The sequence below is a fragment of the Corvus moneduloides genome, chromosome 7 (genome assembly GCF_009650955.1).
Source record: "Corvus moneduloides isolate bCorMon1 chromosome 7, bCorMon1.pri, whole genome shotgun sequence".
NCBI lineage: Eukaryota > Metazoa > Chordata > Aves > Passeriformes > Corvidae > Corvus > Corvus moneduloides.
This window is the reverse complement of record NC_045482.1, coordinates 5,454,243-5,576,138: the sequence shown is the minus strand read 5'-3', so window position 1 is coordinate 5,576,138 and position 121,896 is coordinate 5,454,243. Positions and strand designations below refer to the sequence as shown.

Genomic DNA, 121,896 nt, shown 5'->3' with positions numbered 1-121,896 from the left:
GGCTCGGTCACAGTTCCTATTTTCCGTTGGGAGGAAGAAGTGAGGAGGGAAAGGGCAGTTTCGGTATTTTCAGGAAAGGGACCTCAGCACAGCAGGTGCGAAGGCAATGACAAGGGTGGGAAAAGGGAAGGAGGAATAAGAAAGGCAGCGCTGGATACAGGAGCGGGCGGGCCGTGCTGCAGCCCCTCCCCAGCGGCACGGCCCCCTCCCGCCCCTGGCACGGGCCGCGCGTCCCGGGCTGCGGTAGCGGCTGCGCGGGGCGGTAGGGCCGGCGGCACCTCCTCCTTCCGTCCCTGCCTCCCGGCTCGGGACCGCCGGGGCCCGCCTCTGGCCCGCCCCCGGCCCCACCTGCGGCAGGGCTGGGCGGTGGCTCCGCCGGGCCCGCTCGCTGCTCGCCCGCCCGCGCCATGGCGGCGGAGCGTGGGGGCTGCGCGCTGGAGGCTGTGCCGCTGCCGCCCGAGGTGCGCGAGAGCCTGGCCGAGCTGGAGCTGGAGCTGTCGGAGGGTGAGTGGGGCCGGGCTCGGGGCGCGGAGGGGCTGTGGGGCCGGGCACGGCGGGAAGGCCGCGTGTGGCTGCCGCGGGCGGCCCGGGCGTGGTGCCGCCGAGGGGTCTGGGGGAGGCGGCGTCTTCGCCCCTCGGCGCAGCCCCCAGCAGGCCCGGGCTCCGCTCCCGCTGGAGCCCTCGGCCGGGAGCCGGCGGTGGCGTCGGGCTCGGGCGGGCCTGCGCCGTCCCCCGCCATCCCCCCGGCTGCACCGCCCGCCCGCGGCCCCTGCGGCCGGCGCTGGGAGCGGTTGTGGAGGCCCCTCACGAGCGCTTCCAAATGGCCAGTTAGTGTGCAGCTCGATACTCTGGAAAGACTATTTTATTTTAGTTTTAATATTTGTTCCTAACTGTAGCTAAAACCTTAAACCTCTCTCTCTGTATCATTAATTGCTAACTTTTGTGCTTCAGTGTGTGTACAGGCAGGAATATGGTGATGCTTTCTCCATTTTAATAGAATCACAGAATGATTTAGACTGGAATCTTAAAGCTCATCCAGTTCCATCCTCCTGCTATGGGCAGGAACACCTTCACTCGACCAGTTGTTCCAAGCCCCATCCAGCCTGGCCTTGGACACTTCCAGGAATCCAGGGGCAGCTACAGCTTCTCTGGGCAGCCTGTGCCAGGGCCTCACCACCCTGGCAGGGAAGAATTTCTTTCCAGTATCCCATCTAACCCTGCCCTCTGTCAGTGGGAAGCCATTCTCCCTTGTTTTGTCACTCCAGGCTCTTGTCCAAAGTTCCTTTCCAGCTCTCTTGGAGCCTTTTCAAGCACTGGAAGGGTCTCTAAGGTCTCCTTGGAGTCTTCTCCAGGCTGAACACCCCCAGCTCTCCCAGCCTGTCTCCAGAGCAGAGGGGCTCCAGCCCTTGAAGCATTAATGAGCCCAGAGGTGACAATATGCAATGCCGGATAAAGGTTCACTTGTGACCATTTGATGGATTTTCAGCCCCAAGAAGGAGACATCCCCTCCTCCTCCAGGTCAGTGTTTGGTGATAACAACCCTTTTGTGATCGCTGTGGGTGTTAGTCGTGGTATCTGTTAAGGAGCTGGGGAAGGACTGTTTGCATACTGATTCTCTGGCGTGGCCTGTACTGCAGACAGGCAGGTACAGGCACTTGGTGCAGGAGGGCATGCCGGGGGGGAGGTGACCGAGGCAGCATTTTCTGGGAGCAGTTGCTCATTGCATTTTCCCCAGTTACACTGTCAAGCTGCCCTCTGGAATAGAAGAGCTAAAAACCTGTTAATACCATCTGTGGTTTTGGGATTAGGAGCATTCAGCGTGCTCCTTAGATGTTGTGGTTTTCAGATCAGCAGGTTCAGGTGGGCAAAACTGGGGCTATTACGCCTAAATGTGCTGCTTGATTCAGGTCACAGTTTTGGAAATTATTCACAGGTGTGCTGTCCTCACCTCCAGTGTAGAAGCTTTGGTGCAGAGGCAGGGGAGAAATGTAGGATGGGTGACTGTTGTCCAGGTGTAACCTGTCGCTGCATATCTGCTGGCGCGGTTAGAAGTAGTACCTGGCATGCCCTGTTGCTTATGCAAGACAAATTCCTGCGTGTGAGCTGGGACCATGTGCTCTGTGGCCATGCTGGGTACAGTGGCTCTTCCTGTGTGCCTGCTGACACTTGCAGGGATATCCTGGGGCTGGCTCCTCTGCTGTGTAGTTCCTGACTGTGTCTTTGTTTAACTGATGAAATACTGTGGGTCTGCAGTATGTTAAACCTGTGAGATGCCTGAAGTGAGTGCACACTGTCCTAGTGCTGTGGGTCTGATGTGGAATGTGTGTTGCTGTGTAGCCGCTGGAATAATGGAGTAATTGGATAAAGTGGTAATGTGAGCTTGAATTTCTTGACCACTCTGAAGATGTAGTTTATGAGCTTAGATGTGACCCCTTCTCTGTCTTTCCTAAACTGAAAAATGTTTGCCAGTAGTTCTTCAACATCTGGTAGTATGTTACATGCTTGTATCCTGCCATTGCTTGATGTTTGTATGAACAGCTTTTAATGGAGCTCTCAGTCATTAATGTTCAGAGCTTGCTTACTTGGAGAGGAAGGAATAGCAATATAAGATTTCTTATGCTGAGTATGCCTCGAGTTAGAGAAGGTCAGTACCTGGGTGGATGTTCCCATCATCTGAGAGGAAGTGTGAAGGGAGAAAGAGAAAAGGAGAAACATGAGAGCAAGTTCCTTTCTGCTTTGTCTGTGTACTTTGTTAATTGAAATATTGTGTGTGTTGTGATGAGGCAGAAATGATGTCTGTTCTCTTTGATTATATTATTTTCATCTGTAAAAAATAAGTCAGGAAGATGATTAATCTCCTCCTTTGGTTTTGCTTCAGATGATCCTAGCAAAAGCTGGGTAAAGTGTTTGTGTTTAGGTGTAGAGAAGAATGGAGACATGAGCACATTGGTACTTTCTAAAGACAACTCAAAATCTTAAGTAGAGCATTCAGCTGAGAAGAGTTTTGGATGGTGTACTAGTTTGAAAACAAACCAGTGGGAGGCACCAAGTCAGAATAACAATTTAATGGGGAAATTAAAGAAAAGGAAAAACTAAAACACTGGTTCCGACTGACAGAGTCAAGATACAACCTGACACCCTGTTAGAGTGGTGGTAGCAGTCCTCTGAAGTGGTGATCCTGTAGAAAAAAGGTCTGCTCTTCCTCAGGTCCAGTGGTGGCTATGTAGCTCCTGTCCTCTGGAAATCCAGTGGAAGGGATTCTGGTGTTCAGAATCTCAGATTATACCCAGGATGGAATGCTTGGTTCGTCCCTCTGGGTGGAGCATCTCACAAGGGGGTAATGAGTCATGAGGCCAAGTGTTGATTATGCTCATTAACAGAAGATAGTCCGGAGGGAGTTCTCTCTGAGTCATGCGTCAGAGCAATGATGGGCCATTAACAGAAAGATAGTCTGGGGGGAGGAGGCAAGGAAACACTGCCCCACCTGATTTCAACAGCTCATGAAGATGGTAATAGAATACACTGCAACCCAGGACAGATGGACATGGAGTGCCAGTTCATGCTACAATTCCAGTCATGTGCACTGTTATGAATCCTCCTGCTTTACAAGATCCTAATCTCTTGCTTGACATTGTATTCTTCATGTACTAGAAAAATAATAGTTGGGGATAGAAAGTGACCCTACTATGATGCTACTGTGTTGCTTTGTTATATCAACGCTAATTTCTTTCTTGTTGAAAAAAATTAGTGAATCTTGTAAAAAAAACTAAGAGATCTGCCACAACCTTTTGGGGAGATAAGGACAGTTTTGAGACCATGCTTAACACCTAAGCTGTGTTTCAGCTGATGGATCTGTGGACTAGGTTTGCTTACCATAAGACTCTAAGATGCTGCAGCTTTCTGATGTAATGGAAAGATGCAGAGTTCCCTAATCAGCCTGGCAGGATCTGTGTCAGAGTATGTTGGAGATGCTGTGAAGCTCCAGTACTTCAGGTTGTTTATTATTAACTATAAAACACGGGTGGTTTGGGTTTTGGTTGGGTTTTTTGTTTGTTTGTTTTGAGGGTTTGATGTGGTTTTTTCTTCTGTGCTCTGAAAGAGAACTAAGGTTATAAACAGTTCTTAAAAAAATTCTAATCTGCAGTAGAGATTCTGTAGGAAAGGCATTAATGTGCATTTTAAAGCCTGTACTTGTTCCATGAGAGTGCATCATATATTTGTATGTGTTTTTATGTACCTAAATGTACTTGTATACCACTTCGGAACTGGGTTGTTTTTTACTTCTTCTGGGTTATCTGTGCAGGAAGATGCCTCACTTGTTCCTTGATCATCTAAGGACAAGATACGGAGAAGTAGTTGAAGATAAAACTCTGTAATGTGTTGATATAGTAATGAGGACTTGGTGCCTGCTTGTGTTGGCTTTGTCTTCTAGGTCTGGTGGTGGTGGCGGCAGTGCCCTCAGCCAGCAGTTCAGGGACTTACAAGAACATATGACTAGGTTTGTTTCTTTTCTTGGAAATTTTTGGTGCTTGTTGCTATCTGGATCCAGTTAGTCTGGACCATTAGGATGCACAACACAGGATTCGTGTTCAGTAAAAATTGGATAAAAACTGCGGGAAGAAAAATACGGTTGTACCAACTTTGAGGTGGAGTTTGACTGGCATGTGAATGGTACAACACTTTTTTTGTCTGAATTGATGCAGCTTGAAACATCAAGTATGTGGATTTGGGTTTTCTTCTGTTCGCTAGGAATTTGTAGGTTGGTCTTACTTTGAACTTGGTGATCTTGGTGGTCTTTTCCAACCTTAATGATTCTATGAACTAAGCTGAAACTCTAAACAGAGATTACCTACAGTAAAGAGGCTGAAGAGATTTTTTTTTGCTAGTTCAAGTCTATTCCATTATTTCACCGAATGCCAGATGGGGAACACTGTTCTCAATGACTTCTATCAAAAAGGCTGCAGGATTAGTTCTGAGTTAGAGAAGTATTTCATGTAGCTTACAATCTTAATTATAACCTCATTTATTTCTCAGTTGATTTGGGGAGGAGTATTTTCCACTTCCTGCCACATTGCTCCTAGGTTTCTTCTGCGCATGGCTGGGCTTTAGTGGCAAAGGATGCAGTTCACGTGGAGTGGTCAGTGGACTGGTTGCTCTGGCTCCCCTTCAGATGTTTACATCTGCCTAGACTGAAAGCTGACTCTCATATGATTTTTATCTCAATTTTTTATTTCCCATTTAAGAAAGGAAGAAGTTGTGTGTGTGACAGGGAAGCTTTCTCTAGGATTTTACTGTTTTGGGGTTTTTTTGTGAGGGTTTTGGGCACATTTTGAGGTACTGCAGGTAATTCCTGAGCGGAAGAAGATACCAGCTATGAAGTATTTCTTGAAAAAAGTAAAGGCATTCAATGTCTGACATCTTTGGCTACTGCAAATATTCCAGCAACACTTCAGCAAATACTTTTTGTAATTAGTCTGATTGGGCTTTTAAAAAATAAGTTGATAATAACTTTTATTTTGGTCAGAACACCTTTCTTATAAAACATAAAGGTAGTGCTCAGAGCTGAAAAGTTTAGGTGCTTTTGTTACACCAATAGTACCGATGTGGTATTAAATTTCTGTATGTGAAATCAGGTGAGGAAGAGACACCCACACACACTTGCACCTATTTTTCTTGCGATAAATCACAGTATTTGGGAGTTTTTTCTGGACTTAAAATGGTAGTTTTCTATTATGGAAGTGTTGGAAATACTTGAAAATAAATATGATCTGAGGCTGTTAGTGGGAAGAACTGTCATGACTGGAGAGACAGATGGCAGTCTGTGAAACTTGACCTGCAGCATCTTTCTTGCTTAATTTCTGGGCTCACCAACAGAAACTGTTAATTGTGTGATAGTACCTGGGGCTTGCCAAATGCCCATGGGAACTGAGTAAGTCTTCAAAGCTTTTTCTCACATGTTAACACCCGGCAAAGGTCTGGGCACCTGGCTGACATCCTTCAGGCTGTCTTGTGTCCTTTGGTCTAGTTTGTGACTTAAATAGTCACGCTGTGTTCAAAGGGAAGCAGGGGTTTGATTTATTGATTGGTTTATTTGTTACAAAACAGTCTTGTGGCTTGGAGTAGTTACCATTGCAAGGTTCACGGTTACCATACACAAGGGATCCATTTTTCTAAGTGAAAAGCCTGTTCCTCAGCGAGGGAACAGACTGTCACTACTCATTCACCTATGGGAAAGTGCTACAGCAGAGTTTTTATCCAAACCTTGCTATGTTCGCAGTACAGTTAATTCATAAATGAGAGATTTAAGAGAGATGGCAGTTAACATAGGTGTTAAGAGTTCAAAGTCCTTGTCCTGTTCTGAAAGACAGGTGTCTGCCAAGGAAGGTGGGAACCTCCCTTGGAATAGAAAATGTGACCCCTTCCCTCCAAATTATATTATAACTCTGAAATTACGGGGCTTTCAGGCAAAGATACGGGAAAAGGAATAACAGTTCTTTATTAGTATGTGTGTGTGTGTATATATATGTATGTATGTATATGTATATAAGTATATATGTGTGTGTATGTATGTATAACAAGGCAGACAAACAACCACAACGGCAGCGACAGCAAACAAACCCACAAACCCAGTGCCAGCCTCTCTCAGCTGTCAGGCACCTTCCCCTTGGGTGCAGTTCTGGTCACAGCCGGTGGGGGCGCTGGTGGCTCCCGGCCGGGCGGGGGGGGGTGCAATGGTTCCCCCGTGCCTGCAGGGGGCGCTGTGGCACGAGCGCCTCTCTCTCATCATGTGGGTGATGGCGGGCGCGCCGGCAGGAGGGATGGAAAAGGGGCTCCCTTTACAAACCCACAGGGGCAGCCGATCTCGATGCCCCTCAGGATGGCAGAATGGGCTGTAGCGGGAACCTTGGAGCAGCAGCTGGAACGGCAGAGGCAGGCACACCCCGGGGTGGCAAACAAAATGTAGCAGGAACTCTGCAGCCTTAGCAGGAGTCACAGGGGTCAGGCAGGCATGGGGTGTTGGGTTAGAGTGTAGCAAAAAAGCCCAAGGCCGGAAACAGTGGAGCTGGGCAGTGGCAGCTGGGCTTCTCCATAGCAGCTGCAGCACGCAGCTGGGAGGCACACCCTCCGGGAAGGGGGAGGGGTTCGGGGGTCAAGGTCCCAAGTTTTTCCCCTGAGGCACCTAAGTAGATGGTGAGGGTCCTTTCCAGTGTGATCGGGTGTTACTAAGGTCCCAGTTCACTGGCTGCTCTTATGAGCAGAGGCTCACCCATGGTAAAGAAGAAGCAGTGCTGGGCTGGACTCTACGGTGGCAGTGAATTCTTCCTGAGGTAGCAGCAACTCAACTGTTCCGTCCGATCCAAGAATGAGAGAGCAAGCGAGGAGCTGAGCCCAGCCCCTGACGCCCCAGCCAAAATCTCAGGTATCTCTGCCCTTCCCAAGAGAAAGCCCCTCAGCTAGGAGAGTGCAGCCAGCTGCACCCCTCCCCCTCCTCCATGGCTATATCTTTTGTCTCTCTTCAAGTATCAGTCATCATCATCTCTTAGGCAACAGATGGGAGAAAATTCCCTGAGAGAAGGGGAAAAAAAAAAAAAACCAAAAAAACCCACCTAACCTCCAGCATTATCCACCCTGAATTTTTTCCCATACCAACATGCTATATCACACTTAAACTTTTAAACTATATACATACATGCATTATCCTGATTATATACATATATACATCTAGATCTAGATACAGGTGCAGTGTGACAGGCAGTTCACCCAAAAACAAGCTCCCCTTGAGTGATCCTGTCTCTCCATCCTTCTGAATCACCCACCAGGTGCAACCTGGTCCCTGAGGCAGAAATAACCCAAATAGTTTTTCCTAGCATACCTTTTGTGTGTACGGATGGGACCTTATCTCTGTGTGTTGTTTGAAGGGGCTCAGATTGGGCAGGGCCTGCTCGGTTAGTGGAGCCTCGGGTGTTAACTAACCAGGTGGCTCTTGCTAAATGCATCTCCCAATTTTTGAAAGCTCCCCCATCCAGTGCCTTCAAGGTGGTTTTTAACAAGCCATTGTACCACTCCACTTTCCCAGCAGCTGGTGCATGATTAAGGGATATGGTACATCCACTCAATGCCATGTTCTCTAGCCCAGGTGTTAATAATGCTGTTCTTGAAATGAGTCCTATTGTTGGACTCAATTCTCTCAGCAGTACCATGCCTCCAAAGGACTTGCTTTTCAAGGCCCAGGATGGTGTTCCGGGCAGTAGCGTGAGGCACAGGGTAGGTCTCCAGCCATCCAGTGGTGGCTTCTACCATTGTGAGCACATAGCGCTTGCCTTGGCGGGTTTGAGGCAGTGTGATGTAATCAATCTGCCAGGCCTCCCCATACTTGTATTTGGACCATCGCCCACCATACCACAGAGGCTTCACCCGCTTGGCCTGCTTGATCGCAGCGCATGTCTCACAGTCATGGATCACCTGGGAGATACTGCCCATGGTTAGATCCACCCCTCGGTCTCGTGCCCACTTATAGGTGGCACCTCTGCCCTGATGGCCTGAGACATCATGGGCCCGTCGAGCTAGAAACAACTCCCCCTGGTGTTGCCAGTCCAGATCTATCTGGGACACCTCTATTTTCGCACCTTCATCTATGTGTTCGTTGTTTTGGTGTTCTTCATTAGCCTGACTCTTGGAGCCATGGGCATCCACATGACAGACTTTCACAGGTAGCTTCTCTACCCGAGTGGCAATGTCTTGCCATTCTTCAGCAGCCCAGACTGGTCTGCCAGTTGGCCTCTTTCCCCCTTCCCAGAGCCACAGCCATGTGCTAACCAAACCAGGGTAGGCTAGACCACATGGTGCTGCTTAGTGAGGCTTCTATATTCAGCACACAAAAAATAGGTTACCCAGGAACTGTTACTTCTTTTTCACCCTTTCCTCTCAATTCCCTCAGGCCGCACATTGGGTACCAAGAGTCCTCTGAACCTTTCTGCATTGGGAGGGTAAAATAAATTGACCCATTTTCTTTTTCTTGCCGTGTCTGATGTGCTGGATGATCAGAGGAGATTTTTTTAATTCTCCCCTCTATTTTGGAAGGTAATGAGAAGCTGGTTAAGGGGCTCTTGTTGAGTTGAGGTAAAATATTAGCAACCATGTTAGAACAATGTTGCAGTGGAACAATACAATTGGCAATGGTTTTCATCTGTAATGTGCCTTCCCTTTTGCTCTCTTTCCTGCTCCCCCATCATACTAATTTTCCATCATTATTATTCTGCTGCCCCTCTCTCCCTTTTTTTCTTCCCTGCCTTCTGGAACATAGGAGGATAAGCAAGGTAACTAGTCTCAGCTGAGAGCATCCTTACACTTCTTACCTTTAGCTGTTTCTAATGAAACAATTTTGTGAGCAGTGAGGACCTGCAGAAGAACATCCAGTCTTATTTTGCTGGCTCTGGCTTCCAGCTTAAGAGTGATGGTGATGCACTTAAAGGCTTGCAGATAAAAGGACTAAATGTACTATTCTGTTACCTTTATCACTGTGAGGAAACAGAAGAATCTGAACCAGGAAAACTGGGAATGCTAGGTCATCACCTTCCTTCCTTTCAAAGCAGAATTTCAAACTCAACCAGTTAGGTGGTTTGGGCTTTTTTTGGTTGTCTTCTGGATTTCTGCTGTAGTTAACAAGTGTTTAAATTAATCTTTTCCTTGTGTTTGAGTAGAAATCTTGTTACTCTTTTCTATGTTGCTTTGGTAAGGAAAGTTAAAACCTGGTGAGGAGCAAGAATATGATGGCAACCTGTACATTAAGAAAATTAAAGGAAATATATTTTCTTCCAGGTGCAAAAATAAGCATCCGTTAAAATTATAAATGCACATTCATGAAGTAAATAGACCTTTATAAAATTAGCATTGAACACTATCCTATGTTCTACCTCCCTTTCGTTCCCCTAAACCTAAATTAAGCTCTGCCAATCTTGAGATCATGAATTGAGTTTTTCTTTTCCATTTCCTAGTTAAAATGCTGCTGGGGAGATTTTTTTCCTTTGGGTTAGCTTGGTTTTTTGAAAGGAATAGACTATTCTTCTGAAATGTGATTGGCTATGGCATCTCATGGACTAAAGAAGGTGCCTGCTTGATGACATTTCATGCAGGTGAGTTATGGATGTATCATCCAGTTCTGTTACTGAAAGACACACTTTAATATACCTGTATGCAAATGGAAACATGTCAGTCTCTCTTGATTACATAACAGTCATTTGGTTATTAAGAACCCTTAGACTTACCTTGGAATAAGTATCGAAGTATTTGACAGTTTCTTGGCACAAGGTTTGTAGCTCTTGAGGAAACGTGTCGTATTTGCCTGAGTTTTCTTGAAGTGATGATTGCAGACCCAAATTCAAAGATCATAGAATTGTTTAGGCTGGAAAAGACCTCTGAGCTCATGGAGTCCAACTGTTACCCCACCATGATGTGCAGTAAAATTGAGTGTATGATTTTCCTGTGCAAAGGTCAAACAAAGCATTTCTGCAATGCAGAATTCAGGGGACCAAGTTGAAATGTGTGACTGAATAATTAAAGCCTCCAAATCATCATCATATCCTTCTATCATTTTCTGACTGGTTTACTGTGACCTTTGTTCTTTCTCAAGCTGTTGTCTCCCCAGCAGTGCTCAACAGGACACAAAGATTTTAAACTTCTGTGGATTTTTGTTGTTGTTTTCCTGTGTAAACTTGTGCCTTGTAGCCGGTGTCTGCAATTTACAATTCAGTGAATAAAGAAGCAGCTGTTAATCTTTTATGTCTGTTGTTACCTTTTAAAGGTCAAGACGTTTCTGTTTGATTATCTCCGTGTACATCCCTTTAAGAACTTGAAGAGAATATCAACACCTGGTGCCAGTTGGGCCTCATCCCTCAACTGGCAGGGAGTTTTTGTTCAGTTCTGCTGGATGCCAGTGATGTCTGACAAAATTCTGCCTCCTGTAGGATTTGCTATTTATGGACACTGAAAAGTTACTAATAGCTGGTGTTGTGATATTATGAAGATAGAGGCAAATCATCTTTTTTTATGGCTTTTTGTTATAATTTACTGTGGCTCAAATTTTTAATAGTTTTTATTTTTCCTTTTCCCTACTTTTAGCTAGATGGCCTCAGAGCTGGATTGGGTTGAGGGCAGAAGAGTAAAAGAGGGTGTCAGTACTTCAGCTTAGCTGCAAAATGAATTCATACTCAAAATATATTTTTTCAGCATCTGGCTGTGTCTGTACGGCTGTTCCTTCAATCTGTCCTGGATCGAGCCTCAAATGAAACGTTGGACTTGCTGATTGTAGCAGCATTTTGTCCTAGAACTTGAAGTATGAAAGCACCCATAAATCATAATCAATACGTTTGTGTCCCACAGATTTGGGATTCATCAGATACAGGGAAAATACCAGCCAACTCAGCATTTTATCAAATAGTGTTTGAAAAGTTATTTGCTTATGGAGAAATGAAAACCTGTGTTGGGACGTGGTTTGGATATAACTAGAGGGGCTTCAGCTCCATATGTACCAGCTGCCTGTGTATTAAGGCAGAATTCTGTTGAAGCCCCACATTATGAGATTTCTGCCTTACATTATAAGGAGTAAGAAATGTTAAGAAAGTGCCAGAATGTGAGGTTGCAAAGAAAGCATGTCAGACAGGCCATATTGTGGAAGCCCAGGGTTTGGTAGGGTTAGGGAAAAGGTGTTGCGACCACTGGGGCAAAATATTTGTTGGCAGTTATGTGTTGTCTAACAAAATTACTGAAGTTTCTCATCTCATGTTTGTGTATCATTTGTATTTGGTGGGAGTTACTTCAGCTTGCAAAGAATATTCACTGTTTTCAGAGATGGCAGCTCAGTAAAGATTTTTCCCTTCATTTTTCTTTCAGAAACAGTATTTGAGAAAAGCAAATTGAGGTGTGAGCATCTTTTCTAATTTTTTTGCCTGAGCTCTCATTTGCTAAGTAACAATCACTAAGAAGCTTAAACTTTATAAACTAGTTGAGGTTGTGTAGTACATGTTGTAGGAATTAAAAGGGGGACGCTCATTCTTGCTCTTTGCCTTTTTTTCTACTGCCCTTGGGTTAGATGTCCGTATAGTAAAGTGCATGACCTTGCAACTTCGTAACAGTCAAGCAGATGACCCCAGAGTCACTCCTGGCAGGAGCCTACAGGTCTTTTTCCCCACCTCCCCTCCCCCGCCTTGGTCTAGTGCAAGTATGTTAAGAGCTTCACTCTGGAGGTCCTCCCAGTTTGACTCGGCATAGTCTCCGTTGACTCCTGGGCTACACTTAACAGTGTACACAGAAACACCAGTGAGGTCAGGATTAGTTTGGTTGCTGTGGGTTTATGTATTTTTTTGCCATGTGTTTGTCTGCCTTGAGCAGTCTGGGAAACTGAGAAACAATGTATTCTGTGGTGGTCAGATCCAGAACCGTGACTGGACATATCAGTTTGAGCAGGAGTCAAGGTGATGGTCGGCATTGTTCCTGTGCTCACTTTCCATCTACAGCCTCCTTGTTAGAGAGGGTTTGGGTTATTTTTCATGAATAATTCGATAAACCAGTCTGTTTAAAAGCATTACTTATAGTAATCAACCAGTGTGATTGTGCTACAGATGAAGGAATATATTAAGGAAATGGGTATTTTTAAACAGGAAACTCTTCTGGTGAACTTAGTGGTTGGAGCAAATTACATCTGTGATTCTAGACTTTTCACAATTGTGAAGCCAGGATTAGATGTATCAGCAACTATTGCCTAAATAAACGCAAGGTTGTAGTTTTCTTCAGATTTGGGTTTTAGCAGATATTGACAGTGCTCTGATTTGATTTTTTCAATTTATCAGTGCCTGAGACTGACCATTAGCAAATGAGTCTCTTCCCTTCCTAGCAGAAGTTGTTTTCAGGTGGCCTTCAAAATGTTTAGATTCTGCTAATTGAGAGAAGAACTTCAGGTGCTGGGAATACCTGTAACAGAGGTGTTTACAGGAGGCAGGGTCTGCTCCAGAGACCATGGGATGAAGATCTGCAAAAGGTATCGCTGTGGTTATTGCCCTTTCCTTTTTCAGTGAAACCGGTTTTTATTTGATTTTTACCTTATTGTTACTTACAATGTAAGTAACTTGTGGTACGGCCCCACAAAACTACAAAAACCTTCGTTGACATGCATATTCTGTATTTGCTTGTAGCTTTGGCTCCATATTCTAATCTTAAATTACTGTTAAGATTATAAATCGTATTTTAAATTACAAAATGGCTATGTATAAATCCTTGTATATGTTACTTTTATCCTAGCAAGCTGTATGGGTCTTAAACTGTGAGATAAGTCTGTGTTGCAGTCGTAGCAGGGTAGTTGGGATGAGGTAATTACAGGCTAGTTTGAGGCAGAGGAGGAGTAGCAGAATGCTTAGTGAAACCAGAAAATGGTAGATAGTAGTAAGAAATAAATAGTCTTGTATTTCTATTTAAAATGGAAGCCATATAAATTAGATTTGACAAACTCAGTGGCTGAGTATGTACTTACATAACTGCTGTATTGCTGATCCTTCTTCCTGGCAGGACCAGCGTTCCCTGGTCTGCATCCAGAGGGAGAAAATGAAAAATCATTTTAAACATAGAAACTTGTGAGTAGCTAATAACTGACAACTTGTTCATGTGATCATTACATGTTTTCTGTGCCCTACAGCACCTCGCTGCATCTTCCATGGGCAAGCTCATGTATCAGGGTTGCTTGTACCATTTATTTGGGTTGTTGCCTTTTTGGGTTAGGCCCTTTTAGCCACTATTGTGCTACAAACAGGTAGATTTTTCCTCACTGTGGAAAGAGCCTTTTCTTGGTTTTATGCATTTCTGTCCAAAGTATTCAGCGCTAATAATAACCCCCAAGGTTTTTTGGAAGATTTTCCTTTCTTTAGTGAATATTTGTAAGTAGTGAACTGATAGACACTTTATGCTTAACTTGGAGCTGTGCTCTGCAGGGCTTCAATCGCGTGTTGGTGCATCTGGTGCAGTTTGGGAAGCCCAATAAACTGACTCATGACAAGAGGTAGCCTTGCTGTGTTCAAACAAGCAATGTTTTGACACTGCAAAATAAAGAGGTTCTGAATCAGAATGAGATAATTCCCTGGGGTGATTGAAGGGGACTGTGGGATAGACTCATGCAGTACTGGTGTTATCAAAATTGTGTTCATCACATGAAATAGGTTCTCAGTGCCCTTTTAGAAGGGAAGCTATGAGCTGCAAAACTTGAGAACTTAATTTGTGGTCCTCATCAGTGGGTGTTGTATTTGGGAGACTGACTGCAGTAAAATTGTTACCTGATGCTGTGTAAAGAACATTGCCTAATTTTGGGGTAGGACGGTATAGCAGTTCATTTGAAGTTAACGTTGTTGTTTTGTAATTAGTAAAAGTATATTCAGCAAAACATGGTTTGGATTAATTTAATTAGAGATACTTCTGTAAGCACAATGCTTTTTACATTGCGACCAGGGGAGATAACCTGCCCCACCCCATCCCCCCTACCCACACCCCCAAAAAATCATGGTGATATACTACCTTCAGATGATAAACCTGGTGATAGTGTAGTAACTTCTGCATGTTTGTCAGTTTGTAGACATTTTTAATAACAGTGAACTAATATGTATTTAGTGGAATTAAACCACTGGTGTTTCATGGTAAATGCCAGTGGGTTGCATTTTGAGACTGAGGAAAACTTAGGTTTAAAGGAAATTCAGTTGCCAACTTTATAGGAATTGGTGTTACGCCTTTGAGACTCATCTTCAGAATTTTTTACGTGTTTCAAGAAAGTTTCTGATGTCTGGGCTTTCACATGGCACTGCTGGAGAGTCTTGAATACATGAGTTTATTAGAGATTCTGAGCAGCAGGTCCTTGACTGAGGGCTGTTGAAAGTGAGGCATAAACATAGAATCTGTAATTTGAAGGAAGAATGTTGCATTACTGCCTTTAACCTTCCTTTGGTTTTTCAGTAGATCTTACTGGATCTTGACACCATGTTAATAACATTGCTGATTTCCAGCTTCTGCAGGAAGGGCCTTTACTAGAGGCTTTCATAGTTAGGTTTTTTATTGCTCACAACAGAGGAAGTAATAACAGGATCTTAAGGAAAATTTGCATGCAGAATTACTGACTTTGAAATTACTTTTTTCTTTCCCAACTGCAGTGACTTGTCGAATTTTTTAGGGATGTTGCATTAGGCTGACATGAATAGAATTTCTTGATTTCAGTCTTATTCTAGGGGCTTTCTAGAATCTTGGGGAGAGGGAACCATAGCAACTGTAAAAGCTTTCAATTTTAAATTTTTAAAGTATCTTTCAGAATTTGGGAGCTAAAATTACCTTATAAATGTATGAATGACTCAGTCAAGCTGTTGAAAGAGCACTTGAGCATCTAATAGAAATATATAAGAATTTGAAATTACTATCCACTTGTGTCAGGTTTAGAGTGTTTTAAAGCCATGGTTTATGGGTTAAGTCATGTACACTGGAAAAGTTGACAGGATAATTAAGGAAAACTAGAATGCCTGTGTTCCTGAGAGAAGCTAAACTTCTGGGGGAATGTCTAATCTGAAGCACTGGAGGATTTATCCATGCAGCTGTAGAGAATATATGATTACTGGGATTCAGTGGTTTTCGTAAGACCAAAGCACATCCTAGGAAAACACATATAAAAATCAGAAAAGCTCTGCAATTTGGAGGTATTGGAAAGTTTAAAATTGCAGAATTTTGGCTGAAAAATAGAGCTGTTAAAAATGGTATGCCAAGACAGTGTTCTTGGGAAAGGAGTTGCATTTCCAAAAGCAAAATCTTGTTCAAATACATACTGATGTAGAGCTCTCTTACCAGATAGCTGGAGAGTCTTAATTTTTCCAGGAATAAAAATCAAAATGCTCATGAATTAATAGAAGTCATAGAAGTCATGGTAGAGAAGTGATTTTTTTCTTTTCCAGGTCTTAATCAAGACTAGAGAGAGAAGGACTGGGGAACTTGAGAAGCCTGGTCCAGATGAATGGGCAGAGGAAGTGAAACAGCATTTGTACAGGTCACATCAGCAGCTTCTGGACATTAGATTAACAGGAATTTAATTGATTTAAAATTCACAGCTGTTTATGAAATGCAGCAGAGCCATTAAAGTGTCTTCTGATCATCAGTTAAAATGAAGGGACTGATTATAGCTATTTGAAATCCTTAACTCTAAGAGTATCTGCATATTCTGTGTTAGCAATGTAGGGAGTTCTTTATGCCAGTCTAAAGTAGTGTAGATGCCTGAACAGGAACGGCTTTGTCTCAGGAATGTTTAAACCAATTACTCAAACAATTTAAATATGATTTGGGGTGTAAATTTAAAAAATGCTGGTGTATTCCATTTATTGCAGAAATTGTCTAAGTCTTGGTAATTGAAACAGTCACTGCCATAAGAAATGGAAAAAGCAAGCAGCCCTTTAGCATAATCCTTTGAAACTCACAGGTTTGCTGAAGTGGCTCTGGCCATTTTAATGTTTAATTAATTTTTTAATAATAAATAATAAACCACTGCAGTTTAGTGTGCTGCTTGTTAACAAAACCTTTCAATCATCTGAGAAAGTGCTTCTGTAGCACAGCATTTGGAAGGATAATGTCAATAGTGCTAAGGCTTTTGGAGACAAGTGTCAAAACCTATTGTGCTTTGAACTCAGTTTCATTGCTAATGAGTTTCTTGTATGGAGACTTTTATATTCATTCCAGTTGCCTCCGTTTAAATGCAAGAGATCGAGTAAAAATCAACTTACCAGTAGCTTGCTTGATTCTGCATGTATCTTGAGACTATTTTAATGCAGTTTTATACAAGGTGAAAGCACATCTTTGAAGGTACTGACTTCCATGTGAATAGTAGCCTCTCTTCTTGGCTTTGGGTTTTTTGGGATTTTTTTGGCTTGGTTCGATTTTAAAGTTCTTGAGTGGTCCTGCTTTCTGTCCTGCATCTAGTCCCAAGCATCCAACAGGTTGTTGCTGCTTCATCAGGTTTCAGCACCAGCAAGAGGTGCTGCTGGTGATCTTGGAGGTAATTTGAAATAAATCCACGCTCAGACTAAATCTGAATTTAGGATTAGGTGACTTTTCATACTGTGACATGTCTGAATAAGACTGTTTTGAATATAAACAAGTACGGATTTTCTGGTTTAGGATGAAAAAGTTGAAACAGGTGGTGACTTCACCTTCACAAGTACTGCCAATCTGTGCCTTCATCCATGGCCTTCTGTTCATGAGCTCCTGCATTCTGAAGCCTTTTCTCTCTTGGCAAAAGAATTAAAAACCAAAACAGATACCTATTCAAGGTTCTGTTTATTAAACAATGTCTCTTCGGTGCACTGGATGAGTAAACAGGTCTTGTTGAAAAATAAATGTAGCCATGTAGATTTTCCCAGTACGTGCACGCGAGGGTCTTTGTTGGACTGAATGAATAAGCTTAAATCTGATATTTTTGTAGTCCTGTATTTGTCTTTGTGATTGTAATAGTTTGTCTAAGCTTGCATTCTGGATACTCAGAGTGGTGTGTTAGTACTGGGTAGGATTGCATTGGTGGCTTTTTTGTACTGGGCTTCACTGTTAAGGCATCAAATATGTGAACTTTCCAAAGTTTGTAGCTTAATATTGTTTTAAGGGAATTGCTTGCAATCTTTTTATTTTAATGAAGAGATTCCAGGTGATTAAGTGATTAGTAATTACTTAATAGTGCTCAGTGTTAAGGAGCTGTGGTGGGAAGAGCTGCTTGTAATGGAAGAGCTTGAGGAAGGCAGAACTGTGTGGAGTCAAGTGGAAGAACTTTGGTGTTTTGTTGCTTCCTTGAAACTAGGTTTTGTTGAAACTTTTTGTTTAATTGAAGCTTTTTGTGTTGTGGGTTTTTGAGGGGCCTGGTGCAGAATGTGTCCTCAGCAGTTGTTTTTGGGGCATCCAAAAGGGAGCAGGTCCCTGTCTTCCCATTGCCATCCTGCCTCATGTATCCACGCCCTTTGCCTCCCTGCCTGTGTTTCTCACAGTTCTGCTGCTTCTGTTACGATGGACAGTTTTCAGCACATTTAAGTGATCTTGCAACAGCATTGGCATTAATGACAGCACCAAAGCTGCACACCAGATTTGAGCTGAGCCCTCGATGAATCTCTATGGTGTGGACATGGAGAGATTACACATTAGAGAAGGAAAAGGAAAACCTCTGAAGTGAGTTGCCTGTCTGACATTCATGGTTGTTCTAGTCCAGATTTTTTGAAGACTTTACTGTATTTTTCTGTCTCCTGTCTGTTTCCCAGACTCAAAAAAGTAAGAAATGGGCCACCAAAAAAGAAGAGGTGTAATTTGGCAGGAAATAGATGAGCATATCCTAGGACAGGAGGAGGTAGGTCTGTGTGACTAGGGAAGACTTGAAAATCCAGCTTTTTTGCATGGACCAAAATCTTCTGCGAATAACTCCCATGGGGGAATCCTGGAAAAACATAGAGATGTTGGAGTTAGTGATGTGATAGTAAGAAGCTGGAAATATTAGAAGTCACTATGAATTAATTGAAAAACAGTTGCATGATATGACCTTTACAAGGGAATTATAAATTATATTAATTATACCATCGTAATTGTAAATTATAATCTTTTGATAATAGTGGGTATTATAACACTCATTCTGTAATTACTATAAATTGTAATTAATCACCTGGTTTAGTGGAAGGTGTGCCTGACCATAGAAGGGCATTGAAACTAGATGAGCTTTAAGGTTCCTTCTATCCAAACCATTTTCTGAGTCTATAAATGTGACCCCCTCCCAAATGGCAGCATTTTTAGTAGATTTCTCAGGTTTGGTCCAGTTAAAGGCACTTTATATTTCTTATGCAATTAACAATCAAATACTTCTTATCTTACAGTAGGATTAGTAAAGGTAAATAACCAAATAGCTTGGTAAGGACATTTAGAGGCAATGCCATCAAATATGTGGATACAGGACCAAAAGATGCAGGACGGAATCCGTATCCATATGCATATTTTGGGAAACAGCAATTGCAAAGATTAAGGTACTGCCAACCTGTCTCTTCCAGATCATCATTAATGTTGGTAACTAAGGATATTTTACTGCAAAAGAGTATTTTTCAGGCTGTTGATTATGGGTATCACTGCCTGGGACATTATAGAAACATGTTTGGTTTGTACTGGAGTTGGTTCACCTTTTCTTCTTAACATGCTTTGTTCTTAAGCAGCCAATTTAAAAATTATTCTTGTGTTCAATGCTTTGTTGTGATAAAGATGCATTTCACAAGTAAGGTTTTAACAAACCTTACTTTACAGAAAATACCGCTGATGAGCCCCTGCCTTGGCAACAACCTGGGACCAGCGTGTTATATTCAACCTCAAACAGGTGCTGGCTGGGGGCTTGAGCATCTGAGACTGCAGATACCAAACCTGGCTTTCCTCTGGCTGTTTTTAACCAGATAAACAACGAAAAAGGTGCAGTTGTCAGAAACCACAGAATCACAGAATGGGCCAGGTTGGAAGGGACCACAGCGAGTCATCTGCTCCAACCTCCTTGCTCAACATTTTGTTGCCAATGTTTTGTTCTTGCTGTTCAGGGAGAGCTCCAGTGCATCAGAAAATACACTTAAATAACTAGTGTTGCAACTGGAAATAAATAGTAAATAAGTTTAGCCACCACAGGGACCCATGCTGGGGCTTCCCAAGTGTGCAAGCACTGAACTGTTCTGGTGCTAATATGGATTGATGGTTTTTTTCTCCTGCCATGAGAGGGTGTTTGTCTGCACCAGCTGGCTTGCTTTGCTGCCTCCTTCTGTGAATAATTCAGCTGGTTTCTTTTTTTTTTCCAGTTTATCATTCTGTAGGTCAGCCAGGATCTCTGAATGATTCATCTGATTCTTTGTGATCATGTCAGATGACCTGTGTGCATCCAATATATTAGTGAGGTCTGATTTCTTAGTAAAATTATATTTTGTTATTTATGTAGCTTTAACATGAATACTGATGAAGCTGATTTTTTTTTAGATATGCTAGCATTTTATTTTAAGAAGTCAATGTGTCTGCATTTACCATAAAATTTTGCCCAGTAGTCACACCCCCTGACCCCAGTTATTTCAAGATTAGCTGTAAATCTTTTCTCTAAAAGCATGGTTTTACAGTGCATGTGAGGGCATGGTAATGACGTGTCAGGAAACTAATCAAACCTGAAACCGAGACCTAGAAATCCATTGAAAAAGCTTCATAGTTTACAAATTGAAATAACTTGTGTATGGAGTAGACACTGCTGGTTACACACCTTCTCTTTGTATGTTTTTAACATAGTTTATGAATTTTGAATGTTGTGCTGCTGTTTGAGTGTTTTGGGGTTTGCTGGTGGGTTTTTCAATCATTTTCATGGTCTCATAAATGAGTTAGATATTTCCATGGTCATGGATTTTTGAATCAGGCTGCTTCAGTCTTTAGCATGGTGCACCATGCCTAAATGGAACCTTTACTGTGATCTTTGTGGTTGCTACCAAAGTTTGAATATGAGCCTTTTGCAAGTAGTAAATATGAAGTGCTGTTGCCTGTAAAATATCTGTGGCTGATGGGATAAAACTTCTGGCATATTAGTGGAGGGAGGAGAAAAAAAAACCGATGTTGCTGGCATCCAAAAACACACCATAAAAATAAAGCTTCGTGCCAGTTTAATAGTCTGAAGTATCTTCGTTGTGTTAATTAATCACTATGCCATATATAATGAGTCTGTGAAGGATGTGAAAGGAAAAGAAACTTTGCTTTGTAAAGGCTTTTCTTTATGATTTCCCCATACCTGGTTGTTTCTAGATTTGCATCTTTGGGGGCAGTTTTCATGGAATTTTTTGGGGATACCATAGAATGACTTGGTTCAGGCAATTATTTCTGGCCTCATTCATTATAGTGGTTGGTTACTACATGTCAGACAGTTACTCTACTTTGGTATTTTATCCTTGATGTATCTAGGAAGTGACAAACAGAAACTCTGAGTGTTTTCATTTCTATAGTACACTGAGATTTTGGTTGTTTTGAAATAGCATTTTCATGATGGGGAACACATTGCATGTATACACCATTCTTTCTAAAGCTTTTCACTTTGGAATCTTACTAAAATAACTATGTCAGAGTATAATTTTTGGCTTGAATTTTAAAAGATCCTGTCCGTTGATCTTCCTGACCAATCCTAGTCTGGTTTTTTCCAACTTCTTTTGTTGGCTTTTGTGGAAGTAGACAGTACATTCCCTATGGGCCAGAGGATTCTCATTCCTTCCTCCCCATGCGTGTAGCTTTCCTCAGCTTTTTAAAGGGGATGGCAACGTTACTGATCTCCATCATAATGAGAACTGGGAGCGATACTTGGTGTGATAGATGTTGTTCACCCGCAGGTGTACATATAGCTGGCATCTGTCAGTCTGTGTCTGTGTTCTGCAGGGAGTTCCAACAGCATAGAAGGGAAGTGGTAGAGTTGGAGCTTTTCCTGTCTCCCTGTGGACCAAGCTTAAGGATTTACTGCAGCAGTGGAAGAACAATTCATTCATTCGGCTTAACTGAGAAACTGCTGCTAAGGCTGCTTTTGTGATCCAGTTATTTAACCTTCTTTTGTGCTGTCAAATGCTGACTCCTGGCAGATGAAGCAAATAAGTGTTTAAACCAGGCAGTTCCAGAGTTTAAAAGGAGCAGTTTTTGCTTCTCCCTACATACACACACAGTTCACAAGTGTGGGTTGTACAAAACAGAATGACCTGGAATGCACTGACTTTGCACATCCTCTCTGAACTGTAGGATTCACCCACCTTGGCTTTTTAAAGTTGTAAAATATAAGTGGTGCCTTTGTCCTGCAACTGCTTTGAAACGTCAGTGTGAAAAGGTGATATGTAAATATCAGAATTTTCTTATTCTAATTTCAAATTTTCTAATTCTAAATGTTACTTTGCATTGCTTTGCCAATTGCAAAATTTCTAATGGCTCGATTAAACTAAATTTATTCGTTTTGATAATGCCTTCTATAATTGATTAGGCAATTAATGGTATTGTAAAATATAGTCCCACTGTGTAATTGTGAACTAAGTGGAAGACAAATCTTTTGGTATTAACATATTGGTCAAATTCCTTCCCTTTCTATCATTAAGATACATACAAATAGCTAGTCAGTATTTGCTTAGTGTCTAGAACTTGTTGTTTAAATGATTCTGTTGTATGTGCAAAAGTTTAATGAAATTCTGTATTTATATAGTTGTAGATCTCCATGCTGCCACTTCTACACCAGACAGGTTTTGTGCTTTGATAACTTAAATTCCCTCAAAGGGATGCAAGTCCTGCTGCAAATTAAGAATTACTGGTAACATACATTTTCAGTGAAGTCTTGCTAAACTTCTAATACTGTTTCAAAGGCATTGTGATGCTCTCAGGATGTTTCAAATAGGATCTTTGAAATAGGATTTCTAATGGTTTAGTCAAATGCATCACCATATGAAATGATCAGATGTCATTTCCATTTTAAATAGATTCCTGTAATATGAAAGATTCCAATCAAGATGTTTTCACACTTCACTTAGCTCATCATATGCAAACTAAATTAAGATATCAGTCGACCTACCAGATGTGGTAGGCACAGACCTACCAGAGCCCATATCTCAGGGATGGCAGCAAGTGTTGATAGCTGTATAGTTTGGAGATCCAAAACTTTCTTTAATTTCAAGTAATAATTTTCATCTTTTAGTTCCTTTATTGCCTGTTGATCAGTTTGGCTTTTTGCCTGATTTACACCAGTGTAGTGTCTGGGAGAACATGTAACAAGTAACCACGGCTTGGAATAGGTACTAGTAGTAAGTTTGGAGGAGTTGGTCTGGTTCCCAAATTTAGGTGGTGATTAAAGCTTGTGGGTTAAGTAAAAATGATTGTGAACTGTCATGGGCAGAATCTTTTGGTGGCACACCTGTGTTTGTCCCAGCTTGAAGCTCACAGGTGTGCAATGGAGAAATTATGTCCTAAACAACTTCCAGTTTTCTTTAGACTTTTTAATTTCTGCCTTTTTTTATTAACCTTCTGCCATATTTTCCAATGGTTTTATAGTTTATCTTAAAAGATATGTATTTTGATCTTTGGTTCATCTTCAGGGACTTTTTTAAACAAAGTTGTGTAAGACGTAGAATTAGCAATGATGTCTGCTGAATTGATTCTTCCACCTCCACCAACTTTTCAAATACAGTGACAGCCTATCCCAGAAACACAGGGGATGTGCTTTAAATACTTCCACAGATGACATGTGAATTTTGTTTTAGACTGGAAGTTGCCTGCCTTTCCAAACCACCCAGGAGCCACCTCTGCAGGCAGAAGCCAATGTTCATGCCCTTGACTTTATCCTGAAGGAACTGGCAAAGCTTTCTGCAGTGATTTGCCAAGGTGATGGACCTGCAATTGTGACTGTGCTTACCAAACAGTGCAGTTCTTAAAGGTTTCATCTTGCAGAGCTGATCCAGTGGTTAGGTTCATCCACGTTTAATGCACAGTTGGCTCATTTAGAAATGTCTCTGCTCTTGACCTCTGCAAACTGGGGACCAGGAGCCATTTCCATATCTTTAGCAAGTGCCAGGCTCTCACAGATCCATTCTCAGCTCTATTTAGTGAATTTGGCATTAAAATTTTGTTAGGTCTAGTGCTAACATGGTGGAATAGAACCATGCCTGGGCAGAATGAGGGTAACTACCTGACAGATTCTTGTGTGCACTAATGATGAATACATTTTTATAGGTCATTTTAAGAAATGCAAACACTTTCATCTCTGTCTAGATTAATTTTCTTGGCACCTCTGACATATTTTACAATATATATTTTACAATACTTCAGATATTTCAAGTAAAGATCTCTTCCAAACAGAGCTCTAACAGCTCAGCCCAGTGTCTGGCTTTATGCAGGCTTCCCAGCTGCTTTGCGGAGGCCGAGGAACCTCAGATTGCTTTTGTGTAATCCAGTAACGCAGGAGAAAGTGAGGCTAAATGATAGCAGCTGTGGCCCTGGCGTACCAGATATGGCAAAGCGGCTCTTTTTGGAAGAAATGAGGGATCACAAAAAGCCCATATGATGGGTTAATCCCCCTGAGGCTCTGGGGGCAAGGGTGGAGCAGTTGTCAGGAAGAGCCCACCCCCAGGCTTTGGAGAAAGGAACAAAGCCCAGCTTGGCTGGGCAGCACAGCCTAACCTGCCATGGCGCTGCAGAAGGTGACAGAGATGCTTTTGACTTTGTCCTTTGCTTAACCTCATTCAAGGAAAGTCCTTCAAGTCAGCATTCAAGCAAAATCAAAGAATTTCCAAGTGCAGCAAGATGCCAGCATGTGAAGTACTCTGGTTTAAATGGGATACTCTGTTCAACCTTGCCTTTTGATCAATGCTTCCATGGCTTACCTGTGCAGCTGGGTGGTACCTGGCAGAGGCTGAACTGTGCAAAGGGTTGGGATAATGATTATGTGGAGCATTTATGAAGCTGTGAAAATTGATGTCTTCACTGAGCTTACAGTACAGCACATTTGTGTAAGGCACAGTTTTGATCCTTAAAGAATTTGCTGAGCTTTATTCTTACAAATTACTTCTGGTTTTAAAAAACCTGTTCTTCTTACTGATGCTGCTTGTCTGTTGGACAGGTTTTTTTTTTTCTCCATAACTGAAAATGATGCATCTCTTCTGATATCCTTTTCCTTTTTTCACAAAAAGTGTAGTTTGTCATTTTGTCCATCTATTCCTAGGCAGACAAATCTGCTTGGGTATTTGTGATGCTTTGTTTTGGTTTGATCTCGTTCTCATTTTGATATAATAATTTTATATATATATATATATATATATATATATATATATAATATTTCTGTGTATTTCTTCTACTAATTTTTTTTCTGCTCAAGAAAAATGGTAATTTCTGTCTTGTGTCCAAATTTTATATATAATATTTACATGGGTTTATGAAGAAAAAGAGGCGGATTGCATTTTGAAATACCTGCAATAATTGAAGCACTCCAGGATGTGCATTTGTTTTTCTTACCTGTTTTGAACAATGTCTTTGAACTCCCATTGCTTGTTTTGGTGGAGTGTCAATAGCTTTAAATGATGCATATTCACTTAGATGAAGGTTGGGGATGGTAGAATGAAGTGTCTTTGTGTCTGTTAGTGTTCTCTGATACAGGGGTGAGGTGGATATTTGAGGAAATGGAGAATATTAAGCAAAAAATTAAATGCCGCCCTTATGGATTAAGGAAAGTACTTGAGAATCATTTTAAAATACAGAGTAAGAACTTTTCTGTGTAAAATCTGACTGAGTAAAAGGTGTTCTACCTGGACAGAGGTAGACTGAATCCAAATATATAATTAATGCCTTTTTTTGGTTGGTTTTTCCCTGCATAGTTTGCTTTGTTAAACTCTTTCACCTGACAGAATGTGAATGTTGCTGACGGAATGTGCTTGATGCAAAGATTTAAATGTAGAATTTCCAAACAACATGTATTTATTTCTTCTTTTCTTTAGGAGACATCACTCAGAAAGGATATGAAAAGAAGAGGGCAAAGCTATTAGCACGGTACATACCACTAATTCAAGGTGAGAAACTGCATGGAAGTTACACTTTTGTGCCAAATCTGTGAAAATATAAAATGGAAAAGTTCTCACTAAATAGACTGGATGAATTATAATAGTGTGTGGTATGGCATCTAACCAGCAGTGGGAAATGGCTGTCACAGAGAAGTGCAGAGCAATGTAAAAGCCTGAAATACGGGGGTTTTTTTTATATAGTTTTATATAAAATGTTAAATGGTAACATTTTTGTCAGCAAACTTCAGTTTGACACCTGCATCTGAGACTTTAAGATAACTTTAGAAATGAGTTATTACTAAAAGCAAGTTGGCTGCTTTCATTCGATGAAAATGCTCAGTAGCCATCACTCTCATGCTTTAATGTGCTGGTTTTTTGCATTCGCCCTGTGCCTCACCCCATTTCCACACACCTCCTCACCCTCTCTGTTTCTTCAAAGTACTGACTTTTTTATTATAAACTATTATTTCTGAAGCCGGTTATTATCAGAATTCATCATCCACAGCCAAAACCCCAAGTGCCCAACTTTTTTTTAATTTATTTTTTTACTAGGACACTGAAATCACTCAGGGTTAGGGCTGTTCTGCTGCCACTGAGCTTTGGTATTCTATAATCCCCCAATTTTCCGTATCTTGACAGATTTTAAGATAAGGAAAAATGAGAAGAAAACCAAGGTGAGTGGAAGCAATAATGAGACACTGTAAACTGAGACAGTGTTGAACAGTCAGAATGTTATCTGATGTTTCATCATGCGGGTTCTTAGCAAAGGTTTCTTTTTTGTGGCTTTGGTTTTTATTTGGGTTTGGGTTTTTTTTTAAGAACAGATGTAAGTTTTCCCTTAGCAAATTTATAATCTCTGTAGGCCAAGCAGAACCAAACTCATCTCTTTAAAATGGCTCATTCCTTGCAAAGAAGCAGTTTGGATTTTTAGGATGACTTTGACAGTCAGCAGCAAGCTCTAGCCTCACCTGCCACATCTTCTCCTCCTTACACCGCTTTTCTGGAAAGAACTGTCTCAGTTTTCTGTTCAAAGTACCCTGTCCTCTAACTCAGCTTAGTTAAAGATTCTGAGACCAGGCAAGGTATGGATTTTGGCTGAGCATTTACAATTATTAGAAATATTCTGTCAATGCACTTTGATTAGAAAGTCATGTCTTTGGATTTCTGTCTCTTGTTTAATCTCTGATCACCTTTGATTTGCTCTGCCTTCACTCCTTTCTATTGACAGTGGAGTTTTACTTTATATTTTTTTCTTCTCAGCTCTCAGAAGGCTGTTTGCGCAAATATTCAAGTACTGAGGTCTCAAACATAGCTTAGACAACTCCAGTATTTGGTCTGCCATACTTGTTAAAGTAAGTTTAGATTTTCAGCTGCTTAAAGATTTTTCTCCTTGTTCAGCCATATTTTCGCTAATCGCCTTAAGCAATAGTTTAATGAGTCAGTGAATCCTGTGGTTTGTCCTACTTGCTTGATACCACATTTTCTAAGCAATACCAGATTACCTGATTTTTGTTTTTTACGATTCTGCCTAGTTTAGCATTAAGCTGACAGGAATCTAGCTTTAATACGCTAAAAAAAATGAATAGGCTGTCTGCCTCTGAGCACAAAGAATGATGGTCTGGCAAAAAGATAAAATTTGCTTAAAACATGAAGCTAACTGCCTGTTTCAGTTTCCTGACATATGTTCCATTAACCCAGTTCTAGCTTGGAATTTGCTTAATTGACACAGCTTCAGCATGGCTCAGAATAGTGTGTGGGAGTCCCAAAGGCTTTGAGCGTGCAGAAATTTTTTTATCATTAACAATTTAATTGCAGCATTCCTGGTAGGATTCATAAGGTTCATTATCCATCAAGGTTTTGCAGACTGATGAATGTCAGCATTTTACATTTGATGAGTTCTTACTCTATGATTTGACCATCCCCAGGACCACTGTCTTTTTACAGCTTTATGTCTTACAAGTGTACTTGCATGCTCATAGGTTTGATTTCTGGAAGTTTAACTTTCTATGTTACACCTCATCAACTGCCACCTACAAACTGATCATGTGTAAGCTCCTGCTCTTTCAATACCATGTAAAATGGGTTGGGCTGTGTTTTGCTGCACTCTGTAGCTGAATCTGTGGGGAGCCAGATCGTTACCCAGACAGTGTTAAACAACCCTGCAGAGGGTTTGGTGAACAAGACAGAAGTGGCTGCAAAGCATATTGTCAATTAGCAGGAAAATTAAGCAGAACATCTTGTGATTCAAGAGTCTCATTCTTGTAGATTGTTTTGTGTTCTAAAATTCTAAATCTGCATTGATGAAGAATTAGTGGAAATGTAAAGATTTTGCTTACAACCATAAAACTGTGTAGTTATGTGGAAATACCAACTAGAATGAGTTATTTTTCACTGGTCCAACCAAATGCACTGTGCAAAATCAAAAACAAGTGTTGAGTAATAGCAAGCATTAAACAGTAATTAATTATTTTAATGAAGTAATATTTAACAGTCAGTAATTGGTTTCCTCAGTCAACCTCTGCATGCAAATTACAGATAAAACTCTGAGGAAATAATTAATTATATCTGTAGGCAACCAGGCATGCTGCATGGTGAAGCTTCTGAGTGATGGATAACATCAGATACATGGCAGAGGGTGATTTTGAATCTGGGTAGAGCTGGAGTGTAAAAACATTCAGAAATAATGATAAAATATAGCATTTACAGTGAGTATCCTGTCCTGATGGGCAGGTGATGGTCTTAAGCTTCCTAACACCTCAAGTAAAACTCTTGCCTTGTGATGGTTGTTTCCTGATTATCCTGATTTCTTACTGATCTTTTTACAGTATTACTGGTTATTTTTAAGTTGCCTCTTCTGCTGTGTAAGGTTGCAACTGCAGTTAGTGTCCTGGTGCTGCTTTACAGAGCAGTCCTTGGAAATTATTTCACTAGATTTAGTTAGTGCTAGATAAACACCTTGGTGAGTGACTTCATTTCTCCTCTGGTGTCAGAGTGATTCCACTCTAATTAAATTTTTTTTCTTTTATTGTTTTCTTCTCTTTTCTTTCTTAGTGCTTCTGCTCCAGCAAAATTGAAATGTTACTATTTTCAAATTTTCATTTTAAAGGAAAATGATGATAGAACCTCCTCTAGTTTTCATTGAGGCTGGCATGTCCCATACTTCTATTTTTCTTACGTTTCCATAGTTTTATGTCTCTGAAAAATGTTTCTGCTGCTGCCAGGAATAATATACTTTCTATTCCTGGCTGGACCAGGTGATTGTCAAGGTCCCTTCAACCTGGATTGCTCTGTGATTCTGTATAACTGTGATTTTTGTTTTTACTTCTTTGTGGGTACTTCAGCCATTCATTCAGTTAGAGTGGGATGAGTTTTATATGCCCTATAGCACTTTGTACCTCTAGTTCCATTTTAAGGAGTGTGCAACTTACTCTGGTGTCTTGGAGTCTACAAAAGCTTTATAGTTTCTGATAGTTTATAGGAAAAGCATGTAAGTACCTTTCTTGATGCTATGGGGTTAAAACTCCTACTTTATACTATGGGTATAACAGCTATGATCAAAGTACGTCCAAATTTTAATTGGCTAATTTGGTTGGATCTTGGTGTAATTGGTTTGAATGAGGTATGTGAAAATATAATGTGTTCACATGGGCAAGTTGAAAAAGCAGTTTATAGCTTCATTGCTCACAGTTTCTCCAAAGATCAAGAGATTGCTATTCTGTGCCTTTTCATGAAATTCAGTGTACATCCTTTTGCATTAGGAGTGCTGGGCTGCTTGTGAAGCACCTCTTGAACTGCTGCTTAAAATGGACTATTATTTTGAGAAATTAAAGTTCTAGCTAATGCCAGGTAGGTCTTCTGCTTACCAGTCTGTCATAGTGTCTAAATAAGTGTGTCTCTTGCTTGTGGGAATTTTCTTTGAGATGGTTTAGTCAGTGTTTGGATTCTCTGAGTTGGATCCAAATCCTGGCTTGTATTTGGTTCATTGAATTTATAACAAGTGTATTCTATGCTTTTGTATTCTTTGCTGCTGTTTTATGCTTCCTTGAATGGAAAGTGTTAATGCCCTTAAAATAGTTTCATAGGCTTCAAGTGGAAGCTTATGAGCTGGAATTTACTTCCTTGAGTAGAGGAGAATGTTACAGAATCATGGAAGACTGTCAAACAGTGCATGTGTATGATGCCTTTTGTTATCATTATTATTTTTAATCTCTTGAACTTCTAATACCTTATTCTGGGTAATAAATTACATTGGGTAGACCCTTATTCAGTCCCTCTGATCTGGAAGGTGTGAATACTTCGTTTTGGATCTTGAAGACAAAAGTGTGTACAGCAGGTAATATGTTCTAGGATGGGTTATGACAGTAAAGAATGGTAACATTGAACTGTGAACATGAGTGAGGACTGGATAGTCAGTAATTGACTCAGAGCCAGACCTCCACTTTTTGGATTTTCCACCTTGTCATACCCCTTTTCCTGTCTTTTTGTGCTTTGAACCTGGCTGCTGTCATTTGTTCCTTTCTTATTTACAGACTCAGTTCAATAGCTGCAGAAAGATTTGATAATGTACAAAGAGTCTGGAGTTTCTTCTTTGGCCTCCCTCTTCCCCTCTCCTCTCTACAGAGCTCTTTAATACATTATGTTTTGAAAATTTGATCTTTACCTACCTGATGTCTTTAGCTGTGCATCCTCCCCAGTGATGCCAGCAGAGAATCTTCTGGTCCTGGCACCTCTTCACTGCTCTTATAGTAAAATCATTTTTGCTTGTAAAAATGAAAATGGCTAGAAATGCCAGTATTAGTCTTGATTCTCCAGTGCTTGTGGATGGACAAATACAGTAATAATTCAAATATTAGCTTCAATTTCATTCTGTAGAAGCAAATTGTTCAGTTAGTTGGAACAAGCAGCCTCTTTAAGATGACTTCATTCTTGCTAGCTTTGGGTAAGTTAAAAACGGACAAGATGCAGTGGTAGTGGATCAAGTGCCTTTAGTATATGTCTTTTCACATGTTACTTTGTAAAGGCTTTGGTGTGAGTGGAAGTTTGTGTAGCCTAATTACGCATCTGCTTTTGCTGAAGGCTAAGTTAGTGATTTGCGTACTAGGAGAATAAATGAACAAACTCACCAAGCTTGTGGAACGATTTTACTGGCGCACAGTTGTGTAGCCTAAGAGTCAGATGCACTACTTTACTATTTTTACCAAAAAATGATGTTTTTCAGATTCATTGGTCGTATTTTTGCACTAGGATATGAAACCTTCTTTGAGAAAGCAAGAAGGGAGACTTAATCTGAAGAAACTGAGTTGTGGTGTCTAACAGTGCCAAGGATTTCATACTTCATCCTAATTTAAAGGAAACTTGTGAGAATCATTGATACATACTTCATCACAATAACTCTGATTCACAAAAAAATGATCTTAGTCTTGGGAGGAGGAGAGTGTTCTGGTTTTGGAGTTGGTCATGCCACTCCTATTGTTATATGTGGTTACTTCTTCCCTGCTCCTCCTGCCCCCAGTACTGGTGTGGCCAAACAGCAGTGCTGGGATTGCATGTGACTCAGGACATCCCGCATGCAGGTTGTCATCTGCTGATGGATTATACACAGTTAGCTCATTATCCAGATTATTTTCCTCTCACAGGGGATCACAAAGTGGAAAAGAGGCTCTTACAAGTCCTGATCTCAAGGCTCTGTAGTTACTACAAGACTGCAAATGGGAAGAGTAAGGAATTGGGAAGAACAGCAATCTCTTTTTCTGCTTACAACTAACAACTCTCCTGGAGGAAAAGAAATGGCACACAAAAAAACCCTTCTGGTTTTCTTTTGTTATCTTTTTCGCCCAAGGTTTCTTTTAACAAGATCACGCCAAAATTACGTAGATAAGCTGTTTTCTGAAAATTTCACAAGCAGTTTTAGTTGAGGGACCCTCCCAGCCCAGCTGCCTGTTCTCTTTTGTACCATCATAGTTATCGTGTTATCCCTTTGCGTTGGCTGTTTGCTTGGCTCAGGCTTAAGGAGATGACTTGCCTCAATCTTTTTAACAAAATCTAAAGTTGTTGTTTATTGTTTCCAGATCAACAAATCCCCCATGACTGTTGAACTGTGGTTATAGAAAACTTGTGTTCAAATGAAATGTGGAATAGAATTCTGTAGTGTTTTCACCACTCTATCAGATCTGTTGAATCAATTCAGTTGGAAGGTGACATTTGTTTTTCTCTTACAAACAGAATTCTGCTTAAGTGTTTCAAGGAGTGTTAGGTCTGTATATTGGTAAGCACATGTTCTGTTCTGCTCCATTGAGGACACTTTAGTTTCTTTGCTGGGCTGTCTCCATTTATCCCATTGGAAAATGCAGTTGATGTTAGATATTCTGTCATCTGCTTTAAAGGCTTTACTTTTGGAAAATAGGAAAAACTAGGTGAAAATGTGTTCGTTCTTTATCACAGATTGTAAAAGAGAGGAGCATATCTTTGGAGTTGGACTAATTTCTAAAAACTTAGATCTGTGTGATTTATTAAATGTTCCTTTGTTTTTCTATTATTTAGCCTCATTTTTCCCACAGACACACACACACACACACACACACACACACACACACCCCCCCCCCAACCCATGTCTAGCTCAAGGTTGCCTTTTCAACATCCAGAGGCATTCACTGTTAGCTGCAAAGGGGATGGGAAGGGGATTATGGAGTGCATTCATCCAAAGGTCTTAACACATACCCAAGAAAGCTGGTATATAGTAACTTGTCTTGTCCTGAAGATGATAAAACACCTTCCCTAAGGACATTATATTTAAATAGAGTATTTGAAAGTTCTTGTTCATCAATTGAGGTAGAACTGGGATACTTAATCCAATTACACTCCTAATGTAAAGACTGTATCTTACTGAAAGGTCTTCATTAAAATGTCTTATAATTGCTAGATTTGTTAGTAATTGCCAATTTCTTTCCTGGTACTCACTTTGTAACAAAGGGGACGGAACAGAAACCCCATGAGAGAGAGAGAGGAACCTTTTCATACTTGTTAAAGTAAGATCTTTGCTTGCAAAGGAACTGGCCCAGATTCCTCTGGAATGATGTCTTCAGTTCAGTGGGAGCTGCTTTCAGTAAATATTTGCATTTTGAGAATGTGGTTTTCAAATACGTTGTTTCCAAAACTTGTTGTTTTCAAAAGACTTGGGGGCAGGTAGGAAAGCAGAAGCTCTTTAAGGGAAGGAAGGAGTGAAATGAAAGATATGCTCGGCCCTGTGTGGTACAAGGGCTGAGTAAATATAGTGAACTTGATGCAGCAGGTCTTACGTGGCTGAAGAAAGTTTATTTTAAAATACAGCACTAAGCTAATTTTGTATTAGGATTGTGCAAAAACCCTTCCAACTGCATTAGAATTTTTACATTACATGTATAAGTTTGTAATAAAATTGCAAATGGAAGTTCCTAGTCCAAATTTATGTAGTCTTTGATGGATCAAGAGCCAGCAGGGAGTCTCCTCATTTCGGGGACCAGGAAGTGATAGTAGATATTTAATGGCTACTGTCCACCCCCTTGATTTTTCTTCCTGTTGTGCTACAATGTAAAATTGAGATTCATCTTCTTGAACATTAGCCAGCCTAAACGTAAGCAACTGCTCTAGGTTATCTAGAGTGCTGTTCTAATCAGGTGCAGAGCAAACAACTAGAGAATGGTTCAGTTCCTCTTATTTTTGTTACCCTCTATGGGGCTGGGAAGGTCTGTCATCATTTCAGGAGTATACAAAGCACCCAGCCAACCTAGACTACAGCAGGAGCTTTTAGACAGCTGAAGCTGATAGTAATTCTGCCTTAATATCTACAAAGGTTTTATTAGAGAATTGCAGCATTTTTGTAAAATGTGAATCTTCTGAGTATTGCTGTATTAAATGGGCATAGATTAAATTGAATTAAAATACAGGTAGAAGATGAGCTGTTTCTAAAGCTACTGTCTTGCACCAGTTGAACTTGTGAGTAAGTGTTGAGGGTGGTCATGGGGAGCATGATGTTATATTTGCAAAGCTGAGTTTGTACTAAAAGGAAACTGTGTTTCAGGTGTGGATCCATCCCTGCAAGCAGAGAACAGAGTGTCCGGCTCTTCCCAAGCCACTGCTGCAGTATCAAAACAGCAGAAATCCCGATCCACTAACTCGAGGGATGAGCGCTTCCGATCCGGTAAGGGACAGAGATGTAGCTGAGGCATCACATGTCCTAAGAGGAAAAGTATACCTGTAAAATGGTACCCGCACCTACATAGAAAGCTGGAAGTGCTTTGGAAGAAGGGAACAGATAATGAATGTCTTTCAAGTATCTTTTTGTTTCGATGCGTGAGTGGTTTTGTTTGAATCCAGCCTGGAGGAAATGCTAGAAGGGAAAGAGACTGTAGACCTGCCTTCTGATGTGTTTCTTGTTGTGAATTTTACCATGCTCAACAGTTTTTTCATATTTGCTGAGAAAACAAAATTGGGTTCCCAGTCTGTAGAAGAGTTACTTAAAAAGTTTGAAGGCTACAGTGTGTGAATTTGGGAGATGTTTTGGTTGCTTGTTTGGGTTATTTTGTTAAAGGAAGGTTATATATTTATTGTAGCTTTCTTTCAAATATTTCCTGGTTTAAAGCAAGTGCACAAAAAAGGGAAATGTCACAATGGATATTCTACTTCACTTTAAATGGACAGCACAGTGACAAACCTGTTTTGGAAAATTGTGTGAAAATACCAATATCCTCATTGCATCCTGTTCCTATTGTTACTTTTCAGGTGGTTGAAGTACACCTATTTCCCTATGAAATTCCTGGTCACAATAGTGAGGAGAAACAGGTGTTTGGAAGCTTTTCTCTCCTAAATACCTTTGGACTTGTAGCTGGCTATTTTTTTGTTTGTTGTCCGGGGTAATTCCGCATCTTGGGTTTGGGGATGAGAAGTGCAAGTGATGACATGCACTGCACATCCTTAACAGAAAGCTGGTCTTGGGTCACCTTGTCTTGCCACTGCTTGGGCAGAGTAGTTATTGCATCCTATTTGCCCTGCTGATATGTAAAACCTTACTCCAGAGGTAGAGCTGATGTGCCTTATACATTCCCTAGGGTTAATTGAGTGATGAATGAGACTTCTTAAATATTCTGAGGATATGAACAGACTCCTGGGAAAGATGCCTGTATTCAGCTACACAGAGAAGAAACTCCTGAATGTCAGGGAATATTGCATACTGTCAAAATTAGCTAAATGACTTATTTAAAAATACAAAAAATAATTATTAAATTATAAAAATACATTATAGGAAATTATATTATAGACAATAATTAAAGTAAGATGTGCCATTGTTAAACTAACAGAAATAAAAATCTGCAAGAAGAGCACAACTACAGCAGGAAATCCTTGGGAGGTAGTTCTTGGTGGGGACTGCCATGTCCTGCTGTGGTTTCCTATCACTGCTCCCCAAACGAATTTTTCATTAAATATTCCTGCCTAGAACAAGTTCTTCACTTGGAAATTTGGAAGGATCTTAGTTACAACACACATTATTGGATTTCTTTTCCCATTAGTGATAGATGACAAGGCTTAATGTGCTCAGATGGTATCAAAACCAAATAGTGATGGTTTTGTTTGACTTGGTTTAGGTTAAACCTAAAGATAAAGATATTTACCTAAAGAACTTATTTAGGTCTGTGCAAGGAAATGTAGATATGGCTTTCAGAAGCCAATATCTATTCCCTTTTGACCTCTGTAATTAAAAAAAAAATTCTTCAGATTTACTTCATTAGTGATTGGCTTCTTTATCTCAACAAAGAGATAGATATTGTTGACTTCTTCAACTTCCCTGTGCGCTGACGCATGTTGCCTCTTGTGAGGGATAACCAGCTTTAGCCTCCTTCCCTCAATCTCACAGCTTATTTATTCTTTAGACTGTTGTGGGAAGGAGAGGGTGTGTTGTCTCTTCTTTTTTCTTTCCTTCCAGTCTTTATTTCTTATTTTCCTTTCTTCAAATCTCATCAGTTCTCCTATGTCTTTTTTCAAGACTAGTCGATGAGGGGAAAATGCCACTTTTCCTAGAACAGGACCTCTTTCTGGAGCTATTACAGGTTCTTCAGAACCGTCAACATAAATTATTTAAAATAAACAAGGAAGTGAAACAATTTTGTCTTTTTATGCAATTAATCTGTCATTTACTGTCTTTAAGCACTTTTTTTAACAGTTTCACAGAAGAATTGTGTATTTAAATGAACGGTGTGTTTTTATCATCCCCAGACACTTGTCTTCAAACAGTAAATATTATCAAAAACATTCCAGCAGTGAATACTATTGATAAGTACAAGCCTGTCACCCAGGCTTCAGCTGGAATAGTGTTAATTTTATTCTTAATAGCTGGTACAGTACTGTGTTTTAGATTTACAATGAGAATAATGCTCATATTTTATTATTCTTGTTCTAATTCTATTATTATTACTTTTATTCTGAACATCACCATCATTATTATTACATTTTAATTTACTTCAGTTATTATTTTATCTCAACCCATGGATTTTACTTTTTTCTGGGTCCTCTCCCCATCCCATCTAGACAGTGCTTATTGCTTTACCTTTTGGTATTTTGAAATCCGTGAGCATCAGGGACAGCTGGTCAGCTTATAAATGTCATTTTTTTCTTCAACTGACTGTAGAAATTCTTCCTTCTGTGCCTAAGGCAGGGGCAAGAATCAGAGGCTGATAAATGCACAGATGCTACAAATGGGAATGAAAAATGCTCTTCTAATAGCTGGACAGTGTAGGAGCTGTAAGAGTTTAGGTGTTTATAGTCCACAAACTATTTTAGTTTTTCTCCCTTATCCTTTTTTAAGGACATGTGGAAAGAAAGAAAATGAGAATAGGTATGAGGAATGGGAGAGAAGATTGTGTGGTTTACTACAACAGAAGGAGAAAATGTTTATAATCAGTTACTAATTGTTGATGGTTGTTTGCAGCTTAATGAAGTGCAGCTTAGAAATACTTCTCCAAGACTTTTTCTTCTGCTTTTGGATGGCAGCATACGGTTTTTTTCCTCACTTTGATATATATATTCTTTGTGTTAATGAAACGCTGGGCTTGCTCTTCATCACTTCAAGTGATCACTGTTGAGCATTTGTGTTCCCTTTTCTCAAAAATGTGACACATTTGGTCTGATTATGAGTGTTTAATTCCTTAAAGAAAACTGAACTCCACAGTTCTTACATGGTGAATCACTTTCACAGTAAATTTTAAAGAATTTAAGTAACAGACAGTGGTAGAGAGCTGCTTTTTGCAATTCCAATATCCAGTTAAAATTTAATTTATACTAATTTATTGATTTTTGTACCCTAAGCATTCTGCTTCTTTAAAATAATTTCATTCCTTTTACTTCTTTTATTGAAATGTGTTTCATCATGTAGAAAAGCTCTTAAAGCAAAAGTGGAATAGGAACAAAGTGTTCCAGGGAAGTGAAAGCAATTACTTCATTGATTTGCATGAGAGAGGATGTTCCTATTCAGCTGTTGTCCAAGGACAAGATATTATAAGAAAGATTTCTAGCCAGAAATAAATCTTAATGAGTATAGAAGGAATGATGAGTTAAATTGGCGTTGTAAAAATAAAACATGGAACAGAATAAAAATTCATCCTGACTGTTTCCTGGTTGCATTTTTATAATTTAATCTAGTCTGTTCCAGGTTTGGGGGTGGGAGTTAGGACTAGAGGAGGAGGTGGTGGTGATCTTGCCCTCTGGAAATGGAATAAAAAGTAGTTCTCATGCTTGCTGCCACAAATCTGTGTGATGTTATGACCTGCCCTGCTCTGCTTTGTTAAAAAGCCCCAGCACTCCCCTGCCTCCAGCTAGGCCTTTCCGTTCCCAAAATGCACAACTCTCTAAGAATGCTTTCATTTTTTATCTGCCACATTATTTAATGACTTAATGTATTTATATGCAGGCTACAAATATTGTGTGTTATTTTGCTCTTTGGCAGACCTCTTCTGGAGAAAAACGACTTATGTTCCCCTGCTAACTATGAGATGTTGATGTAACAAAAATGTCTTTTAAATTGTATGTAGATGGTAGGCGTGGTGGAAGTGACTGCATCTCACAGTTACTGTCTCTTTCTAGAAACATTTCAGCTTGGTTTTGACTGGAAGTTCTGCCAAGGAAATGTGTCCTGCAGAATGGGCATTTTTCCCCTACTTTTAAGGCTGCAAAAACAACCTTTAATTGATGTTGAATCCTGCTTAAAGTTTCTGGAATTTGGGGACATAAAAGGTTTGCTTCTGGGTATCCGTGGGAATAAACTTCATTGGTTGACAATTACAGCTAAAACTAAGGATAAGGAGAAACCAAGACTTGACAAAAAGCCTAGATGTGGGAATGGAGAGGGAGGCAGGCAGACATAAGAAAAGGGGAATTTTTAATTTATAAAACATCCATTATTAAGTCCTTGGTGTGAAGTACAGCAGCAAAAATCTGACGGGGCCCAGGACAAAAAAAAAAATCTTGTATTAAAGGATAGAGGTTTTACTGATTTTTTTTTTTTTTTTTTCTTTTTCCTTCTTAATATTTTTCTCTCATAACAACATCATATTTGAACCTCCCATGTTAATTGCACAAAAAGTTCTTCTTTGAGATAAGCATCTACTTGGTACATTCCTGAGTCTTGTAGGAACACACAGGTTGCATAGTATATTTGCATATATACATATTTTAAGTACTGCTCTGAACAGATTATCTGGGGGGAATTGCAGACTGAAAAGTGACGTTATTGCTGTGAAGAGCTGGTTGGTGTCTGGGACCATATGCTCAGGGATTCTTGTGATTTTGTAGAATCCATTTGACCAGACTGAAGGGAACAGTTCTTTAGAAAGTGCCTTGTGCTGAGCATAACCAAAGGGGGGTTCAGGGCTAGTAAAGAAATGGTACTTTTTAAATTAAAAAAAAAAAAAAAAAGAAAAAGTACTGTAAAATACAGCATTTTACCTGTAGTCATCACCATGGTAAACCCCTGTAGGTACAAGGACAGAGTCGTTACATTACATTGTATATTATGTAAGTCATGTAAGTATACGTCTGTCCTACACACTTACATACCTACAAATAGTTTCATACCTTCAAATTTGTCTACCTGTTACATATTTGCATTTTAACAAAAGAATAGATGGATATTTACCTAAAGAATATGTATTTTCTTTCAAATTGAATAGTTAAATTCTGAAAATCTTGTACAGCAGTTTCCATGTAGAAGAAATGTGGTCAGCCCAATGCATAATCATATACTCACTTTTGGGCTCTGTCCTGGTTCAGGTTCTGTCTGTTGACAGGGGTTTCCACACTCAGCAATAGCAATTCTTTTCTTGTACCCTCTGTCATTAGTCTTGCTGTTACTGTTCGTTTTCATATCTCATTGCTGTTTTCAGTAAATCACTTTTATCTTGACCCATGATCTGTGCCTCTAATTAATTCGCCTGTCTATTCCACCACAGAGAGGAGGGAGAGGGGGGAACGAGCGAGCAGTGCCTGTCTTGAAGTGTTTTTAGAGGGAAGGCTAAATTGGAGAATACCATTCCTAAATGGCAACAAGCCCACTGTAACTATGTTTAAGTGTATACATGTTGTATTGTGCTTTTCCTGAGTGTGAATCTCAGGTGGTAAGTCAAAGTATATTTTTGGTCTGCCTCATTTCTCCTCAACATCCATTCACTTCTCATGAATTTTCTTCCTGCATAAGTTTTAGCTTTTGACACCATTGAAATGTAGATGTCAAAAAGAAAAAGCTGCTGAAAAATTACTGGAATACGTTAAATTTTATCTGCAGTGAGGTCTTGATTGAACATTGAATTCTGCTTGAATATCAGTTTTGGCTTAAAAATTACAAAAGTTAAAATATAGCCCATGAGCCTCTTAGGGTAATTTTTGCTTTCAGGAAAGTGAAAGCTGTATGTGTCTTTTCCCTAATTCTTCATATAGAATCATAGAATTTTGTTAGAGTTGGAAAATACCTCTAAGATCATTGATTCCATTAGTTTCTTTTTTCTGTTATTACTTGCATTGTTTTGTGACACCTTCAAGTATGCATGTACTTGTACTTTTTTTCCCTTCCTGGATTTTGAGGATGAGGAGTCAAATGCTGTTGCGAATTTACAGAATCTGCATTGAAATTTCTCCTCCAAATGAAAATAACTCATAGTTCAAAACGAACATACTGGGTACTCTGTAACTTCAGTGTTTATTTCAGGGGGGTTTCCGAAATGCTACTCACAGAGCCTTTTTGGGCTGATTTCATGAGGAAAATGTGTCAACTTGACCCTGCTTATATCCTCCCTTAGCTTTGGAAACCATTGCCTCTGCACTGGATTGGAGCGGGAGGCAGTAGTGTTGATTCAGTCCTCCTGTTTAACTGAATTCTAACCTTTTTGTTTGTTTTCTGTATAGATGTCCACACTGAAGCAGTACAAGCAGCACTTGCAAAATATAAAGAGAGGAAAATGCCTATGCCATCGAAGAGACGCTCTGTCCTGGTGCACTCTTCAGTAGAGACATACACCCCTCCAGGTACATGTTGAGTGAACACAGAGAATTAACAGAGCTGTCCAGAGAAGTTGTGGGTATCCCATTCCAGCAAATGTCCAAAGCCAGGTTGGACAGGGCTTGGAGCAACCTGGGATAGTGGAAAGTGTCCCTGTCCTAAGTTGTTAGTAGGTTGCACTAAAGTTCTATATCATGGCTGTATTTCCCAATAATCAGGTCTTGGCTGGATTTATGCTTTGATGTTTTTTCTCATGGTTTTTAGTGTCTCATCTAGAGATACTGTAGCTGCTGGAAGTCCACATGAAAGCAGTTGTAGAGTGAGCAGGTGCCCTTTATACATTAAGAATGTTCTCTTGCATCGCATCTCACTCAGAGGAGATAATCTAGGCAAGCATATCAGAGCTGAAAATACCTCATTTCACATTGCAGAAGATTCTTTTTTTAAAAGTTGAAGAAAATACCAGAGCATTAAGTTGCTGCATTAATTGCAGAGCACTCATCAGATGGTTTCAACTATTCAGTGGTGAGCAGATTAAAACAGTCAGAAAATCATATGCTATGATTGTTCAGATTGGTTATGGCAGAATGTCTTCTTTAATTTTTAGGGGCAAAAAGTAATCTTCTGTTGTCTCACAATGAATTTTCTGGAGGTTAAGAAAATCTTGGAACATGTTGTGCTAGCATGCAAAGTGGTTTGAGGCCAATGTCTTGTATACAGAGAAGAGGGATTTCCTAAGATGTTTAATTTTGAGGACGTCCTCTTGTTTTTTGTAATGTGGCCCAGGAGCAGAAGCACACTGACCTCTACTGCCCTTCTTCATCATTTCTAGTTCTTAGCCCCCTCCTCTAAAATAAGAGTTCAGGTATGCTGCTCTCCTGCTTTCTGAGATTTATTTCTTCTTTCTGTTCTTCCCATTTAAAGAGAATTCCACTTTTCTTTGCTAGTCACACACTTAAGTGTATTATTTTTGTGGGTTCTCCAGTTATTTCATTTTCTGTGTTCTATATGGTCTTTCTCGACCCTTAATGTTTTTGCCTAGAAGATAAGTATTTTCATTAAAGTATCTTTTTTTAATGAGTGACTATTAAAAAGAAGCTGAGATGCTATGGAGACAATGTTAGGTTATGTAATAAAAGCTACCTTGCACACCTGCAGAGGAGTGTGGGGCATGGCAGTTGGGGCAGTCCAAGTAATGCCCTGTCCCAGGAGCCACCAGCCTGTCCCAGACCCATCTGCACAAGCCCAGAGGAGCGCCAGGAACAGCAGCAGGCAGGAAGGCAAGTTCAGGACTCGGAGAAGGGTCACCCTGTCCAGGCCTGTCCCTGGAGAACCCTAGGTGTGAAGCCGGTCAAGACCAGTCAGAACTAGAGCACCTTCTGGACTGGGGGGAACACACAGAGGGACACAGTATACAATGCAGGGCAAGAGTGTTTTGGAACTGCATGAGTCTTGTTATGGGATGTTAAGGGAAGTGCAGACAGGCAAAGGGGCAGACTTAGAGAGGAATAAGTGTGGGGAAAACAGCAGGATAATAGGCTCAAAAACAGCTGGTGGTGTGTAAATGGAACACATGCCTGGCCATGCCCCTGAGCCTATACTCCATGCTGTACATGTGTGTACAGAGCAAGATGATGCCGTGAGATCTGCATGTTTTTGTGTGTTTGTGCTGCTGGAGTGTCATCTTCTAACACGCCTGTGCAGGTGGTCAGCAGAGAAGCCAAGTGTGCTCACACTGGGATTGAGCAGGGTGCAGTAGCACCTTAAATAATAGGAGCTGAAAGCTGGTGGTGTGACCACCACAGGGACATAGTCATGGCCCCAAGCCTGCTGGAGTTCATTAACTATTTGGACAACACTCCAGGCACATGGTGTCATTTTTGAAGTGCTCCTGTGCAGGGCCTGGAGTTGGACTCAGTATTCCTCATTCAACTCAGGATATTCTATGAAGAGTTAAGTGCCTCTAGAATCTGTCAAGCTCTTTCTAAGAAAAAGTGTTATGAGATCCCCTTATCTCTATAAGAGAATGGGCCACTGGATGAGTTCTGTATCATGGGGAACCAGGACATTCAGAAATATTCTAGGTACTTTCTTCAGCTATATCAAATCATAAAAATAATTGTCTTTTTATGGGCCTGCCTTTATTTGCAAAGTTAGCTCAGCAAGAAGGATCCAGAGTTGCAAAGAACCTGAGTAGTGCCGAGCATCTAGTCCTGAGCCATTCACCCACTGCCTTAAGTCCTTGTTTTGGCAGGAGTTAAAGGACTTAAAGCATGCTTTGGTATTAATAATTGAAATTTTGTTACAAACTGCTACCATCAGGTACCAGGAAGGAAGCATCAGATTCACATTCTTTACACTGAGGGTCGTGAGGCACTGACCCAGAGAAGCTGTGGCTGTCCCATCACTGGAAGTGTCCAAGGCCAGGTTGGACAGGGCTTGGAGCAACCTGGTCTAATGGAAGGTGTCCTTGCCCATGGCAGGGGATGTAATGAGATGACCTTTAGGTTCTCTTCCAACTCAAACCATTCTGTGAATCCATGGTTCTCAGCACAATGTTAGATTGAAATCCAGCTCCTGGCTGGCTGTAAAGGAACTGCTTTTATCAGTCATCCTTCCAAAAATTTTAACGTACTTTTGGGTTTGTCCTGTTGAGTCTCTGATCCTTCCCACACAGATTTCCTGTGATCAGAACTGGAGCTGTAGCCTTCATGCAAGTCTGGCTCAAAGAGGGGTGGCTTTTGTGACTGTCTTGGGTCAGCTCCTAGCCAGGAAGTGCTGGAAGCCAAGCACACAGTATTCTGTCACTGTTCTGTCACCACACACCAGGATCTATGGGTTAACCCCTGCCACCGCTGCTACTGGGGTGACTTTGCTGCTTCTTGGTGTATTTATGTTTTGATATTAGAATGCTTTTACCATGGATCCTTCACTTTTGTTCACAGTTAATATTGTACATTTAAAGGGTTTGGATTTTTTCACCTCCACTCATGTAAGACAGCTGGAAAGTTTAGAAATAATAGATTTCATTTGTCTTGGATCTGGGTAAGGAGATATTATCAGAGTGTGTATTCTGTGAGAAACCTGCTTTTTCTGTAGTTTTATTTCTTCCTCTGAAGTGATTATAAATTGCAAACATGGTGGTTTGGTTTGGTGGTTTTTTTTCAATCCCTGGCTGTTCGTAATCCTATCTTGTTCCATATTCCTGGAATTATTTTTTTTTTGCTTTCTGCCTAAAAGAAAGGAAAGGTTGCAAGCAATACAGGACAGGTTTGGCTTCTCTCCAGGAGCAAATGGAGTCAGCTGCCAAAAACTCCAAATGTGGCAGCAGACCAGAAATATCACATGAGACATGGACCCGGCAATGGGGATGCACCACAGCTGGATCTTCTCAGAGATCTTTTGTTTGGGTATTTTCATTCAAAATTGTCGTGTTTGATGAGGGAGGTCAAATAATGAGATATCAACAATTTTAACTCTGAAAATGCCATCAAGTTAAATGGGATTCTTATTAAATGGGTTTTGGGTTTTGTGATTTCAGACTGCTAATAGAAACTATTTTGAAGCTATTGGAAATGCACATACTCTTAAAAATCAGAAAATTAAAGAGCTGGTAACTGAAATGCATTGCCCAAGATGAGGAGTAGGTTTTTTTTTTTATGTCGCTTCAAGAAATTGATATGGAATTGTATCTAGCTGAACAATTACGTGTTCATAGGATTAAGAAAATAGCCAAAATTAAGGTTGCAGAATTCCTGATGTAACCCACCCCAGATTTCCACGTCTGGGACTCTTAGAGTATAGTAACAGACACCCTGTCTTATATAAAACATGTAAAAGATAAAGTCATTAAAATTCAGCAATTTCTTTACAAGGGCAAGATTTTTTTCTGCAATAAGACGTTTTGTTTTTCAGCCAAAATCAGAAAGGATGTATTTTCTTGATATTTAGAATGACCTTTATATTTGTTGTTGGATGGATAATAAATAAGGGAAGGTTGCGTGCCGAAGGGAAACTTCTGGAAAGTTGTAAATAACTGGATGGGAATTAAATTAGGAGCCCTTTGTCAGACTTTAAACAGCAACAAATATACATGTAGAATGAAAAGACGCTTTACTAAGCATTTCTGTGTATTACTCATTAATATTCAGTTTATGTGGTTAAAATACATGCTTTGTAATTACTCTTTCATCAAACTTCAGAACACCGTGGTTTTTTTAGGATGCAGTTCTCAAAACAATTTGTCAGAAGAATTGGAAAGTGAAGAATTCCCTTCCCCTCAAAAAGAGTAAAAAAGGAAATAACAAACAAATTAATGGGCTTTTTTCAGGTGTGATGAGATAAAATTTAACTGTTCAGAGCAGAAATATTTTTCTCAGTGGAATAGGGACGGGATGGGATGCTCGCTGAGCCTCCACTGGAGGTAGAAGCCTGTTTTGACTCTTATGTCATTCCAAATGTTGGAGGTAACTGAAACTTTGCTCCAGGTGTGTTCTGGCCCTAATGTGTAGAAGTTGTTGTGTTAACCCAAAAAATGGCAGCAAGAGGGATATTTGTGTGTGTGAATATCCCATTCCTTTAATACACACCCCTCATGTGTAGCACGTGAGAATGCTGCGCGGAGCACACGGAACAGGGCCAAGTGCCATGTTCCTGGTGCTGGGTCATTCCCATTCCCACATTACAGGCCTGTCATCATTATTTTAACCACAGACACATCGTCAGCATCAGAAGATGAGGGCTCGTTGCGGCGGCAAGGGCGGATCAGCTCCACTCCGTTCCAGAGCCATTCCAACGTAGAGCCCTGGCTTAACCGGGTCATTCAGGGCTCCTCCACCTCATCCTCTGCATCTTCCACCTCATCTCATCCTGGAGGGAAATCTGCTGCTGCTTCCAATACTGCTCCTGCCACCACTGCTGCCACTGTGCTTGCAGATCTCATGGCACACACCCAGATAGGTCAGTAAACCTGCCGGTGTGGTTGGAATAAAATCAGATTACAAATCCCAAAGCAGGGCTAAACACAGAGGTCTTCAGCAGGAGATACCTGTGAATAGCCTTAAAATGTGCAATTCACAGGTGAGGTAGGTATGATGTATATGTATTTAACCCAAGCCAGTTGTTCATGAGATCTGAATGTGCATTCTTCTTGGTAAAATGCTTGCTTTACCGAGAAACTAAGGTTCAGTTTTAGTGGATTCCAAAGCAGAATTTCGAAGGAATCCTGGTGTTGGTGCATGCTTTCCAATCTATATATGTTTACCCTAAACAATGTCAGGTTGTGTATTTCAGACATGATTCAGTTGGTAAGCACCCAAAAGACTGAAAAACACACAGAGTATTTGGGAAAGTTATGAAAACAGAGGTACTAATCATTAAGGAATTTTTTTTGCTGTTTGTACAAAACCTTTAAAGAAACCTATTTTTTCATATTCCCATTTCCAAGCTTATTAATAATGAGAAATCCGCAATTATTTTTGACCTTGGTGGATGTAAGAAAGGGGTAATCCATCACCACTTCACTTTAAGCCATTCTGGATTTCATATTACGGTTTAATAGAAATCATGTTTAACTCCTTTAAATTGCAAAGTCAGTTATGGCTAACCTTTTAAGCTTAATTGGGATTGATGAAATTCTTAATATAGCTGTAAAAACTTGCAAGATACACAATATGCAGCACAGCATCTTGTTGTGTCTCATGCCCCAGGCCAGATAGACTTGTCCATCAGGACTATTTAATCAACAATGCAAAATTGAGGCCTTATTAAGAGTTCAGAGTCCAGCATTTAAGCAGCTGAATGTTGAGCTGTATGCAGGCTTAAAATTTCGTTAATGGGAAATAAATAATTATAGTATCTATCAAGAAGGAAGCTCAGGGATCATTAAGAGCTGATCTATTAAAAATATTTGTAAAGATAAAATTTCCAGTGCCTTTGAAAAAAAAAAACAGGTGCGTTTTCACATAAGAATGGTCTTCCTCATTTCTGCAATGCTTGCCGTGTTCTATCAGTTTTCATTCCTAGGTTGGTAACATTCATGCATGGCCAGTATCAGTTCAGTTGGGACATTTTTCCTGTCTGTCTGTACTTTTCCTAGCTCACAAGAGTATGAAAACTTACTCAGTTCTTGCAGGGCAAACTTTTATGATTCTCGATAAATACTTGCATACTTTTTAAAAGGGGCTTTGATTTGTCCTAGAGCATAGAAGAAGAGTTTATTTATTTTTTCAGATAGTATGCTGATATCAGCAATCTGAAAGGCATCTTACATATCTTAATTGCTATGCCCTACTGAAATATTCTGTGTTTTGGTTGTGTACTGAATAGCTATTCACGGTTTTGAGATGTTGGAGAATTTAAATTTAGCAGCTGGTTCCCTTGCAGCTCATCTTCTCCAGCCTGCATTTTTAATAGTGAGCTCAAACTGAGTTCCCAGGCAGTAAGCTGCAGTGTTGGAAGTGCAAGGTTACAGTATTTATGGAGTCACATAGGAGCATGCATTTTTTTTAAAGATGTTTGTCTTTCACTTAATAGCAGCAAGGACAACCCTTCACAACCCTTGGGGGGCTTTTTTTCTTTTGTGAAATTATTTTTTTTTAATTAATAAGGCTGGTGGTATGTCTTGGTTTTTTTCAAGGTCACCATATCAACTGCGGAGTATTTCCCACCTTAGCTCTTAGAGCAGCTAGAAATATACAGATCATCATGGCTTTTAATTCTCTGTCATATCCTGTATGTTCTTTCTTTCGAGACTGCTCTTTTGCATTTATCTCTGTCTTGTCATCACTAATGGAAAGGTCCTTCAGTCTGAAGGACTTTTCTTCCTGAAGTCACAAGTCTGCTCACACTTTTTAACGCCTCACCACTTCTCTTACCCTGCTGTGCCGTGGTATTTCTGGATGATACAAACTAATAGCATGTGGTCTCATGGGCATTTATTAATAAAATGCCAAAATGATTAATTAAGCTAATGTGGTTTTTATCTGAGCATAAATCCTGAAAATTGAACCTATTCCTTCTCTATACATAGTGAGACATTGCTAGTCCCTGCAGGGTGTGTCAGGCGGGAACCAGATACACCTGTCTCTGTGGCCAAGTTGTGTGCTGCAGGAAGCCCATGGTTTGGGACTTTGGGAAATCCAAGGGGGGGGAAAAAAAAATCACCCTAAAAGCAACTTCAAAAATACACAGAACAGAGTGAGAGCATATACATGAGGCAGGTGTATACATGGGCTCTCTGTAGGTCCTGTGCAATGGTTATAAAGGTCAGCTTTATGCAGTTGTCATCTTTGTGGTTACTGATTCCAGGGCATTTTTCTGGGAGATGAAGTAACACTTTTCTCCTTCATGTACCTCACCCACATGAAAGGAGTTTAGTCTCTGCAATGCAAACACTGGCATTGCAGTGCTGTCCATTGGAAAGGATGGGAATGGAGTTAAATTTTTCTCCTGGTGATCCCTCTGAAACCACTTAAGAGTTGGACTGGTGGCTTGTGTGTCAGCTCTGGAAATATGGGACCAGTTCTATAAGCACTTGCTATTTTGGGGCTGATCACTGCCTCAGAGTGGGGGATAATGTATGTATTTCACAGCACTGCCTAGGTCTCCCTCCGCCTGTTGTTTCTCTGGCAGATTTGTGACATGCTGAGGTCCTCTGAGGGCTGTATCTACAGAGGCAGCTCCTTCAGCCCTGGGCAGCAGGGTTTTCTCCAGCTCTTCCCTGCTGCATTCCTATTTTTACTCATCAGGATTCTGAATATTTCAGGCCTCCTATTCTTGTTTGTTGTTCAAACGCTTCTCAAAAATACTGCCATTTCCTAACCCATTCCATTCAAAACCATTCTATAACCCAGGTTACAGTCTTGGAATGATGATAGCAACTTTTTACAGGGGCAGTAAGTGATAGGACAAGGGGGAACAGTTTTAAATTAAAAAAGAAGAGAGACTCAGCTTAGGAAGAAATTCTTCCCTGTGCGAGTGGTGAGGCCCTGGCACAGGTTGCCCAAGGAAGCTGTGGCTGCCCCATCCCTGAAGTGTTCAATGCCAGGTTGGACAGGGCTTGGAGCAACCTGGTCTGATGGAAGGTGTCCTTGTCCGTGGCAAGAGGTGGGAACAAGGTGAGCTGTGAGGTCCCTTCCAACCCAAACCATTCTGTGATTCTGTGACGTTCCCTAAGCATTGCTCTGCAGCCAGGAAATGGGTCACAGCTCCAAGCAAAGCAGGCTTGTTGCCTCCAGGTTGTAAGGAGGTTCTCAAGCCCCTGTATGTGAGGATTTGTGAAGTGCCTTCCTGTAAGAAGCAATTTTGATTATGTTGATTCTTACGGTGCCTGATGAGCTCCTGTATCTGTCTTGCATTTCTGCAGAGAACCACTCTGCCCCACCTGATGTGACCACTGGCCTGGTGGAATACCTGCACCATGAGCGCCCGCAGGTCGCATCTGTGCGAGGAGTGCCCAGAGGCTACAGCAGCAGCATTCTGGAAACTGCAGATGGTGATTGCGTTATAGACCTCCTACCTTTCCATCTGTGTCCCCTTGTATATACATCTTTATATGCATCTTAATTTTATATTGCATTATAGCTTTAAATTTTGATAAATATAAAAACATGTATTTACACTTAATTTAACATACACAAATGAAAATCAGCATTCATCATGTTTTGTGTAGTGATTGTTTTTACAAGCCCTGTAAAATACTGAAAGATTGACTCATTTTTTCCAAGCATTCTGATGCTTTCAAAGTGGAATTAATGTTAAAGTGTAGTAAATACCTAAACTCCTGGAGAAAGGGACATTCTTCATGTTTCAGTTGAAATCTCATTAAGGGGTCAGTGGTTTGAAAAGCTAAAATAAAGTGTGAGAAGGTGTCTGTGTCAGCCAGGTAGCCAAGGAACAGCATTGTTTGAAAGCAAATAAATCCATGGTGGAAACTCTTGCTGATTAAAGCTGTTTTCTTCCAAACATGGTGCTCGTCCTGAATGACTTTTCCACCTGGAAGTTGTGTGTTTTAGTGTATTTTGGTTAATATGTGATAAATAATAAATCTCTTCCATTTGGCAGGTGTCCCAGTGAATAGCAGAGTGTCCTCTAAAATCCAGCAGCTGCTAAATACCTTGAAAAGACCAAAGCGCCCACCTTTGAAGGAGTTTTTTGTGGATGATTTTGAAGAACTGCTAGAAGGTTAATTTTCTTTCAGATACATTTTTTACTCCTTGCGTAAGTGGTTCACGACAGAACTGATCCTTCTTAGCTAGTGTTGGTTTCTTTTTCTCTTCTCAATAGAAAACTAGTCCTGGTAAAATTAATGCAGTGGAGAGAGAAAGGTCATATGTTATCACAAGTGAAAGATAATCTTTAACTCAGCTGTCCTTACTCAGTGTGACATTTCTGAGCAGCTACTACTAGATTTCCCCTACTGTTGGTTTGGTACTTGTAAGATACAATGTTTTTGTGATTCTGGTCTTTTGCTGAAGTTTCTCCAGATGAACTTCCATTAAGGTGCATGTAATTGTGGAAAGCATCACTTGGAACCATTCATTTTATTGGTTGTCTGCATTGAGTGTTAGCTAACTCCAACCAGGTCTTCACTAAGATCAAGATACTTCACTTTCTGGAGCAGCTTGGAGCAGGATTTTAACAGATGCCCTTTCTTAAAAAATATATTGTTAGACAGGCATAGCGTCATTTTTCATTGCCTGTTGAGAATTCAGTGCAGCAAAAATCAGTGTCCAGATGTCACTGAAGCCATTGTCTCTGATAACCCTTCTTGGCTTGGTGGAGGCTTTCATTGAAATAGATGCGGAGAACAAGCAGCAGAAAGCAGCAGCTTTCCAAAGTAGAGAGAAGTGAGCTAGAGATTAAAATTCTGGTCCTTTGATAATGTGGAATCACAACTCTAAAGTGATGATCGCTGCTTTTTGGGAAGTCAACAGATGATTAGCATTGCATCATCATAAAGCAGAGGAAAAGTAGTGATAGCTGTGAGGAAGAGGTGAATGGTTCATAGAATAGTCTGTGAAGTGTAACTTACATGTTTTGTACGGATTGACATTTCCCTTTTACTGTGCTCCCGTTTTAGTGCAACAGCCTGACCCAAATCAACCAAAGCCTGAAGGAAATCAAGTGAATGTACTTAAAGGGGAACCCTTGGGGGTTGTGACCAATTGGCCCCCCTCGCTGCTGGCTGCCCTGCAGCGCTGGGGAACCACCCAGCCCAAAGCCCCTTGTCTGACGGCGTTGGATACGACTGGGAAAGCGATTTATACCCTGACCTATGGTACGTGATGAAGCCAGCTGTGAGGAGGAGTTAGGTGTTCATCGTGGAACAACAGTTTGCCTGACTTCTGAGGGACTGCCTGTGCTCATAACACATGATTTGCCATTGCTGCAGGAATGTAAATTACGAATTCATTGTATATGGAAAGTGTTTTTAAAGAAGTTAAGGAAGGGAAAATGTTTATTGTAAAACATATTGATTCTTTCCAATTGGCTATTTGTAAATGTTGTAGAATTGTGGGGGTTTTTTCATAAAAGAACACTAAATTAGCCCAGTGTAAACTGGGAGGTAGAAACAGATGGTTAATAAGGCACTCTTCAGTTTCTCAGAGGAGACATTCCCTTTTAGCGTCTTCTGGCACAGCCTTATAGAGAAGACTCATACATACCTCAGGAGCATAATCAGAATGTTAATGGTGGGAAGTGAAACTTGCCTGCATTAATGAACTAGAAGTTTTATAGTAAATTGCATTTTTGGGGAAAATTACTGTGTCCTTCAGGATAGCTCACTGCAGCATTTCATTGTTTAGTATGTTAGAATGTTAAACTTTATTGTTTGCATTCTCACAGATGAAAGATGCAGGAAATATAGCTGAGCAGTGGCAGTAATGTAATTACTCTGCAGTGGAGCTTTGAGTGTTGTTTAGAATATCATGTTTAGTTTTACATTTAAAATTTAAAAAAAGAGGAAAAGGTAAACCAAAAGGAGCCAAGTTCTAAATTGTACTTGGACTCTCTGCCAGCTGTTCTGATACAGTCATGCTTAGTGCATGTGTGAGGGACTGAGATTTGCCAATTAAGTGTTAAAATTTTAGTTTCTGTTTCTTAATTTCTTTTTTTATTCTTTAGGCAAGTTGTGGAGTCGAAGCTTGAAGTTAGCTTATACCCTGCTAAACAAGCTAACCACTAAGAATGAGCCCCTGCTGAAGCCTGGAGACCGGGTAGGCTGTTGTTGGAATTGGTTCTTCTGGGTGAAATAGTGAGGGAACAGCATTAGCTGAAGAAAGCCTTGTAATAAAATATTGTAATAATATATTGTGAAGTAATCATTAAATAATACATTGTCCCAATACTTAGTATTTCTGTTTCTGGTTATATATAAGCCTGTACATTGTTGTGAAAATTTTGTTCCACAAATTAAAAAGCAACCCCCCCTCTCTGCCAAATGACAAAAAAAAATACATTTTCTTATTTTACTGTATTTTTGTAGGTAGCTCTCGTATTTCCTAATAGTGATCCAGTTATGTTTATGGTGGCATTTTATGGATGTCTCCTGGCAGAACTTATTCCTGTCCCAATAGAAGTTCCACTGACAAGAAAGGTAGGCAAATTCATTCAACATTTTTATGGTTTGATAAATAAATGCAGTGTATATCTAAATCCTACAGTCTTTACATGGGGTCCTTCAGAGCCTGCTCTTTAGAAAGCATCAGCTGGACTGTTCAGTGTACATTCTGTGTTTGGATTTATATTCAATATTTAGTTAAGGAAAGGGGGAATAATATTAAGCTAGTAATTTAAGTATTTTAGGATATGTAATTGCAGAAATTATTTTAATTATTTTCGAAAATACATGTGGAAGTATTTCTCTGAGTATATCAGAGAAAGGTTGTCTTTCAGCTCTCACGCTGAGTAATGAGGCAAGCAGAAACACCATAGTTACTGGAAATACAGGTATAATCCTACACACATGGAGATTATTAGGCAAGAGCTAAAAAGCTACAGTCTCTGCTCCTCAGTGTGTCAGGACTCAGAAACAGCATCAAACCAGTTTTCTGTTGTAGTGGTTTGGTCCAAAATACTCATTACTGTTTATCTGCTGTGAGATAAGAATTAGGAGAAATGCAAAGCAGGCACCAAACTTGAAAGAATATAAAGAAGTTTATTAACAGACTTAAAAGAAGGGAGAAAAGAAAAAAAAAAAATTATACCACCTTCAGAACTCTCCTCCTCCCCCCACCTTCCTCCCTTCTCCCACTGACAATGTGAAAAGACAACCCATAAGATGTTCAGTTTGTTTACCACTGCCATAATAACCTTGTTTAGTCCATTTAGAAAGAGAAGTCTCTTCTTGCTCATGCTATGAAAACAGTATCACAACGAGACAGCCGCCCACTTCCAAATATTGTTCAGTCCATTTAGGAAGAGGAGTCTCTCTGCCTGCATGTGAGTCCCTTCCCCTGACTTGCAGCTTGTTCAAGGTCACACACAGATAGCAATTGGTTTTCCCACGTTCGAGGGTCCACTCTTGAAGTTTTTTGGGGTACAGTTTTAAGGTTGAGCTGTTCAGAAACAAAAACAGAGGCCCTTCTCCTTCCCTGGGAGCAAAGGGTCTTCCTCATCTTCATTGTTAGGACTATCTCTGGGAGCATCTCTAGGAACTGAGGTTTTCTCCTTTCCCATTTGGAGCAAAAGTCCTCATCTGGTTCATCTCTAGGGACTGAGGTTTTCTCCTTTCCCGTTTGGAGCAAAAGTCCTCATCTGGTCCATCTCTCCCTGTCCAAACTTCTCATGAAATTACAGCTGCGTCAGCATCTGCCTATCTCAGTGCAGGTGCTTTTGCTTACGAGCTGAACACTCCACCCCCCATATCTTCATGGAATTACAATGGGATACTCTGATATATCATAGCTTCACAACAGAATTTCAGCTTTAAGCATCTCCTCTCTCTCTTCCCTAGGGTTTTCAGCTCTTCACAGCAATGAAAAGGGTTAATCTCACCTCGGCCTTGCAGCTTTGCAGCTGGAATGTTGAATCTTTCTTATCGCAGTGGAGAGGGGGGAGAGCCGAGCCGCTCCGGCTGCCCACGGCAAGGCAGTCGGGGGGGGGGTCCACGGCTGGAACAGGTCCATCAGCTCCAGGATGGCCGTGGCCCGGCCCGGCCTGGCCCAAGCAGGGCCTGGCCGGGCCCGCTGGCCCCCACACGGGGCCCGCAGCCACCTGTCCCAGCACCGGAAACGAGAGAGAGCTTGGAGGGGGAGTTTGCCTATTCTTAAATGTGGATCACAGAGGCGGTCACAACTTTAAGTGGCTTAGAGAATTGTCCATATTCAAACTGGCCAGCTGATAGGTTCTATCAGTTCCCAGAGGAAACTGTAAGCACCCCTTAGCAAGGACATCCCTTCTGGGACTATGCTTGCTAACCTATGACACTGTTTAGCAGAATTTATGAACACCCCTGTTGGGCTGAGGAGGGGTGTACAACCATTGCTTCTGACACTGCTTTCCTTACTAGATCTGCTGCCAAATCTTAGTTGGCACTAAGCAAAACTAAATTTTCCCAGTCATTTAAAGGTCTTATGGGATAGACTTCTGGTTTTCCCTGTGATATAAATTGACTTAATGTTTTCTAAACATGAAGAAGTTATAAAAAACTGTCCAAAAGCTTTGTTATTTGTAATTTTGCTATTACTTGGTGTCTCTACAGGATGCTGGCAGTCAACAGATTGGGTTTCTTTTGGGCAGCTGTGGAGTCACATTAGCTTTAACCACTGATGCCTGTCAGAAAGGCCTCCCGAAAGCTCAGACTGGCGAGGTGGTGACGTTCAAAGGTGTGGGTTTATTTTTTGTGGGTTAAAAAGCAGGTAAATTAATTGTTGCTGTCACACTTCAGCTTTTGGGTTTGCTTGCAAGGTTCTTACACATAAAGAACTGCCTTGATTGTAATGGCAGTGCCTTGTGCTGTTTCTTCCTCTCAGGTGGGGGATTTTGCTTTTGCTTGCCTCCTGTCATTATCCCTGAATACTGGGGAAAAAACTCTGATTTTTGGAATTGTGGTGACAGTCACTTTTCTTTATCTTTGAAGGCTGGCCTCATCTCATTTGGTTTGTGATTGATGGGAAGCATCTGGCAAAACCAGCCAAGGACTGGCATCCGCAGGTCCGGGATGCCAGCAGCGAGATTGCTTATATCGAGGTGATCCAGTGTAATACGATAACTTCTATGGTTACTCTATTGTAGTTTATGTGATGTTTTTTCCTTTAAACTCTTGATACAATAAAAGAGATGGCTATAATATTTTAAACTGTGAAACAATATTGTTTCCATCAAGCTGCCAGGCAGACTGTCAGTTGAGTGACTGTGTGGAGTCAGGTTAATATTGGGGATAATCAGCATTTTGGGTTCCCCAGGACAATTTAATTGGAGTAGAGAAACAGATTTTTCTACCATATTAGGGTATTCTGTGGACATAAATATATTTTTATGCTGGCTTTTTGACTTAAAAAAAGCTGGATTTGTTTTTGTATTCACTGCTGTAATTTTTTTTTATTTTGCTGTTAATCTAATGCTTGCATACACTTTCTCTTCTCAGTACAAAACAAGTAAAGAGGGCAGCACAGTGGGCATTACTGTATCTCATGCCTCCATGCTGGCACACTGTCATGCACTGACTCAGGCATGTGGTTATTCAGAAGGTAAGTTAGATACGTGTAACTTTAAAACGATACCGACAGCTTTGCATCTTCAGACAATTTATGTTGTGTAATCGTGTTCGCTGTCTTTAGAAAACTTTGGATACAGAATAGTAGCTTCAACTGCAAAGGGAAAGACAAACTTCTTCATTCATAATGGGTGTGATATGTGAAAGAGAGTTAAGCCACCTGTGAAATCATAATCAAGAAAGGGATCTTCCTCTTGGCTAATCATGTCCCACGAAACAACATCTCCCCAGGGATGTGAATATAGTGAGTGATCTGCTTGTTTGCAGTCATGCTTCCAATGAACAGCCAAGAACTGCGCTTGGTTTTGACAATCTGCATAATCTGTGCTACCATTAACCAAGCACTTTCCTGCATACATCCATCCTACATCGGTGATAAGCAAGTTTTACCTAATCAATACAAGATATCTCTCGAAAATCCAGTTGAATCAGTGATTTAAAATCTTTGATTCTTATTTCGTTTTTTGAATCACATAAGATACTCAAATTTCTCAGAGAAGATACTCAAGAAAGTTTATTAGAGCCATGGTGATATTTCTTACTGGATCTAATTCTTTCAAATGCAGATGAACTTTTTCAGTTCAGCTGAAGAAGTTTGCTTCAGGACTAAATTTTCAGTCTGCATAGTTCTTTGGCAGATGTTACAAACTCACATGGAAGAGGTATTATAATGAATCGAGGTCTTAAATACCTTGTAATATTCTAGTCTAGTAATCATAATTCAAAGATGATTGCTGTAAGTAAAACAAGCCACTTGGAGCTTAAGTGGCCTGTTTGTTATAGGCAACAGAGCTTTGGTTTCTCAGCAGTCATGGAAGTTTCAGAGTTGCTTTAACAAACATTTGTAGTTCTTAAGTATTATTATAAATGTGCTTTTTAAATGTGGTATTTTTTTCCTTCACTTTCAGCTGAAACACTAACAAACGTCTTGGATTTCAAAAGAGAGGCTGGCCTTTGGCATGGAGTGTTAACAGTGAGTATTGCAAGAAAGGCAAAAAACTGCAGCAATTTGCTTATTTCAAGGGTAGTGTACTGGTATCAGAATGAGGCCATAAATTCATCAATTCTCTCAAATGGTTTTTGTTTCAATATTTATATTTTTCAGAGTAAACTGTTACTTTTTTAGTAACTTATGTAGCTTATTTTTTCATATCGTATAAGCACAGTTTTCACTACCAGTTGACTGTAAGAGTTGTGTTGTAGCTGTGATGATGGGGGAGTTTATTTAAGCATTGTTACATGTTCTATATTTTTTAAGCCACTTGGTAGTTTATTTTTGAATCTCTTTCTCATAGAGCGTTATGAACAGGATGCATGTCATCAGTATTCCCTATGCATTAATGAAGGTTAATCCACTTTCCTGGATACAGAAAGTCTGCTCATACAAAGGTACCCTAGAAGTTTTTTTATTTCACCCGTCTCTTTTTGGGTTATTAAAAACAAATTAAACTGTTTGTGCAAAATGTCTGTGTATGCCACTGAGTACCCCATTTCAGTATTCTGTGTGCTAATAGTTTCACTGATGGGTGATGTTGATGGCTTCTTCTGAGACACCTTTAAAGAAACTGTTTCTCAGTATTTGAATTTATTGCAAGCATTTTAATTCTGTGATCAAGTCCATCTGGAGGCATTGAGTATACACGTATTATAGTAGTTGGATATTTGGCATTTGTATTTGTTTTCTACATTTGTAATGTCATAAATTTTGTGTGTAGTTTCATAAATTTGTGTAAATACACAAGAATACTTATGTAATTTTATGATTGATCTTTATTTTGTTCTGCACGTGCAGCATAATTATTGTTTTGATTTCCAGCCCGTGTAGCTGTAGTAAAATCCCGTGATATGCACTGGTCACTTTTGGCTCAGAGGGATCAGAGAGATGTCAGCCTGAGCTCCTTACGGATGTTAATAGTGGCAGATGGAGCCAATCCATGTGAGTATGGATGCGTTTCCTGAGTGTCAGTCTTGCCAAGATTCTGTTTGTTGTAAGCCCTATGTCAGAGCTGATGCTTGGAGAGTTAAGCAGTTTGTTCTGTAGCAAAACACTGTTTGTGTGCCAGTGATGCCACTGCTTTTTCATTGCTGTTTGCACTTCTTGGCTATATTTTCCTGTGTAAATTGATTTTTAAAACTTCGTGTTTTCATTAGTGCTATACTCTTCCATGAATTGACTTGAACTGATACCTGAGAGATATAAATATAGATATAATCTGCTTTGGGCCAAGTGCTAGTGGCCTGGTAGAGTTGTGAAGGTATGTTAGAAGCATTTGATACTTGATTTTAAGTGCTGTGACCTCTGTAAGAAACAGTCAGATAGGAGCTGTAGTAGAAGTTGACATAAAGTTACCCTTAGTGACAAAGTATTCTGATCCTTGAAGGACTTTCCATTATAGTAAGTGCTGGTGAGTGCTGCCAGAGGAGGAGTATGCAGCTGGGAATTTCATTCAGTGTAGTTGTTAGTCACTAGGAGTTCTTTTTCCAAATCAACTCTCTAATAATAAACTGGAATGTCTTTCAGACGGTTTGAAAGCATATTTGGTTTGTACGTGAATGCGACAATATTCATATAACTGAGCTGAGAGTGAACACAGACTTTGAATTTCTGCAGCTCAAGCTTTCCTGCTCTTAGAAAAATGTTTCTAATTGTGTGATTGTTCTTTCTAGGGTCAATATCTTCCTGTGATGCATTCCTGAATGTATTTCAGTCCAGAGGTTTGAGACCAGAAGTAATCTGTCCCTGTGCTAGTTCTTCAGAGGCACTAACTGTTGCTATTCGGAGGTAATTCCCTTTTCTGAGAAGTGAACTGAAGCTTTTCTTGACTATTGAATTATGTCATAGAATCACAGAGTGCTTTTGGTTGGAAGGAGTTTGAACCCCCTGCAGGGACACCTTCCACTATACCAGGTTGCTCCAAGCCCTGTCCAGCCTGGTGTTAAACACTTCCAGGGATGGGGAATCTCATGTTAGGATGATAGTCAGAAAATACCGTGACCCACACAGAGATGCCCAAACACTTAGAGGAAGTATGAAGCTCACAGGTATCTCCTTCACTGAAGGATGGGTGACTTTTGTTTGGGTTCTTTAAAAGGTTTAATATTTTCTAAGAATAGTCAGGCAGAAGGCGTTTTCTTCTTTGGGGAAGTGAGGTCTCATCCTCGCTGAAGTTATTGGAGGACCTTTTAAAATGCCCTGAAACAAGACTTTGTTATTTGGGATGAAGAAGATGGTAAATGCTCAGTTAATTGCTTATGTATGATATCTTGTAAACAGGGGCCTAAAATTAAAAAAAATATTTGTAACTGGTCTGAAAAATACCATTGGATTTCTGGAGATAGCAAGGGATGGTCTGAGAAACAGAAGTACTTTAATTATTAATAGATGTATAGATGGGATATGCTGGAATTTTTTGATACTGGTTCTGATCAAAATGTACTTTTTCAGAAAGTCGACTTCAAGAAAACTTGAAACAAAAAACTTCGAAATTTTGGAGAGTTTTGGTTTAGCTCTTTCTTCATTTAGTTATGATATAAGTCTTGAACTCTTGTTTCTGTGAAGTGAGAAACAATTATTTTTCTTAAGCTTTCCAAGCCTGAGAAACCAGCACAATGTTTTTAGTGACCATATCACCAATATTGGTCTGTTGATTCATATCTAACTGAACTTTCTATCTTCCAGACCTTCTGAACTGGGTGGCCCCCCTCCAGGAAAAGCAGTGTTGTCCATGAATTGTCTGAGTTTCGGAGTGATCAGAGTGGATACAGAGGAGAAGTTGTCAGTGTTAACTGTGCAGGATGTTGGGCAGATTATGCCTGGAGGTAGGAAAGCATTTTGTGTAGATTTCAGCATATTCCACATAAGTTATCTTTACTATTACACTTGTGTGCATGGAATAAATAGAAATGTTAAATGCCTTTAAGGTAGGTATGACTTATGTTTTGACACATTGCCTAAACACATGATGATTACAGATTCATGCACAATAAATCTGAATGACTCTACGTTTTGGTATGGGCAAATGCTTTTGGCTTGTTGCAGAATAGGTTTTGGAATGGAATGGAGTAGAATAGAATATTTCAGTTGAAAGGGGCCTCATCTCAAACCCTGCGAAGGTGGTGGAACAACTAATTCTGGAAACTATTTTCTCATGCACGTGGAGAACAAGAAAGTGATCAGGAGTGACCTGGATTAACCTGTTTCCTAACGACACCTATTTGCAACACTGTGCTTCCTGAATTAGGTAGAGCTGGGTATTGTTCCTCAGCCCATTATCTGAATTGGAAGAGACTTTGTCTCATCCCTGTTACTCTCATTTGAGACTCAGCTGCATTTGGATGGGAGAGCACTCGGAAGAAAGTTAGTAAAGGTAAGGTGCCAAACCAGACCTAAGACTGTGAACAGTGGGATGAAGGACTGGACACTTGGTGCCATCTACTCCAACTTTTAGGCTGGCAGTGTAGTGTTCCATGGCATTGTCTGTACTACTGACTTCAGGCCCTGTCCTGACCTGCTCTGGTGTGCTTGGAGAGGATGAAATACAGATTTTTTGTAACTCTCCTCACCCCTCAAGTTTACTATGTAGTTACCATAGAACCTCATTGATTCTGGTCATGCCCTTGGCACCTTTGGCTTTGCTATTCTTGGTCTCCGTATGAACTTCCTGCCTTGCAGAGCTGTGTTTCTAAAGCCCTGTACTCTGTTAGAGCATTTATTCAAGGTAAAGTGGAGACTCAACTTGTGTGTTTTCAGCAACAACCTTTTCTCTGTAAACCAAAGCCCCTGATACAAATAAGAGGAGGCCGACAGCTTCTCACTCTGCTGATGAAAATTTCAGCCATTGTGTGCAAGTCTCATTGGTCTTCTTTAATTTTCCTTATTACCCCCAGAAGCCCTTTGCCTCCCCTAAAGTCAAAGGCTTAGTTGTTGTTAATGAACTTAAATTCAGTAGTTTCCTTCTGCTGAAGACTGAGCAGAAGCTCTGCACTTCATACCAAAATGAAGCAGAGAAGTTGCTTGGTTGTTGTGTGGCTTCTCTGAAGTTTTTGTTTTGTATTAAGACCATTTGAAGTTGTTTTGAAAGTCCATAATAAATTCCAAGAAAGGCAATAGTAACTTCAGCTTCACAGTTGGACTTGATCTTAAAGGTCTTTTCCAACCTAATCAATTCTCTGATTCTGTGACTGGCATCGGTGTCTCAACAAAATAGTGATTTTTCTGCTTCTACTAGAATACAGATGGCATGTGCTGCTGCTGCTGTCTGTTCAGGGTGTCCACACTACTGCTGTCCTCTTGAAACCTCGCAGAAATTCAGCTGTGCTCCCAATGTTTTCCTTAGCTTATGGGTTAGTCACAGGGACATGAAGGGAGCGAGTTTGTGTGCCTGATAGTCATGAATCCTTAGTGAACTGACTGAGCTTAAACTCAATGTTGCTCCTGTTCAAAAAAGTGGTATTAGATGCAGGATCAATTGAAATCTTTCTTTGGATCAGTTTATCCCATGTGGCTCCACCTCTGCGGCACTCCCACTACCAAAAACCAGGCCATGCAAAACCAACACAGGGATGCTCCTGGCTTTGCTCAAAGGCTTGCTCTCACAGTAAAGTGTGCTTGACCTCACTAAGGCACAAAGCTGCCTGCAGCTACTCTTCGTATTCAACTGTTGGAGCTGTAAGTCCCCTGGGTTAATTTTCCACAGAGCATCTGCTCAGTGGCAGGTTCAAGTCTGCCTTAGGATGTTGGAAACATTCCTGTATGCTTACAGGTAAGTAATTTCACCTCACTATGAGTTGTCAAAAAATACATCCCTGTTCTTGTGAAATGCCTGGTTGCACAGTCGGAGGGATCTGTGAAAAAACCCTTCTCCTTTGTCCAAATTCCTTGGAGTATTGTCTAGCAAATCTAGGGGACCCATCTGGATTAGTGTGCCACTGGGAGGCAGTGATAACACTACTGTAACTTTCTACGTGAGTAAGAAGTGTAAAGTGACTTGTGTGAGGGGAGAACAGTTAAATGCGTACCATTAAGTGCCTCAGACTGATATGACTTGTAATTGATGGCTGTTGCTATTTGAAAATACAGTTGTAAGTGGTAAAACTACTTGTAAGTTAAGCAGAATTTGGGCAACTTAATTCATTAGCTCTGTTAAAACTCTGATTAGCATTGAGCTGTCAGAATCTAGGGCAGATTTGCTTCAATTTATCCACATATTAAAAATTCCAGCAGAAATTTCTCTATATGTTCCTTAAGTCAGAAGATACATGATAGATTTCATTATAAAGAATAATTGATAACTTTTGTCTCTTAAAAAATCCTCCAGAGTAGGAAGAAAGTCAAAAGACTAGCAGTTACTTACAGGGGTGGGCTAAATGAAAAAAATTAATGACTTAAGGAAATGAATGAATTAGTTTCTAATGAGTCTGCATGTACATTCTAACAGTGGAGATACTTGTGCCTTACTTGGTAAGATTTATGCTTTTTCCTGTGTAGTATTCATGGAGGGTGTGCCCTGTCCATTCTGGCTTGGTGTTTGGCATACAGGAGAGAACATACCACCACCTGTTCATTGCCCCTCTGCTGACTGATAAGTCTTGCTCTTGATATGTTTTTGGTTTTGTATTTTTTTTCTGGAGGCTTTGTTCCATCTTCTGATCCCCACTGAACTTGGAAGTCTGCCCTAGTCTTCCAAATACTTTGTGACATAGGAGCTCACATTCCTGAATTTAATTCAGAAATGGTCAAGCCAAATGCTTTTGATCTCATTACCTGTGAAGATCTCTGGCATGCTTTATTCAGGTACGATCTGGTTAAAAGGTCATGGATGAAGTGTCTGCTCTCACCCTCCTTTTCGTCAGATCTTGCGTTTTTTCTGAGACACTGAGCCCACTTGCTCAGGGGATCTTACTCAACGGAGCCATCAGCACCAGGGTCATGTCATGTGTCAGTGCTGTTCAACCCATAGGCCATTCTTGATGCCACATTCCCTTCGCATTCATTATCTACCATGAATGCCCATCACAAGACCGTCAAGGGCAGTGCCAGCATCCACAGAGAAATCTTCCCCTCAAAGATAGCATGGGATTCTTAAGAGAAAATCTAGTACGCATTCCCCTGGAATCCTGTCCTGGAGGGATGATGTTTTATCCCACCTGTTGACCACCTTGGGTTTTTTTCCAACGTTTCTATCTGAGACTGGCATTGCTAAATTTGGCTCATAACAACATTCAGTTCATTTTTTCAAATTGGACTGGTAAAGATGGTAGGGGGAGTGCCAAACCTCTTTTCTTCTGCCCATTCTCAGCCTCCAACTTTCATGTCAACTGGAATGTGATTGCTGTGTTATCTGTCATCTTGGAAGCATATTATGCCTTATGTTTGAGCCTGGATATATTGCTTAGTGGATATGTTAACTGCAGTTAAGTTTGTCTCTCTTCTACTTCCCAACTAATCCTTTCCATTCTTTTACTGGGATTCTTCTCGTGTTCTTTCTTTGACAAGAGCTAATACTCTTGAATCCAAAAGTTCTAAGTTCCTATAGCCTCTAATCATACAAAGGCTGGTTCCTAGAAACAGTACTGCTGCAGCAGCTACTTTCTTACACTCAAGCAGAAAACTTCAGGTTGGGACCAAATCTTGGGTTTCTGCAAGGTCTTCTGCAATGAACAGTGTCATGTTCTGGATTGTGGCTGCATTCAGTACCTTTTCTAGAAGTTCAAGGAGATGGTTCCAATTTCCTAAATGTCGGGAGGCTCACGTTGTCTCCAGCCCATGGATGTTTTGTATTTCATTGTTTCTTCTGTCCATGTCTGAGCAAACATTTGCCTAGGTTCTCACAGTTACAACTATGCGTCTTCACTGCAGAGGGATCTGGTTCCTTTACCTCAGTGGAAAGAGTTGTTACAGAACAACTTGGTGAAGCTTTCAGTTTTATTCCTTAGACTGTGAGTTAACAGCACCTCTTTTCCACTCAGCCCTTAGAATTTATCATATTCATCAGTTCTGTGTTCCACATGGCTTCATGTCTGTCACACAATGGCACAACAGCTACTGCAGAACAGCTTCTCTTGGAGACCTGTGCCAGTGTGCGCTTGAGATGAGGTGTTTTCTTCCAATTTAAATGTTTGACTTTGGATGCTCATGATCACCTCTAGAGTCTAGATTTATGTTCATCCTCTCTAGGAAGTTGGCTTGCTGTATGCCTATTGCCCTTTCTAGAGGAGCAGGAAGAGATTCAGGTCTGCATTTGATATCCCTGTATGCTGTTTTTCTCAAAGATGAGGTTTCTCTGGGAACCCTGCAAATACCTTCCACAGTGATTCTAGAGGCATTTTTTCCTGGCATTTTAGTATTTTTCCTAAGGCTTCATGCTTCTAGGAGAGAAGTTCTAACTAAAGACTGCAGTGCAATGGTATCCATTGTGTATGGATCCACTATGAAACGCTGGAAAGGGAACAGGAGCGCACTTCCTGACCCTCATCAGTACCTTTGGTCACAGTCTTCTGCTGTGCAGGCCCCTGGCATTATTCTTGCATTCCTGCTGTGCTAGTCTTGAAACATCCAGAGCTGAATCCAGTCTTTAGTAGGGCATCAGTGTGGTCCTTTGCACAGCAGGATTCTCATCTTCTGCCAGGATGCTCCTTGGCAGGTTTGACTGCTGCAAGTCACCATCTGTCAGAATGTACATGTGGACTCATTTGAAGAAAGCTTTCTTATCAGGAATCTGTGTTCTTCGTGACGTGCAGTCCACATGTACATTCCTGTCCCATCTGCTTTTCCCTTCCCTTTAATTCTTTTTCAGATGCAATGCTGTTGAGAGAGACTGAAATGGTGGTAGATGCACTCTCTTGTATGTCACACATGAAGCAGGAAAAGGAGGAGAAGAAAGAGTAGAGGCTCCACAGATACTGCAGAAGGGCAGCCTTGCAGTATAACCTGGCAGGGCAGAACTGTGCCTGCTGTTAGAATGTACCTGTAGACTACCTGTATCATACATTGGTTACTGGTAAGTATTTTTTTTTTACTTGGTCAGGGTGATAGGATTGTCCTTTGGCTTCATGGATGGAGCATCATTTAGGGACTGCAGGCTGATCCATTGGCTTTTGTATGTCTGTGAATGCAGTGAGGGCTGTACATTTGTGTATGCCCACAAATTGTGCTTTCTCCAGTTATTAACACTTCTCTTTACATCATTGTTTAAGTGTTATGTACAGAGTTCTGATGTTAGCTCAAGGTATTTCCTGCAGTAATAAACTATTTCATCAGTTCCAATTTACCATTAAGTTTTAATTTTTTCCTCCTCAATTGCAAAGTGTGGGGTTTTGCATGACCGATAGTTCATACTGTGGACTTAAATTCCAGACATCTGGCTCACACATATACTATCCAGCAACTGTACCAGAATTTGAATAGCACCTCTTTACTTGGTCACCCAAGGTTATCATTGCATGGTTCCAAACAATTTCTAATAACTGCTAGTTGTTCTGATAGGTAATTTTTATGAAACCAAGGTAATTTAGAGGTTGATCTATTGGTAGGGTGAATGATTGTCTCACCTGTTCAGACCTAGGATGTTGACAATTGGAAGACTTCTGTAAGGTTTGAAAATGTACCCACAAATCTGTTTTACCAATAGTTCTTGGTCCATGCAGGCTGCAGAGTTGGCTTTGCCATGTTTATTTTGTATTGACCTGGGTAGGTTTATTGGTTTCTTTCTTGATCTTGCGTGTTAAGTGGTAAATCAAACTCCCTCAGTCTAGTGTGCCTTGGATTCAGCTGCACGTGATGTGGAGGCTGTGAAGCACTGTAAGAAAAAAACACTGCATTTGTGAACTTAATCTTGGAGAATGGATTGCACAGGCTGTCAAGACGCTAAAGAGAACTCTCTTACAAGCTGTGTTCTTGCTGTAGCTGATGAATAATTGATACTAAAATTTTTATCTGTCAATGGCAGAGCACTACATGTGTCAGCTGCTGGAGCAGATTAACACTGATTCTGTGTTCTTCCTCCTTGCAGCCAACATGTGTGTTGTGAAGGTGGATGGGACTCCTTATCTGTGCAAAGCTGATGAGGTTGGAGAAATATGTGTGAATTCAGGAGCAAGTGGGACAGCGTATTTTGGCCTCCTCGGAATTACCAAGAATGTATTTGAGGTTTGAATTTCTTTGTAATTGTTACATTTCTAGTATTTCTTCTTGCAAATAGACTTATTTATTCCTTAAAGGTCCCTTTTTTTTTTTTTTTTTTTTTTTTGTGTGTGTGTGTTTTATTGTTTGGTTTGGCTTTTAGTTAGTTAGAAAAAAGCCCTGGCCAGGTACACTTTGCTTCATTCATAGAATCATAACAAGACATTCTGTCTCTTACAACCAAAAATACGTGATGTCATCTGCAGTCAGTCAGCTGCTTCTGTATTCCACAGTCCAGCGTAGTGCCTATTGTGAGCATTTAAATTTATCTTAGCTCTGAATCAACACAGTAGTCTTAAGTGAAGGCATTTCAATCTTTCTGCCCATGTTTTTCCTTGCAGTGGTACCCCTTTCATGTATTTTGGCAATAAAGGAGTGAAAGTTCTTATCAGTCCAGTGAGTATCTGAATCCTTCTGTGTTCTTCCAGGCCATCCCAGTGACAGCAGCTGGCATGCCTGTATCAGACCAGCCTTTCACAAGAACAGGATTGCTTGGCTTTGTGGGTCCTGTAAGTGTGAACAGGCCCTCAGGGCCCTACTTTGTCCTGACTCCCAATTCTAATGTGATGCCCCTGAATTCAGCAGGATTTTGTGTCAGGGCTCTGACTTCCTATAGATCTCAAGAGTATTGTTGGCTTGAGTCAGGCATGTATTGCCTGCAGTGAGGAGGTTTTTCTGCTCTGTTTCTAATCCTTCCTTCTTTTCAGGACTATTTGGTGTTTGTGGTAGGAAAATTGGATGGCTTGATGACAGTTAGCGGCCGCAGGCACAATGCAGATGATGTGGTAGCCACCGCACTGGCAGTTGAACCCATGAAGTTTGTCTATCGGGGAAGGTGAGTGTATTGAAAACTTCAGCACTGCTGATTGGTCTTTGTTGCTCCTTTTTTAACCCACAGACAGTCATCAAGTGACACAGCATACACAGGAGCTATGCATGTGAACTTTTTCATGTGTGTTTTGTAGAAAAGTTGGCACTAAGTTGTGAATTTGGCTGTCCCTGCTAACTTGAAAGACAAATATTGACACCCTGCTTCATGCATAATAGATTTTAAATTACTTTCATACAGTATAAAGGTAGATCTTAAAGAGTCTGTTTTAAAACTTCTTTCAAAGCTTCTCTTAAGACACTCAGAAGAAGCTCATGCCAGATGTAAAACACCTCTGTCCCCCGAGCCTTTTGGGTAGCTGAGGGAGGAGCTGTGCATCCTGTTCTAAAGAACAAACTAGGTTCCTGAAGGACCCTCAAAGACAGTGTGTTGTATCACCAACCTGAGTGCTCTTCAGTGGTCCGTGGCCCAATGTCCAGATGGAGATCAATGATAAGTGAAGTCTCTCAGGGTTCAGACTGGAACCAGTCCAGGCTGAGGCATTATTAATATTTTATCCTAGAAAAGACAAGCCTAAAACTAAGGTAATTCCCAAATGGGAGTTAAGTACTCTTCAGTGTAAGCATTGGTGGTCAGTAATTTGGTACAGTTGTCTTCCAGAAGGGATACCGTATGTTGGGGCTACAAGTCTAGTGTGCATGATGGAGGTCTACAGGCTAGGTTTGCACAGCCCCTGCATGTATGGAATTTGCCTGTTAGACACGTGCTACATGGGTGACTGCAAATCCACCTGACCCCGACCAGAAATCAATTACAGCAAGGAACCCACATGGGTTCTAAATTTTCTGTGATTTTGTGATGATCTGGCATGAATAATGCTTGTGCGTGTGAAACAGTGCCATGAGAGGTTGCAGCCATTCCCATGGGATGATAAGCCATGCCCTGTTCACCCTGTGTTGCATCCTATCATTCTTCTGTCCTTTGTGTTTTAGGATAGCAGTGTTTTCTGTGCCCGTTTTGCATGATGATCGGATAGTGCTTGTGGCAGAGCAACGCCCTGACGCCTCAGAGGAGGATAGTTTTCAGTGGATGAGCAGGGTTCTACAGGTAGTCAGTCTGTCCTTTTCTCTTTCCAGGTGAATAAGGCTGATGCATGAAATGAGAATATTAGAGATTTTTCTTTCTTTCCATAAGCAAAACCTATCAGTTAACCACAGACAGGTGTAATAAGCTAATTTTTCTCAGGGTTGAGAATTAACAGAATTTTGTAAAAAGTAAGACTTTCTTTCAGAATGTTTTTTTAGCTTCCTACTACTAGGATTCTCAGAGTCCTAAGGGTGATGGGTTTTGTTTGGGTTAATGCTACATGTCTCTTCTGATTTCATAATGATAGTTACCTCTGAAAATATTCAAGAGTATACTGCCAAGTATCAGAACAGCCCCTGAAAGTTTTTTATCACTATCAACCTTATTCTAGATCTGCAACAAGAAGTATTAAAAACTTTTTCCCTTAATTTTTTTACTTTATTTCCTTGGGGGTGCAGGACAGGAGGAAGGGAAACTGTGGTAGATATTCATTTGCAGTTTTTAGAATTAATCAGTTCTAAGGAAGTGAAAATGGAGAGATCAATTATGGAAGACTCTGGTAAGGGGACAACTGAAGGGAAGGATCCAGAGAGCAACTTAAGGGAAGTTTGCTCTTATGAGTAAGGCAGTTGGGTAATAATGGTTTCTGTCTAATTTCAGCTTTCTTATCTTCTTGGAGAGAATATCTGGTATTGGGAGAAAATATTTTTGTTTCTCTTTTTAGAAGTGTCATAGCTAAAAGAGACACTTTAGATTTAGGCAGCAAAGATGCTTCCCTCCTAAATTTTGTGAGTTTTATGTTCTACTGCGCTTTTGTGATTCTGCCATACATGCTAAATTTGCTGTGATATAACTTGGCTTTTGAAAATCTCTGCACTTTTTGCCCACTTTTAAGAGACTCTCCTAATCCCTGATGTGCAGGTGGCATCCCCTTGATAGAGGGCACAGTCCTGGGTCTGCTCCTGCTCCCATTGAAGTCATGGCACAGCTTCTATGAGTTCAGTGAGTGCAGAATTGGACCCTTTATTTGCAAATTGTGGTGCAAGTAAAAATTTTAATGTTATAAATGACTTGAATTCAAATTCTTTCTCTAGCTACATCCCAGTTGATAATGTGGACTGTATTTTTTTTTTCATTTCTGTGAAGGCAATTGATAGCATTCACCAAGTAGGTGTGTACTGCCTTGCCTTGGTGCCAGCCAACACTTTGCCAAAGGCTCCACTCGGAGGAATTCATATTTCAGAAACGAAGCAGCGCTTTTTGGAGGGTGCTCTGCATCCTTGTAACGTCTTGATGTGTCCCCACACCTGTGTTACCAACCTGCCCAAGCCTCGACAGAAACAGCCAGGTGAGGAAACCAGAATATGTGCTAGTTCTGGCAGACCTGTGTCTTATAGGGCACCTGCAGGCTGAGCTGTTGCTTGTTCCTTAGGTTGTTTTTCCTCATTTTGCACTGTTCTTTTCAAAATGCAGATGTTGGTCCTGCGTCGATGATTGTAGGAAACCTCATAGCTGGCAAGAGGATTGCACAAGCCTCGGGGAGAGATGTTAGCCAGTTGGAGGACAATGACCAGGCAAGAAAGGTGACATTGGGGTCCTGGTATTATTAAATATTTGAATTAGCTTATTCAGAATGAAAGAAGACCAGGTATGATATTCTGCTGAAAGTAAACCCAAGGTACTTTGAGTTAAGCTGAGCAGCATTTTTTTCTTCCGTTTCAGTTCCTGTATTTAGCAGATGTTCTTCAGTGGCGAGCTCAGACAACTCCAGATCATCCACTCTTCCTTTTGTTGAATTCCAAGGTGAGATGCACTTTAGGACACACTTGGAGATTGAGATCAAAACAAAGGATTATTTAGATTCTAAGAAAATGCCTTCTATAAGTCTTTTCCTGAAATGCTGCAGATTATTTTAATGAAGCAGACAAAAATTGCTAGGTGGTAAGCAGCATACATTTTTCCACTTCTGGAATTTTATGACATATCTTTTATTCCACATCTGGAATTTCAGTATGCATTCTGCCTAGCTTAAAACATTGCAGTAATTGCATTTCCTGCTGGAACACAGCTTCTGTCATATTAATGGAAACCATGATTCTGTCTTCATTCCTGAGAACAAGGGTGTCTGTAAGTCAGAAATGGAGGATTTCCTGATTAGAAGATCTAGAGCCTAAGTAGAGAATCCTGGGACAGCTTTGGAGTCAGATTTTCCAGGAGCACTGTCACACCCTGCAGGGGACACTGATGCCTTGCCCTGGACTAGGCTCTGCCCTCAAGAAGGATGGCACATAGAGTGACAGTAACAGCCCAGGAACAAATTGGATCTGCCTTGTTCTGTGCTGTGCTGCAGACAGGAGTCTTCCACGAAGTCCAGCAGCAGTCTTTGGGAAGTGACAGATTTGTAGGTCTCATTCAGAGAGGCAAAAGAGTTTAGGACATAGTTCAAACTTTCTAACTTTCCTTTTGATACTGCGCTTTAGCAAAAAAAATTGTTTCAACACTCTTATTGTTAAAATGGTTTATTCTCTCAGAGTGAATAAGATTTTGAGGGAAGTTTTCTAGTATGAAGCAGCCCTTTCCTGGGTTGTTCAGGCAAGTTTTACCCTTGATAGGGAGACTCTGCAAAAGGAAACACAAAACTTGGACACAAAGAAATTACCTGTTGGTGAACACCTGTCTTAAATAGCTAGGACTAATGTGCTACAGTGCTACATGTTGGTGTGTTCACGTGTCTCCAGGAGGAACCCTTTTGGTTTACACCTTCTTGTGTCAATATCCAAGTCACTAAGATGCTGCTGTTCCTATAAAGGTTTCTGCTGTCACTTGTCTCCTGTGCAGGGTACTGTAGCCAGCACTGCCTCATGCATCCAGCTGCACAGGAGGGCAGAGAGGGTGGCAGTTGCGCTGATGGAGAAAGGACGGCTGAATGTTGGTGACCACGTGGCCCTGGTTTACCCTCCAGGTAAAGCAACACAGACAGCAAAACCCACAATCACAGAGGACAAGAAAAGAAGTTCTGTCCATTAATTGGATTGGAATAATTTTTGCTAACTCTTAAATGCAAAACATTTTATGCTGGTTGTGGAGCAGTCTGTTGATTTGAAGAGACACTTGTGACAAATCTTTGCATCTTAATAACATTGTGTATTTTGATTTTGATGAAAGAGTTTGGCCTATTGTTCTGATAAAAATGGCTTTAATTTCACAAATATCTTTTCCAGGAGTAGACTTGATAGCAACTTTCTACGGCTGTTTATACGCTGGCTGTGTTCCCATCACTGTCCGCCCACCTCATCCGCAGAACCTTGCTACCACTCTGCCCACTGTCAAAATGATTGTAGAGGTAGGTATGAGACATTCCTCTCCTCATGATTCTGGGGAGTGTGGAATGGTTGATGCAGCCTGCTGAATTGCTTTGCCACAGTCAGTGTAAAATAAGCTAGAAAATAAATATTCAGTGTCCTGTGGCTGAGTCAATAATGACTTCTTCAGAAACCCATTTAAAATGGTCTTTTCTTGTCATGATTTATTTTGATTTGTTTCCAATTATTTTCTTCATCTCTTCATCTTACTGGTTATCTCATCTGGATGCATATGACATGACTTTGGGCATGCATTCCCTGGTTTTATCAATGGTTTTAATGCTGTTCCTTTTGCAGGTCAGTAAGTCTGCATGTATACTGACCACCCAAGCTATAATGAAACTGCTCAGGTCCAAGGAGGCTGCAGCAGCTGTAGATATTAAAACATGGCCCACTATTTTGGATACAGGTACAGTAGCCAAAATGGAAATAGTTTGAAGAGTGATACATTTATTTTGCTACACAACTGCGTGATTGAGGGGATGTATTGTGCATTGCATTAAAATAGCTGTCCAGAAACTATAAGAAGGATCTGATGATAATGCTGTAAAGATACATTTTTTTTTTGTCCTGTGCTTGTTTCCCAAAATAATATGGTACCCTTCTCTACTTACATATTTTAAATAGATGATATGCCTAAAAAGAAGCTGGCTAGTGTTTTCAGACCTACGTCTCCAGATATGTTGGCATACTTGGACTTCAGTGTGTCTACTACTGGTATATTAGCAGGAGTAAAGGTAGAGTAACAAGAGATAATCATATTTTATTTCTTTATGTTTATAAAGAAATATGTAAAACCCTTTTTCTAGAAGAAGGTCCCTGAAAGCTCCTGTTTTCCTCTTGCAGATGTCACACGCAGCTACAAGTGCCTTATGTCGCTCAATAAAGCTCCAGTGTGAGCTGTACCCATCCCGACAGATTGCCATCTGCCTGGACCCCTACTGTGGCTTAGGCTTTGCACTGTGGTGCTTGTGCAGGTATGACTCTGGAGCTCTGGGTCTCCTCACATGTGCCCAGCCTTCCCCAGAACCCCAGGGAATGGACATGGGTGAAACTGTCAAAGAAACCCAAATTAACCTTTTTATCAGTAGATCAGAAAACACCTTTTGTGCTAAGAAAATCCATTTAAGTCAGTTAGTTACTTGAGTAACTTCAGGTTTGTAAGTGGTATTAATTGGATACCAAATTCAAGGAAGAAAAAAAGAAGGGACTGAGGGACTTCACTGTCTGTTTCACATTGATTAGGTAAATCTTTTTAAAGTCTTTTGAGATTAACCATATGTTTTGACAAGACCTTTAAGGTGTTCAGTGCAAGATTGGTATGCAATAAGAAATACTGCTAAAGGAAGCAGTTAAATGTTTCTTAAAACTGGTAAGTCATGACTTGATTCAACCAGATAACTACTCTCATGCGGCACATCTCACAAAGCTGCAAATTTTTTTGCCTTTTAAAACATGCCATATGCATTACTTAATTGAATTTTCATGTTCCTGTTGCTTCCTCTCCCCAGTATATATTCAGGTCACCAGTCCATCCTGGTCCCTCCTCTGGAGCTGGAGAGCAACGTGTCTCTGTGGCTGTCTGCTGTCAGCCAGTACAAAGTGCGTGTCACCTTCTGCTCATACTCCGTGATGGAGATGTGCACCAAAGGCCTTGGGACACAGACTGATGTTCTCCGGGTGAGTGGGCTTCATTTTTCCGCATACTGACATAAACATACATGTATCTTTCTAAAAATACTTCATTTTGGCTTGGAGAAGACGAGTTTTTAAGTGTTTCTGTGATAGCCTTCCATTATGTCTTGAGTTTTGGGGAGTGTTGAGACTGCCGGAAGATTCAGCTTCCGTGTTTCTGGTGGAGGGAAAAAAATGAAGTCTTCCATTTTCAGTTTTAATTATTTGTACAACCTCAGTGCTGCTGGATATTTTTGAGGTTTTGGGCAAAATACATAGCAAGCCTATCAATTTGTTTGTGTCTGAGACAAGAAAAAAAACCCAACACCAAACAAAAAAAAAAAAAAAATCCCAGACAAAACACACACCAACAGAAGGAAAAACACCGAAGGCCCACCAAACACAAAAAACCTCACCCAAAACAGCCAAAAGAAAAAGCGCCCCAAAACTCAGCAAGTCTGACTTACTTTCAGATATCACTCGATACCAGAAGTGCTGAGTTCTAAGATGGGTATAATCTTCCTCAGTCCTGGAAAGGTTCCAGGCCAAGTTGGATGGGGCTTGGAGCAGCCTGATCTAGAGGAAGGTATCCCTGCCCATGCAGAGGGATTGGAATGAGATGAGCTTTAAAATCCTTTCCTTCCCACTCAAAGTTATGCTATATGATTCTTTGATTCCTAACAACAGCAGTTGCACCCTGATACATCTATTTATTTTTGAGGAAAATCTCTTAACTCAGATTGAATTTCCTTGAAGAGGAAGGAGCATTCCCACAGCAGTAGTAACTCGGCTGCTCAGGACTTCCATTGGGAATGTGGCAGCTCCTTCACAAGGGTGGCTGTATTGTGTGCGCTCAATAGAGACAAAAAAAACCTGTCCCTCTGTTCCCCTGGGCCTCACCAAAGGCAATCCTGGCCCACAGCCAGTTGCTCCAGGTTCACATTCACATTGAGAGGAGCTGATGATGTCTGGAACACCTAAACTGTGCAGTGCTGGGTGCCAGCAGGTCTCTGGCAAGCCCAGCCCTGTGCCAAAATGATATTTCAAGGGTTTTTCAGCTCAAAATGCTGAGTCCCTGTGTTGCAGCTACACGATGTCTGTAGTGTTAAACGAGTTCATGTCTTACTCTAGTGCCTTTAAAGCCCTTCTGTTGCACAAATAAAATGGTTTATTTCTAGAAATGCTGTCTTTGAAGTTACAATGTTGTTCTCCCCTCTCAGATGAAGGGGGTTAACCTGTCCTGCGTGCGCACCTGCATGGTGGTGGCAGAGGAGAGACCGAGGATCACCCTCACCCAGTCTTTTTCCAAGTTATTCAAAGACCTGGGCCTCTCTGCTCGTGCAGTGAGCACTACCTTTGGGTGCAGGGTCAACGTAGCAATTTGCTTACAGGTGAGATTAAACTGCTTGTTCCTTACACAGAACCTCTGGGAACTTGGTAGAAAATCATGTTCAGCTGAATGGATTTCTTTTTCTAATGAACTAGATATCCATTGCTTGCTTGCTTCATCACCAAGTTAAATAAGCTTTTGAATAAGATGTTTAATATGATGTTGATTATGATAATTTCACTTTTCTGTACTAATTGACCAATTGATTTGCTTTTCCAATCCAGAGGGTCAGTACTAAGAAACTTGTTTCCTTCCTTCTATGCAGGAGCAGCATTAAATAAACAACTTCCGATTCATAAATATTGCATGTTACAAGCAGTGCTGTTTCAGCTTTTGTGTGATTCAGATTTTGTCTTGTTTTGTATAATGTGGAATTAAATGGAAGACAGAATTCTGCAAATAAGACCCAGGAAAATGAACACAGTTGGCAGGTTTTTTTGACTTTTAAAGATCTCAGATGAGTATTAGCAACATGCAAATATTTTTGTCTCACCTTGTGTGAGAGCTGGACTTTTTTTTTACTTATAAGTATAAAATTGGAAGCTTTGAGAGGGAGGATATGCCCATAAAGTCCTCAGCCCTGCTTTACAGTCTGGAGATAATGACATGCTGTGGGTCAGAACACCTTCTGACAGTCTAGTATTCAGCTGATAATAATATTTTATGTGTAATTTAACCAGATGAAGTCTAACTTTGCTTAATGAGATATTTCTTTTCCAGTCAGGAGATTAAAAAAATATATAAATATATATATATTCCAAAACTTACCTGAAAAATCAGGTGTTAAGTAAGTGTGGACTAGAAGATGGGAAAGCACCCTGGGGTTTGGAGGATGCTTGAGTTAATAAATAAAGTACTCAGGTTTCAGATGAGGCAGTATGTAGCTTTGTATGTGGGGAATATCTTAGGGGGCACATGGATTAAGTATGTGTAATTGTAAATTTCATGTCCTTTTTTTTTGTATAAATTACACTTAATAAAATAGGATTCTATGAAAATTGCTGCTGTACTTCTGCAAAACTTTCGGTTTTCCTTTTTTCTTCTTCCTGGTGCCCACTAGATGAAGAAAAGCCTTTTTAGCTCTCAGAATATATTAGAGTGTTCTGGGTTTCCTACGAGAGAGATATTCTGGAACATGAGTTACCTAAATATGTTGCCATTCACAAATGTTTCCTTAGTTTCTCTAATTTCTTTCACATTTAAAGGAGAAAGGATTTTTAACAAGACCAAGCTAAATGGTTATAATGAAATAAGGTCAGAGTGATTTTATGAATCAATAGGTAGAAAAACAGGAAGAATACACATGAAATCAAGATGACTGTAAATTAAGATTCTGAATTCATTGAATAAAACATTTCAGCTGTCAGGTGTGAAAGAATAGCTTTCCAAATTGCCTGTGTGAATAAAAATTTCAAAAGCCAGTTTGGGATAAAGGGGGAGAAACAGTTTTTCTGCAGAATACTGAATGGCAGCATGAAAAGGACTCCAAAAAAACCCTGTGAGGAATACAGGACTGATGGGCGGTTAAGCTTCCCCTTAATTTTATGCCTTTTTCATCTCTGTTTTCCATTCTTGAACCCGTTTTTAGTGGAAAGGGTTTTCTTCCAAAGTGATACTGTATTAGACATTTTTTAATAAATTGGATTTAAATGAATGTAAATGAATGACTAAATTTTTTATACAAATTAGCAGGCAGATAAATACCTGTCTTCCAACCCTGCTGAACTGGTTCACTGAGAAGGTGTTCTGAAGCTGCAAATAGTCTTACAGCAGGAGAAGGGATTTATTATAAAGCAATGTATGAGTTGCCTTGGCCCTCTTTTGTTCATTATCTGTGACTTGCATGTTTCCCAAAGAACCACCTAAAAGTGCCAAGCTCTCAAATAATCTGAAATGGAAATTTTCTTTTCATTCTAAAACAGTGTAAGTTTTGTTTTCTGTCTTACTGTGTGTATCTTATGTTTCTAGTGCCTCTTTGTTTGTATTTTCTTTTTTTCCCCTTTCTCTCTGTTTCCCACACTTTGATGGCCTCTGTTACTTCTGTTTGTGGTCCTGCTGTCAGCCAAACAGGCTGGGCAAGCTGGCTGAACAGGTATAGTGATGCATGTGTGCTTGTCACGTCCTAAAGTCCATCTGGTTCTGCAGTGTTAGGAACTAGGCCCACATAGGTTTATGCTTACATCCTTTTGCACTGGCTGTGTGGGTTTTAGAGCAGGTGCTTACTCAAATAAAATCATAAAAGCTGGATTTTAAATTTAAAAATTTTCCAAAACTTAGACTTACCTGTCCCACATACTTCACTTGTGCATTCATTGGCTGATTCCATAAAAAACGAAAGGCTCTGCAGTAGTCACTGTTGAAAGGGGGGCTACTTTATTTCTTGTACATTAGGGAAGTGCTTTATAAGTGTCAGTAAAAAAGGGAGAGAAATTTGTGAATTTATGTGGCTATGAGAATGAAAGCAGGATGTTGTGGCTTCTGTTGAATTTGTTTCTTCTTCCTTATTCTTAGGGAACAGCAGGACCAGATCCAACAACAGTCTATGTAGATATGAGAGCACTTCGACATGACAGGTACAGTCTGTGTTAAAGCATTAACTCTTCAATGGCCGTGGAGAAGAAACTTCAGCCTCAGTGCACTGGTTTGCTGAAATATCCTTGGCAGCAGTCAACTGACTCCCTGCCGTGTTGTATCCCTGTGCTGTGCAATTCCAAGAAATCTGCTCTCTCACAATCCTTTAGGTAGTGGAAATAGTACAGAGTCTCCCTTAGTCTTTTTTTTTTTTTTTTTCCCCCTTCAAACCAAAACAACTCTGTTCCCTTAGCCTTCCCTGGGCTGCACTGTGTCACTTAATTCCAGTTAGGCTCCTTGCTCTTTACTGTTTGTAATTCCTACTGATGCTCTGCCATGACTCAGTGTGACAAGCAGAGGTCCAGGAGAATCCGGAAAAGAAGGTGAATTTAAAATCCTGGTGGGACTGCAACCTTCAGGCTTTTTTGGAAAAAGTTACTCATCTTTCCAGAGAGCAGAGTTACAGATTCTTGAAAGAAACATGGTCTGTGGGAATGCTAGCAGGGAAGTTAGAAGACAGCTAGAAACTTAAGTTGCGAATAACTGAGAGTAACTGGGTGATTCATTGCAGCTCAGTCAGTGCAGCTAAGGTTGGGGTAGCAGTGCATATACTAGAACACTTCTGTTTAAGTTCTTGTCTTGGTTTGAAAGACAGGTGCCTGCCAAGGAAGGCAGGAACCTCCCTTGGAATGGAGACAATGACCCCCTTCTCTCCAAATTGTAACATTGAAATTAAGAGGCTTCCAGGCAAAGATATGGGAAAAGGAATAACAGTTCTTTACTTGTATGTATGTATGTATAACAAGGCAGACAAACAACCACAACGGCAGCGACAGCAAACAAACCCACAAACCCAGTGCCAGCCTCTCTCAGCTGTCAGGCACCTTCCCCTTGGGTGCAGTTCTGGTCACAGCCGGTGGGGGCGCTGGTGGCTCCCGGCCGGGCGGGGGGGGGTGCAATGGTTCCCCCGTGCCTGCAGGGGGCGCTGTGGCACGAGCGCCTCTCTCATCATGTGGGTGATGGCGGGCGCGCCGGCAGGAGGGATGGAAAAGGGGCTCCCTTTACAAACCCACAGGGGCAGCCGATCTCGATGCCCCTCAGGATGGCAGAATGGGCTGTAGCAGGAACCTTGGAGCAGCAGCTGGAACGGCAGAGGCAGGCACACCCCGGGGTGACAAACAAAATGTAGCAGAAACTCCACAGCCTTAGCAGGAACTGCGGGGTTTGGGCAGACACGGGGTATCGGGGTGAAGTGTAGTGAAAAACCTGAAGTAGCAGCAGAAGACAGCAGGGCTGGGCAGCGGCAGCTGGGCTCCCACAAGCAGCTAGGAGAGACTCACTCAGAGGGGCTCGCGGCTCAGGGTCACGGGTTTTCCCCTGGGCACCCAAGTAGATGGTGAGGGTCCTTTTCCATTGAGGTAGAGTGTTACTAAGGTCCCAGTTCAACAGCTGCTCTTACGAGCAAAGCCTCACTCACGGTAGAAGCAGTAAAAGGCGGAACTCCATGGTGGCAGCAAATTCTTCCCACAGTAACCACAGATTGGTCCCCTCCGATCCAAGAGCGAGTGAGAGAGAGAAGCTGAGCCCAGCCCCTGACCCCCCAGCCAAAATCTCAAGGTATCTCTGCCCTTCCCAAGAGAAAGCCCCTCAGCTAGGAGAGTGCAGCCAGCTGCACCCCTCCCCCTCCTCCATGGCTATATCTTTTGTCTCTCTTAAGTACCAGTCATTATCATCTCTTAGGCAACAGATGGGAGAAAATTCCCTGAGAGAAAAAAAAAATCTTAACCTCCAACAGTTCTTAAAGCCTTGTACAAATGTATCCTCTTATTTTCTCAGGGTGCGTTTGGTGGAGAGAGGTTCTCCACACAGTCTGCCACTTATGGAGTCTGGGAAGGTGAGAGACTTGAGTGTGATTCTTCCTCCTCACAGAATCACAGAGTGGTTTGGGTTGGAAAGGACTTTAAAGCTCATCTCATTCCAGTCCCTGTCTGCCATGGGTGGGGACGCCTTCCACTAAACCAGGTTGCTCCAAGCTCTATCCAACCTGGCCTTGGACACTTCCAGGGGTGAGGTAACCACAGCTTCTCTGGGCACCCTGTGCCAGGGCCTCAGCACCCTCACAGGGGAGAATTTCTTCCTGACATCTAATCTAAACCTCCTCTTTCAGTTTAAAGGCATTATGACACTCATTATATCCTCATGGCACTCACCTCGGCAGGGAGCTGCATCACCTGGATCTCAGTAAAGAACATGTGGGACAAGCTTGGCTAATCAGAATGTGTCCAGGAGAGCATGTTATGATTGAGTAGCTAAAGTGAAGATAGGTGCATGACATGAAGCAATAGGATAAGTTGCTACCACTGAAACAAATCTGAGGCTTTCTGAAGTCATTTTCTAGGTGTGAAACCAATGCTGAAGCTGCAAAACGGCTGCTCAGAGTTAAAATTATTTAACAGGTTAAATAATAGTGGTAGAAAGAGATGGTTGGTATCTGTGGTGCAGAAAGGAGTAGTAAGGGAAGCACAGACTGTTGCCTTCTGTTTGATTTTTGTTTTGATTAATTCATTTTCTTAACTTCTATTTGCTTCTTATTCAAGATTCTTCCAGGAGTAAAGGTCATCATAGCACACACAGAAACCAAGGGACCTCTGGGAGACTCACATTTAGGAGAGGTAAAGGTTTGGTACCCTTGTACTGTGTTTATCAGTAGTGATGTGATACATTGATACCTCCTCTTAGATAAATGCCTTTCTTCCCCTGAGTGGGACGGCCAGGATCACCCTGGTGTGGCACGTGAATGAACCCCTCAGAGGGCTGGCACTGTTTGCATTCCTGCACATGTGGCTTCACAGCACCAGGTGAGACCAGGGCACTAGACTGTGTCTGCCTGGCAGCTTGAACAGGTAGGGATGTACTCCCATCACTGGGCAGCGGCAAAAGGTAATTTGCTGCTTGGTTTAACCTTTGTTTTATAGGCATCTTTTGTTGTGTAATAAGATGCCCAGCTAATAGGTTAGCAGGTGCTCCTTCCCAGTAAGCGAAATGCCTGGTTCATTTTTTTATGGCCTTTACCATCCCCCAATTACATGTATACAAAACTCCTTTTCTCTGGTCAGAAGTTAATGATTTCAATAAAACTGGCATTTTGGAGTGTAGGTGCTGGGTGAGACGGATGGAGACGGACAGTGACGAGAGATCTCTATAGGCAGGTCTTGGGACACATGGGGTTTATTGCAAAGGGCGTGGGTATAGGGGCACTGCTCAGAGCTGCCAGACTCAGCTCTGAGCAGGCCCAAGAAAACAAGAGAGTAAGTGGGTGAGAGAGAGAGTGTAAGAGCGAGAGTGGAAGTAAGAGCAAGAGAATAGAATGGAAGTGGAATGAAAGTGGTAGTAAGGAAATGTCTGAAGTCCTGGTTACAATACAATAAATCATCTTCTGTACTGAATATTCTAATTGTCACTAACCAATCTAATACAAGATACAAATCCTATAGCATTTACATACAGCCTATAAGAGTTCTTATATTACCATAGAGTGTTACATCTTAACTTCTAAAAACTACTCTTTGGACCCCTTCTGCTGAGCTAGTAGGGTCTGCTCTGACCCTTGGACCTGCTTGCAAGCAGAGGGTATTGTTCCATCAAGAGGGGATTACCTTCAGTCGGCCATACCATTGTTTTCCAGTTGTTCAGTAACTAAGACTTGGTATTTCAAAAGTGGCTTTCATTTCGATGTTGCCTGTAGTTTTCATATTCCCAAAATCTTTTGTCAGGCAATCATATTTATAAGGCTTTCCTATTTCATCTTCCCCAACATCTCCCCCTTTCCGATGAACAATTAAGATATTAGACATAGTCCTACTCGTCATTTTTTGCACACACTGAAGTATACAAGGTACTGCTACTAAAACTATAATTATTACTACTAGAATAATCAAGCCTATTTTACAGAGTTCCCTTAGCCAAGGTGCAAAGCTCCAACCATCAAACAAACTGTCTAGCCAAGACGGGTCATCTGTTGTAATTTGGTTAGCTAGGTCCCTTAGGTTTTGTAACTGTTTGTGAATGGAAACAGAATGATCGGATAAGTTCATACAGCATAATCCTTCAAAATCTTCACAGCCATGCCCATGTGCTAATAAAAGATAATCAATGGCAGCTCTGTTTTGTAAAGTGGCATGTCTGACTGCCTCTTCATCGGTTAACAAGTCACTGATCATAGTAGAGGTGGCATTTACCTCCTTGCTGAGCCAACATCCCAACTTGTTTAACTGTTTTAATGCAATTGAGGAACTTAACTGAGGAAGAAAAATGCTCGCAACAATTGATTTTTCAGAGTTCCAAGGGTGAAAGTCACTATCACAGTCGCTCTCATACTGATGTCCCCAGGAAGATCTAATCTTTCTGTTTTTCTTTTTGATTACTTCTTTGACACTGGGAGCAATAATTGTAAGTTGTCCCAGAGCACAAGGGCCACCATCTATTTTTGAAGGTATACCTTGCCAGGCTCTGTCTCCACAGATGAGCCAAATTCCTCTAGGGAATCGAATAGGAAGTTTGTTAAAACGATCTGCATGAGGTTCGTCGTATATAAGAAGCTTAGCTTGGTTGCACCAAGAAGTTACATTGCTATAAGCTGGGTGATATGGGGTAACGTTTAAATGAGGACCGTTTTCTCCTAGAAAGTGAAAGAAATAGCTGGTATCCATAGTTAACGAGCCTAGGATTTCTAGCTCTTGAAGGTCAGATTTATCAATTTTAGAATTATCAATATAAGTTTGGTGTTTATGGCTGGTAGTTGGAGATACTTGATGATCGTCGTATGGCCAGTACTTATCAAGAGTAACATTATCAAAACCTTCTGGTAAAGGTATTCCAACTAAACAGGTTGAAAAAGGTTTGTCAGGGCTTGTGTCAGATAGACAGATGGTATCGGAGCCTGCAGATTTGGCTAAAGCAACCCAGACATTTGTCTTTGGTTGATTTACAGGTAAAGCTTCACTGCAAAAACAAAAACATAAGAATAAAAGCAACATGCACGCGCGCAGATGAGAAAACTCCATTATTTTCTTGAGCTGTTTTTGGCAGATCACTTTCTTCTGGTGATTCTGCGCACTTCAGGTTTGGGTACTTGCTTCCTGGCTTCCACTTGCAGGGTCACTGGCTGGTATGGAGGCGTCGGCAGGTTTTGATGTGTGGTATGGCTTCACGTTTTTTGCTGGAACCCACTTGAGCTCTCCACCTGTGGAAACACACGCAAACCCCTTCCCCCATGTTATAAGATTGTATGGTCCTTCTATTTTTCCTGATTCTAGATTCTTAATTAAAACTAGGGGGTGCTCTTTCAGTTTTGCTTTTTTGTTGTTTAAGAAATGTCTGAAGATGGGGGGATCAGGCTCTTCTGCAGAGCTATTCAAAAAATTATAAACATACAAAGCCTTATTCAACCTCCTTTGAGGTGTATCCTGGGCTTCTCCCCCTTTCTGTTGATCTAAAATGCGTTTTAGAGTTTGATGTGTTCTTTCTATTATTCCTTGACTCGTGGGGGAGTAGGGAATGCCAAATGTATGGCGGACACCCCAGTCATTTAAGAATGCAGCTAATTCTTGTGAAACATACGAAGGACCGTTATCAGTTTTAATTTCTTGTGGGATACCCAAATAGGAAAAAGCTTGTGAAAAATGATGGCAAACATGCTTAGCTGTTTCTCCTGTATGCACAGAAGCGAAGACTGCATTTGAGAATGTATCGACAGAGACATGGATATTTTTAAGTTTTCCAAAAGAGGGGTACTTAGTGACATCTGTTTGCCATTTCTGTAAGCTCTCCAACCCCCGTGGGTTGGTGGCTCCTGAGGAGGGGATAGGTTGAACAAGCTGGCAGTTTGGGCATGCTCGTACAATATTTTGAGCTTGCTCTAGGGTAATATGAAAATCTCGTTTGATTGCCTGTGCATTTTGGTGAAAGAACGCATGACTTAATTTGGCTTGTTCAATAGTGTTAGGCAAGGTAGTTGCAGCAAGCACCGAGGTAGGATTTTCGATGTCTGCTGCAATTTCTCCATCCGATGCTGCTGATGCCAATGCATCAGCTCGTGCGTTTCCTTCCGCCATAAATCCTGGAAGACCAGAATGAGCTCTAATGTGGCAAACGAAATAAGGGTTAGTTCTGTGTGATAAAATTTGGTAGAGACAGGTGAGCCAAAGACACAATTTGTCATTGTTCACATCCTTTAAAACTGATCCTTCAATCCTCTTAATAATACCAGCAACATATGCTGAGTCAGTGATTAGGTTGAAAGGTTCTGGAAAGAGCTGAAAAGCTCTTACAACAGCCGCCAATTCAACAATTTGAGGAGAACCTTCAACTTTTTGAACATCTTGCTTCCAGACTTTAGTATCTTTTTTTTGCCATGTGACCACAGAGTTGTGTGTTCGCCCTGACCCATCAGTGAAGATAGTGACCGCATCTAGAGGCTCTTCACTGATTAGGGGTTTTTCTTTGTAGCACAATTTAGCTTTGATTATTCCGTGTGCTGGGTAATGAATAGAGCAAACGCCTGGAAAATTGAACAAGGCATACATCAAGTCCTCTGATTTTTGCATTGCCCAATCGAAATAGGATTTGATCATGGGCAAATAAATAATTGCAAATTCACAACCTGCTATTGAAAGAAGCCTTGCTCTGCCTTTGATGATGATTTGAGACATCATTTCTAAAGGTGTGAGGATTGTCTTTGGCGACCTGTAAGGGAGAAAAACCCATTCAATTATCAACAGCGGTTCTATTTGAGAGGAATCCCATTGAAAAATGAGGCCGTACAGTCTCAACTTTTCTCCTAAAACTGCAAGGGAAAAGGGTTTGTTAGGAATACAGCAATGTGCCTGCCTGTTTTGCAGAGCATCAGTAATTTTTTCCAGGGCCTTGCAAGCTTCAGGAGTGAGAGATTTAGGGGATTTAATGTCACTGTCTCCTCTCAATAAATCAAAGAGTGGAGCAAGTTCATCATTAGTGATTCCTAGCACAGGCCTGACCCAATTGATTTCTCCTAAGAGCCGATGCAAGTCCTGCAAGGTACGAACATCAGTTCGAATTTGTATTTTTTGAGGTGTAATAGACTGTTCTGTTAGTTTCCATCCTAGATATTTCCAGGGAGCAGTCTCTTGTATTTTTGATTCAGAGATCACCAGCCCAGCCTTTCTGATTTCAGCAACAACATTTTTACGAGTTTCTTCCATTTGTTTTTGTGTTGGCGCTGCGATGAGCAAATCATCCATGTAGTGGAGAATAACTGATTGCGGGAATTGCTCACGGACTGGGGACAAAGTACGGGCTACAAAATGTTGGCAAATAGTCGGTGAGTTCTTCATGCCTTGAGGCAAGACTAGCCAATGATACCTTTGAAGCGGCTCTTGCAGGTTTGTACTTGGAACGGAAAAGGCAAAACGAGGAGCATCGTCTGGATGCAGTGGGATGTTGAAGAAACAGTCTTTTAGATCGATAATTACAAGCGGCCAATTTCTTGGGATCATGGAAAGGTTGGGTAGGCCAGGTTGGAGAGGGCCCATGTCTTCAATTACTGCATTGATTTTTCTGAGATCATGTAACAATCGCCACGTGTCAGAAGTTTTCTTATGGATTACAAACACAGGTGAGTTCCAGGGACTGTTAGTAGGTTTAATGTGGCCTTTTTGCAGTTGTTCAGCTACTAGTTTTTTGAGGGCACTCAGCTTATGATCTGGCAGGGACCACTGGTCGACCCAGACAGGGGTGTCAGTTTTCCAGGTCAGTTTTAAGGTACTGAGTGCTTTAGTGGCCCCTATGAAAAATCCAGTTCAATTTTGGCTCCCCATTCAGAGAGCAAATCTCTTCCCCACACTGTGATGGGTTTTTGCACTACATAGGGACGGATCAATGCCTTTTTCCCTTGTGGTCCTGTAATACTGATGACAGATTCGCTCCGCAGGCATGGAGTGACACCTCCAATGCCTGTGAGAGCGCCTGGGGGGGTTCTTAATTTCCAATCTGTTGGCCAATGATAATAAGAGATAACAGAAACATCTGCCCCCGTATCAATCATCCCTTTGATGTTAACTTGAATCCCACCATTTGACAATTCACAAGTTAGCATTGGTCGTTGTTGACTTATGTGTTGAACCCATAGAACCTCAGGACTTTCAGGAGCAACTGAGAAACGGCGCGGTGGTATTTGTTCCGCAGTTCCCATGGGCAGTGCTATGGCAATAGCTATAGGGGTTCTAGGTGGGATATACAATGGGGGATGGCAGGCATTTGCTAGCACTAGCAGTTCTTCATTGCAGCTAGCAGATATTACGCAAGGCAAAACCAGCAGTCCCAGGATGTTATTCCTCTCTTTACCAACAACCAAAAAGTCTTGTCTAGTTTGTGAAGTCCCTGTAATTCTTGTTGAAATATAGTCATAACCATTATCCTTTAAAAAGGTTGCTGGCTTGGAGGTTGCCAAAGTGCACTGGGACCCTGGGGGTAGCAGGCCTGGGTCATTACTTGGGATTGCGCTGATGGTGAAGCAAAGTGGTTCTGAGTCGGGGTATTCATAAATTTTACCTTGGGTGTTTGGGGTGCCACTACTTGTTTCGTCACGCGATGGCATTGCGCGCTCGTATTGGAGTTTTTTGGACTGTGTTTTCCACTTGTATCTTGTCTGGATCGACACTGCCAGGCAAAATGCTTTCCCTTCTTGCAGATAGGGCAGCGATCTGGTGCTTGTGCACCCTTTTTGAGTTCTGGGCAGTTCTTCATGATATGGCCGGGTTTTTTACAGGAATAGCAAGGTCCTGAAGTTACAGTAGCTTGCATGACAGTCATGGTGTTGCTTTGTTGCTGGAGGTTTAGATGCAAGGCAGCCAGGATTTCAGTAAGTTTTTGGTCTCGTGCTTCTGCTTGTGCTGCCTGTGCAGCTGTTTGTACTGTTTGAGCTGTCAGAGCCCTCTCAATTTTTTCTCCTAGAGCTTTTCCAAGTTCATTTGCTTGTATAGTTGCCACCTGCTGTGGACCTCCTATTTTGTTACAGGCATCAATCATCTCAGGCACTGTGGGTCTTTCTTTTCCCAGAGTTTTGGTAACTTTTTTACATTCCGCATTGGCATTATTTTCAATAATGTCCCGTATCATTATTGGGCGAGCTATGTCGTCGCTGCATTGCCGTTCTGCTGCTTGGATGACCCGGTCCACAAATGTGGTGAATGGTTCAGACAACTCTTGGCTAATGAGATTATAGGCTTTCTCAAAGCTTCCTGCAGGCTGAATTTGCAAGAAGGCTTTGCGAGCCATCTTTTTGATGTCATCTAATGCTGTTTTGGGTAAATTTATTTGATTGTCATTTTGATCATCAGGATGGTCACCAGTCAGCTTAGATATGACAAGGATACGAAGGTCTGCGTCAGTACTTTGTTTATAAGTGGCTAGTACCCCTGCAAGCAGTCTCTTCCATTTGAGTTCCCATAGCATATATTGTGAGTCTGTGAGAATTATACTAGCAAGATTTTTACAGTCATTTGGTATAAGTGTATGTCCTTCTAGGGTACTTTTCAGCAGTTGCTTAAAGTATGGAGAGCAGATACCACTGTCCTTTATTGCTTTCCGCAACTCTTTAATCTCATGGTGTGGGATAGCTTGCCATGTTCTAGGACCACCAGCTTGTTGGCCGAATAGTACAGGCATAGCTAAAGGATTCAGATTTTCCTCTTTGCAAATTTGGCGTCTGACTTAATGCCAGTCTGTAAGTTGAAAATTATTGAAACATTTTTGGGAGTTTTCTACTTTTGGGATTAATGCAGGCGAATCTTCAGGGTTTAGTGTCTCTTTCTGAGTTGAGAAGTCTGTCCCAGACACTGGGGGGACACCAGAGCTGTTTGGGAACAGACTTAGTTCTTTTTCGGAATTGTTTTGTATTGGGATTAAGGGGTTGGCATTTGCAGGGGCAGAATAGTTCTCAGTCTGTCCTGTATTTATAAAAGCAGGTGTCATATTCCATCCTCCCCCTCCTTGTTGCACGGCTTGTGTGCTTGGCTGTGCGATCGATTGGTGATACAAAGTAGTCCCATTCGGTGCCGGGAGCACAGAGGGCGATAGCGCAGCTGGGTGTTTGAGGGAGTGCGGGCGTGAGTTGGTGCTGCTTGGGTTGGCTCCAGGATGCGGCGGCGAAGTCAGAGAGGCAGGCGGCGGAGTCGCGGGAAGATGTGCGGCTGGTCCCGGGAGCGGTGCTGTGGTTGGAGGAGTGTGAGCGGAGTGATATGGCTGATCCGGGAGTTGCAGCAATTGCGCATGCGTGTGTTGCAGCAATTGCGCATGCGTGGGTTGCGGCAATTGCGCATGCGTGGGTTGCTTCATCAGGTCCGCGCGGCAGGCTGTGATGGCGGTAGTCAGTGTGGCGGGTGGTTGGGGCAGAGCAGGAGATGGCAGGACTGCAGAACCAGGGGCTGGGGCTGCGGCCGCGGGAGGCAGGAGGGCCGGTGGCTGGATCGCGGCGTGCTGCTGCTGGGAGCTTGTAGGCTGGGCTGGGGTGGGTGGTGGTGCAGCGGGCAGAAACGGCGCTGCTGGAACGGCGGTGCCGGGAACGGTAGCAGGGATGGGAGTAGACATAGGCGTCTGTGGTGCTGCGGGGCCGGGGGACTGCTCGGGGCGTGCTGTGTGCGCTTGAACGGCAGGGTGGGGGGGTAGGGTTCCTGCGGTAACGTGCACAGGGGGTGCCGGGGACACCAGTGTGGCCGTGACCGGCGCTGTAGGCACCCGTGGTTCGGGAGCGGCAGGAGACTGTGAAGACGCAGCAGCGGCGGACGCGGATGGAACAATGGCTACCATTGGCGCCGTGTCGGGGGGGGGGGGACCTGGGGGGCTGGAAGAAGGGTCGCGACTTGGCTTTGTGGGGGGCCGGCTATAATGGCAGCCATGGCCATAACCGGCGCGGCTGGGGGAGGGGTAACACCCGTAGGTAGCAGGGGGGTAGGCGCTGGTCCCGCAGGGGTATCGCCGGGGGGCGGGGCCACCATGATGTCAGCAGCTGGGGGTGGGGTAAGAATGACGGTAGCAGCGGGGGGGGTGGAGCCGCGATGACGGAAACGGGAGGGGCACGGGGGGGTAGGGGCAAGGGGTGGGGCCGCGGAGACGCTGGAACCGAGGGCGGGGACCGCGGGGGATGGGACAGCGGGGACGCGCGGGATGGCGGGAGCGGTGGGAGGGGCGGGAGGGTCCGGTGGGGTGGCTGGGGCCGGGATAGTGGGTGCGGGGACCGCGAGCACGGGGGGCGGGGCGGCACGAGTCAGCCGGACCGCGGGTACTGGAGCCGCGGGGTCCGGCGGAGGGGCGGGGGCCGTGCTCCGCTGCGGGCTCGCGGCGGCAAGGGGCGGGCTCGCAGCAGGAGCCGGGCTCAGCGGGGTGACTGCTGCGGGCGGCGCCATCGCAGCAAACAGCTCTACCAGCGCTCTGCAAGCTGGGAGCAGCTGCGCGGCAGCCATATCCCGGTAGGAGATATTATTAAAGAGCTTAACCCCAACTGTGTCCCAAAAGTCTCTTGTAAAGACGGCTGAACGGTCAGCATTTGGGAAATTAAGTCGGGTCCATTCTAAAAGATTTTTTAGCTCGTGTTTAGGCAACTGACTTGGACCAGAGCTTATAAGTAAATGCTTAAGTTGCTTATAGAGATCTCTGTCATGGGCAGAGTGGGTTTGTCCCATTTTTTAGACCAGTATGATACTCACTTAGATGATGTCGCAGGAACAGCGTCCTTAGTCAGATGTCTGTCGTGCGGGGCTGGCCAGGCACTCCACTCAGCAGTCAGGACGCCGCTTTTCGGTCCTTTCCCAGAGCTCCGATTTCAGGCGTCGCTTGGCAACGGCTTTCCGTGCTCAGGACCTCACGGGTGGGTCCGCACTGAGAGCTCCAGCGCGGGCGGCGCTCAGCACTACTCGCCTGTGCTCGGGGCGTGCGGCAGGTTTCCCTCCGCAGAGCTCCAGTCAGCACTCCTTAGCAGCGTGTCCGTGCTCGAGGGGTGATACGGCAGACCTCCTCAAAGAGCTCCAGGTAGCCGCTGCGCAGCAGTGGCCGCCCGTGCTCGAGGACTGCCAGGCAATTCCCTCCAAGAGCTCCAGGTAATCCCCGTGCTCGAAGGCTGCCTCAGCATAATTATAGAGCTCCAGCTACTACGATGCGCAGCAATGGTATGCCGTGCTCACAACACGTTCTAGGTGGTATAACTGGTCTTTTAGTTACCGTCCATGGAGAAGTCTCCCACAGATGGAGAAAGCTGAACCGGGTGTTCACTCACGTTGTGCGCCAGACTGCAGGTGCTGGGTGAGACGGATGGAGACGGACGGTGACGAGAGATCTCTATAGGCAGGTCTTGGGACACATGGGGTTTATTGCAAAGGGCGTGGGTATAGGGGCACTGCTCAGAGCTGCCAGACTCAGCTCTGAGCAGGCCCAAGAAAACAAGAGAGTAAGTGGGTGAGAGAGAGAGAGAGAGTGTAAGAGCGAGAGTGGAAGTAAGAGCAAGAGAATAGAATGGAAGTGGAATGGAAGTGGTAGTAAGGAAATGTCTGAAGTCTTGGTTACAATACAATAAATCATCTTCTGTACTGAATATTCTAATTGTCACTAACCAATCTAATACAAGATACAAATCCTATAGCATTTACATACAGCCTATAAGAGTTCTTATATTACCATAGAGTGTTACATCTTAACTTCTAAAAACTACTCTTTGGACCCCTTCTGCTGAGCTAGTAGGGTCTGCTCTGACCCTTGGACCTGCTTGCAAGCAGAGGGTATTGTTCCATCAAGAGGGGATTACCTTCAGTCGGCCATATCATTGTTTTCCAGTTGTTCAGTAACTAAGACTTGGTATTTCAAAAGTGGCTTTCATTTCGATGTTGCCTGTAGTTTTCATATTCCCAAAATCTTTTGTCAGGCAATCATATTTATAAGGCTTTCCTATTTCATCTTCCCCAACATGGAGTAGTCAAAATTGTCTGTGAAACAGATCTTTTAAATCAATTAATGATGTTGTCTGTGTCTGGCAAAATAACCTATGTTTATTCCAGTTTGGATTTGTTTTATCCCCTAGATATGGGTGAGTAGCCCACACAATGCTACTGGTTACTACACAGTGTATGGAGAAGAAGCACTGCACGCTGATCACTTTACTGCTCGCCTGAGTTTTGGGGACACTCAGACCATGTGGGCTCGCACTGGGTACCTGGGCTTCCTGCGCAGGACAGAGCTGACGGATGCCAGTGGAGGTGAGAGGGAACACCAACCTACAGGGGTACTTGTGTGAGGCTCCTTGGGAAAGCCGAGCCAGCAAAGATAAGGCTGGCTGGCAAGTTTATGCTGACTTCCATCACAGAAGACTCCTGAATTAAGTAGGAGATGTTCTGTCATTCAGCAGGTTCAGGATATGCATAGACACCAGTAATTTTACAGTCTTTCGAACGTTAAAGGTCTAGAGGAGAAACTTTCCAGTAGAGAAAATAAATTGTTCATCTGGGGGTTTTTTTGATTTAAGCCAAGATGTCTAAATTTGGGAAAAGTTTGTCTTCCATCTGCTGTGTTTTCTGTTGAGACAGAATACAAAGTAGATACAGCTCTTGATTATCATATACTTTAAAAAATAAATCTCTGAACATCCTAAAAAAAGGAGTTTGAGTGCTTGTAACTTAATAACAAACGTATATTGCTGTTTTTCTGTGATTGGACATAAATGAATAATGGTGTCTACATTAATAGTGTCAGTGTCCTGACTGCTGCCACTGGATAATGATAGCAAGTTTTTGTGCCTTGTAGCTTTCTGAAAAATCACTATCATAGAGGTTTTTATCACCATGGAACAATGTTGCTTGTCCTTTAGCTTTTAAGAGGCTTTGTGCAGTGAATTAACATACAGTACACATGAAGTACAGCTTCGCAGCATGATTTTCACCTCCAGTGACACAACTGACCAGAACTCTAAAACAGTTAACAAAGAAAAAGCAAAATTGAACTGAACAAGAGTTACAGGATGAATGCAGAGAGTGTGTCCTTCAGGCAGGGTCTAGGAGAGCTTTGTTTATTTCACCTGGCAGAGCTGAGCCTGGGGAGAGGCTGTTCTTATTGTGTAAACTGTGGGATCTTAAGGAGCTGAGTAGAATTTTGCTGGCATGAGGACAAGTGGGCACAAGCTGATGTTAAAAAGAAAAAAAGAAGATAAATTTGGAAATCAGAAAAGTGTCTGTGTTAATCAGAGAAGAAAATTTCTCTTGTAAGCATAGTGGAACGAAAAGATGCTTTAATGGCAAACTTTGCTTGGGTTTATGAACTGAGGTCACATTACATGAGAGAAAGGACAGAACTGGATGACCCAGAAATTCTTTTCAGTGTGGTTTCAGTTGCTTGGAGTCAATAGGCAAAAGTGCTACATGAGCTCTTCATTCTCTCCAAATGATAGAGCTTGTATTACAGACTCTTCCCCCTAGGAAGCACTGGGAACATCTTAGAACGTCAGGAATAAGCACATACGAGTGACTGTGTTTGTCCTGCAGATGTGATGATGTTGAAATGTGTGTGCTGTATTGCAGAGAGGCATGATGCCCTGTATGTCGTGGGCTCTTTGGATGAAACACTGGAGCTCAGAGGAATGAGATACCACCCCATTGACATAGAAACCTCTGTAATCAGGGCACATAAGAGCATTGCAGAATGGTAAGAACCTCAGCATTATTCTTCTGGAGCACTTTATTTCTTCTAAAGCAGAAGAACTTGTAACTTCCTTGGCTGTGTCAGAATGTACACATGTGGGTGTGGTAAACACATCTCAAGGATTTCATGGACAGTGTCTTCTCACGCGTGTTATTCCCGTTTGGGCCTAATGAGTTATGTATATCATTGGCTGTAGGTCCTCTCCAGCCTCAGAGCATTCAGGTTTACTTGTAAGCTTTGGGAGGTCTTGTCTTTCTTTTAATAACCTTTTTTAATAACTTGTCTAGGTATTTTTTCCTCCCCATTAACATGTGTGTCATGCCAACAGTGCTGTGTTTACATGGACAAACCTGCTGGTGGTGGTGGTGGAGCTGGAAGGCTCAGAGCAGGAAGCGCTGGATCTGGTTGCACTGGTGACCAACGTGGTGCTGGAGGAGCATTATCTCATCGTTGGTGTCGTGGTCATCGTGGATCCCGGGGTCATACCCATCAACTCCCGTGGCGAGAAACAACGAATGCACTTGAGAGATGGATTTTTAGCTGATCAGTTGGATCCTATTTATGTTGCTTACAACATGTGAGAACAGCAAATCACATCAAGGCTAAAGCACCAAAATCCAAGGGACTTTCCTCATAATAACATCGGAATCCATGCTCTGTGTTTTTAAAAGCTGTTGAAGACCTTAGGAAAATGGAGATACTTCTCTTTACATAGAGACCTTCATCTCCCGGACTGCATTTGCTTTCATAAACCCACTGTAACAGTCACAGCTGTCTTAGGATAGAGAGTTTACTGGAATTCCTGAAGGAAGCTTATTAGAACTATCATGGACCAATTTTATTTTGGGGGGGGCAAGGGGACGAGAATAATTATGAATGTCAGTACTTGATGCACTGCATAAAAGGACATAGAATGGGGTGAGGAGAGAACACCAGCTGTGAGGAGGACTCCTGGAAACTGCACCCAAAGTCGTGAGTAACGATCCAGAGTTCACCCTCCACATGACTGCAATATATTGGCAGTATCAGGGTTGGGACATAACCTTCAACATTGCACACACCTCTACCACATTCTCTCCTGAAAGGAATTTTGCACATCTCTGAGATTTAAAAATGCAGTCTTTTTATTTTAAATCGCTGACTCATCCCTATTCAGAAGAAGCCAACCTGTTCCAATCCCGGATTCAATGTAACAGTTATGCTGCTGTTAAGCTTTTTTGTACCAAGCAAAAACAAATACTGTAACAAGGTTACTTACGGTGCCATGCTGGACTCTGTAATGGTATTATAAACTTTATAATAAAATACAAAGTAATACCCAGTTTTAAGTACTTGATGCAGGAGCCTTCAGTGCTCTTGCTCTTCTAACGCCATGGTAAAGTTGCTTGTTTTCATAGTGTTAGCTGTTAATTCCTGCCCTGCATAATGCCAAGGATTTGAAAATCCGTTCCAAAACCACTAGTGTCTGAATGATTTTTACAAATGTTTACAAAGCATGGGCCTACAATATGTTTTCCCTGAATATTCTGTGCTAAAACCTAAAATAGTAACTTTTCCCCCCCATCATGGAAAATCTATTCAGTGTTAGTTAGCTCGAGCTGCTGTGGTACAAACTTCCTTTGTTTTCTTTGGAGTTGTGTTTAAGCTCTTTTGTTCAGGCTAAAATATCCAGTTGGTTGAGTCACAGTTGGACTAATTAAGGTTTTGAAGTTTCTGCCTGATCTAATACTGCAGTGAACCTAATGCAGAAAGAGAATAAGAAGTTATTCAAATATTCTGTGTTTGAAGGTAAGCAAATAATTATTTTTATAGTTTTGTTAAAGACTTTGAGAGCTACGTAAAATTTTTTTAATAATGCACAAGTTTGGAAAAGAGGCAGTTTTTTCTGCAAGGCAGTTCTGCCTAGATCAGTGCCTAAGAAAGATGGATGTCAGTCCGCTGATATATCAGATTTATCCATGGTCAAATAAACTCTGAAATCTTCAAGAAAAAGCTCTCCTCTATAATAGTTATGGGCCATGATGGTGTTTACCTGTGGTGTATAATACAGCTGCATACTCTGACTGTAATTATGTACAGAACTTGTGTAACTTAGTGTTTGAGTGCAGCAGCCTCCAGCAGCGGGCTGTGGAACACCCCTCCTGCCAGAACAGCTGGCAAAAGGAGAGAACTCCCTAACCTCCAGTTCCATGTTGTAGTTTTTTAGCAAATAAAGCATTGTAAGACTTTTGTATTGAGATACTGCTGAAAGTGAGACAAGTTGCCTTGTAAAGTAAAACAAAAAGCTTATTAAACATTTCAGAACAACTCTTGCCAATCTGACTTGATGAATGCTGAAACTTAGGCTGTTAGGTCAAAACCTTGGCTTAGCACAGTTCCCACGCATATTTCAGATGGTTTAATGCCTTAAGAGCTTTTTCTGCAAAGCTTTGCTACAATTGCTTTGCAGGTAAAGTAGTTGTAAAGCCTGGATGGTCCTGAATTTCCTATGTTTTGAACCTCTGCCATGCTGCAATGCTGACATCACTATGTCATGTGTGACATCACTGCCATGGGGCTGGCGGGGCATGGCTGGTATGATGTCACTGCCATGGTGCCACTAAGCAGCTGCTCTGTGCGTGGCCGAGCCTTTCCAGGGCCTCTAAGCTCCAGCTCCAGCCACAGACTGGCCATTCCCCTGCTTGGTTTGCAGCGGGACATCCACCCAAGTTTATACCCTTGGAAAACATTGCAGGAGGCACCAGCCGGACAGAAAGAGGCCTGATGCCAGGTCTAGGCTGATGACTGCTAGGGAGAAAGCACTAGCTGAAAAGGAAAAGCACGAGCAGAAACAGCAGGACCAGGTTGATGCCCTCCAGCAACCTCATCCGACTAACCCACAGCAGCCGCTGTGCTGCCAAAATCCTCCGGAACCGTCAGGATAAAGAAAACCCTCTAACAGTGTCTTTGTAGTGCTGGAGAATGAGGCAGTACTTTATTCCTGGCCAGGGTTTGTAAGTGGCTGACAAAATTCTAGCCTCTACCCAGACACTGATACAAAACTTTTTCACCTATTCCTACATTTTAGCAAACGAATTAATGTTCATTGGTTTTAAATTGTGTAATTCTCTTTCATTTATTAGTATACTGTCCTCTATTGGTTATTGATTCCTCGCTGTTCATGCTGATTAGTCCATATTTTTAGGGGTTTTAGTATCTGTTTCCTCCAGTAGGGACTTTTCAACACACAGACATGGTCTTTGTTAGTCTCTTCTGGTTTCTGCAAAATGTCCTTGTAGTCCATAAATTCTGCATTCCAGATGTCCAGCTTCAACAATGCATCTTTCTCTCCCAGGCTTTGTTCACTGAAGCATATCAGAGTTAGTTTATCAAAACTTTATGTCTCAGTAATTTTCCCAAGCTGTATTCCCATAAAAGTAACTTAAGACAACTTTGCTAAATGCTGGGTAAAAGTGATGCAAGATTAACGCACTGCTTATAATTAATATACTGGTTTTGTTTAATTAAAATTTAATAAAACCATTAATTAAAATTTTTTAAAGTTACATCGTTTCCAACAGCTGCAGCAGTTTGGAAAGGCTGTAAAAAGTCCATAAAACAATTTTTCCTGTCCCTCTTGCAATGTGGCTCGTGGGAGGTAGGGTGTCTGGTTTAACTTTTGTCCAGACAAAATGATGTGCTGCACCAGCATTACTCCAGAGTGTGTTTCCAGGTGGTTTCCTTTCTCTGACACAAAGTTCAATGCAAAAACTTCTTTGGGGTGGAGCAGATGGGTCAGACTGCTGGGCCCACGATCAGCCCACAGTGTGCACAACACTCTGTGGTTACATGGCATTCCATCTTGGAAAGGAGCTCTGGGAGGTTTTTTAATGACTTTCAAGGGTTTCTGACCAAAGCACCTGCTTTTAATTACTTCCTTGTTTATGGAAGTAAATTAAGTTGTAGTCTCTTAAAAGAAGGTAAATATTTTGTTTGAAAAGGCAAGAGAGGTGAGGCACCTACGGAAACCATTTGTACCAACAGCAGATTTAGGAAACAAATACAAATTGATCCTGCAAAATGTGATTTGTGTTTAAAAGCACTGTACATAATGAGACAACGGCATCTTGGAGCCTTTGCTGTTTTTCTCACTTTTAATTCCAGCCAGGCATTGTGCCTCGCATCCAGAAAGTGCTGTGTGACGTGTTTAAAGCACACCAGATTTCAATGCCAAAGCAACTTAACTCATCTTTCTCAAACTAATGAGGACAGGATTCAAAAATCTGTAATTCATCTTAAATTGAATGAGCATGACACTGAATCCCAGCTTGTAGCAAAGATATAAGGATATAAATATTTCTGTGGTCAGATATTTCAAATGAGATACTTGCAAGCCAGAATTCCTTGTCATGACCAATTCTAATGTGGGTTTTTGCTACAGTCTTCAGATTTTGTGTTTGTGTTTGGATTTTGTGTCATTTTTGTTTTGTTTAGGAGGAACTGGGCACACCAGATTTTATGGTGTGGTTTGGTTATGCCAGTGCCATATAAGCAGAGTTCTATTTTTTTGTATTTCAATATATGTTATTAAAATAATATACACCACTGCTTTTTTTCCCAGTCACTTTGGTTTATTTAACCCTGTTTTCACTTAAACATAAAAGTGCTATTTTTCTAGCATTCCTTAAAACTTGTCTAGCAAAGGTAACTGCAAAATCATTATTTATTTCTGCCACTTTTCTCTGCCAAATGTGAATGACAGTGCTGTGGTTGGTTCTGTTCCTTTTCTGGGGTCTGTAAAAGTCCACACCTAATTTGTGGGAAGAAAAACATGGTTTTCTTTTTAAGATTTTTTTTTTTCTTGCTATCAGCATGTGAGCGCTGCTTTTGAATGATTCAGCCTGGATCCACTTCCATCAACAGTTAAGATGAAGTATATGTTTTTTTAGATGAGCAACAACCAGCACTCCTGGTAAGATGTGGAAGAATATTTGGGAGGGGAGGGGTGTCTGTAAGTGCTCTTACAGTGCTGGTAATTTTTTGTCTGATCCAGGGAGAGGGTTCCCTTTCACAGATGCACATCTCCTAAAATTATCTGGAGAGAATAAAAGTGCAGATTCTAATCTCTCAGAGCAGAAAGTAATTGCAGCATTTTAAATTCTGAAAACGTGATTCAGCGGAAGTACAATACAGCATGGATGTACAAAATCTGCCCCTCTGACATTTCTCTAGCTTCAGAAGTGAATCTGCATCTTTTAAAAATCAGGCCCTTCCTGCTGCTGTACTCCTCTTTGTTTCAGCTTTACTGCTGTTGATAAGTAGGAAACTGTTGGTGTCCTTCCTGGTGGGAAGTTCATTTGAATCCTCTTCATAGAGTCAAAAACATGACTCACAAATGTGGCTCGTGGGCAGACCCTTGTACTGGAACATCAGACCCCTCTGCTGAACTCAGGTTCAGGCTTGAGAGACAGTCTAGAGAGTCCTGTCTACCCTGCCTCACCTAGGGGACATAGAGACAGACAGTGTCCCCACCCACTGTTCTCACACATGGCCTCAGGTCTGTACCAGTGTTGAAAGCAGCTGAACTGAGACCGGAGGAGGATGTTAAAAATGTGGTGGAAGTAACTCGGATGCTAAACAGCTTCTCATCGAGTGAGCACTACCCTGCGATGGCAAAATGGCTTTTTGTGTTAGGTGTTAGGACAAGATGCTGTCCCTTGTATGTCTGGCTCTGCCTGAGTGTCCCTCTGCACAGCTTGGGGGAGGCTGGTGAGAATAGCAAGATGGTCCCTGTCCAAAGATGTCATTTTGTGCGTGAAATCATTATAAAATGTGGAACAAGGTGAATCCAGTGCCATCTGAGAGCATCTTTGCTGTGAATGTGTCACTATTGATGCTGCAGGCCAGGAAGGTCCAACTCACAGATATTGCTGAGATGGATGGCAGGTGCAGACTGAAAAGGCAGAAGCACAGGCTTTGGGGAGGTTGTCCTGGGTTAAGTTGAGGCTTTGCAAGGGCTCACCACTGGAAGCCCCTGGATGACCCTGGTAGCAGCAGTCACATCCTGCAGAGGGGCCTTCTCACCAGTTCCTTTGTCCTGGCAGGTACACCTGGCAGTCTGGGCGGCCAGGTGAAACACGGCACTGGTGACAATTGTGGGATGTCTGGCCAGTCACAGTGACACCAGGGAGGAGATGAGGGGTCGATGCCCAACAAGAAACCCAGGGGCATGAGCTGTAGCAGTGCTTCAGGCTGGATCCCCCAGCCTTCCTCTCTCAGTGCAGAGCAGCCTGGCACAAAAGGACACATTTTTCACAGAGGCCAAACCAACATTTTATTCTTGTTATTTTCACACACTCAGGAGGCTGTGCTTGGTCTGTGGTGACACTAGGCCAATCCCCCATCCCTTCTGACTGAGCCAGGACACCTTGTCAAGGCATATCCCAGGCCCAGGAGCTGACCCTAGCGTAGGAGCCTCATACACTGTTGCTTCCAGTTCTGCAGGCTGCTAAAAGCAGGATTGATCAACAAGAGAAAAGACTGAGCTGTCAGATGGTTATGCTTTTAGATGGTTATGCTTTTAGATTGTTATACTTTGCCTTGCAAGCCAAGGGTGTCTCAATGTCCCAAGAAATGGGTGGGCTCTACTGAGCACCTGTGAGAGGACAGGAGCTGGGTTTCCTGCGTTAATGTCATGCATAGAGCCCACAGGAATCACTGGGAGTCTTCCCGTTCAAGCCAGTGGACTCAGCAGCAAGTTTCCATAACAAGCCCCTCTGCATCACCTCCTCCTTAATTTCCCTTTTTCCTTTGCACGCAAGCTTGGATAACAGCATCCCTCTCCTTCTAGCCCCATGCACATTCCTGACTTAAAACAGCAGGGAAGGAGCTTGAGGCAAGGCACTCGCTCACTGCATCCAGCCCAGTGGGCACTAGCCGATAGCCCTTCCTGAGCCACACAGGTGTTTCTTGTTCACAAAGCCACAGCACTTTTAATAAGCTGCTTAAGTCTAGCACAAGCTGAACTCTAAGGTGTCTGTAATCACACCCATTCCTTTTCCTGGAGGAGCAATGCTGCCTTTCGTCTCTCCAGCATGAGCAGAAGGGGCTCACCTGCTTCCCACCAGTTCACTCATGCTCAAAGAACTCATGGCAAGCAGCAGTGACCATTGCAATGAAGGCCACAAACTCCTGGAAGTCGCACTCTGCATCCCCGTCGCAGTCCAGTGCCTCCATGACTTTGTCGACAGTCTCCTGGTCTTTGATTTCCTGAAGGGATAGAAACAGGCAGCCAAAGCTGGGGAGGACCACAGCAAGGCCCAGACAGTAACATGTCCCCATTTCTCAAATGTTCTCACGGCTGAAACTCTGTTCAGATATATCCCAAATATCTTGTGGCTGTTCCCAGTCTGTGGTGGGGCACTGTCCTGTGCCCCTGGCAATCGCAGCCGCAGCTGTGCTGCTGGGGAGGGACATCTTGAGCCCCTTGAAGCAAGGCTGTCCCCCTGTGCCAGGGAAGGTAATTTCCCTAGTATCCAACCCACACCCCAGTCTGCCATACAGGCTGTTGCCCTCATCCTGCTGCTCTGTAGAGCTGGAGCAAAGGATTTAATGCTCTGCTATGTAAATAAACCCCTTCGCCTGCACTGGCTTCCCGTGGGAGACAGAATTAATGGAGTGCAGTGTCTGCTCGATGCCCCCCGAGCCCAACCAAGCTGCGCGGAGGGCAGTACTTACACCGAGGAAGTGGGTCAGCTCGTTGTTGATGAGCTCCTTCAGTTCCGATTTCTTCAGCTTGTGCTTGTCTCCCTCCTTTCCGGAGTACTGGTGGAAGACATCGATGATGACGATCATCGCCTTCTCCAGCTCAGACATGGTTGTGGCGTGGCCCTGAGGTCAGAGGGAACGTGGGAACGCCAGCCTGGGCAAGCTCCAGCAATTCTTATTGCTTTGGAAGCACGGCCACCCCGGGGCACCGCCCATCCATCGGCAAGGTCGGACCCGCGCTCAAGGCGTTCTGCTGGGAAGCTCTGGCAGCAGCTCTGGCTTCAAGGGGAACGTCCCGAGAGACCATTACTCTGCTGCCAGGGGCTCTCGAAGACAGTAGGGCCACAAGACGAGGAGAGGGGCAGGCATGAGGGCAGCTCCGGAGCTTCAGAAAGGTTTTGCTGTCCCTGCTGTCACAGGTCCCCTCACCTATGCCTTTGCCTGCAGACCTGTCTCCAGCCCAGCAGTCAGGGGAACCGGGTAGGAACCAGTTTCGATGAGTGCCAGCAGGTCAAAATCAACACCTCTCGAACCTTCCTCTCCCGCACTTGATCTGGAGACCCCCTTTGGAATGATAATAATTCAGATTGCAGCGTTCCCTGCAGACTTCACAAATGGACAAACCAAAGAGTCTCTGATCAAATAGGGAGAGCTGCCAACCCACCTTTCCAAAACCTGGGAAAATAAAAAAGGCTTATTGCCTGGCACTCGGTTCGTTCATATCCCACAGGTAAATATCTCCTGCCCTGCGACCTGGCTCCTGTTTCTCCACCACCAGCTGAATCTGATCCCACAGCTGATGTCCTCCCCCACTCAGCCGTCAGTGTCTGAAATGAAAGACTGTTCCCAGACAAGGTAGGAAATATCCTAAGAGCCCTTTGCATGCTCCTGCCCTGCCTGCTTCCCGTCCGCAAGGCTGAGGAGTGCTCCAGCTCTCCTCGGGCTCCGCAGAGGTGATGTGGAGCGGCGATACTACCCTGATAGTGTCCCCCCCCAAGGCGGGGACAGCCTGCCCGGCATCCTCCCGGCCCCTCTCACCTCCCTGCTGCCGGCGGGGCTGTGGCACAACGATGCGGCGTGGCCAGGCACGCCGGGGACCCGCCGGCTTCTTATGCCTGCGCCGGGGAGCCGGGGAGGCAGCGGTAGCTGGGGCGGAGTGTCCGAGCTGGGCGCTGTGCCTGCACCGCAGCGCTGTTCGCGGGGACTAGACCCGCCGCCACGTGGTAGCGCCCTTGTGAGAGGAAAACACCGCCTACTTTACTTGTTTTCTGAAGATGGTAAGGGGACACAGTTGCAGTCAAGCGGTTTTTATAGGTGACACATACGTAGTGATATAGCCCGTTTCAAAATGTATTGCAGTAAACTGATTTTTTTTTTTTTTGTAAACAAGCACTTGAAGATTATCCCTAGAGCCAGCTGTTACACATTACAAATAAATCTATTATGGTGCCATTTATTTGTTCATATTTTTCAAAGATAGAATGCCTACTCACTGTTCATTAGATGGGTCCTTCAATGCATAGAATGTTCTGTGAATCAAGCTTGCAATTCAAAGACGTGCTTTCTTTAAAGCTGCTGTTCTGCTCTGAACAGTGAGTATGCAAAAATAGCAATTCCTTGTGTGCCTGATCTTTTCACTATGTTTACGCCAGATCATTGGGAGCATACTATTGATATTGAATACACCTTTTCACCTTTCTACTGTTTTAAGATTGTAGAGTCAGACCAGACAGGGAACATAAGGTTATTTCAATTCACTCAGCTTCACCAAACATACCACCAACAAAATGGTTTATCAAACTGAAACCACTGCTGCTTGTGCAAAACCATTTAAACCATGGGAGTGAGTGAGTGAAAGCATCAATGAGAATACGTTTTGCAGTCAGTGTGAGCATAAGCCTTATACTTTTCTGTGTGTATTGTTCAAGAAATGTTGAAATGTTCAAGAAATATCCACCTAACACCAAAGACAAGTGAAACTGCAAATATCTTGAACCAATTCTGACAGGGGAAGTATAAATCAACATGCAAAACTCAGAAAAAGATGAGTTATTGTTTGTATACGATTCACACTACAAAAAAATACTTTATTTTTAGAAACTTTGAAAAGTTACCTCAAAATTAAATTCTTTATTTACTTTTAAATGGGATCTTGATACAAAACTTGTTCACAAGTCCCATGCCAGCCCCAGCAGCCACTATGAACTGGCATTAAATGCACTTGTATCTAAACCCTGTTGCTGGACAGACATATTCCCTGGCAGTGTCTGTGTTCCCCAAATCTACTCATACAACACTGACCATGTTACTTAAAAAACTTTTTCACATACATGGTGTCAAAGAAACCCATCTACATTGATCATTTCCTTACATCAGCTCATGAAAGCTTTTGTAATAGGCTCAAACACTGGTTTGGGGAAGAATAATTTCCCCAGCATTAAGGTTGAGTATGTCGACTCTAAGTATTTACCTGACCACTGAAATTCTTGCATTTAGGGCATTGCAAACTACACCAGTTATCTGTGCCCTGGTGAGACTAGTAGGGATGCTTTTAGGTAGTGGTGTTTCTAGTGTGGAGGTAGTTTGTCAGCAATTTTGCACTATTTGATTTTTTCCAAGAGTATTTGCATTCCTATCAGAGCTGGATATAAATAGGGTTCTCTGTCAGCAGTAAAGAGACAGAATTTTTCTGTTGATAGCAATTTGATCTGGTAGATGTCTAGCTCAGTCCTTAGCCAAGAAATGCATTAAAGCAAACCTTTTCTAATCAGAGACAAGGTCCTAGCTCATCTCCTTAAACCATTTTCTGATGTTGTTCGGGAAACTGACCTTTCCTTAAAATGGGACAGAAAAATTAGCATTTGACAGATCAAAACTTGAACAGTCTTGAAATTCTCTTTCCTGATGATTCTTGCTGCCCATTTCACCCCAAATCATTCTGACTTCTGTATTTTACAGGTGATGATCTGGAATGATGTGCTGATAGGATGGGAAGAAGCATCAGGATCAGGTGTGAACACCAGAAACCTTGACCCTCTCCTACCTCTGCTAATGAGCAACTCCAAGCGACTTTCCTGATCCTTGTCCAGGCTCATATCCTCTCAAAGACTGCTCTCTTGGCCTGGATCATCCCTAACCCAGCCTATGACTGTCCAGGAGGTCTGAATATGGGTGTAGGGCTGTGAGATGGCTGTGCTTTCAGTGCTGCCCAAAAGGCTGCTTCTGTTATTTTAAAACTCACATTCTGATCTTCGAACAGGAGAGTGCAACCTTGGGGCTCCTTTCCTCAGGGTCAGAGCTTCCTTGCCAGAGCTTTGGGCTGATGTATTTGAAGAAGCAAGGGGGTTTTACAGTGCCCAAGGCTGAGCAAAACACTTCAACCCTCTGCCTGTCTCCCTCACAATGTGGGCTCTTCATACCAGGCTCGGGGAGAAAAACCAGCCTATTCCTTTGTCTCTCTGGTGTGTGTGGCACCAGGCTCTGCCAGACCACAAGACAAAGGCCAGCAGTCATTGAACCAGGAGAAAAAAGTAATGAAAGCAGAGGAATTTGTGTGGGAGGGTAAAGAAACTGCCTCTGCCTCTGCAGGGCTGCACTCACAGTCCCAGCACACAGAGCAGCTTTGCAGGGAGCATGTTGGGGAAGATGAAACAGGAAAGCCTTATAAATATGATTGCCTGACAAAAGATTTTGGGAATATGAAAACTACAGGCAACATCGAAATGAAAGCCACTTTTGAAATACCAAGTCTTAGTTACTGAACAACTGGAAAACAATGGTATGGCCGACTGAAGGTAATCCCCTCTTGATTGAACAATACCCTCTGCTTGCAGGCAGGTCCAAGGGTCAGAGCAGACCCTACTAGCTCAGCAGAAGGGGTCCAAAGAGTAGTTTTTAGAAGTTAAGATGTAACACTCTATGGTAATATAAGAACTCTTATAGGCTGTATGTAAATGCTATAGGATTTGTATCTTGTATTAGATTGGTTAGTGACAATTAGAATATTCAGTACAGAAGATGATTTATTGTATTGTAAATAGGACTTCATCACTTCTTCTTCACTCTCATTCCTCTCGCTCTCTCTCTCTCTTTACTTACCCGCTTACTCTCTTGCTCTCTTGGGCCTGCTCCGAGCTGCAGCTGGCAGCTCTAAGCAGTGCCCCAATACCCACGCCCTTTGCAATAAACCCCATGTTCCAAGATCTGACTTCAGAGATCTCTCGTCTACGCCCGGTCCAGAATGAACCCCAAAGCTCCCACAGGAGCAGGTTCCCTGGCACCTACAAGCACAGCAGCCAGAGGTGAGCAAGTGCCTGGCTGAATCCAGCTGAGGTTCAGACACAGCAAAACTTGTATGAAAATAATGCCTAAGTAACGGGAATTTGGCAATTATTAAAAATTTCTAGGGCAGGTGGGTTGTACAGAGACAGCAAAGTAAAACCAAGTTGTTCATCCTCCATCACTCCCCTTAGCCAAATATTACCATAAATTATCCTAAGATTTTGGCATCCACGGAGAAGTGGAGATACTTGCATGAACCTCATTTCAGGCAGATTCATTATGACAATTTTTTTTCTTAAAACAAAAGTAAACAGACTGCTAAGCCCCAGATAAAACACCCATGTCAGTGAACTTCTAGAGTTCCCTCTGCTCACATAAACTGTGCAAGAGAAGTAGCACAGCTCTCCCTCCTGAGTCCCAGTGTGATGAGACACAAGTCAAAGACATCATCCCCACCCATGCTCCCTCCAGGAGAAGTCCAGCATCATCCAAAAAACCATTTTGCTCTTACTGAACACAGCCAGGACTGAACCGGTGCATGACCTAAGCCTTGTTTATAAAATAAATACCAAATTAATTCTTTAATTCCCAAATAAAATTACTGTATTCTCTCCAAATAATCTCTGACATTATTCTGGACATGAGTGAAGAGCTATTTGCTAGAAGAGGAGTATTTTAAATACAACTTGTAGTGTGCATTATATACAATAAGTATTAATGATTATATAACTATAAGTATTAATAGACAGGTATTTTTCTGTCCTGGGGTGCTGATGGGTGTCACGTTTGGGAGTAGCTCTTTTGTCCCTGGGCAGTGCAAAGGCATGGATGGGCTTTTCTGCCTGCTTAGCTTGGTCTGGTGTCACCTCTTGTGGTAGGAGGGAAGCCAGGTCACTCTGAAAGGCTGAAAGAAATTTTATCACTCCATTTAAACAAGTACACATTAAATTTCCACCCAGCCCTTCCAACAGCATAGCAGCAGCAAGTACAGCATCCCTGGGATTTACAATCCCTGTGTGCCTCCTTGTGGGGAGCCCTCTTGAGCTGAGGGGATTGGAAGGGCTGAAACCCACTTGCTCACTGGCCTGGGAAGGCAGTGATGCTACATTTGGGGGTGTTAGGAGAGAGATGGGGACATATCACTGGGACAGGACAGGAGGAGCTCTGCCACCTCCTCGTGGACTGCTGTCCCACGGCACCACCCGCATGAAGGTGACACCCCCCTCCCGGGCTGGGGGGACCAAGGCAGGGCTCATAGTGAGGATACCTGACAAAAACACAGTGTTTAATGGTTGTCACCCCCGCCGGCCACACCCCTCCTCACTCTGCCAGGGCCCCCGTGTTTAGCGAGTGCCCGACACCCCGGGAAAGCAGAGCTGAGGACGGTGATCAAGGGTGGTGCCAGCAGCGGGGAAGCACGGGGGCAGCGGGAGTGTGTGCACCCGTGGATCAGGGTGCACTGTCCCCATGGCTGGCACTGCACCCAGACACGTGTCCTCCGTCCCTCGTGGCCCACGAGGACATGAGCTGGGCACCCAGGCTGGGCCGGCGTTATTTAATTATTTCCATTAAGATGGAAACCACACGCCCGGACTTTGGGGGTGCACTGTCGTTCTAGGGGCTGGCGCTGTCACCCAAAGAGACGGGACGGCTGTCGCGGTCTGTGGGGGGATGGCACTCCTGGTGAAGCGAGCGCGGTCTCTGTGCCGGGGGCAGACGTGGGACGGAGGAGTCAGGTCCCGGCAACCGGCCAAGCGACGTCCCACGGCACGCGGGGACGGGAAGAGATGGGGCGGGACGGGGACAGCACGAGGGCCGGGCGGGGGGCGGGCTTCGTCCCCGCCCGCGCCCCCATTGGCTGCCGCCCGTGAGGAGATGTGGGACCAGGCGGCGCGGCCCCGGCGCGGCCCCGGCCCGGCCCCGACGCTGGCAGCGGGAGCGGCGATGGCGGCGGGCAGCGGGTGGGTCCCGGCGGTGGGGTCGGGATCGGCGATGGCGGGGGGCACTGGGTGGATCCCTGCGGTGAGATCGGGATCAGGAGTGGCGGTGGCGGCGAGCAGCGGGGTCCCGGCGGGGCGGATCGGGGTGGCGGCCGCGGTTCACGGTGCCCGTGTCTGGCAGGGCGGTTCGGCGGCGTGGCGGCCCTCGGCGCTCGGCGGCGGCCACGGAGCTGCCGGCCTGGCGGCTGCGCTGCGAAGGCGGGCGGCAGCTCTGGCGCTACCTGGGCGATGGCGATGTCAGAGAGCGGCGAGCGCAGACGGCGCTGGAGCAGCACAGCCTCGGGCTGGACACGGTGCGGGGGGCCCGGGCCGGGGCGGCGGGGCCCTGCCTGGAGCGCCGCGCTGAGGTGCCGCTGTCTCCCCGCAGGGCGCGGCGCTGCAGACGCTGCCGGCGGCCGGCTCGGCCCGGGAGGCGGCCCGCAACGGGATGCGGTTCTACGCAGCGCTGCAGGCCGAGGATGGGCACTGGGCGGGCGACTACGGCGGGCCGCTGTTCCTGCTGCCAGGTAGGCCTGGGCACCTGCCCGCGGGTGAGTGCCCTGGGGTTCGGCTCTCCGCAGTGCCGGCCTGTCTGGTCCTCCAGGTCTCCTCATCGCCTGCCACACGGCCAAAATCCAGCTGCCCGAGGAGTTCCGGAAGGAGATGGTACGCTACCTGCGCTCTGTGCAGCTCCTGGACGGAGGCTGGGGCTTGTGAGTAGCAAAGATGCTTCTTTGAGTGATGGCACCTCCAAGATCCAGGACTTGGAGCTGCTGTCAGATCTGCCCAGGCTCAGGGATGGAGACTGAGCACCTGTGATAGCTCTGGATGGTTGGACTTGTGCAGCGCTCCAGGTGCACTGTTTTTCACAGGGATGGCTGTGGCATCAAGTCTGGCCACATCTCCTCTGGGGCACTATATCCCAAAGCATTGTGTGTGACAGGGTAGTGCAGAGCAATGTTTCTTCCTGCATTAGTCAGGTCCCTCTTTTCCAAAGTCAACCCCGGCATCCCACTTCACCCTAACAGAGACAGCCCTGTGCAGTGGCTTGTGTCTGGCTAATGGATATGGTGTTTCTGTATATGCTTCTGACAGACATGTGGAAGACAAATCAACAGTGTTTGGCACAGCCCTCAACTACATAGCCTTGAGGATCCTGGGGATTGGACCAGATGACCCTGACATTGTGCGGGCCCGTGTCAACCTGCACAGCAAAGGTCAGCCATGGGGCTGGTACACTGGTGAGAGGTCTGGCCAGACCTGAGGGCTTCAGGGAACACTGGGGGCTGCCAGGTAGTGAAAGAACTGTTCTTACTTGCCCTTCATGGCAACTGCATTTTCAATTAATGATGGGAAGCTGTGTTGCATTTTTGTACCATTGCCTGCTTGCCCTGTTTCGGGACATGTATCCCAACCTGAGTAGTGTGCTCCCAAACATGGGGAGAAGTGGGTCTTGTGATGGGGAAGAAAGTTGGGAGCTGGCATGGCTGTGTTAACCTGAAAACTGATACTGTTCTGTGCAGGAGGTGCTGTGGGAATCCCTTCCTGGGGCAAGTTTTGGCTGGCTGTCTTGAACGTTTACAGCTGGGAGGGAATGAACACACTTCTCCCAGAGATGTGGTATGTGCCCCCCTCACTGTGGAGAGAGGAGCTAGTGTCAGTCCTGCCACCAGCCTTGACCCAGAACTGTCCCAGGCACTGGTGATTGCTGAGATAACACTAGCTACAGCCAGGAACTGGAGGTGCTCAGGCTGTTTGTGAGCTGGGAGCCAGCAGCCCACCAGCCAGTAGGTGGGCAGCACTGAACACTGGATCCAAGGGAGATGCCAGAGCACAGCCCTGTTAGCATTTCCCACAGGGTCCCTAATACATTCATGTGCTCCCTGCCTGTCACCAGTATCTTCCAGCAGCCAGAACTGGACCCTATCAGGAAGGGACAACCACATGCAAGGCTGCCTTGCTTGTACCTCTCTGAATACTCAGAGGGCTCCTGGGTGCCAGAGAGGGAAAGTGTATGACACTCTCCCTGGAGGAAATCAGGGGCTGCACAGTACCAAGAGCTGCTGGTGCTTTGTCAGCAAATGCCATTAACTGTCAGACCAGGCCTCTGCCTTCAAAGTGCCACGTGACTGAACTGGCTTCTCCCCTTCCTCTTCTCTGAGCCTGAGGTCCTCCCTGCCCTGCATCAGGTGGGCCTGGAGTGGTGTCAGGAGGGAGTATCCCTGTTGGAGGGGGAATCTAAGCAGGGCCAGGCTGTGTGTATATCCCCTAGTGCAGGGGCATGCCCTGCTCTGGACATTGCGCACAACATCTCTCCATGTTTCCCTTTGCCTTCCTTGTTCCTCACAGCAGCACTTTCTCTATTGCAATCAGGCTGCTTCCTACATGGTTTCCAGCCCATCCGTCACGGCTCTGGTGTCACTGCCGCCAGGTTTACCTTCCCATGAGCTACTGTTACGCCAAGCGTTTGTCAGCAGAAGAGGACGAGCTCATACGGAGCTTGAGGCAGGTAAGGAAGGAGCTGATCCTGCTGGACAAGGATATGTGGCTCCATGACCACCTGCTGTGCTGGCCGTGTCCTTGTGGGCCAGCCTCTGGCTTGCCAAGTGGCAGCTCTCATACCTGCATGGTGTCTGTCAGACAGCAGAGCCAGCTCCCAGCAGTAACTGCCCCAGGTGCTTGCTCCTGGCTGGCCAGGCTGATGCCCTTTGCTGTCTTGTGTCAGGAGCTGTATGTGCAAGACTACGCCAGCATAGACTGGCCAGCACAGAGGAACAACGTGGCTGCCTGTGACGTGTACACCCCACACAGCTGGCTCCTGGCTGCTGCCTATGGTGAGTGCGGGAGCTGCTGCGGGGAATACTGAAGCAGCCTTGTACCCTCAAAGCTCTTTAGAGTCTACTGCCAGCTACTGGTGTATGCCCTGCAGCTGAGATGGAGACAGGAATTATGTAATCTATGGGGTTCTCCCTCCCTGAGAGCAGCAGGGCCTTGTGCCCATGTCCTCAGGCCGCTCTGGGGCAGAGCTTTGCTCTATGCTGATGCTTTGCTCAACCGGTTGTTGTGTGAGCTGGGGTGCAGCCTGGCGCAGCAAGTGAATCTGAGTTTATTTTTCACTGCATGTCCCTTTCTTCTCCTGTAGCCATCATGAATGTGTATGAAGCCCACCACAGCACTGCGCTGCGGCAGCGAGCCATCACAGAGCTGTACGACCACATCAAAGCTGATGATAGATTCACCAAGTGCATCAGCATTGGGCCGGTAGGACACTTGCTGTTAATCCTTTAATATCTCACCCTTTGTTCTTTAAGGACCAGCTTGTGCAATTGTGGCATGTAATAACCACCAGATCTTGCTCAACTCCTGCTGCTCCTGATGCTCAAGAGCTTAAGGCTAACAGGGCACAGGAGCTGCAAGAGGGCATGGGGACAGCTGTGGCCCTGGTGAGGAGTATCTCTCCTTGAGGTCCAGGGAGATGATCTGAGAGTAAATTCTGGAGTAATCTGGAGTAAAAGCACCTGCCCCACTAACTCAGCTATGCTGAGTGATGCCACAGGTGGAGCCATTGGGATCAAGGCCAAGACAAACTCTGGATGGCTCTGTCTAGAGTGGGGGGATATATGTCTCTGGGGCTGGAAGAAGCTCTATCCAGAGCAGTGACAATGCTCCTCATGGTAGATCTCCAAGACAATCAACATGCTGGTTCGCTGGTTCATGGAAGGGAAGGATTCCCCAGCTTTTCAGGAGCATGTTTCCAGGATCCCTGACTATCTCTGGTAAGGGCTGAGTGTGACCCGACACAGCACAGGGCTCTGATCCCTGTGGATTAGGCACACCGTAGCTCCTGACTTGCCTCCTGGTGCTCCCACTGTGCCTGTGCTGCAGCACTGTGCTCTCTCCTCCCACAGGCTGGGCCTCGACGGCATGAAGATGCAGGTGAAGTGCTATAGGAGTTCACTTGTGACTGAAGGGACCCTGGTGTGCCGGGGCAGCCCATGGAGTAATGGGATAGCGTGTTCATCCCGAGCCTGAGCTCCTGGCGTCTCACCTCTGGTGCCTGGTGGCCTTCTGTGTCTCACTGCCACTTCTCCCAGCTGTGCCAGGAGGGAGTACAGTCTGTTCTGCTAGTTTGCCTCCCTGTGGCTGTGAGCTGAGAGGACACCTCTAGGCCTCCATTCCCTCCATCCTCATGAGTCCTGGGAGAAGGGCAGGAGAAAGCCAGGCCCCTGATCCTGCATGTGGTCTGAGCTCTGCTTCTCTCAGAGCCATTGTATCCTGCTGTTCCTTAATGCTAGCCACTTCTCCTGCCTTGGCTGTGCACAGAGCAGGCTGATGTAGCTGTATTACGTTGTGTCCCCTTGCTGTCCCTTGACCTGCCACATCTGTCCTCTGTGCCAGCACATCAGCCGTGATCCAGAGTGACACAAAACAGAGTAGCGGGAGCTATTGGCGGTAATGTGGGAGGGATGTGCTGTCCCATAGACCCCACAGCTGAGTCAGGCTGCTGCTAGCACCTGCCTCTCACTGTCTATTTTCTCTCTTCCAGGGCACAAATGGATCCCAGCTCTGGGATACTGCTTTTGCCATACAAGCCTTCTTGGAGGTAATGCACCCTTCAGTGCTACATGCTGCCTTGGGAAAATGGTCTCTGCTCACGTGTCCCCAAAAAGCAGAGCTCCTGCTGTGCCTTGGAGCTCTGCTGTGCCAGTTCTGGCCTGGCGTCCTTTGACTGAGCTGGGAAAACATGTCTGGCTATGGCCCCTTGCTGACTGCTCACTGTGCATCTCTGTTTCCAGGCAGAAGCCCAGGACATGCCTGAATTCACCTCCTGCCTCCAGAACGCCCATGAGTTCCTCCAGTTCTCCCAGGTAAGCAGAGCTGGTCAGTGGTGTCTCACACGCTGGCTGTGCAGGCTTGGCTGTTGCTCAGAACCCTGTTGGATGCATCTGATGCCTTCTGAAGAGATCTTCTGAAGAGATCTTCTGAAGGGCTGGACTAGCAAAGTCCTAGGCCCAGCCTCCTGTTTTCTGCTCCCTGTTTTCAGGGAACCATCTTTGAAGCTTGGAGAGGACCTTGGCGAGGCCCAGGGATGCTTGGGTTGGCTATCTGAGCTTAGAGAGGCTGGAAAACTGAAAGCTTAGGCTTTTTTGCCCTTCATCTTGTCTGGTGCTGACACATTTGAGGCACCCTTCTGGGAAACTCAGCATCATTGGATAGTGACTGTAGGAGCTCAGCTTCTGCTGGCCTGGCCAGCAGTGGCTCAAGGTGAGGGTCACTGTCACCAGCAGCTTGGTGCAGATGCAGTCATGGGTCTTGTTCATGGTGCTGCCAGCAGGAGCACTGAAAGCAGATGGTTCCCTGGCAGGCAAGCTTCCAAAGGGGACTTCAGCAACACTTGCTGAAGCCAGGCCAAAAGGTGATTTCTCCCTGCTCCAGAGCTGACCTCTTTCCTGTCTACTTCCCTCAGTGGAAGGCAGGTGCTGTCCACTCCCACATGGTTCTGCACCTGCAATGGTTTCAGCCCGTGGTCCTGCAGCCAGGCACCTCCAGGCTGCCCTCACTTGTTTCTTGCCTCCTGCAGATCCCAGAGAACCCACCTGACTACCAGAAATATTATCGCCATATGAACAAGGTATGGTGGCTGAGACTGGTCTCTAAGGATGCACGACTGGGGCAGAAGGAGTAGGAATCAGGAGCAGCACCTGCTCTCTTCCACAAATAGAGTAGATGAGGGAAGGTGATCCTGCTCCCTAAGCCCACCTGATACTTTTCCAGGGTGGCTTCCCCTTCAGCACACGGGACTGCGGCTGGATTGTGGCAGACTGCACAGCAGAGGGGCTGAAGGCAGTTATGCTGTTGCAGGAGAAGTGCCCCTTCATAGCCAAGCTTGTGCCCCCTGAGCGCCTCTTTGATGCTGTGAATGTGGTAAGAGCTACAAAAATTAGGCCAAGGGACATGCAGGACTGTAAGAGAAGCCAAGGCCCAAGGAATTGTTAGATCTGGTATTAAATCTGGTTTGGTCTGAGCTAGTATGAGGCCTGGTGTGGCAACACTCTTTGTTGTGATTCAGAGCTGCCTATGTGACCTAATGTGATGTGATGGTCCAGATTGGGCCTGCCTGTCATGGTGGTTTGGGACCTGGGTCTTCTGCCAGCCCCACAGACCTGGGGGTCTAACTTTGTCCTCACAGCTGGCTTGGGGCCAGACTGGAGTAGTACTGCCCATGAGGTTGTCCCCCCCCCCTCTCTGCTTGTCTGGGCAGCTGTTGAGCATGAGGAACTCGGATGGAGGCTTTGCCACGTATGAAACCAAGCGAGGAGGCCACTTACTGGAGCTGCTGAACCCCTCCGAGGTGTTTGGTAAGGGAAGCTGTGGGGGCTGGTTGTCCTGCCCACTGTGAAGGGACAAAGTGGCCTGGGTTCACCATGCCCAGTGGGTGCCTGATGGGGGATCAGTGTGCCCTGGGTCTGAGGAACAGGCTGGCAGCGGCTGGCCTGGAGGCTTGCCCACACAGGGGCTGTGGCACTGATACCCTTTGCCTGCTGGCAGGTGACATCATGATTGACTACACGTATGTGGAGTGCACATCAGCTGTCATGCAAGCACTGAGACACTTCCAGAGCCAGTTCCCTGAGCACCGAGCTCTGGAGATCAGGTGAGACACTGAGATGAGAGCTGGGCAGGGGAGAAGACAGGCTCACTGTCCCAAGCTGCCTGCCATGGCCTCCTGAACAATGTAGCTGCCTGTCTGCATGCTCTTGCCTCTTGTCCCCTCCAATAATGGGACCCATCAAAGCCTCAGAGGGGCTGATGGAGCCCTCAGTGAAGCAGACACTGAGTTTGAGCTGCTTCTGAAGTGGATGCCTTCTTTCCTGTCCAGGGAGACTCTGCAGAAGGGCCTGGATTTCTGTCGCAAGAAGCAGCGAGTAGATGGGTCCTGGGAAGGGTAAGCTGTGTTCCCAGCACCCAGTTTTCTTCTGGCTGCCCCAGTGGGAGAGGGATCATAATGGGCTGGCATAATTCCTGGCTGGCAGGATCTGCGGTAGGGAAAGTAGGGGCTGATCCTCCTCTAGCTGGTGCGCTTTGCTCTCAGTTACTCTCCCTTTCAGCCCAGGTAGAACAGGTACCTTGTGCATTGCACAAGACCCAGAGAAGTCTGGGGTGGCTCCAGCTCCTGTGGTCCCAGTTCTGCTGACAGCTGAGTTAGCTGGGACTGGGCTGCTGGTGCTGCTGGGACTGGGCATGGTTGGGCCATAGGGGAAAGCAGGCTGCAGCTCTGTGCCTGGCTCTTCTCTTCAGTGAACACAGCTGTGTTGCAGCCTGCCTCTCCCTGGGGCCTCGCACCTCTGACAGTGCTGCTCTCCCCTTCCTCCTAGGAGCTGGGGGGTTTGTTTCACCTATGGCACCTGGTTTGGTCTGGAGGCGTTTGCCAGTATGCAGCACATGTACCACGATGGGTGAGAAGGGGATGTCTGGGTTCCCTGCCCCTACCTACCTCCTTGGACAGGGTAGGACTGCATGGTGGGGCTGGATGGATGCCCTGGATGCACATGGACTCTCCTGCCTCAGGGACTGTTCCTCCCAAATCCTGTGCCTGCAGTGTGGCCAGGGCACTTGCTGCCTGACCCTCAAACTCTCGGGGCAGTCCTGGCCATGGGCACTGCTTCTCTTTGCAGCTGAGAGCTGTGGGCATCCAAACACTCTATGTCCCCCAGTCCTGTCTTGATTCTGGCCCCTATCCCTGCAGGACTGTCTGCCGAGAGGTGGCCCAGGCCTGCCAGTTCCTCGTCTCCAAGCAGATGGCAGATGGCGGGTGGGGAGAGGATTTTGAGTCCTGTGAGCAGCGCACGTATGTGCAGAGTGCTGAGTCGCAGATCCACAACACCTGTTGGGCCCTGCTGGGGCTCATGGCTGTCAGGTAAGAGCAGCCCCACCTGGCTGCAGTGCTCAGGGAAAAGGAGGTGCAAGCTGGCTTGGGTGACCTTGGGCCTGGCTGGTGTGACCCAGTGCAAAGCAAAGCTTTCGATCGTGACTACAGGCCTCCAGCCTGGGAAAATGGTGCCATATTCATAATACCTAGTGTCTTGGGGTTGTGGGGAGCCCTTCCCAAAGCACTCAGCATGCCTGGGGCAAGCTTGGGGCAGCCTAGAGGTGGTTGAGTTCCCCAGGCACGTGGATGGGGGCTTGCAGGTGGTTTGGATGAAGATGCTCACATCTCCCTTGTGCTTTGCAGGTACCCTGACATCGGTGTGCTGGAAAGGGGCATTAAAGTGTTGATGGATAAGCAGCTGCCCAATGGGGACTGGCCTCAGGTACATCTTTAGCCTTTCCAAGGTGTTCCTGAACACACAGCAGTCCCCTATCACTCATACTATTCTGCTCTCTGCTTGTCTCCCAGGAGAACATTGCTGGAGTGTTCAACAAGTCATGTGCCATCAGTTACACTGCGTACCGCAACATCTTCCCCATCTGGACGCTGGGGCGGTTCTGCCGGCTGCACCCCAACAGCCCTCTGGCTGGGCAGCTGCCAGCCAGAGCCAGACCCTCAGCTGGGGCGGGGCAGGAGGAGCAGGGAGCCCTGTCTGCTTGAACCTGGGATGCTGGGGATGCCATGGCCCTGGACTTGTCTTGGATCCCAGCATCTGCATGGGGCCATAGGGGTGTGTGCTGTGTGGGCTCAGTGCTGACTAACTTAGCATGTGGACTCCTGCCTCTGACAGGAAGGGGTGCTGCGCCAGCGCTGTAGAGCCTCTGCTTGCTGTTGAACCTCTTCTAAACATTCCCTTTCTAAGGTTTTTTCCAGGTATATTCTCCATCCCCAGATGGGGAGTGAAGTGCCTTTTCAGACCATTTAGAAGATCTGACAAAGCAGCCAAGCTGTGTCGTATTCCACATCTGGACAGACTCTCATCCTGGCTTGCAAGGCTGCCTTTTATCATTGCAAGCTGTCTGTCTATACCAAGAGTGTGGGATTTGGGGCCTCCCCTGTGCCCACCATCAGGGGGGTGGGGGCACTGCACAATCCTTGCTGAGCTGACCTCCGTACTGTGGGTGCCAGTGATGGCCTTTGAATTGCTCTCTCTGCTCTGGAGCCTGTGCTGGGAGGGGAAGGACACCTGTCCTCCCCCAGATGTCCGGGAAAAAGGAGTACTTTGCTTAATTTTGTTATTGTTCTGTCCCCCAGCTGGTGGCACCTAGCTTCCGCAGGTGAAGTCACCATCAGCCCTTGGAAAAGGGGCAGCTGAAGTAGAAAGCCGTGAGGTGGTTGGCATCATGGCACAGCCTGAGCCCCAGGGCTCCAGCCTTCCCCCAGCTCAGGCCATGGTGCCGTGGGGCCTTCACAGGTCATTGTCAGAGCAGGAAATCAAAGGGATAATAAATTGCTAAGGGTGATGCAAGAGGAACTTCACTGTGTTCTCCTTTCTGTTTGCTAATGTGTGTCCCAGGCAGAGGGGAGCTGGCACAGCAGCCTCATGTCATGTGGCTTGGGTTGCCTGTCCCCAGACGTATGGGCACCATCTCCACCAGGCTATGCTGGGAGCCTGTGCCTCCTCTAATGCATTTAGCCCCAGAAAAATATAATCAAGGAAGCAGCTGACTAAAGGGGAATGATCACTTCCATCATCCTGCTGCTTACACTCATGCGGATAAGCAAGATAGAAAAACTTACTTAAGAAGATTCAACTCAGGCTGTCTCAACTCAGCCCTGTTTGCCTTTTCCAAATTCTGGACATCTTTACACCTGTCTGTGATATTACTCTGCATATAAATTTCTTGCTGTAACTGAATTATTCAAGTGTCATACGGTGATGTGTCTTGAGAGGACATGGCTGTGTGGATTTCACCTCTTGTTAAAATCTGCTCCAAGCTGCAATTTCGGATTGAGCACATGCAGAAGAGATAAAGTAGATACAGGATATATTCAGTATAATTCTTGTTTGATGGAAACTGCTTCTTCCAGGAGTCCTCTGACACTCTTCCCAGGAATCTTCTAGAGTGTTTTGATCTCTGATTTCAGAGATCCCAGGTGTCAGCCCTAGGCTACTCCCAGGATGCTACCTGAGGTCATATTTCTCCTTTGGAGAAACTCTCAGCTCTGGCATCTATCCAAGATTCATCCCAGGCATCTGGAGTCTTTTGATCTATGGTTTTGGGACCTGACATCCTTGGTGGCAGCTCCAGACTTCTCCAAGAAAACTTACTGAGATTATTTTTCTGTTTTGGAGGAAATCTGTTTCTGTTTCTCATGAGTTGTAGCGCATGAAAAGAGAGCTACAAATGGAGACTGTTTTTTTACATGCAATAAAAAGAGAGCCAAGACTTAGCCATGACCGTGGTGATCCTAAGCACTGTCTCTTGTCATGGTGCCACCCACTTTGTCCCACATGCACTTCCAGTGTCACGGTACACTTAAGAGAAGGCAAGTGACCCTTAGGGTCCGTACAGGGACAGGTACTGTTTAATATTTTTATGAATGACATAGATGAAGGGATTGAGTGCACCCTCAGCAAGTTTGCAGATGACGCCAAGCTGAGGGTGCAGTGACACCCTGAAGGACTGAATGTGATGCAGAGGGACCTGGACAAGCTTCAGAAGTGGCCCATGAAAGCCTCATGAGGTTCAACAAGACCAAGTGCTGGTGCTGCACCCGGGTCAGGGCAACCCCCAGCATCAATCCAGCTTGGGGGATGAAGGGATTGAGAGCAGCCCTGCCAAGGAGGACCTGGGGATGCTGGTGTGTGAGAGCCGGACGCGCCTCGGCCATGTGCGCTCTCCCCCGAAACCAACCATGTCCTGGGCTGATCCCACAGCGTGGGCAGCAGGAGAGGGGATCTGCCCCTTTGCCCTGCTCAGGTGAGACCTGAGCACCTGCAGAGTTGCCTCCAGCCCTGGGGTCCCACCACAGGAAGGACATGGAGCTGTTTGAGAGAATCCAGAGGAGACCACAGAGATGTTCCAAGGGCTGGAGCCCTCTGCTATGAGGAAAGGGTGAGAGCTGAGGGTGTTCAGCTTGGAGAAGAAAAGGCTCTAGGGAGACCTTAGAGCCTCTTCCAGTGCCTAAACGGCTTCCAAGAGAGCTGGAGAGGGACTTTGGACAAAGCCCTGGAGAGCCAGGACAACAGGTAATGGCTTCACACTGCCGGAGGTCAGGGTTAGATGGGATATTGGGAAGAAATTCTCTCCTGTGAGGGTGCTGAGGCCCTGGCACAGGGTGCCCAGAGAAGCTGCGGCTGCCCCATCCCTGGAAGTGTCCAAGGCCAGGTTGGATGGGGCTTGGAGCAACCTGGTCTGGTGGAAGATGTCCTGGCCCATGGCAGGGGGATGCAATGAGATGAGCTTAAGGTCCCTTCCAGCCCAAGCCATTCCCCAACTCCATAACTTTATGACCTGCCTGTTGCTGAGTGTGGGGCACTGCCAAGGAATGGGAGTCGCAAGGAGGAAGCAATGGCATGAAGCAGCAATTCCCACTGTCTCCCTGCCCAGGCAGCAACTGAACCTGTGGGAGCAGCTCTTTGCTGTTCAGATGGGATTCCATGCTCCAGCATGGAGTCTGGCTTGGGCAGGAGGTGCTGGGCCCATCCCTGCTGACCCAGGCTGTGTGATGAGCTCCCCAGGGCAGGATGGGGGGTCCTAGGCCATGGGTTTGTGCCAGGGTCTCCACAAGGAGGTGGGCAAGATGAACACGGAGCAATCCAGCATGGGACAGGACATAAAGAGGGTGCAGCAGGCATGTGGGCAGCTGAGCTGCCACCAGTTCCCCTGGGAGGGAGCTAAACCCTCACCCCCTCCTCATCCCTCCCTTTGTCTCCCTGTCACCCCTGCCCTGCATCCCTGGATGGTGTGGGGTACTTGACTCTGGCTTTGGCTCTTTGTGGGGTACTTGACTCTGGCTCCGTGAACTGGGGTTTTAGAGAACAGGGCATGGGGACAGGGTGGGGGGTGCTGAGTCTACCCTTGCTGCTGCTCTTCTTGTGCCCCATCAACCTGGTCCCATTTGCCTTCTTCTTCCAGGAGCGCTATGGGGTCTGGTCTGCCTCTGCTGAGCCCCCCACTTCATCCATGGACACCCCCAGATCAAGTTTAGAGTTGGAGAGGAAGGGACCAGGTATGCAGCTGGCAGCCAGGACCAGAGCCAAGGGACACAGCTTGTTTCCCTGGAGACCCAAACAGGAATGCAGAGAGTACTAGGGATCCCTGAGAAGTGGGTAGGTGCTCCCTCAGATCCAGTGTGGTGCCTGTGCCACCACCTTGGGAATGTAGTCAAGTTCCACCAGCGTTAAGAGCACCATCCTGAGGACACACCCAGCATCCTGGCACAGCCAGACCACCATCCCAGGGATGCAGCCAGAAACCCCTGGCACCCAGACCGCCATCCCAGGGATGCAGCCAGCATCTCCAGGGACCCAAGGAGGAGGAGCAGGCCTTCAGCCATGTTCCACTGGCATGAAACCCAGTCTTCCTCATGCTCAGAAAGCCCATGCTGCAGACACTCCTGGTGCTCTGGGGACACAGAGGGATGCCACAAGCTAGGTGGCATGGGGATACCTTGGGTCAGAGCCAGCCCTGAGGGCAAGACCCCCTGACTGACAGTGTGTTCCCTTGGACCATGCCCTTCTAGGCCAGGAGAGCATCATCAGCGAGCTGGACCAGCTGTGGAGACAGGTGTCCTCCCTGCAGGGCCTGGCCAGTGACCTGCAGGGTGAGAAGGACAAGGTGAGCCATCAGCAGTCCCAGAGGGATCTGCAGCAATGCAGGATGGCATTTGGGCAGGAAGGAGGCAGCTGAGGGGAGCCTGTGCTGGGACAACATGGGGTCCATGTCCTGATTCTGCCACCACTGCCCATCCCAGATCAGGCAGCTGGAGCATGCCGTCAGAAAGCTGAGGGAGGATGGAGCCAAGTGGAAGGCAGGCATGAGCGATCAGCTCTCCCTGCAGCTGGGTGAGAGGGTGGGAGAGGTTTTTGTACCCCATGGGACTGCAAAGGGAGCCCAGTGGTGCTGGGAGCATCCCAGTTTGGGGGCAAGAGACACCACCTGAGGGACCCCATGGAGGCAAAGTCTGCCCCTGCCCCCATCAAGCTGTCCAGGTCTGCACTGCTGGAGACAAAACAGGAGCTGGAGGAGCTGGGAGAGACAAGGAAGAGCATGCTGGATCAGCTGATGTCCAGGAGGGCTGACCAGCCACAGGAGCAGGTGAGGTCCTCAGGGAGCAGTCCCACCACCTCCCAGCTCAGAGGGGTGCTCCTGGCAGAGTTCCTGACCATATCCCCCAGCTGGATGGAGTCTCTGACCCTCAACAGTACCTGAGTCTGGTGCTGCATCTGTCCCACCTCAGAGGTAATTTCTTCTCCCTTCCCTGCAGATGGACAAACTGATGGCAATGGTGAGCATGCGGCAGGAGCAGAAGGCAGCATGCTCCAGGTGCAGCTCAGACACCAGAGTGCATGTTGGGGAGCTCTTCCTGCACTATGAAAAGCTCCAGGAGCTGGCACATTCCCTGGAGTCACGGCTGCCCATGGTTGGATGTGGGGAGGGAGCTGAGGTGGCCAAGCCAGGTAGGCAGACTGCAGCACAAGGGGCTTGGTTGGGGGCTGCCACAACCTCCCTGCTGCTTGGGCTTTGCTGTACTGGGGGGAAACCTCTCTCTGCCCCCAAATTGGCTTGGACATGTCAGCAGCTTGGAAGGACATTAAAGCCTTGATGCAAATGTCCTTCTGTCACTGAGGGCCCATGGCCATTGTCTGAGTATCCTGGCTCTGTCCCTGTGGAGCAGCTGGGCCCCTCTTGCATGGCAGCACCTTGTCATCCTCCCTGAAGCAGGACAAGGAGCTGCTGCGGCACATTCAGGATATTGTCGTGCACCTGCAATGGGAATGTGAGGGGCTCAGCTCTGTCACAGGGGGCCTCCTGCAAGACTCCCAACAGAAGGAGAAAGATACTGAGGTGTGTGGCTGAAACCCTTGCAGTAACAGAACATCCCCCAACCTGTGGACTGCAAGGGATCTGTCCACCTGCCAATCCATGTGGGTTCAAAGTACCTTTCCCTGGGTTTTTCTGGGGGTGGACATGGTGGGTGCTCATCTAGCCAGGATGCAGTTCCGTTCCTGCTGCAGTGTCATGGGATGCTTTCTGTGTTGGAAGGCTCTGTTCCAGTCCCTGGAGAAACTGAAGAAGGACAAAGAAGAGGAGCAGTATCTATTGCTGAGAGTAATATGGGGTATAGTCTTGGGGGGCTCCAGTGCCAGACCAAGGGGTCCCAGGCAGGATGATAAAATGCCCCTTGTCCCTTGGGGGCTGGGTGGAAGAACTGGCCTAGAGGGAAGGAGGATTTCCAGACCAGCTGTGGTCTGCCAGGTCCCTCTGTCTCCCTCCAGGTGCCTTTGGCTGGTGGGACCAACCCAGCAGGGGTGATGAAACAAGTGGGGCCACACTTTCTGGAAAGGGGCACAATCCCTCTGCACCTGAATGTTCTGCCTCTGTCATTCTTCCACCCTTTTCTCACCACTCTCCTGCCTTCTAGAAAGCTAAAGAGCTGGCAAAGCAGCTCTGGGCACCAAAGTCAATTGCACCCAGTTTGAGGCATGCATGGAGTGGCTGGAGGAGAGGATGCAGGAGGTGCTGAGCCAAGTGTCCAGCCAGGAGCAGTGCTGGCACGAGGTGCAGAAGCAGCTCAGTGACATCACAGACAGCAAGGTGAGGGTGCCTTGTCCCGCTGTGTAAAACTGGCACCTTGAAGGCTTGGCAGCCTGAGGCAGCATCCCTCTGAGAATCCCCTCCTGGCTTTTTCCTGGGGACCATGTCCCATCCTGGGGCAGCTGGCTGAGGTGTGCATCTGTCCATAACTGGATCACCTGGAGCTGGGACCTTTCCGAAAGCAGCTGGAGAAGACCTGGAAGAGCATCAAGGAGCCCAAGGAGGGGATGAAGACAGAGCATGATGACACTGCTGGGATTGAGTGTGATGTGGACATTGATGGCTTTGGGGTCAACAAGGGCCCTGTTCCTTCCAGCTGTCCCAGCCAGTGCCCGTCTGGTATCGGACCAATATAGCTGCCAAACAAACCATGGGGATGCTGACGAAGCAGCTGTGCCTTTTCCCCCCACCAGTAGCAGGTTCCCCACGTGAAAGGAGACAGGAAGAGGGAGCACCTGAGGACAGAGCCCTCCTGAACCAAAACTGGGGTGTGGATGCAGAGGCTTCCAGGAGCAAGTGTGGGGGATGGTGACTTGTCCCCCGGGAAGGGATGCAACACGTGGTGCCCTAGAGCTGAACCGTGACTTGCCTTCCTGGCAAGCCACAGCACAGTCATTAACAAATCGATTAAACCAGTTCGAGGGCTGGCTGGGCAGCAAAGGTGCCTGTGTCCTTCACCTTGCATCAGCCACCAGGGTGGGACCATGCTGGGGGATGCGGGAGAATCCAGGCTCCAAAACCTGTGGTTCTGCCTGCAAATGCTGTGGCTCCTGCAGTGATGGGCCCAGCACCATCCTGCTGCCTGCAAGGCGGCAGAGCTGCATCCCCCCAGGAGCTCACCCAGACCTTTTCTCCCCACCATAGGCAGATGTTGGCCCCTTATGGAACCTCAGCATGCAGGTTCCTGGCCCATGAGTAGCACCTGGCACAGGTGACATCAGGGGACTGTGTGGGGGGGACTGGGGGAGGTGGGTGCTGGCAGTGCCCTACTGTGCCAGGCATGAGGGTGCCTTGGAGGTCTGACCTTGCTGAGCCCTGTCTGTAGCCCCGTCCATGAGCAGAGGGTGGGGACCCCTCCCCGAGGGGTGTAAGGTAGAGAATGCCATGGGGTACAAACCTGTGGGTCTTGGGGCGCTGCCCCGAACAAGGGTGGGTCTTTTGTCCCCTGTCACCCACTCAAGACTCCTGCCCTCCACAGGCACTTCGACACTGCCCTGTGCTTGCCACCACTGCCCCTGAGCCTCACTGAGCACCCCCACACTGTCGCAGTTGAGATGGATGCAACACTCACGAATCACACACACCAACTCCGTTCAGAAGGCAAAAAGCTTATCTTTAATACCACACAGTGTCTTTTATAGTTTCTTAGCTGTTTACATAGTGTTAAAGCACAAAAAGCTTAATTCAACCAATCACCACACACCACTGGGTGAACACATGATAATCATGCAGCATGTTTTTCTACCTGTAATTCAGCTATGCCTCTTTCTCACGGTCCTTATCTAGCAGAAATAACAGGCCTGAGCCATGATTTTACAAAGGCAACAGGGCCTTCATTTTATAAGGTTTTACCTGTATGCAACATCACACCATTGCCAAGGAGGAGCCACAGCACAGCCACAGGTAGGGGACCTGAGCACCCATCCCTGGCACCCAGTGTTTAGGGAGGGCTGACAAGGGAGAACTTTTCCCTGGGTGGGGGCAGAAGGGGCTTAGGGCGCCTGGGTAGGGAGCAGAGAGGGGCTGCAGGCAGTCAGCTGTGCTTGCCCTAGGTCTGGCAAGTTTAGAGACCCTCTGTGCTCCCCTGTCTAGCCAGGTGTCTGTCACAGGGGTACTGAAGCCACATGTGATGAGTTGTGTCTGGTCTCAGTCTGACCTCAGGTTTGGTGGGGAGCCAGTTTCCTTCTGTAAAACGAGTTCCCAAAACCAAGCCCTGCATCAGGGACAGCCCAGATCCCGGACCTGCCATGGCAATGGCCAGCTCACCTGCTCATGGGGAAAGAAACAGCAGATCCAGCCCAGTGGGATGGGTGTGGGTCTCATGCAGCAGGTGGAGGGGAGGCAGAAGGGACATGTCCCACTGGGAAGCATTCCTGACTCACTCCCTGGTGCAGTGGGGTGAAGCCCAGGGTGCCACAGTGCTGGGCACTGAGCCTCCCCATGCCCATCCCACAGGAAGGCAGTAATTGAGTGCAAGATCCCCCCTGTGCAGCAGTGCTGCAGAGGCCAGAACACCAGCACCTGCACAGCACAGCGTCTCCAGACCACCCACTTCAGGACACAGCTCCAGCCCCTCCCCAGCAAGGTAGGGATGGCAAAGGTAAGGATACAGTGGGGGTAACCAAGGTTGGGAGAGTGATGCTGAGCATCGGGGGGGGGGGGGGGGGGGATCTGTGCCTCAGTTTCCCTAGGGAGAGCTGGGTAGGGAGGGTTGTTTGTGGATGCTGAACTGGACCCCTGGGAGCAGCCACCCACTCTTTTCTTCCCAGCTCATTGCCACCATGGTGCTGGGCACAGACAGATGCCTCTCGCAGGTACGTGCCAGTAGCACAGACCTGACATTCTGGAC

At 44.3% G+C, this 121,896-nt stretch overlaps 3 protein-coding genes and 1 long non-coding RNA gene across 15 annotated transcripts; 3 read left to right on the top strand and 1 right to left on the bottom strand.

Annotated features, from left to right (window-relative positions):
• Positions 1–355: 355 nt before the first annotated feature.
• On the top strand, positions 356–94,037 carry DIP2A (disco interacting protein 2 homolog A). 7 transcript variants are annotated; one of them, XM_032113766.1, is made up of 40 exons: positions 1,259–1,518; positions 25,527–25,598; positions 26,850–26,941; positions 33,646–33,765; positions 40,011–40,130; positions 44,818–45,063; positions 48,470–48,598; positions 49,168–49,287; positions 50,186–50,383; positions 51,232–51,323; positions 51,593–51,703; positions 53,810–53,933; positions 54,188–54,297; positions 54,695–54,797; positions 55,732–55,796; positions 56,119–56,212; positions 56,640–56,759; positions 57,491–57,605; positions 58,503–58,642; positions 64,834–64,970; positions 65,432–65,512; positions 65,711–65,838; positions 66,825–66,939; positions 68,065–68,266; positions 68,392–68,501; positions 68,641–68,721; positions 69,757–69,880; positions 70,140–70,261; positions 70,578–70,689; positions 70,908–71,017; positions 71,127–71,257; positions 71,792–71,960; positions 73,175–73,345; positions 75,407–75,436; positions 75,856–75,917; positions 77,752–77,809; positions 78,513–78,587; positions 89,018–89,192; positions 90,507–90,630; positions 90,956–94,037. In XM_032113766.1, exons 5-40 carry the CDS (start codon positions 40,064–40,066, stop codon positions 91,206–91,208), a joined length of 4,404 nt encoding a protein of 1,467 aa, XP_031969657.1. In that variant the 5' UTR covers positions 1,259–1,518; positions 25,527–25,598; positions 26,850–26,941; positions 33,646–33,765; positions 40,011–40,063; the 3' UTR covers positions 91,209–94,037. The 7 variants fall into 7 exon arrangements, 6 of the variants coding, with proteins under 6 accessions (XP_031969658.1, XP_031969653.1, XP_031969652.1 ...); XM_032113762.1 differs by lacking the exons at positions 1,259–1,518; positions 26,850–26,941 and adding an exon at positions 358–504 and having other exon boundaries at positions 68,392–68,492; XM_032113761.1 differs by lacking the exons at positions 1,259–1,518; positions 26,850–26,941 and adding an exon at positions 358–504.
• Positions 94,038–95,062: 1,025 nt separating this feature from the next.
• On the bottom strand, positions 95,063–99,586 carry S100B (S100 calcium binding protein B). Of its 4 annotated transcripts, none has more exons than XM_032113770.1 (3): positions 98,344–98,611; positions 97,720–97,875; positions 95,063–96,896 (listed from the first exon to the last, which is right to left on the bottom strand). In XM_032113770.1, the coding sequence occupies exons 1-2, from the start codon at positions 98,479–98,481 to the stop codon at positions 97,735–97,737; spliced, it is 279 nt and encodes a 92-aa protein (XP_031969661.1). In that variant the 5' UTR covers positions 98,482–98,611; the 3' UTR covers positions 95,063–96,896; positions 97,720–97,734. The 4 variants fall into 4 exon arrangements, with proteins under 4 accessions (XP_031969661.1, XP_031969662.1, XP_031969659.1 ...); XM_032113771.1 differs by lacking the exon at positions 95,063–96,896 and adding an exon at positions 99,412–99,586 and having other exon boundaries at positions 96,915–97,875; positions 98,344–98,652; XM_032113768.1 differs by lacking the exon at positions 95,063–96,896 and adding an exon at positions 99,412–99,585 and having other exon boundaries at positions 96,915–97,875; positions 98,344–98,496.
• On the top strand, positions 99,048–101,419 carry LOC116446280. The gene is made up of 2 exons (XR_004241112.1): positions 99,048–99,228; positions 101,332–101,419. It is a non-coding gene; the product is annotated as an uncharacterized LOC116446280 (long non-coding RNA).
• A 3,318-nt stretch (positions 101,420–104,737) lies between these two features.
• Positions 104,738–114,964, top strand: LSS (lanosterol synthase). 3 transcript variants are annotated; one of them, XM_032114544.1, is made up of 21 exons: positions 104,738–104,947; positions 105,022–105,160; positions 105,238–105,346; positions 105,729–105,850; positions 106,157–106,253; positions 107,007–107,142; positions 107,359–107,467; positions 107,776–107,894; positions 108,312–108,409; positions 108,542–108,569; positions 109,180–109,236; positions 109,430–109,501; positions 110,215–110,265; positions 110,409–110,558; positions 110,896–110,992; positions 111,183–111,288; positions 111,514–111,579; positions 112,010–112,090; positions 112,381–112,551; positions 112,867–112,945; positions 113,032–114,964. In XM_032114544.1, exons 2-21 carry the CDS (start codon positions 105,082–105,084, stop codon positions 113,221–113,223), a joined length of 2,019 nt encoding a protein of 672 aa, XP_031970435.1. In that variant the 5' UTR covers positions 104,738–104,947; positions 105,022–105,081; the 3' UTR covers positions 113,224–114,964. The 3 variants fall into 3 exon arrangements, with proteins under 3 accessions (XP_031970435.1, XP_031970433.1, XP_031970434.1); XM_032114542.1 differs by having other exon boundaries at positions 104,865–104,947; positions 106,983–107,142; positions 110,824–110,992; XM_032114543.1 differs by lacking the exons at positions 108,312–108,409; positions 108,542–108,569 and having other exon boundaries at positions 104,865–104,947; positions 106,983–107,142; positions 110,824–110,992.
• Positions 114,965–121,896: the final 6,932 nt, after the last annotated feature.

Coding starts and splice junctions, on each gene's coding strand:
- S100B (XM_032113771.1), bottom strand. CDS start 98,481: ATGTCTGAGCTGGAGAAGGCGATGATCGTCATCATCGATGTCTTCCAC. Junction 97,876..98,343: donor AGCTGACCCACTTCCTCGGT/GTAAGTACTGCC, acceptor CTATCCCTTCAG/GAAATCAAAGACCAGGAGAC.
- LSS (XM_032114542.1), top strand. CDS start 105,082: ATGCGGTTCTACGCAGCGCTGCAGGCCGAGGATGGGCACTGGGCGGGC. Junction 105,161..105,237: donor GCCGCTGTTCCTGCTGCCAG/GTAGGCCTGGGC, acceptor CTGGTCCTCCAG/GTCTCCTCATCGCCTGCCAC. Junction 107,468..107,775: donor GCTCCTGGCTGCTGCCTATG/GTGAGTGCGGGA, acceptor CTTCTCCTGTAG/CCATCATGAATGTGTATGAA.
- DIP2A (XM_032113761.1), top strand. CDS start 408: ATGGCGGCGGAGCGTGGGGGCTGCGCGCTGGAGGCTGTGCCGCTGCCG. Junction 64,971..65,431: donor TTACCAAGAATGTATTTGAG/GTTTGAATTTCT, acceptor GTGTTCTTCCAG/GCCATCCCAGTGACAGCAGC. Junction 90,631..90,955: donor CATAAGAGCATTGCAGAATG/GTAAGAACCTCA, acceptor TCATGCCAACAG/TGCTGTGTTTACATGGACAA.